Source organism: Dinoponera quadriceps, unplaced genomic scaffold (genome assembly GCF_001313825.1).
Source record: "Dinoponera quadriceps isolate SergipeBrazil2010 unplaced genomic scaffold, ASM131382v1 scaffold1813, whole genome shotgun sequence".
Taxonomy (NCBI): domain Eukaryota; kingdom Metazoa; phylum Arthropoda; class Insecta; order Hymenoptera; family Formicidae; genus Dinoponera; species Dinoponera quadriceps.
Window position 1 is genome coordinate 1 of NW_014555868.1, and position 122,508 is coordinate 122,508.

General features: G+C 42.0%; 7 protein-coding genes, 1 long non-coding RNA gene and 1 other non-coding gene across 23 annotated transcripts in view; 6 read left to right on the plus strand and 3 right to left on the minus strand.

Annotated features, from left to right (window-relative positions):
* Positions 1–11,159: 11,159 nt before the first annotated feature.
* Positions 11,160–13,191, plus strand: LOC106745644 (uncharacterized G-patch domain protein DDB_G0278987-like). The gene is made up of 3 exons (XM_014621449.1): positions 11,160–11,363; positions 11,524–12,744; positions 12,874–13,191. Exons 2-3 carry the CDS (start codon positions 11,531–11,533, stop codon positions 13,001–13,003), a joined length of 1,344 nt encoding a protein of 447 aa, XP_014476935.1. The 5' UTR covers positions 11,160–11,363; positions 11,524–11,530; the 3' UTR covers positions 13,004–13,191.
* Positions 13,192–13,200: 9 nt separating this feature from the next.
* On the minus strand, positions 13,201–45,503 carry LOC106745643 (gamma-aminobutyric acid receptor alpha-like). The gene is made up of 9 exons (XM_014621447.1): positions 45,380–45,503; positions 34,175–34,319; positions 30,360–30,546; positions 29,605–29,825; positions 18,035–18,117; positions 17,332–17,472; positions 16,572–16,724; positions 14,677–14,939; positions 13,201–14,362 (listed from the first exon to the last, which is right to left on the minus strand). The coding sequence occupies exons 2-9, from the start codon at positions 34,279–34,281 to the stop codon at positions 13,988–13,990; spliced, it is 1,530 nt and encodes a 509-aa protein (XP_014476933.1). The 5' UTR covers positions 34,282–34,319; positions 45,380–45,503; the 3' UTR covers positions 13,201–13,987.
* LOC106745646 lies at positions 14,285–14,796 on the plus strand. Its single transcript, XR_001374539.1, has 3 exons — positions 14,285–14,372; positions 14,437–14,600; positions 14,706–14,796. It is a non-coding gene; the product is annotated as an uncharacterized LOC106745646 (long non-coding RNA).
* Positions 14,807–42,579, plus strand: LOC106745645 (pre-mRNA-splicing factor 38B-like). Its single transcript, XM_014621450.1, has 5 exons — positions 14,807–14,868; positions 39,087–39,298; positions 40,166–40,274; positions 41,575–41,767; positions 42,161–42,579. The coding sequence occupies exons 2-5, from the start codon at positions 39,165–39,167 to the stop codon at positions 42,415–42,417; spliced, it is 693 nt and encodes a 230-aa protein (XP_014476936.1). The 5' UTR covers positions 14,807–14,868; positions 39,087–39,164; the 3' UTR covers positions 42,418–42,579.
* An 8,912-nt stretch (positions 45,504–54,415) lies between the features above and the next one.
* Positions 54,416–61,675, plus strand: LOC106745642 (dehydrogenase/reductase SDR family member 11-like). Its single transcript, XM_014621446.1, has 6 exons — positions 54,416–54,523; positions 58,622–59,140; positions 59,643–59,769; positions 60,578–60,710; positions 60,911–61,054; positions 61,525–61,675. The coding sequence occupies exons 2-6, from the start codon at positions 58,843–58,845 to the stop codon at positions 61,567–61,569; spliced, it is 747 nt and encodes a 248-aa protein (XP_014476932.1). The 5' UTR covers positions 54,416–54,523; positions 58,622–58,842; the 3' UTR covers positions 61,570–61,675.
* Positions 61,676–65,354: 3,679 nt separating this feature from the next.
* On the plus strand, positions 65,355–69,915 carry LOC106745641 (farnesol dehydrogenase-like). Its single transcript, XM_014621445.1, has 5 exons — positions 65,355–65,762; positions 67,146–67,272; positions 68,397–68,529; positions 69,059–69,208; positions 69,728–69,915. Exons 1-5 carry the CDS (start codon positions 65,459–65,461, stop codon positions 69,794–69,796), a joined length of 783 nt encoding a protein of 260 aa, XP_014476931.1. The 5' UTR covers positions 65,355–65,458; the 3' UTR covers positions 69,797–69,915.
* A 6,465-nt stretch (positions 69,916–76,380) lies between these two features.
* The window catches only part of LOC106745637 (calcium/calmodulin-dependent 3',5'-cyclic nucleotide phosphodiesterase 1A-like), a 120,984-nt gene continuing 74,856 nt past the window's right edge, over positions 76,381–122,508 (minus strand). For 9 of the 12 annotated variants that reach the window (XM_014621434.1, XM_014621438.1, XM_014621433.1 and 6 more), the window contains 11 exons: positions 92,434–92,592; positions 91,358–91,577; positions 90,184–90,297; positions 88,033–88,179; positions 82,400–82,649; positions 81,774–82,031; positions 80,696–80,865; positions 80,106–80,351; positions 79,539–79,765; positions 79,360–79,455; positions 76,381–78,333 (listed from right to left, as the gene is read on the minus strand). In XM_014621434.1, the coding sequence (XP_014476920.1) occupies positions 78,248–78,333; positions 79,360–79,455; positions 79,539–79,765; positions 80,106–80,351; positions 80,696–80,865; positions 81,774–82,031; positions 82,400–82,649; positions 88,033–88,179; positions 90,184–90,297; positions 91,358–91,577; positions 92,434–92,592 (1,973 nt within the window). In that variant the 3' untranslated portion in view covers positions 76,381–78,247. Of the gene's footprint in view, positions 78,334–79,359; positions 79,456–79,538; positions 79,766–80,105; positions 80,352–80,695; positions 80,866–81,773; positions 82,032–82,399; positions 82,650–85,571; positions 85,626–88,032; positions 88,180–90,183; positions 90,298–91,357; positions 91,578–92,433; positions 92,593–122,508 lie in introns of all 12 variants that reach the window. The other 3 variants (XM_014621436.1, XM_014621435.1, XM_014621437.1) reach the window with 2 other exon arrangements.
* Positions 82,669–119,028, plus strand: LOC106745638 (alpha-glucosidase-like). Of its 4 annotated transcripts, none has more exons than XM_014621440.1 (10): positions 82,669–83,910; positions 109,158–109,196; positions 109,579–109,734; positions 110,387–110,724; positions 111,918–112,043; positions 114,982–115,386; positions 115,948–116,203; positions 116,918–117,122; positions 118,307–118,441; positions 118,595–119,028. In XM_014621440.1, the coding sequence occupies exons 3-10, from the start codon at positions 109,590–109,592 to the stop codon at positions 118,662–118,664; spliced, it is 1,680 nt and encodes a 559-aa protein (XP_014476926.1). In that variant the 5' UTR covers positions 82,669–83,910; positions 109,158–109,196; positions 109,579–109,589; the 3' UTR covers positions 118,665–119,028. The 4 variants fall into 4 exon arrangements, with proteins under 4 accessions (XP_014476926.1, XP_014476925.1, XP_014476929.1 ...); XM_014621442.1 differs by lacking the exon at positions 82,669–83,910 and adding an exon at positions 83,946–84,017; XM_014621439.1 differs by lacking the exon at positions 109,158–109,196.
* Trnat-cgu lies at positions 89,164–89,235 on the minus strand. The gene has a single exon. It is a non-coding gene; the product is annotated as a tRNA-Thr (tRNA).

Sequence of the window (122,508 nt, forward strand, 5' to 3'; positions counted from 1 at the left end):
GTTCAGCGTGGGGCGTATACGCCCCACGCGGCAGGGAACGTGTTAAGTCCAGCCGAGTAAGAGGGCTGATCCCAGTTTAATTAGGATTCTGCCCTCTACGGCGTCGATCGATGCGATCAGTAAGCTAGCCAACGACCCGGCGTCCGTCTTTCGTCCTTTCGATAGTGCTATGACCCGGGGAAAGCTGGGGAGAGCAGTTGCCTCTAAGATATTTTTCGTATTTGTGTACAGAGCGAGAGAGAGAGAAAGAGAGAGGGGAGGAAGGAGTTTATAGTAGGGGTGAGAAAATTGGGTCTCGAATTTAGACCGGAAATGTTTATCCCGACGAGATAAAGTGCGATTGGATCGGTGAATGGGAAGATTACGCGGATATTTGTTCCGAAGAGAGATTTACAATCGCGATCGGACAATTCGCGGAGGGGTAAATTTAAACTTAAATTGAAAACGCTCTTTTTTTCCGTTGAGAGTGCAATTAAGATAATGGACAGTAAGCAAAGTTCCTCTCTCCCCTTTACGGCCTTCCTCCCGACGCTCGTCCGGAGGGATCGAAGGATTTGCAATGCAGATCGTGAAACTTCTCGCGAGAGCGAACTGAGGAGGATCGGTACAAGCTTAATTTTTTTCAGCTTTCGTGTTAATCTTCCGAGGGGGGTTTCAAGGGGGGAAAGTAATACACGAGGCGCTATCGCTCTGCATGGAATCTCTCGGTGTTCTCGCATCGCGACCAGACATTGTCTGACCGTGGAGGAATGAACTCGCGAGTAAACAGTAGCGACGAGGAATTTAAATAAATAACGTGAGCCGACTGTAGAGAGAGAGAGAGAGAGAGAGAGAGAGAGCGAAAAGCTAAATACACACACATACATCTCGCTACCGAATATCTTCGCCAAATACATGAAGGCTTACGTCACGCGAAGGTTACGCGATTGTTATTGCGAGACTTATGAGTAATATTGATAATTACCGATAATTAAGTCTTATAAGGAGAGCCGGCGTATCCTATTATAACGGATGCCCTAGATTCCCCCGACTTTATCCCCAGCGTAATGACGCGCGCGCTATTTTATGCATGTAAGTCAGTTTGGTCGTCGCAGGTATGTCGGAGTAATTTCGACGCTTTGTTGAAACCCCGGGATATTATTTATACTCGCGCGCGCGAGGGAAACGTTGTCGCCGTTGCGCCACGTACGCTTCCTCGTCGTTCCGCCTCTGGAAAAACTTTCCGGGGTGTAACAATGTCGGGGCTGAAGATGAAAATTTACGATCACGAAGAAATACGAGGCTGGAGGGAGCGCGGAGCGCATATCCGGTTGCCGCCGAAGAGAGGAGGGATGCGGGGGCGAGGAGACGGTGAGCTAGAATTACGCGGCTTCGGGCTCGATCGAATTATATGTTTAATTATAAACGCGCGGGAGTGACTTTCGCGGCTCCTGATCGCGCGATTTGTCATCAAGAGTGAGAATCGCCTCCGCGTGCTTTTCGAACGGGTCGGTAATCTCAAGGATCACCTCGTTGTATGAATTTTCACGTAACACGCGTTCCTTCCGTCCGTTGCGTCTTTTGATAAATCTTCGGCTATTTTTTAAACAAATATTATTTTTATACGACGGACAGAAATGTGACGTGTCTCGGTGAAGAGGGAAAAGTGGCTCCAGACATTGTGAATTATACAGTTCCGGAAAAGCTTGGGGCCGTTGCACGAAAATGGAGGTATTTATCTCGGCGAAAGTGCGGTCATAACGAGCGCGGGATAAGGAAGATTGCTCGAATATTTTCTCGGAAAAATTCCGCGAACGCGCCCGGTGAGATATCGTCACGTTCCGCGGATGAAATAAGCAAAACTTCGTTTTCAGCCGCCGGAAACTTCGTATTTGCGATAAAGGGAAAAGAAGGAAAAAAAAGAAAAGAAGGAAGAAGAAAGAACTTGTCCGTGTTCAAGAACAAAAGCAATTATCAAGATCATATTATAAAGTTTGCGAGAGTGGAAAACTCTTGTGTGAACGCGAGGGATACTTTCGCAATATATATATATACAGACACACCGTACAAGACCAGACGCAACCTGCAATGTGCCGACACACTGAATCTACCGGATGATGCAATTCACGCGTTTCTAAGCGAAGTCACGATTAAAATTGTGGATTTTCTTATTTCTAAATGGAAATAATAATAACGGTGAATTTAAGAACAATTCTCGAAGATATGTCGTTGAATGTTTCTTGCGCGGGAGATATAATTTCCAAGGGTATTTCCATTTTATCGAAAGAGATACAGAAGGTAGCGGCCGTAGAGGAACACTCGATCCGATCCAAAAAAATAAATGTTCAGGTAAACGGTAAAAATTAAAAGTTCAATTGAAAAATGACCGAACTTGAATGCGCGTAATTCGCCTTCTGAAGAGAATAGAGAGAATCGGGAGTACAAGAACCAAAATCCTCGATCGATCCTCGGCAAGATATCTCGGCGAAAACAACTATTTTCGCTTGCACGACAGTAACAAACTGAAATAACCGTGGCTTTGGATCCGTGGCGGGGCGAAACGATCTCCGTGTTATTTTGCACAGCGGCACGTAAATACGATATACAATCGTATCGCGTGTAATTATACTTCATAATCGAACAGAACGGCATAAGGTTAACGAGAGATATTCACTCGACTTTGATTTCGAATCTCTGCTTTTAACAAATTCACGTTATCGCGTTTTGTCTAATCTAGCTCTCCCTCTTTTTCCATCTTACTCTTTCTATCTTCCTCTCTCGAATTCATTCTAAAATCGCTTCTCACATTTCGCTTCCTCAGTCGTCCTCGGCTGCATATTGCGACGCAAAACGGAAAGTTCAAAATTAAATAATCGGCCGCGCCGGCGAGAGAGAAATGATGAGTGGCGAGCTGTTTACGCGCGATAATGTCGGTGTCGCTGACATTTCGACGTAATCAAATCGTCGCGCGTGTTGCGTGATATTATGTAAATCGTCCTCGCGTGGCGCGATGCGATTAAATTGTTTGTTAAGCCACACGTGGCGAATCGGAACGCTGATACGCGATCGTACTTACTTGACAACTGCGAATGAAAACGATGGCTTTGCACCACGGCCGTTCGCATCGCCATAAGACAATATGTATTCGCGATATATACGGCGATCATCACTAATTGTCAGCCCGGATTTTGGGACCAACCAGGGAGGCGGCCTTTGCGCGACTTGTCGCATTATCGGCGGTCCGTTCGTACCGAGCCTGCTCGACGGTCAATAACGCGTCGGCGGAATAACGCGTTGCGGTTAGTCGGCGTGGAGGTTTGCGACACGCTTGCGCCGTATTTTCCGGCTGATATGGCCTCATCCAAGGCGGTTCAACGTCACTGACTCTTGCGGTAGTCTGACGACAGTTTTGCGCACGTCGAACGCGGTGTGTGCATGCGTGCGCGCGTGTCTGTAGCTACGGAAATCACGATGTGACTTGGCAAATAGAAATCGGCTTCGATAAGATTCGCGTTTAGACCGTCGAAGTTACTGCTTCAGCCGTGACGTGTTCTTATCGCTTACACTGCCGTATTCGCCGTGTAAAATCGATCTAGGAGACCGAAAGTACCTGCATCTCGAATAATTGCGTTGAAGATTATTCTCTCCGTTTTCCTTTTCATGAGTTGGTCGTTTATTTTTATTTTCGAATAGAGAGAGAGAGAGAGAGATGTGACATCCGATTGTACGCGAAATCCTATTGATATATTCGCGACGAACTTTTGAAAGTGAAAGGCGACGGATTTGAGAGCCTTCCTGTTTTTAAGTGTCACACATGCGCGCGCGCGCACACCAGCATAAATTGCAAAGGCCACCGGGCGCGGCGGGGGGACAAATGGGTATCGCAGTGCAACGTAAGAAGTTGGTGACTCGCCAGAGCGCGATTTGCATAGCGATATGATATATTTAGACCGTCGGTATTTTCATGATTAGGTACACCTGTCGCTGCGCGAATATTGGCCGCTTGCCGTAGGAAAAAGCCAGGCGAAAGTGACAATCGCGGACGGATCGCTTTCTATCGAGAAACTTAAAAATAGCTCACTATGCTTGCGAGACAGCGGAGATTTTTCAACTGCGCTTCGCGCAGCCGCAGAAAAGAAGGATTCACGAGAAACATGTGGACACCGCAATCTCGAAAATTGCTTATTGTACGAGAAAAGGAAACAGTCTTAAACCAACGACAGACATTTTCATGTATAAGTAAGAATGCTGTAACAACATCAGAAGATTTTTAGCCTCGAATTGAATGCAAGTAATAATACTTGCATCAATACAAATTTAATTTAATCGAATCAAGATTAAAAATCTTCGAAAAAAATTATAATATTCTTGCTTATATGAGAATCTATTATTGATTTAGGACGAATTTTTTTCCGTGTTCTCTACAATATTACATTACATTTTTCTCCCGAAGGCAACGTAGATAAAAAAAAGACATTACCGAGCAGCTATTGGAAAAACTGTTAAAAAAAGATTATTGGGCTTGGATTATTGGAGATTATTTCGAACAACGGACTGACGACATGCTCTTGACAAAATTTCAGATAACTGTGAAATGGAAACACAATGCGAGAGGAATATCACGTGATGCGCAGGCCGTATAGAAAAGATGTTTGGTAGCGGGCCAAAAGTTTATCCATATTTACGAGTGGAAAGAATACAAGGCGACACACCGAGCAACAGTCTGGTTTCGGTCGAGTGGTTACATCGTTTACCAGATGCAACGCGATGCACACACGATGCGCGCGCACCGGCGGTTTGACGTGCACGTGACTGCCTCGCCTGCTGTCAGAATAATTGTCCGCGTGTATAGACGTCTCGGCTATTGCGTAAACGGTGCTTCCTCACTGATAACTTCTAATTCGACATCACGATTGTGCGATTGATCGTAATAATAGATCAATTAATTCGTTGAAAGTGTTAATTGAGAGTTTCGACAACGCCTGTGACGGACGATTTTCACTTTATTCCCACTTTTTTGACATAATAATCCTTATCTTTAAATAAAAAAATATGTTCTTACGTTTAACTATATTTCAGCTACCTACACCATTGATTGTGAGTAGACTCGTCTTGACGAAATAGCGTATTTTCTAAGTATAAGTGATGCATTTTCTAAGTTACGTGCGGTAAATATTACGTTTATGGTATCTGGAAAATGAATATGTAATCGTAATTATAATATATTTAAATTCAAAATTGAATATATAATTTTTCGAGGGGAGAGAAGGGGCAAACGGCCGTGATCGATGCTGTAGAGGAATGCCGGTTCTATCCGTGTGTGTTAGTGTATCATCGGTGGACGAAGGTGAACGTTCCCAGTTGTACGCAGGCAACATTCTTCCGGCACTCCGGCAAGTGATGTAACCGTGAGGCGAAATTGCGTGTTTTTCGGGTAAACAATGCACTTGTGAATAAAATGTTGCCCCCCCCCTTCCCCCATCGCGAGAAAACCCCCCACGATCACCTGACGATTCTCGATCTCTCAACAATGTGACCTATGACGTAAGTTGCGCTTCGCTGGACTACGGTTCGCTTTTTTGCCATTTTAGCGGTTTCTCCGGATGGAAAATCATGCTCAAGATTTCCCAACTACGATTCTTTACGAATGCGTCAAACGTGTATTCGATAACCCGGTTACCGAATATCGGTATATTCGTTTCCGGCATGACGACGGCAACAGCGGAGCTTAAATATCGCGTATCCGCTAACACCGGACTGCCATTTATCATTATTTATCGTGCGTGGTCGGTTAAATGGAAAAGTTCAAGCTACGACGAAACAGCCTGACAATGTCTCAACCACATCCACTTCGTCATAAGACAAGCTTCGAGGAGCCGATAAGTTATCTATCGAAATTCAGCTACTTTCCGAGAGACGCTCTAATTTACGATAGCGTCTCTATCGATAGAAGCTCTGTTTCAGCATCGTTAAATATTTCATCGTCCTATCGATCGACGATTTCATCGATCGAGCTTAAACCTAACATATGGTCCGATCCGGAGGTCGAAGCCGGCCAAATTTTGGTGAACCCGAGTCTTCCCAGTAAGCAAAAAACATTAAATTAATCTTCCGAGACATTGACGTGGATTTTACAAACATTTTGACGTAACATTTTATAAATGTTCTTAAACCGTTACTTGATGATATAATATTTCAAAATATCAAAATCATATTGTATAAATATTATTTTCAATGTATCAGATATTGTTAACAATGATGTTGTGTACAACATTAAGAACTGCATATTTGAAAATGTTACAAAATATAATAACGTTGTGTTAACGATTTTTCTCGTTTACTGGGTTATAATAGCCGCGTGAAACTGTGTTTTCTGAATTAGAGCGTGCGATAAGAAACGTTGTCTTCCCGGAAGTCGCACGTCAGCACATTGAATTTGGACGGAGGGGCGCGAAAAATCAGAACCTTCGGAGAAACCCCCGAAAACTATTCTCGACGAGAGAAACCGGCGTTACAAAAATATCTCCCGTACGCTCTCGCGACGTGCGTGCACGCACGCACACATACACACATTCAAGAACATCTCGACGGAGATCGACGACGAGAAATGATAAGAGGAATCTTAGAATTCCAACGGTACGGCAGAGGCGGTTCATGATAATCGTTTATTACCGAGCGCGCACGAGCCGCGCGACGACGGCGACGATGAGGTGTCAGTCAAGGTCGAAGGTCGTCGTAGGTGTTGCCGAGCGTTTGTGAATTTCGGGCCCAGGAAGCGAAAGGACGATCGATACACCCGTGGGAACGGCGCACGCGAGGACGACTTTTCCCGCGTGCGGCCGCGGACTCACCTTGCCTGTGGATCTGTGAAACCGATTTGTGTGTGTGGAAGCCGCGCGCACGTCTACTCGCGTGTAACCCGCCTGATGGTTGGAGTGCGACTGAGACCGGTCGTACTCCGTTTCAAAGTCTAAATGCGTGTTTGTCGCGCGCGTGCGCTTTTCCCCGCGTTCGCACGGTGCTCAACTGCGTGCCCGTCGAGACGATCAGCCGGTCGGCTTTCGGCCGGTTGACGGGAGAAAGGCGAGAGGTCGAATCGAATTGTTCGTCCGAGGAGAGACTTCATTTCGTTACGCGATCACAGATAAATTCTTCGCAATTTCCGGTTAGTTCCTTCGGGACGATGAAAGGTCTTACGAAACGGCTCAAGAAGTCGGTGATCTTTGCGTTTGCCGAATGTTCAAAATGTACATCGTGATGGAAAGCGTCTAAGAGATGCGATATAGATTAGTTTTGATAACAAGAGGTCATAAGCTTCGTCCTGTGAGGTGAATTGAGACGGCAGTTTGCTTCTTGATATCGTTTTTCGACGCGTCTGTTATACGAGCGATGTCGTCGTGCGTATATCGTGTTCCTCTTCGTTGCTACGTCACTGGTACCACGTGGTGGCGAACCATCTAGAAAGAAGGAGGGCATTGGAGCATCGTCGGGTGAGGATAACGTCATATCGACCAGCAGACAGGCGAGTCCGTTCTTCGCGTGTAACGACAGCTCGGCCGATTGAGAACCGTCGTTTTAGAGGTCAGTCAAAGGCACCTTGCTCGACATTCAGCTAAAATCAAAGAGAGAACGAGAAGAGAGGGAAAGTGAGGGAGGGAAGGAGGGAGAGAGAGAGAGAGAGAGAGAGATATGACAGGTAGGACAGTTTTTCACCGTTAACCCGGGGTCATTTCATACCCCATCGATTAGAAAATGAAGCTCACGTCGCAGTGGATTTATTTTTACTGATTGAGAACCAATATGTACTTTTTATTTAAACATTTAGAGACCTAGCCTGTGCAACGAGAATAGGCTATGATCCCAGATGATCGTTTGAGTAAAAATAACAAGGTGACTATTCCCGGGTTAAAGGTTGACGCTCTCGTGCGCGCGATGGACGTGCATCCTGTTTCTCCATCGTCTCCATGTTTGTCGATAGCTGTCTGATAGCCCGATAAAGTGGGCTCGACCCGACATCCGTTTCACAAGACTTCAATCTCGTTCCTTATCGGCGGATCGGCCGAATGGGAGATGATACGATTCCTTCAAAAGATTCATTCTTCTTCGCATTGCGAACTGTTCAAAGTTTGAAGGCCAACGCGGTGACGTGTTTGCACCGCCATTCACGAAAGCGAAGCGCAGACGTGTTTGCCCGCCGACGAATTCTTCCATATGGACTTCGAAGGAAACGCGAATGTCAGAATATCTAACGCTTCCGGGGACTATCTCCAGCATCGAGAATAAAATCGGGGCTTTAGAGAACACCGTGCGGAAACTTCAGCGTGTCTGACCGCGACTTTGAAAATCTCCGAATCGCACATTCTTCGTTCAGACGATAAATCAGACGTTGTTTATTAAAAATCATCGATAACTTAATAAAATATGTTTGATATGAGCTTGTCTTTTTTGTCGTTTCAATCTAGTCGAGAGTAATAAAACCCGATGAGTACTTTGTACATGGAATAATATAGAACAAGGTACCCGATTAAATTGTTGTGCACGGAGAAAACAAATTTCGCCAGAGCAGCAGACGTTTGTCAATATAGCGACGGTAAAAAAGAAGCTTGTTTAGACAGCACAAAATTTGCTCGAACAGCGGAAAGATTTGTTAAAGATTTATTAATCGTCCATATATCCAGCAAATAGCAATCAACTCTCTGAACAAATCTTCCTGCTGTCGAAACAGATTTTTTTCCGCTGTCACTGCATCGACAAACATTCGCTGTTCTAGCGAAATTTGTTTCCTCCGCGTAAGTTTGTAGTATTTTTACTCTTAAACGATGTCGATGGTGTTGCAAGCGTACACACATACACACGTTTCGTTGCAAAGCTCTTGAAGACGCGTCGGAGCATAATTCAAACCTTTCAAGAAGCTTCGCTTGAGCCAGCTCGGCGTTCTCGGCATTGCAGTAGCGTACATGCGTCGTTCTACGGCAGAGCAGATGACAAACGTCAGAAAGGTAGAGCGACAGAAATATTTCCGCATGCATGAGAAACTTCCTAAAGCTTCTCGGAGTGTACAAGAGAGCACATCAAAAGCTCCTGTTCCCTTTATTCCGTGATCCTTCTTTCCGTCATTTTTTCGGAATAGCTCGAGAATATTTTGACCGAATTTAAGTGAACGCTGGTACAAACCTAACAGCGACTTCACCGAGCAAATCACATAAACTGGTGTTCCGTATAAAATATTACACGTCTATTGCAAAATGCAAATTGTTTGCATTTAAATTTCACGTTGATGCGTTCGATGAATTAAGTAACTATTAATTTATTCAAAGCCCGATCGACAGCACGTCGAAGAGAATCCAAGCTGTTATTGAAGCCAAAAGGGGTGTCGGCGGATATTAATGAATGCAAATGTATGCATTAATGTGTTCATATCCCGTTTTACGACCGTTTTACGTCTAAATTCATTTTGTATATTAGCTCTTCTTCGAACGTGTATCCTCAAAACAGAATTTTCCATCTTCAAACATTGTATTGCCCGCCATATGATAATAAATCGCGGCAAGCCGGAATTTGCAGCTTGTAATTTTCTTCTGCGTTACTATTCCAACATTTCGCAATCGTTACTTAAAACGTTGCACCCGTTGATGCAGGATTTAGTAAAAAAATTGCATTTTGCAGTAGACGTGCGGTACTTTAGAACGTTAGCGTGCACCTGCAGAGCTCGTCCGTGACAGAAACTCGATCTTCACCGCTTCTTATCGTCGCGTATATTAATAGCGTTCAGACTTATCATCCCTCGACGGTCCGGCCACCGCTTGAAGGAAAAAGAATATCGCCGGGACCGCCACGGGGATTGTTCTTTGCAACGCTGTCAGCGTGTATTCGGCAACTACGAATTTTCGCCGCTTTAAACGGCGACTTATCCGCAACGTTCGTCGCGACTAACCCTTTCGCTGCGACGACGCTCCAACCAAAACCGTGCCCGCTTGCGTGTGACATCGAGACGGGATAGTATAATAAAGAAAAAAATTCGTCTCCTTGCTACGTCTATGGTCGCGCGATATATCTATAAAAAGAAAGGAAATGAAAAGAATCCGCGAGGCGAGGGAAAGAATATAACGTCCTATCGAGATACGATCGAACGACACCCGCGTATTTCTTCGCGCCTTCGAGTCCCGGCAACGCCATCGCGGGTCTCGAACGCATTCCCTCGAGATATACACGTGGTGCGCGAGAAACAGAATCGACGATACTTCTTGGTGAGCTCGCAGAGCCCGATTTATGTCGTAATCCCCGGTCGTCAATATGTCCGGCTCCACTATGGGCACCATTCGCGCGGCAGATGCTGGCGATACCTGAATACAGGAGACCCTCGGAAATATATCGCGGCGACGCGATAACGATATGTAATAAATATACAAGATAATGTAATTTCAAGATGATTAACCTTTTTTTTTTCATAATTTCCTAGAAGGATAAAACCTCAATCATCTTAGAAAGCAATAATTTTCAAGGAAATATGTACTCACTTTCATAAAATCATCGTATGTTTCGTCAGAGAATTGTCAATAATTTGTACTCATATACATACATTTTAATTTCACACTTTCAATAGGACTTTAAAGCCCAAAGACAAAGTGGTATGTCAGTTAAATTCTTCTTTATATAAACAAATCTTACCTTTCTCTTCGTTATTATTGTGCGCAATATTGTGTCCCGAGGTACCGCTGAGATTATATTTAGCATCTACTGGGTTGCATCTTTACTACCTGAGTCTAAAATCTCCGGCTGTCACCACGTTCAGCCGATGTAAGTGCTTAATAACCAAAAGGAACGGCTGAAAATAGCGCGTATAAACGTGAGCGCTTATAAGCGTTTACAGCGCGTGAGCGTCCAAAGAGAACGCAACCTTTGTCCCGCTCGAACTTATTGCACTAGTCCAGGAGTGCAGCTAAAAAGAACAGACCAATAGAATCTTTTTCCTCTCGTGTGAACTCGCGAAAAGTGGAAAGTAGGTTTGTTCGTTTTAGTCGAACTAGATCGCAATTATTATTTTTAGTCCGAATCTGCAAAAGGTATGAGCCGTAAGAAATTGGCCAATCACAGTCGAATGTGAGAAGTCGATTATATAGTCGATTGTGATTGGTCAATTCCTTATGACTTAAGGCTTACCACATCTATTGCAGACCCGGCCTGACGATGCAATGGAAATCGATGCGGGTGTTAGAAGCGGTTAGAAGTTCGGAGAAGAGGAATGTATACTTGGTACATTTTTATTAATTATCAATTTTTCAATCTGTAAATGAATGTCAAGAATTCTTCGTTCGACAATGTTACACGATTAGATGCCGTAACTTGAGATTGTAACTCAGGTTGTTCTTTCGTAGCGTATTGCTGTAAGTAAATATTGATATTTTCTTTTAATAGATTTTTTTTTTTATCAGAGCCAACATCCTCGTTATTTAAGAATGACGAATGTCTCATCCATTTATGATCGTTTCTTACAATCCGTTTGATTATATAAGATTTATTATGATCAACATTTGTGTCCCGTAGAATAATCATGAGTGACTCGAAGGAACACGATATGGAGAGGATGGAAGTTATGGAATTGTCCCTGAAAGCAGCGAAAGAGAATGAACTGAAGAGGCGATCGGTATCCGCATGTAGTAACGATTCCGAGAGGAACAAAAAGAGACGGAACTTATGCAGCAAAGACAAAAGAAAGAAGTCGAAGCGACGAAGTAGTTCTAACAGCTCTAGTTCTTCCAGCGCTTCGAGTCCGGAGGCGAATACACGTAGAGCTAGGAATAACAGAAGCGAGGACGTGGAACATAAAACTAGGAAGTATGAGAATGGTTATGCCGAATCTCAGAGGAGAGGTGAGAAGTACAGTAACGACTTCAGATCGTACAATAGAAGATATGGTAATTTTTCCGAAAATCAGAGAGGCCGTGGTCGCATGGATTCACGACACTCCAGACACGGTTATGACAGAAGGGACGGGTATAACAATGTCCATTACAATAGACATAACAGTGACAGAAGAGGGTATCATGGAGGTTACAAGAGAACACTTGGTTATAGCCGATCAAGGATGCATGATTATCATAGGAATACAAGCAAAGATACAACTAGTCAGTCTGTGCGAGAGAAGAAGCATAGGAAACAGTCGCAAACCACATCGGAGATGGAGAAGCGCGAGTCAGTTAAGGATGAGGCGGCTCCTGTCGGACATGGGAAGAGAAAGGCGGAAACACGAGACAAGATTCAGTCCGGTCGCAGGAAGCCAAAGAAGAAGAGATCATCGTCAGCTTCTAGCGTTTCCAGCGTTAGCAGCAGCAGCAGCAGTGACAGTAGCACCAGCAGTAGTTCCAGCAGCAGCAGCAGTAGCAGCAGCAGCGATACAGACAGTAGCAGCAGCAGCAGCAGCAGCAGCAGTAGTAGCAGCAGAAGCAGCAGCAGCTCGGAAGCCGAGAAGAAGCGGAAGAAGGGCTTGAAGAAGGCTAAAAGATTGAAGAAGAAGGCCATGCAGAAGCGGAAGAAGAAGAAACGGGTGAAGAAGAAATTGAAGAAGAAACTGAAGAAAACCGCGTCCAAGAGGAAGAAACACAGCAAGAAGAGACCCAAGGAGAAGGCTGGTAAAGAGAACACGAACGAGATTGCGCCCAATATAGCGGAGAAAGCGAAAGCCATGGCGCCCATGACGAAGGAGGAATGGGAGAAAAGACAGAACATCGTGCGGAAAGTTCTTGACAAAGAGACCGGAAGGTACAGGTGAATATATTGCTTACCAAGACCAAGATAGGTATTGTTTTAACATTTTATATCCTCGGATTATAACGTTATCTCCTTCGGCTCATTTATTTGGCATTAAACTGAACACTTTCCGCGTGCTTTGCGCAGATTAATCAAAGGCGACGGGGAAGTTCTTGAAGAGATAGTGAGCCGTGATCGCCACAAGGAAATCAACAGACAAGCGACCAAAGGTGACGGCGAATACTTTCAAGCACGCTTAAAAATGAATGCCGTATAACATATTTTTTTATGTAACGAAATTTAATTAGGAAAAACTATACGAGTACCTATATTATCATTGTGTTAATATCTGATGTCATCGTATGTTTTTGTCTCGTTTCGGATGCATTTATCTGACACAGCACATGTATGTACGGTCAGTCACAAGAGGGTTGCAACGCTTTTTTTTTTTTTGGGGGGGGGGGGGGNCGTGTCTAGTGGGAGAATTTATTTTTTAACAGCTTTTAGAAGATACATTTTCTCGTCGGATACGAAACGCATTGTGAGACTTATCGGAAAAGAAATGTTGCAACTTTTTTTTCTTGTAAATGATTGTACATATTTAGGGATGGGATTATTGTAAAGTACGTAAGCAAGTATTATTCGCATACTTTTCAAGTGTGTGGAGATATTCGGAACTCTTATGGGGCAGGGGGGAATTTGGCTCTATATGTATTATACCAATAATTCGTAATACGTAAGTGAACACATTTAGTTTATATTATTTCCGATGTGACTGTTAAAATATCCTATTGTCTATTGCTAATAAATAAGTTTTTATTATATACACACATATATCAGCCAGAGTCCTGTCCTTGTCGCACATTCCGCTTCTCGGGAGGAGAGCGGGATGAACGAAGAATTCGATCAACAGTGCAGAATAAATATTTTCAAATTACTTTATGTTCCCATAAATAAATGAATTTACATGTAATACATCAGGAAAGTTACATGTGCACTTTTGTCGATGTACCTTTTTTTTTTTACATTTGACAACTTATATCGGTAATCGAGTTTTGGTCGCGTTGATAACGATGAACACTGTAAAGTTTTTAACTGTACGGTAACTACTATCGGTTGTATTCACTCATCCCCCGCAAGGTGTCGCGCGAAGTTCGTATTTGCCTTCCGAAGTGGATGCAGACAATTCTAATCGCAGTACGCTGATTACACTCGCATCGCGCTAATTCGAATTCCCTTCGCGCTTTTGCTCTCGGCGTGATCACGCGACATTGGAATTGTAGTATTGCATCCGTTCGCTGCGCGACAGATACGCGTACCAGTAAAAGAGATTGATGGCCAGGAAGAAGAGGGGAAACACCACACGACTGGCACGGTCGATCTTCGATACGGAATTATATCTCGGTGTTCGACGGCGTCGTCTTCCGTCCGACGTCGTTCTTCTGGGCGGCGGCGGCTGTCGCGGCGGAGGGCTGCAGGCCACGCAGGATATTTGCCAATGACCGACCGCGGGGTCCTTGTCGGGTATCGAGATCGCCGAGAGCGGTATCACCTCGATCATACCGTCGCCGTTCATCGTGAAGCTCCGGCCGTCGCGTCCTCGTACGCCGGAACTCGCACAGCTTTTCCGACGAGCCTGAAGAGATGTTTGTTTTTCTTTTTCTTTCACGTTTGGACGTAGTTTGGACTAGTAATTCACGATATTCGCAGATCTCGACTCGACGGTTCGATTCGATGGCACGAAACGGGCAGTAATAGGGGAGAAGCACTGAAACCGGCGAAACCATTTTCGGGCTCTGAAGCCTAGTTGATGATCTCATTGAAATGTTGAGAATGAATTGCTGAGAATACTCTACTTCTGCCGAGGAATATGGGTATGTCAGTTTGCCATATCTTTTTGCGCCGATACATCCGAAATCAACGATACCGCTTTATCGAGGGGACACTTACCGTTTGATTTTTCACCGGTCTTCTTCTAGCCATCTCTTCCTCTTCGCTCGAGCTGTCGAGGTCGCTCAGGTCGGAGCTGAAGTAACACTCGCCGGACCCGTACTTCGTGAAGTAGTGGACCACAGCGAATTGTATTATAGTGGCGAATATGAATGCGAACGAGAGGAAGACGAAGAAGTCCAGGGCAGTGGGGTAAGGAACTTTCGGCAGGTCGGTTCGCGCCTCGAGCCCTAAGAACGTCATTGTCAACACGGTGGTTATGCCTGAAACAAAGAGCGACGCGGCGATCGAATCGCGCAATTGCGAGGGCTGGCGTCGATATAAATGAGCGGGAAAATAATCATTCGATTGTTTAATTGCATACCGACCACTCAGTTTGTACAAATTCTCCGTTCGAACTCTTTTCAAACTCTTTTCAATGCTCTTTTCAAGATCCGACTTCACGTATAATCTCGACGGACTCGAGAACCCTTGGCGCCGCGTAATGATTTTGGCAGACGGTAAAACTCGACGTCTGATTCGCGACAATGCGAATCAAGACCGGACACTTGACTCTTGACTCTTGACTCTTGACGCACGTTAAAGTGTACCTTATCAACGCGGTCAAAGTTGCTGCTACGCTGAGAGAAAAAAATATGTAAAAACGAACGAATGTTTCTTTGATGGGTCCTTGCGCGATATTGACTTAAATCTAAATTCTCTTTATACCGAACAATGTTTACCCGGTTTAAATAAATAATACTCGATTTAAATAAAGTAAACGTTAAATTTGAGTAAATATCATGTAAGGACTCATCGAAGAAATGTTCGTTTGTTTTAAGATATTTTGTCTCTCACGTGTATAAGACTGAAAAATAAAAAGTTGTATGACGAGAATGTTATCATAGTTACAGAGTGGTAATCGGATCTTATATCTAGGGCCAGCTTAAGTTCGTCTTCAGATGTTTCGTCGCCAATGAAGTGAGCCGTACAGTATCTGAAGATGAACTTAAGACGACCTCAAGTATAACACATATGTAAAGCGGGGCCTACCCGCTGAGAATTTAAGCTTTAAATCTGTGATTCAATTTCTTAAGGCTTACGCCTTAAATTCTCATTGTGGGCTCCGCTTGACATCCACGAAGCAACATGTATGCAACATTATTTGTATTTCTGAAAAAGGGTGAAATTTTTCGTATAAAAACAACGTAAAAATAACTCTCACGCTATACAAAGCGTGATTTAGAAATCCGTACGTATATAAGCTGTTATATTATTGTGTTAACTGGGTAAAGACTTCAGCGAGGCCAGAAATTGCCGACGCGTCGGGAAAGGATTGCCTGTTAAATTAAACGCGGCCCGTACGCTCTCCCGCGCTCGCGGTTAGTGCAGATTCCTTTTGACGGCTTTCGTCCGCGCCGCTTTATCATGCAATCTATGCACGTTCTCGCGGCACGCATCTAGCCGGCTCCGCACGATGCGGCAAATACATACGAACGTTAGCAATTATATTGATCACGTATGTTGGGCGAATATAACATACGTGATAATATAACATACGTGACGTAACATAATATGACATACATGATGTACGAGTCGAGTGAAAACCTGGGATATTTTGTTTCATAATTCATTAAACACGACTGTATCATTTTATCATTTTCATCTACGTAGTTCTCCGTTGCGTTCACCGCTTCTCGAATTGTTTTCTAAACGCTGTAGGATTTGTTTTGCCCTAGAAAAATCCTTAATTCTCCTTGTAACATACGTGATCGATATAACCGTCAACGTTTGCTTATGTTAGCCATATGCTTTGGAGCCGGTTTCTCTCAGACGAGGCAAAACGATATTACAACGCAGCAGAAGTCTCAAAGAACACATCGATTATTAATGGACAACGGGATAGCTTCTCTTACCCAAGGATACTCTATCGGCGGTGGCTTCTCTGTTTAACCAGAAGGACACCCAGGAAAGGACGACCAGCAGGACACACGGACCGTATACCTGTATTAGGAAGTTACCCATGTGCCTTTGCAAGTGGAAGTACACCAGGAGCATCGAGTATTCCGCTGAAATGTGCGTTTTAACGTGACTGAGAGAGATCCACGATGCGACGCCTTTCGGTCAGATCGGAAAAGAAAAGTCAAACGCTCGCTCTCGTCAAAACGTTCAAGAAAGTAATTCGGCTTTAAGCCTTGATCCGCGAGAAACTGACCGATCGATTATTCTTCTCACCACTCGACCGTGATTAGTGGTCTCGAGGTTCTCGAGGTTTCGTGTCTCGCGCCATTAAATTCTCATTGCCGGCACCGCCCTCATCCGGCTTGTTAACTTCGCGTTAACGTCACCGATCGAACCGGTTCTTTGCGTTTTCCGAGCGACGGCGTCGCGCGGCCGCGGCACAAGTAACCCGATCGCTCGGCGGGATCTAATTACCGCATCTTACCGGTTTCCTACGCAGTTTCACAAAAGGCAACGAATCCCCGGAGCTACTCTCTTCGAACAACACGAGTTCAGCTCTCGTTCGTTTACTCATATATTTTTGTTTCTCCGCCGGCTCGCACACCGCTTTCGTCCGCGACTCGCGACTGTACGGCTCGTCGTGTGCTCCCCGGTCGCGCGGAGAGATAACCGTCAGTCGGCCGGATGTTCTTGATTCGGGAGAATATCACTCACCGTGCGACAGACCCGGTGCGGACGAGTGATTAGCGGTAGGATTGGCGACCAGATCAAATTGCGACAGTTTCATGTCCTCCGCTATAGCCACCTGCCGCGCGCTGTTCCACTTGTAGATTACATCGCGCGTCGTGTAGCTGACTGTAAACGGATGAATTTTCTGCTGTGCCGGTGAGATCGACCAAGTGTCGTCTAACGGTAATTGACGATCGAGATGTCCGCCCTTCGTTATCCCCTCCCGATTGTTCGCAAATCTCGGGCGAGGGAGACAAACAAGCTGCCGGCGGAGCCGTCTCGTCGAAGATGAGATTGAAATTCTCACAAATTTATACCCGATCGGAATGATTTTTTATATCTACACGAAGATCGCGTGTGTCACCGGTCCCTCGAATTTGCATTTTAGATTTCACACGAGGTGTATCTAATTTGAATAAGGTTCCGGCGTAATTTCGAGTTCGACACCCGTAACGCCACAACGGAATGCGTTAAGATCGATCGGGCGAGATGGCGATTGCCTGCACGATTTTTTATGAGATCGGAGACCACCCGAGGGACGAATAATTTTGCATCCCGTTACCGCGAGCCCTCGAGATCTCTCCTTACTGCCGATCGATAAGGGAGTGTCATCGGAGGGGAAGAAGCGGACGAGGAAAGGAAGAAGTCCGCGCAGGCCGTGGAACAAATAAATCTTCGCTGAACTCACAACTGCCGAACTGCAACGGGCATCTCTGCGTGTCCATCGGGAAATCCTCGAGATTCATCGGGCAACCCGCTTTGATCGTTAGTCTGAAAAGAAATGTAACAGACACACACAGTCAGATCCGGAATAGAAGTACATTCTCAACGCGACTTCTCGCAGAAGTCGCACGGAGAGAAGAAATCTTGCTGGGACGGGCAAATTGTTTGTTGATACGACGAAAGAATTTGCGAGAAAAATAATCGTGCTGCTACGGCAAAACGTTACGACGACAATAATATTGATTTCGCCTGATCAAATTATTTCGCTGTCCGCATATCCAGCGAATAGCAAATGATTTTTTATGATGAAAATTTTTGAAATTTTAATAGATTATTCGGAATAATAGTATTATATCACAACTAAATTTTTGAAGGGTTTCACTACACCGTTTGTAAGATATATTGACCTAAAAAAACGACATTTTAACATGTAGGCTTATGGAGAAATCACTTAAAATTCAAATAAAAAAAAAACGGCTCAATGAAGATGCTTTTTTTTTTTATATGAAAGAATATTATTAAAATAATATTCTGTCAAAGTTTGAGCGAGCCCCACTACAAATTTCTATTAAAAAATAGATAAAAATGTGGTTGCAGCAGACGACTTGGCAACGCTGTTTTCGGTGCGCGCTTTGAAATTCAATGTATAGTAAAAACAACTTCTTTTGTAATTTAAAACGTTTTATTGAAAATATTATTTTTATTAACACATTACAACATTTTAATAGAAAAATTTAATACTTTTATAATAATTATTATTTTAGAAAATAATGACTATGTAATAATTGACCAGAGTCGTTTTTTATATTTTCTCTATATGTTTGAAATCTATTTTAAAATAACTCATTGTCAGTATTATATAACTTCTAATCTAGTATATATTATACTCATATTTTATCTTGGATGATATTTTCTAAAATATTCAAAAATTCCAAAATTTTATCCATAATACTGATTTTTTTTTATCAAGGGATTACTCCCATCAATAGTGGCTTTAATTTGTCAATTCCTTCGAAATATTTGTCAATTATGTTTTCATAGGCAACTCCGTTCTGATTTAATTTTTTTATAAGCGAAACTGATATCATAGATACATATTTTACACTCAATTCAACTTTGTTTACATGTGAACATTTTTCACATTTGACATGAAAAATGGATCCTAATCCCTGAACACATTCGTCAATAATATCAGATGTAGTTTATGATTACATGTACTGCAAAACATTTTCTTGGCCATACAATCGAAATTAACAACTCTTTCACCGTCAACAGGAATGTCAACTTTGTTCATTTCAACTGAAGAATTTTTAAGACTTTGAGCTTTTTCTCTCATTTCACTTAACATTTTGCCTCGTAAGTGTCTATCTACTTTTAATTTTTTAACAAACTTTCCATTAAAACGAATTTTTTCTTTGCCAGCAGCATCCGTAGTAATTTGAAGGTTATTTGTTTTTCTTTTAACTTTACCCATTTTAAACATCAAAATCACACGATTTCAACAAGTACATTCATTTAAATTTAACAAATAAATTATTTTTTACAGTCAATTTTCAATTTATTAATTATAATAATTTTAATAGAGTACACAAGTACAATGTCAATAGACGACGACGACGACGTGTCAGCAGCCGAAAAAATTTGCGGCGTTGTCAGACATTCTCTCTCCCCTTGCCTCTCTAAGATTTCCTCCCGCTAACACTACCGAACCTCCTTAATACTCTTGACAAATCTTCCCCGCCGTCCAAGGAAATTTTTTTCGCTGTATTAACAAATAATTTGCCGTCCGGGCAGATTTGTCTCCTCCGTGTGTGCGATTGTCTCTAGGACGAACTTCCCCGAAGTCATTTCCCGGGCAAATTCCTCGGGCAAGTTTCATCTGGCCGTCAACCGAGGAGCGAATTTAATCAGCGAAGATTCCGCGAGGAGATCCCTCAGATCCTGAAAGAATCGGCTCCTCGAGGCATCGAAGCTCACGACATTCTTCCAAATCTCGCCTCGTGATAATTACAGTGTTTAGCAGGGAAGACGATTCGCTCACCACCGGATTCCCAACTCGCTGCCGATTACTTGCGCGAGATCTCGGCGTGGACGAAATTTCGACTTACTTTGCGCGCCGGCGAGAGAGCAAATGCAAGCGCGGGCCGGATGGTATCGCGTAGATTGGTTCGATCGAGTTATCGCACTGCCAGTGCGCGGTTTAACTCCACGTCGGGGAAGTTAGGACCGAAGGATGAGACGATCCGTGACTAATCGGATCCATCATCCCGGCGCTCTAGCGGCTCGCCCGATCGCTCAATTTGCGGCGGGCATGCGTTCCTCAGCGACCGGTCGAACGAAATTCGCCCCGTCGTTGCGCGGACATTGAAATTTTCCAGTCGCAACCGCGTCGCAGCCGCAATGTCTGGCATTGTTTTGCGAATTTCACGGGAACTACGCGCGCGAGAGTGTCTCGGAAAAGCGGGGGATTGCTCGGATTGCTCGAAAAGTCCGGGGTTAGTTCGATAATGAAAGCAACGAGCGCGACACGGAAGATATTGTTTTGGTTTTAACAGTTACTAATTGAGAAAAGGGCAAAGGAGGAGACAGGGATTTCCGGCTCGGACCGACGCGTCTCGGTTTTCCAGAATCTTCTTCTCGTCGGACGGAATATTTCCCTCGCATATCTCGACGGTGTTCGCGAGAAGCGCTTCGAGATCGGTCGTGTTTTCGTCGAGAATAGGTCTCGCGCAATTTCCCTCGGACGATTTTCGGCTGTCATGGAGGTTTTTTCTATCCTACGATAAGGTTGAATTCGGCAACCGAGGTATGTACGGCCGGTCCAAGAGAGATTGCGACACGGTCTTTCGATGAGCTTCGCAACGCATCTCGTACATCCAATAGGAAAATGTATCTCCTGAGAATTGCTAAAAGAAAAAGACAAATTTTCTTTACCGAATACGGGATGAAACTTATAAAGAAATAAGTAAAAAATAATATTGTAATCTGTTTGTGGTTGACTGTCACTTTATATCCGCACGCAAACAGTTTCCGATTGATCGGAATCGGATATAGAGAACGGTCAAGTATTGTTGCGTACTTAAATCGGGCACTTTTTATTGTGTTCAGGGACGAAGATCACAAGATTCCTCCCTATAGTGTCCCAAAATTCCTGCGGAATGCATATGGAGAGATTCTTCGTACAAGAAGAAGTAACTTTTTCCTTAGGGAAAATATCGAGGAAGATTAGGTTATTTATAGTAATTTTTCAGTTTTCAACATAACACATTTTTGAAGCCGAGACTTAAGTTAAAATTCTGTTCAAGTAAAGTCTACTTGAAACTGATCGAAATTTACTGCCTATTTGTTCGCCCGAAGTTTAGCTCGCGTGAAAATCACATTTTTTCACATTTTTTCGCCTGTTTCTCGGTTACTATTTGCTGAAACACAATTTTAGTAAAGGGAAATTTTAGTTCTACGAAAGGAAAAAATTATTTCTCAATGTATCCAAAATCCCCCTGCATTCCCCGCATGCGGGAATTTTGAGACGCTCTGTATATATGTTAAAATAAAAGCGATACATGTGTCAACATCGACTGATTAAACATCGTGACTGGCTGGTCGAGATCGCAAACACGTTTATTGAAATAAACGAGCGCGTCATCGATATTTCAACTTCGCAGACTTCGAATAATAATTAGCTTCGATCGCGAAACACCGATTGAGTCACATGTCTCTCACAGTTCAATAATTATCATTCGTTGATTCTTGATCTTGGTGGATGACTGGAATGTATTTATATTCTCTTTTTCTTCTTCACGTAACGTCCAATCTTGCAACGTGTACAGTTTCATTTTATTTCTTATCTTATCTTTTATTTTAATTTTTAATTAATCGTTGAAGCCAGTCACGACTCACCTTGAACTGTTTCTAAATGCAGAAGACGGACGTATATTTGTTACGGGAGTGCTTTAGTTGGACAATTAGAAATTCATCGTAAGCTTATTATGACGGGAAGCGATCCTTCAATCGTCTTACGGAAAAGCATTACGGTGTGAGCAGAATTTTTGCAAATTACACTTAAGTATGTCCAAACTTTGGGGCCGAAACGTGTTTTACGTGAGCTCGTGGGAGCTTGAAAGTTCACCTCCTCACCTGAACTTGTTATTAAGACACATTGTATAGACGGCTATTTTAAAGAGACTTATGATTTCACGTTACAATAAACGTGCATTCTCCATCTCCTCCCTTCCCCCTCTGTTCTCCGCGAGAGGAAGGAGAGGCGAAAGTTTTATCCCTTAATAACGACGAGTTTCTTCCGTCTTCATGAATAACGACGCGGCGCGACGTCTGCGAGGAAAGCCGGCGCGAGACAAAACTATGTCGAATGAAGCGGGATTGAAAAGAATGAACGAAAGAAAACCGGCGGAGAAAGTCCCGCGGTGAAGACACGGCGAAGGAGGGGGAGAATTAACCGAGCGGCGAAGTTAACCGGCCTGAAAATAAATAATTCACGGCGATGTTAAAGAGAGCAACGCGACGCGCCGTTCGGTTCCTCCGGCGTAAGTTCCTTCGTGACGACGATTTAAAACGGGGGAGCAAACGGCGCGAAGGAGAGATTAAAGCGGAGGGGATGAAAAGCAGCGATGTAAAACTTTCGCGTTACGGGCAGATGAATGGGAGTCGCCGAGCGGTGAATCGAGTCGATCTGCCGTTAAGATTACTAATTATTGGAATAAATGTTTCCCGTAATCGCGAGCGAATTAATATAAGATATCAAAGCCAACAGGAGGGGGGCAGAATTGGCGAGTAAGATTTCAATTGAAGCACAGGTCGTCGTACAGAAAACTAATTAACACCGTCGAAAGTTCTCGCTCGAGTCGCTCGAATAATCTCGACCGATGCGGCCACTCGCGATTTTCGAGAGAGCGAACGCTCCAGTGACAAAAGCTGATCTGAAAACTAAACGAACCCGAAGTATGGATGTTCCGACTCGTATCGATACCTTGAAGTATCGATACACGGCCATCTCGTGCCATTGAGAGACCGAACGAGTCTTTTGATCTCACGACAAGCTGTAACCGCGTCTCACGGATGATGTCTGGCTTCCAGACCGGCGATTAAGGCGAAATTGCAGCCTTGATCCGTCCGGTAGACATCACCAGACACTTTGGAAAATGTTCTACGCTAGACGGGGATATCGGGAAATAGTGCTCGATAACAACGGGAATTTCCGCGAAAATCCTTCTTCCGATCCGGACCTTGCGCGCGCGAATTCGCGAAGTTGTTAATTAAATTTTTCACCGGGAGTTTTTTCGTCCTTCACTCCAAGGCGCTGATATTACGTTATAAATGCGAAATTCATCGCGGCACTAAGCTCAAATGACGTTGCCGCGCAGTGAAAATAACGATTCAACGTTCGACAAGCGGTATTTTTTCGCTGTGAACATATATGATTATATACAGTCATATATTGGCAAATTTCATATATGATCTTTTTTCCCCCAAAGCGTATACAGTTACTTCAAACAGTGTATTCGTAGCAACACTGCTATTAGCTATGTGTGTACTTTGAACGCCTCGCGGCATTCGATGGCGTTTACTTACGAAATAAGTCAGCTAGTTGCGTGGAAATCGAGAAGCCACGGTGTGTTCATCGCGACGGATCGAAATTGAAAGGGTTAAATTGTCCGATAAGCCGCTTTCTCGCACCGTCGTCGAACCCACCCGTAATCTACGATGTCGCCCGCGGAAGTTCCCCACGACTTTAAAAATCTGCCTTGTGTGACGCCTCGCCTTGCACAACAGACCGTAAGGCATAATTTCGGGATCTCATAGAGTGGGTATGCTAATCGGGCACATTATTTTCATGCAAACGAGACTTCGCCGGCTAAGCTCGCTAAAGCGCGGACTAACGCCCTTCCGGACGTGTCGCGACCGCCAGCAGTCGTACTTCTTTTTTTTCCTCTGCCTGCACACTGGACTCATCTCAGCCGCTTTTCATCGCGTTTTCAGCGAATATTTATCGGCTAATACGCGTCCATATTCATTGCCGGCGATGACATGAGAAAAAAAATGATGAAACGAAGTTGCGTTTAATAGATCATCGTGCGAGTGGCGATCCGATATTTCACTACGTCGACAATAATCTATCTGTTCCGTTTTTACACACACATTCTCTCTCTCTCTCTCTCTACGTTTCATAAATGAATAAAGCACACACGATTGTTCTTTCTTCTTCTCTTTTTAAGAAAGACAGGGAGAGGGAAAACAATTTCATCAACACAGTTACAAAAGAGAGAGAGAGAGAGAGAGAGAGAGGAAGAGAGAGAGATTCGATTTACTCGCTATAGAAGATTTAAAGGGAGGCACGAACAAACGAATCGAATTGCTATCACAGCAACACTACACAACAAATCGTTCGCGCAAACGTTCGTTTGAAGTTACCTGAGATTCAACTGAAACACGACGCTTCTTTCGCGGGATTCTGCCTGCGGTAGGGAGGCGCGGGACCGAATCACGGTTAACTTCAACCCACGCTCACGGGATCCACCGTGGTCCTACGAGATGCGAGGTAACTTTAGATATTTTCTCCCGCGAGTTCACAGGGAACCTTCGAACTATCTCGATCTATCGCATGCTTCGAGAGTGCTCGCGAAGGCCTACTCTCTCTCTCTCTCTCCTGTTCGTTACCTCAGACAGGTCTAGTTCGCGAAATTTCGACGCACCCAAGAGGAAAGAGAGCGGGAAAGAGAGGAAGGTTCAGAGGGTGAGAGAGGGTGAGAGAGGGTGGAGAAGGAAGGAAGGAGGAGAGAGAAAGCGAGAAGGATCCTTCGCATAGCACAGTGTACACTTCATGCTCGACATACTCCCGCGAAATTGGAGCTCTCTCTCTCTCTCTCTCTCTCTTTCGGAAATGCCGGGTTACTGCAACGACTCGTCCTTGCATTCATGCGTGCATCGGCCTGCCCTCGATGCGCTTTTCGATACGATCCACCCCTTCCGACCCGATCGTCTCGATTTCCTTCCCTCTTTCTTGTGTTTGCTTCGCCGGTTATTAGTGCACGATTAGTGCGCTCGTTCACGCGTGCTCACTTTTGCGTTTTCCCGCCGCACGAGTCATAAATCCGGGGGTTTTATTGGGACAGATTAGCGAGATTCGTCGTCAACGTGTCGTGCACGTGCCGCACTAAAAGCCGAATTCCCCGCCGTGGCAACAATCTCGCGCGCGATTATTATTACGGGAACGGCGCCCCGTTTTATTACATACTTCAAATGCTCGGGTCCACTCCGACCGCTCCGTGAATTCTTCCGTGTATACATTTAGAAGCGGATATTTCTCACACGAAAATGCAAAGTACCGATGCAGACACGATTCTCACGTAATTCCGGAGAATTCGCACAGTTTATGATGACGCTCTCTTTTTTTTTTTTTTTTCTTAATCGAAGAAAGAGATGAGAAGAAAGAGAAATTTCGCGGGGGAAGGAGGAACTTAATTCCCCGTGGAAAATTCGATACTCATTTGTTGTCGAGCGGGAAGCAAGGAGAGGGTGTATTTTGATGAATAAGTAATCAGTCGGTCGGACGTAACGTTCCGCGTTAATCGCGAAATTCCACAAAACAGTCGGTCGTTTGTGAGAGCATTAATTTAAATGCAAATCTCACAATCGCACTTGATTCTCGACGGCGTTGGCAGTCGTGCTGTGGAATTCTTGATTTTTCATCGCTAGAACGGGGGGGAAACTTCGTTAACTCCGGCTTTTAAGCGCGCGCCCGCCACGAGAATTAATTCTTTTTCATCGTGCAAGCGCCGCCGATGCGGCGGAAATGCAAAATGGCGAGGGCCGATATCGATGGTTTCGATTTAATCGAGCCGCGAGCAACGAGTAAAACATTAACATCTGGCGCAAGCGAGACACGTGCCACTTGGAAATATGTTTGTTTTATTTAACGGCGTTGTTTTAAAGTGAAATATACACTTGCGAGATAAATATTCACTTTCGCAAATAAATATCCATACGCAAAATGTTGGTGAAAGGGAACTCGATTTCATGCAAATGTTCGTATGCGCATCTCTCTTAACTATCTTTCAAAGTTTTCTATTTCAAAGTTTTCTACATCGAGAAAAAGATTTCCTCAAATTTAATAAATTTTACTGACATGCATTGACATGCTCCAGAGAAACTAGTGTTTCGATTAATAAGCACGATTGTTAGACTTTCCAACAAAAATATGTGTCTTTGTTTTAAATAAAAAATTTGTTTGAAACGAAAGATAATTTTCTTATAAAGAAATTATTTGTTTCATTTTACATATTTATCGTAAGCAAATAATATTTTATTCGGTAATAGTTTATTCGGTTAAAAGACATTATTTCAAATAATAGCTTTCTGTTAAATAATCGAGTTTTCTTGAATGGGACAATAACATTTTTCACTCAAACAAATAATATTTCGTATATGTTGTTTCTATGGGACGAAATTTTTCGTCGAATAAATAGAAATATTAAATCAAAAGAAACCTTTTTCTCCCCGTGCAGTAATTATTTTCTGTTTTATAATTATTAACACTTTAAATAACGGTAAAGCAAATCGGACAGTGCGAACATTGGGAAAGATCGTGCATCGTCGTTACGTCAGCGAAAGTCTCGATTTTTCTCCTCACTCGCCGATAATACGCTCCCGAATGATTTTCGCGCATGTTGTGCGCCACGATTAAGGCTAATATCTGCGGAATGCATCGAGGCCGAGTGTAATGTGCAATGTATGCTGCTTTTTGTCCGTCGGGCGCAAAAAATTTTACGCCGGTGTGTGTGTATATGTGTGTGTGTACGAACGCGTGTCGCGATACGTCGGCATCGAACTAGGTCGATTATCTATCCACGTGAGCTACATCGCTCGGTGCTCGATACGCGAAGCTGTCAGGGCGTATGTGTAATAACAATACCGACAATATGTCGCGCGGGCTCACCCGGGCGAGAGCAAGCTCTCTCTTGGCACGAGATCCATGGATCTCCGGAAGAACGTCGAGGATGGCCGGCGTATTCTCGGCGTTTAGACCGGACTTCCGATGGCAACGGGCAGAGGCAACGGCAGCTAATAAAGTGTCGAGTAAATAGCACCGTGGACGTGATCACGACGTTTCTCGAATGGGGTCCGACTGGTCGGGGAAAGGTACACGGGACCTCGTTTTTCAAAGAAGAAGCCCGAGATGAGGCGGCGACGATCGCGCAAACCTTCCCACTCGCCGTGAGAGCGAAGGCTTTCGCGCGTAATTATCCAGAGGCGTCATTACGCCGTCCTGCACCTGATGTTTACCAAGTAGCATTTAATTTCTCTCTCTCTCTCTCTCTCATAAGAGAGAGAGAGAGAGAGAGAGAGAGATGGAAAATCCGCTCGAAAATCCGTCTGAGGAATCGCGGGCCGCGCGGTTTCGCGAGAAGGTGGAAGTCGATTGCCGAGAGCAGATTCGCACGAAATCGCGATTAAGAAACGGAAGAAGGAGAAGTTGATTCGATTACGACGTTCCGTCGTTCATCGTTGGTGACACGGCAAATTCCATCGAGTCGTTATCGTTAACGCGGCAAGTATGGCGCGGTTTCGGCGGAGAGCCGTAGAAATTTTACCGCACCGTCGAGTCGCGCGTGTTATTTCGTCTGCGATCGTGTGACGAAACGAGCCTGAAATCAATCGGCCGATGTATCGCGTTATCGCTGCAGTCCTCGCACTTGTGTCTACGATATTTGTAAAAGAACGTGAAGATGTCAAACGGTTCTTCTTCGATCGAATAAGACAAGGTAATTACCAGTCCTTCGTCTGATTCGTGCTGATTGCCTCTGTATTGAGCTCGTTCGTAATTATTATTCCTCGGAGTTTCCCTCCCACGACCAGAACGTCGCGAGATCGGCGAGATTGGTAGCAATATCGCACGGTATCTTGGTTTTCGATACGATATCGTAAATTTCCAATTCAAATTTTCTCAGCGAAAGAGAGAGAGAATAAAGTAGAGAGAGAGAGAGAGAGAGAGAAGAGCGGCAGACGATTAACAAGGTAGTCAGCAATCACATTTAATTATGGTATCAGAGCAGTACAAACAGGCGAGTTGGTACGCGTGAAGGATCGGGAGATCTTGAGTTATTCCGGTAACTCGCGCTTCAAGCTATCCATTCGTCGATCCTCAGCCACCCCGAAGATGGATTTTCGTGGAACTCAATAAAGCCCAAATTAATGACGAGCGTCTGCCAGTCTCTCTCTCTCTCTCTCTCTCTTCTCTCTCGTTTCTCGCCGACCGTTCGTTTCGAAACGGTGCTCGGAAGGGAGTGGAATAGGATAATGCGGAATGCTCGAGTTTGTCAACCCTCGCGCGCGGACTACGTTGCGCATCGTCGCGGCTATTACTGTATTGTTGGTACAAGCCAAATACAAATATGGAGGGTGCGGAATCGAGCGATATAACGTTTCCTCTTTATTAAATCCGTTCCCTTTCTCTTGACCTAGTCTTCCGGATCGGCCCCATTGTGTACGGCAGAATTAACCCTCGAGTTCGAGATACCTCAGACCTTGCACATGTCACGTCGCCCAAGAAAAGATTCGCGGGGATTTAGGCGGACGAGAGAAAGCGAGGGAGTGCCTCTCTCTCTCTCTCTCTCTCTCTCTCTCGCTCGCTCGCAACCGCTTCGATTACTAGCGCGATTTTATCAAGTCGTTTAGATGCTGAGATTACACGTTGTTAACAAAAAGGGGAGGATGACGGCGTGAGTCGAATCTCCCGGCTATCAATGTTTAAATTTCGATTAATCTCTTTAACCCTTTAACCCTTCGTTTTACGGATCATACAGACTCGGTTAGTTGAGTTTGAAGAGCTATAGAGCGAAGAGAAGCGCGTGATCTGAGAGTTCTCCCCATTCCGGAAAAATCGCTAGAGAGTCGCTCTATCCGTTAGACGCGGATCCGAATTTAATACGTGTTTGGGAACCACCAGAATTTGACGCAGGCTCAATTAGACCTCTAATGTACAGTCGGTAACTTAACGCCAGAAATGAAGTGATTCTTTCTTTGGTGAAAATTCGTGTGTGAACGTAAGTAAGCGTTGTGATTAGGCATATTTTTTTTGAAAATAACAAATAATGTTATATTAAGTATAACCTATATGACGCTGCATGCGGTGCGAGCGACTTTTCAGAAGCGCGCGGTCGAAAGGTTAACCTTGCGGAGTTTACTCGCACGATTGACAGTGTATAGTTATGATATATATGTTGGAGGACGGAGTGGCGTTTAAAGATAGAAGAACGTATGGCGAGGGAAAAGGAAACGTCCTCATAAGCGGCGAGACATAAAATTAAGGCGCAGTCCCGGTCATAAATCTCGCTTCCACGACTGATCTGGAAGAGGAACGTCGCGCTTCTCATGATTATCTCGAAGACATATCTTTATGGACGGGTAACATGACGGCGGACAAGGCTCGGCCCTATATAATGCCAAATATAATGCTTTGTTTCGGGATGGATTTACATTATTAAGTAACGTTTGAGTATGTATCGAAACGTACGCGCATACCTTGAGCTGTAAAGTACTCTGCCGTCCTGGTACAGCCTGACGAACTTATTCGGGCTGGTAATCGTATGCAAGTAACTGTACTTGCCGTTGTAGAAGTACGTGTCGGGCTTCCAGATCCTCGCCAGCATGGAGATGCTCAGTGCAAGCGTTTCCTTACCGCCTTGGAAAGCCAAGCGTCGGTCGACCCACGACTGCCGGAAGTAACAGTCCATCGAGTACGTCTGTGGGGATTTGGGGATTCGATTAACTCGCTCGTACCAATATCTACACGTGCCATCATTGTTAGCGTTCATACCTAGAAAACTAGACACTTTACATAGACGCGTTTCGCATCGCTATTCGATATTGATTACTGTAACATTTAATATTAAATATTTCCGTCAAATTGTCATCTCACATTTACGTTAAACATACGCGCTTCTATTATATTCTTGATAGATAAATCAATCTCAGGGAATCGATCATGTAATTTCCTTCGAAGTAAAATCATTCTCACGAGTTCACTGAAAGTGGATTTAATATATAGTATATTTAATATATAGTATATTTAATATAAAGAAAATTTGAAATTATATATATATATAAAGATAAAAGTCTTCGTAGAAACTATATTTTCCATTTCTTTCGAGAGTAAAAAGATGCGCGTAATGCTGAAACGTCATCGAGTTTACACTGATCGACCTCCCGGTTCAAGCGACTCCGAGTGAAATTGCGGTTGCTTCGCGCCGCGCGCTAGAAAAAAAAATATGACTGACCATATCCACCTCGGAAATGGGACCCATGCTGCGTACCATGATATCGACTTCGACAGTGGCCGGAGGTCCGCCGAAGTCCGGTCTGATGCTGTTGTCGTAGCCGCGCAGCAGATTGTCCAGCAGATCGCTGATGTTGCTGTGGTTGTTGCTCTGCGTGCGCTGCCTAGCGGAAGTTCTCGCAGCCGCTCTGACACAAGCAATTAAACGAGCTAACGAGGGAAAATTTCGAAGTGTCCGAGATTTCGAGCGAGCCTCGATTGCGCCCCGATTATTGCGGAGAGGTCAAAAATTCCATCTATCCCATTTAACCCTTTTCCTCCCACATAACACAAATTTTTTTTTAAACTTTCAACCTTATATCTTTTAACGAAAAAATCATATGAAAATTTATCAAACATCATTTCTACGCCGGACAAGCTTTTGGGTCAAGTCGTGTCGATAAGATTCTCTTTCCTCTCTTTGCCTGCACGACCTGCTTAAAATATCACGACGGTCACTAACGGTATATCTTCATGGATATATGAGCTCATACACGCTCCACTTCAGTGTAATGTGCGGAGCACGCAGGACGCGGCCTGCCGTCCTTTCGAAGACGCTTACTCGGTACTTCCCGGAGGAGCCGTTGCTGTTATATTCTGCACATTTGAAAGTTAAATGGATTTTTGAAACTTCAACGTTGCGATCGGGTGATACGGAGAATCTTAATTAAGGAGTTAAGTCATGCAAGCTCCTCACTCGTTATATTCTCCTGATATGATTCCGTAAAAATTTCGCAGCATCCGGAATATATCGGAGTTTAGTTTGGTATTAGGAGAACAGGATCAGCGAGAAGGTTAAGACGTTGAGTCATGCAAGTTCCTCGCTCGTTATATTCCCCTGATACGATTCTGCGAAAATTACGCAGCATCCGGAATCTATCGGAGTTTAGTTTGGTATTAGGAGAACAGGATCAGCGAGAAGGTTAAGGCGTTGAGTCATGCAAGCTCCTCGCTCGTTATATTCTCCTGATACGATTCCGTAAAAATTTCGCGGCATCCGGAATCTATCGGAGTTTAGTTTGGTATTAGGAGAACAGGATGAGCAAGAAGGTTAAGGCGTTAAGTCATGCAAGCTCCTCGCTCGTTATATTCCCCTGATACGATTCTGAGAAAATTACGCAGTATACGGAATCTATCGGAGTTTAGTTTGATATTAGGAGAACAGGATTTTCACAGAATCGTGTCAGGAGAATATAACGAGCGAGGAGCTTGCATGACTCAACGCCTTAACCTTCTCGCTGATCCTGTTCTCCTAATACCAAACTAAACTCCGNCTCGTTATATTCTCCTGATACGATTCCGTAAAAATTTCGCGGCATCCGGAATCTATCGGAGTTTAGTTTGGTATTAGGAGAACAGGATGAGCAAGAAGGTTAAGGCGTTAAGTCATGCAAGCTCCTCGCTCGTTATATTCCCCTGATACGATTCTGTGAAAATTACGCGGCATCCGGAATCTATAGGAGTTTAGTTTGGTATTAGGAGAACAGGATCAGCGAGAAAGTTAAGGCGTTGAGTCATGCAAGCTCCTCGCTCGTTATATTCTCCTGACACGATTCTGTGAAAATCCTGTTCTCCTAATATCAAACTAAACTCCGATAGATTCCGTATATTGCGTAATTTTCTCAGAATCGTATCAGGGGAATATAACGAGCGAGGAGCTTGCATGACTCAACGCCTTAACTTTCTCGCTGATCCTGTTCTCCTAATACCAAACTAAACTCCTATAGATTCCGGATGCCGCGTAATTTTCACAGAATCGTATCAGGGGAATATAACGAGCGAGGAGCTTGCATGACTCAACGCCTTAACCTTCTCGCTGATCCTGTTTTCCTAATACCAAACTAAACTCCGATAGACTCCTCGCTCCTTATATTCTCCTGATACGATTCTGCGAAAATCACGCAGCATCCGAAATCTATCGGAGTTTTGTTTGGTATTAGGAGAACAGGATCAGCGAGAAGGTTAAGGCGTTAAGTCATGCAAGCTCCTCGCTCGTTATATTATCCTGATACGATTCTGTGAAAATTACGTAGCATCCGGAATCTATCGGAGATTAGTTTGGTGTTAGGAGAACGTGATCAGCGAGAAGGTTAAGCGATACTTCACGCAGACACGGCACGTTTTCAAGTTACAATTGCGGTCGGTAATTAATATGACATGGTAAAAAATTGAAACACTTATTTATATTCATCTTATGTATTATTACATAATGGTTATGAGCTATTTGTTTATTCCGCATCGGTCGGAGAGAGGTAGGAGGTAATTCCACATATTACGTAATATTGGAAGGGCGAAGGGAGGAGAAGTAAAAAATACTCAAGTTTAGTGTGTCGTAACTGTCGAATAGCCTTTATGTAATTTAGAGTGTCTCAACGCGTCTCATGCTTGAAACAGATTAATCGGTTGATTGATGCTAACAATATTCCGTGATTGAGTGAGATTTCCGGCTGCAAGGGGGGTCTAACTAATCGGAATATCGTTTCCTAAATGCCCGTGTACGTGTTCGAGCTCGCTCCTCGCGTGCAAGTGGATATACGTGTACGCACGGTGTATAAGCCGCGGTTTATTTTCGCTCGGTCGCATCGCGCTTCGTTGGTGTAAATTCGGCGACGGTTCTGTGCGGCCAGCGCGATTTAAACCGGCGAAACTCGGCACGAAAGTCTAATTACGCCAGGAGGATATTTGCAAAACATCGTAAATAAAGCTGCGCTCGCGTCAATAGCTTTCTTTTTTTATCTACCGCGCGAGCGACCTAATTTCCCGGTCCTTTATTAATTATGCAGCCCTGGCCGAGGTAATTTTTTTCACAACTTCGTTTGTTGTCAATTATTAACGCCAGACTTGGGATACGTTAGATGTTAGCTCTTGAACGTTTCTTCGGAAACTTGAAATTTTTCGTGAAAAAAATTGTGGGCGAACAGATGAAGAAAGAGTGACAAGTGTTGACGCTCGTTAATTGATCTTGGCGAAATTAGCTTGGCTAATTTCAGATAAATTGAGCTATATTCTTGCTAAGTTATAGAACCGCCGGCCGTTCACCCGATCGTTTCACATTCTCCAATATTTATTTGTAGCAATTATAGAAATGACAGGTACACGATGCGTCTCATTTGATTATTTCCCGGATTGATTTCGATTTATACACCAATTTTAAGGAGTCCTCATATCAACGTACGCAATCGTGTTTAACGCGCGTATGAAATGCAGTCAGCCTCGTATGCGTATATATTATATATGGCATCGCTATATGAATATAAATAAATATGAACTAGATAATCGGCGATATTTGCTTTCCGCGGGGGATGAGATATTACATTAATAGCTGTCGATAATACGCAATTAATTGGAGGATCGGTTCTGTCGCGTAACAGAATTGTCTGAGTAACGTTACGGCGACGGAATATCCCGACGATTCTCATATTCATGTATTCCGCGGCGAAGCCGCGCTTGAACGAAAGTGGATCTTGTTTACCGCACGTAAAAAAAAAGAAAAAAAAGAGAATACTTCCAATTATGAATTGGTCATTACTAGAGAGAGAGAGAGAGAGAGAGAGACACGGCGGGCAAGTGTATACATAGAGAGGTAAAGTTATTTATACGCTCTGTGAAAGCCGGCCGCAAACGAATGCGTAATCGTTCGCGTGATTCATGACGACGAATGCAGATGAAAGGAAATCTTTCGGCGGCGGTTCGACCGATCAATTTCACGTAATTGTCATCGTTAAAATGCATAGGATGAAATGTGACGGGGATCGCCCCGCGAGAAAAGGTACTTACAGGAAGGAAGCGTAAGAGGTGATGAGGTTGACGAGGGCGAGCAGGACCCTCGGCTTCATAATGTCCCAAGCCGAATCCTCGCTTCCTTCGTGTGGGGATTCGCTCATCAATCCGGTTCAACAACAGGATCATTCGGTAATTCGCGCTGCAGGAGGAGAAAAAAGAGGAGAACAGCACAGCTGTGATAAATTTATACGACGCCTCCTCTTCTGTATTTCCGAGGAGAATTATTCCCTTCGTAAGATCCTCCCACGGGAAAGAAAAGATTAGCTTCAGCAGCTGAATTAGTTGTACACTGGGTGTCCCGTCTCAAGTGACGACCTCGAATATCTCTTGAACAGTGCGTTTTAAAGGAAAATGTTCCGGACGAGAGTCGTAGGATTTTGAAAGGGACATAAGATAGCGATCTTAACTTTGTTGCATAGTCAGTAACTCAAGGTTATTTCAAGACCAACTTTACCTTTTTTAACACTTTCACAACCGCTGACACCAATGTGGTGTCATGGGCAGGCCAGTCGTATGCCGGTGACACTCATGTGGTGTCATTGGTAGGCCAGTCGTTATTTGCCGGTGACACTCACATGGTACCATTGATAGGCCAGTCGCTATTTGCCGGTGACTCCCACGTGGTACCAGTGGCAAGCCACTTGCAAAACTTTTCTTAGCACGTCAGATGCTTAAATGATGCACAATTTTATTACGCAAAACCTTTTGACTACTAAAGAATCTGGAATCTGACTACTAAAGAATATTGTTGTATAATAATGTTGATTATTGATTTATAATAATAATGTTAATTGTTTCATGAATTTACGTAAAGTTTTTTCTTCCAAAATATTGCCGGCCACTGGCGACGTTTCACTGCGCTAACATGCGGTTGTGAAAGTGTTAATGGAGCTTTTTTTCAACATAACATGTCGTAAATGACGAATTTACGATAGTGCATTCAATGCTGCAAAAGTGTTACCGCAGCTAATCTCCTTTTTCCATGTTCGAGTAGGAAAATACTGTTGAAGAAATCTAGACTTATCTGAAGGAGAAAGAAATGCCACAAGGTTAGTGATTTTTTTCTTTCTTCTACTTTCCATCACGCATCTTTCTTTCGCGCGCGGCCCGTCGCGATTTCTCGTATCCCGACGACGAGGTGCGGCGATGAGTGACGCGGATCGACAATTTTTTCTCAATTGACGGCGTGAACGAGTAACGTCCCGATTGTATTCCCGGTGATAATGAAGGAGGACGCGACGGGGTTGTCGCGAATCGATCGGCAACCGAAATCTGATTATCGATTCTATGAGTGACGCGTTGATAACGTCCACCCGGGCGCCCACCGCCGAACGAACGGGTTTCTCCTTCAGCGACAAACGAGGCGAAAAATAACGACCGAAGCATTCCGAAGCCCGATAATGCCGTTGAATTTTACTTTACGCTCCTGTGAACCGCGTTTCGTGTCTCCGCTCGTCGGTGGCTTCTCTAAACTTCGCGAGCAATAACTTTTCTTCAAAACATCCCCCCCCCCCCCACTTCCCCTCCNTCCTCGTTAATGTGTACTCCGACAACACAAATATGTCGAATGCTGACGTCACGCAAGCCGATCTAGGATGCCTCCTAATCTTTCAGGCGTCTTCCAGACGTCTCTTTCTCTCTCTCTTTTCTTTCCCTTCAGACGTCACTTTGGATTTCACGTTACTCGGCCTGCGGGTGTCGGCGCGCGACACAGCATTCGCTAAATAGACAGGTGTCGAATCAGTAAATCGACCGCGGATCTCTCGGCGTGTACGCGCTTCCCCGCGGCACGTTCGTGTCTCTGGAAAAGAGTTCGCAGCTGGGAAGGTAACATACACGTTGGAAAGCGAACCGCATCGTGGGCAAACAACTGTTCCTACACACACACACACACACACACAGGTAAATATACGGAACGTACGCTTTGAAAGATGTGGTATCATTCGCGACGCGACGATTAGGCAACCTGGGGTTTGATAATCAGCGCCGTTTGAGCACACCGCTTACGCAAACGGCAAACCCGACGGATTTTAATCGATGGACGCGTCTTGGAAAAACAGAGCCGCTCGGGAATTGATTTTCCGAATTACGTTCCACGGATTACACTTCGCGGGTAGGTTGGAGGTTTGCCTTCGACTATCGACTGTCGTTGAATCGAGGAGACGATAAACTGTGCAACATACCTCAAGATCAAAGCCATTGGGGTTGACTACTAAGCTGAATAATTATCGATGAAAGAATAATAGGTGATAACGATTCATTCGATCATTCGACGATTATTTGACCACGTGGAAAGTTGTAAAACCGCGTTCACAACAACTTCAGGCGAAACATGGAAAAATGATTTTTGGGGTCTCGAGTCACTGGGCGTTATCGGGTGGACACGATCAAGCCCATTTTTCGAAAGGTTTTTCCCGAAAATATTGACACTCGTGCGAGCCTTCGAATATTCGTCAGATACTCATAGAATATCTTACCCTGCGATCTCCGGGGAAAGGGGGAGAGAAAGTTTGAAGCACATAGATACACTTTTCGGTAGGGAACCGACCGTAACTCTGCGAAATAATGCACAAGGTGACGCCTTGTTGCACACTGCCTACCCATCTACGTTCGTTATAATGCAAATACGGGATAAATTGCGGCGTATGCACACGAGGTATCTCCCTGTCAGAGGCAGAGAATAGGTAAGTCACACGTTGTTTAACGAACACGCGAGAAGCGCGTGCGGGGGGAGGGGGGGGAGGAGCGTGGAGAGGGTAGCGGCGCTCTCCTTAAAGTTTAACTCGTAATTCGAGACCGAGGCACCGTGAAAATCCGACGCTGATGTATCCCCGACGTACTACCCGTTGCCGCGAAAAGTCGCGGTAAGACAACATCAATTTTCCGTGCTGTGGAAACGTGCGGCAAAGCGGCGCATCCTGGGCGCCAAATGTCGTTCGCGTTTTGTATCGTCCGTGCGATTCAGAAAGATCATCGTCATCCTCGTGAAATATCTGGGGAACGTCGGATTCATCGATGACGATTGAGGGCTTGCGACAATTCGTCGGGGTCATTGCGAGCTTTTCATCGCGAATGACTAACAACGGTGTTTTAAATACACGGAATAAGCAATTAATCAGCAGCTTGGCGGTAATAAATTTCGGGGCAAGAGCGTTTTCTCCCCGACCGTATTGTCGCGTGATCGACCAGTTTAAACCGCGGGATACGAGGGTGAACATCGAGATGCCGAATCAGGAGAGAGAGAAAAAAAGAGTATCGCGTTGAACAGACGAAGAGTATCGGTGACAAACGGTGACGTCTCAGCGACAACCTCCACCCGAACGACGAGATGCTCCGGCGAAATTCGCAGTGTTCGTGAGAAACGGCCCGCATCCTCCGGCGGGTTTATCGAGCTCGTTCGTCGAGAACGCGACGGCGAATGCGATCGAATGTTTTTCGGCTTTCGAGCATTCGTCAGGTGAGAGAACACCACAGCTGGCGGCCGAGTGTCAAAGTGGCATCCGAAAATCGAGCTTCGCTCCCTAGTTTCATCGGTAACATCCAACACAATCCTGCGATGCTTATTCCCCCCATGCGTTATCGAGATCACTAAGAACTATCTCGGTACCTTGAAACGTCTCGATTCACCAGGTCTAAATTCGTCAAAGAGTGTCAATAAAAGTAGCGTCCGGTCGAGCGAATCGTAAATCGTGAGATTTACTACACGAGAATGGTCCGACCGTCGAGACCGCGACTTATGGCCCGCGTATTGGACGCGGTGATGAATCTCGGCGACAACAGGGGCCCGTCAGCTCGCGAAGTTCTCAGTTTCATCCGGCAGGGCAACGAGTCGCTGAAGAATCTGACGCTGCAGGTGACACAAACACGCTGATCACGTCGCGTCCTGGATGTCCTTCATTAGCGATTCGCTTCAAAGAGCGCCGCTCGAATGACGCGAACTTTCGACGAACTCCGCATAGGAGATTCTACATATGTTTCGGTTGCTCATTTAAACGTTCATATTCAAACAGAGATTTCCGAGTTTTCCAAATACCGAAATATCCTGATTACACACACACACACACACACACACACACACACACACAAAGTTGAAATGTCTCAACTTAAAAAGTAGAAATATGCATTTTTTCTTGGCGTCTTTTTTCGAATTTTTACACGAGCTGAACGCGGGAAACATTGGTTTTCAATGGAAAACACAACGTTTGATTTTCCCCGCAATTTGTCGCAAGCTCGCTAGAGAGCTGTTATAAACTGTCAAATCTAGCCGATAAAAAGCAGGAGGTAATTAGTTTGTTCCTTTTAGCTGGCTGCACTAGTTCACAAAGTTTGCGCTAAAGTGTTCTTTTCACCTGAACTGTCGCGAGGAAAGCGTGCTTTGTAGTGGTGACACCTGAACTAGCGCAGCCAATGAACTACCTGTTAGGTCCAAAGGTAGAACAAGCTGTGTAGGACTCGCATTAACCCGAGAAATTTCAGATATATTTGTCACCGTCACTTGAAGAAAGATTGTGATGAGGACGGAATCTACAAGAATGTAGTCTACAGACTACAGGCATTATAAACGGTATAAGTGTCAAATGTAAAAAAAATATAAAATAAGTATTTTCTGATTGATTTAATTAATATATAACGATCAACCAACTGAATTCATTAGAAAATATAAAACAGATTTGTTTTTATCGTAAAAAAAATAACCTTCTTTCAAATGTCGAGTTTTCGAAAAGTATGAGTCTAACAAATCTATCGGCTACTGCACTATGCCGTTCTTTTTAGATCCATGTATATTTTTACATCGCCTGCGCTATCTTGAACTAGCTTGAACCGGTCCAATGTAGCCCCGGATCAGCTGAAAAGAACAAACCTAAAATTTCAGTGAGATACCTTATACATTGCATTGACCGCTCAGGTGCATCGAGCATTAAAACACGCGGTGAACGCCGGACTTTTGAGACATAGAAGCGGACGTTACAAGGTACTAGCCACTATGAGTCCCGCTCCTGTTTCATCCGTAAAGGAACCGGCTAACAAGAATCAAAAGAGTGAAGAGAAGAAACTGAAGTCCGACGTACGAACGTCGATCGACGACTCGAGATCCCCTATTCGAACGCAGAAACGCAAGTACGTCGTCGTAGCATCGTGCGATATTTTCCTTAAAGGAATGCCACTACTACTTTGAAAACTTTGTCGACAGAATATTGATTTTTTTCTGCAAATTTTACGTCATTATTGGTCGCACAGATCTATAAATGTTTTTACACAGTGAGAGTATGCGCGGAAATGAATCGGAGCGTTGCTCAGTAAGTAAGAAAAATTACTAAAAAATGTCAAAATAACGTTTCTAATTATCGGTTAGCGCGAATATTTGCCTGATACAGGAATCCTGCAGCTTGTACATACCGAATGTGTCAACGCTCCGACCAGGAACATTTCAGAGAACATTTTTATATCTTTTCAACGAAATTCGGAGGTCTCGAAAGACACAAAAAGCGGAAACATTTTTATGGATCTCGGTTAAATGTTCCCCTAGATACGATAAAATAAAGTAGCGCACAATCATCGCATTCATATTTATATCGTATTAACATTTACATAAGATCTATATGTATGAGAAATTTAAAAAGAGCAGCGTAATCGCGTCAATTTCTGTAAGATAACATTTCATTGTCTTTACGTAATCGACGCTTATCAAGTTTGCCGTCGGCATATTTTGGCATCCGATTAAGGAAACATCGATGCTAAATTATTCATTATACCTTATCGTCACGTGAACCCTATTATATAAGTTTAAAAAATATCTTTTACAAATATATGCTACGATTATCTTGTACATAATGCATAGATGATATGCTAACGTTTACATATTTAATGTTCACTTATATAAAGACCTGCAAATTTACACAATGATTACTATAAGATCTTTAGATATGAAATAGGAATAAAGAAATAAATGGCCGATAATTATCTGTTAATTGTTTATGAATGCAGAAAAAAGTATACTTCGAGGAGAGAAATTATTAAACACAGTGATAAGGCGAAGAGTAAAAACCGGTCACCGCGCAATAAACAAGCTTACGCAACTATTCGAGATCAAAAGGTGAGCATAAGTAGCATTATTAAAAAAATATTTTTCCACTACAGTGACTTTTACATATTTTTACATTTTTATTGACATTTCAATATATTTGCCACATACATATATACCCACATTAGGCAGAAGTTACTGCTTGGTTACATAAATGAAAATATTAAAAAGTACTGCTCCTTCTTTTTTAGTCCAACCAACTGAAGAAACGAGCTCTTTAGGAGCAAAGCACGAATGATACAGTGCCATTAGAATATTAATATTGTCAGTATTAATATTATTTGTGTGGGAGGATAAAATTGTTCAGCTTGTAACGCACGTGCTGAATATTTTCAACCAATCGTACGCGGTGAATCTATCTTCCACGCTTAAACCGATCCTCGAGTCCCAGTAACGTTATTAAAATTCAATTTCCCTGAAAAAACCCTCTTGTCCAATTGCTAAATTAATTAGAAAATCATTTTCGATTCCACTTATTATGTTGCGAGAAATACTGCCTCAGCTTCAGGAGTCGAACCTGGACATTCTCCACTTTCTGGATGGGGACGGCTTTACCTACTATTCGGCCACCGAGGCTTCGACGGCATTTTTCGCAACAATCGGCGTTAATCAATTTTCTGTTTGGAAAATAGGGAATGTCCAGGTTCGACTCCTGGCGGTATATCTTTACATAACAAGTAGAATCGAATATTACTGGGATTCAAGGATCGGTTTTAAGTGTAGAAAATAGATTCACCGTTTATAATTGGCTGAAAATATTCGGTACGTGCGTTACAAACTGAACAATTTTATCCTCCCGCAAATAATATTAATATTGACAATATTAATATTCTAACGGCAGTATATCATCCGTGTTCCTAAAGGTCCGTTAAATATAAATGAGAAGTTCACTCACAGTAGAAAAAAACAGTCTGGTATTTTTTAATAATTATACAAAGTGTCTGTAAGGAGATTTCTCTAATTTAAATAATGGGTATCCTTACACTTTGAGCCGAAGGAGTCCGGGGTAAACGTTAACGAGAGTCATTGTGGCGTAACCCAACGCTGTGAAACTTTAATTTCTTCCTTCTTATGAAACGCAGAATGAAAGTAGAATAGAACAACTCGCGAGACCTCGATGTTTTCTACAAAACATCTAAATTGCGATGTACGATGTTACGATAAAATAAATCGTCCTTCTTTACATTGAGAACGATATCAACGATTGATAATTCTTTTGTAATTTATTATCTAATCATTATTTTTCTTCTCCCGAGCGATTGATATTCAACCAAGCAAAACGCACGCGATCTCTAATCTCTGACGTCCGCAGCGAAAACGTTCTCACGAGGACGAGGAGTTTGAGGCTCAGTCGTCCGAACGGTATGTCGTGCACGGTAGGGAGGAGTCGCCCGTGTCGTTCAATCGTCGAGCGCAGCGCCCGAGAGTATCCAAGCGAGAACTCGAGTCCTCCGACCTCTCCGACGGGAGCGATCGCGACGTGAACCGGAAGCGCGTTTCCCGAGGTTATTTCAATTACATTTACCTAAGACATCGGAGAATCGCGCGACTTCGATCTCTTCGATTTCCATGTCCTCGCGTTCGACACACGCTGTTCGAGAATTAGATTCACTGTGTGTATGTGTGTGTTTCCCTAACTCTTAATCTGTAATCTTAACTACCCGATTCCCAACGACATTTGGCGCAACGTTGTAACGGCTTTCAGCTTTGCGGAAATAGGCTGAGAAGGAAAAAATTTGATCGCTAATAATTTAATATACAATGTTAAGAAAATTATTCTTCCCGGGGCATCTCTCAAGGTGGCTGTGGCGGTGTCTCAATGGCCTCGATCTAATCTATTTTCTTTTTTTCACCGGAACGAACGTCACGCGTTTTTAAAATCTAGAAACACTTTTTAGCGAATGCACCGTCTCGTCGGGAACCCAGGCGAAGAGAGGCGCGCGGAAGATCGAGGGACAGGTCTTCGTCGCGAGCCCGTAGCACGCAACAAGCGCGGCAGCATCCGATCGAGGAAGTGGAAAACGACAGGCACCGGTGCGACGAGAATCTCGGGCTGACGGAACACGACGCGGAACATCAGGAGCCGAGCGAGGACATCGAAGGAGATCACCAGCCGAACGGTAGCAACAGCGACAACAATTTGGAGAACTCGTGATGCTAATCACCCTTTTGTTTCTATTTGGCGTGTGATATGGTCTTCTATCGCTTCTTTAGTGGCTCTATATAGCGACATATCTATTGTTTTCTATCTCTTTATGCTTGACAAAGCAAATTGTTCAGCGTTTTGATCATGTAAAGGCAACTTTGCGAGTAAATATCTGTGTTTTCATACAGTCGTTTATTATTAATCACTTTCGCTCCCACCGAATTGTTTTTTACGCCAGGTTCTTCGGTCAGTTTTAAGATTTTAAGGTAATTGATCCGTGACCATATTTTCAGGAAGGTTAATACAATATTGAAAAGCTCGGCAAATTTGTGATGTGTGCTGTAATGTTTATAAATACAACTTATACAGCTTTGACACTATAGTTCTGCTAATCCAGAACACGTTGTCTTATATCATCGAATAGGTATATCAGAATGTTGGTAAACAACTTATATTATTATTACCGACGAATGTAAAATTTAGTCAGAGATAATAGGAAAAACGAGTTCAACAAGGCGAATCGCTAACGAGTCGCAAACAGAGTAATTTTCACGAATAAATACGATTTCTTCCCTCACGGCGATCTTTCGCATTATGTTCAACTGGAACATTACAAAATAACGCTTCGTGACAAAATATAATTTTGTAAGAAAATTATCTCACCGATAGTTTCTACTAATTATCAAATAAAGAGTAAAGTGTCCGATAAAAACATTTTAAAGAGGATGAAGGTCCTTAGATAATCGATCTTTTGAGTGCGGAGTACTTCGGAGCTAAACGATCGTTGAGGACGGACTTACTCCGGGCCGTTGTCAAGGCAATCAATGGAAGAAATGATTTCTTGAAAAATCGTGGAAACAGTGGACCGAGACAGGTGTCATCTTATTTATCAACGTTAGTAAACAACGTAAGAAATAACGAATGTAACGTGATTGTACCGTTGCCCATGCGATCATCGGCTCATATAAATTAACTCCTCATTAACTATTGCGAATTTATTGCAAAATCGACTCTTCCGTCGAATTTCTTTTGTTCTACCTGCACACCACGGAGAAAGATTTCAGACACCTTGTGTATACCGTATACGCTCCTCGTGGCTAAAACAAAAATTCAACACGATCGGTCGAAGAACTGGAGACGTAAAGACGAAAAGAACGTCGGCGCTTGTCTGTTACTCGTGTCGAGGATACATATTGCAAATCCCCCGATCCACCCCCGGTGAACTCACGGTCGTAATATTCCATGGCAGGTTACGACGTGAGCGCGCGCATTCCCGCGCCTTTTGTGACGATTCACTGCCTAAGAAGGGATCGGTATCGGTACGATTTATGATGCTCGCCGGCGAAGCGTGGAAATGACTATCCTCGTGTATTCTCAAGCGAGGCTCGTTTGTGATCGCGGCGGCGGCTCCACGCCGTATCGCCGGTCGCGGCGGGATAGGCGTTTTCTCGTGAATGGGAGCCGATAAATGTATTTTCAGGCGGCGGGAAATACTCGAACAAAGTGCGGAAAGCTTCTCGCCGGGGGAGACGGGGATGCTATCGCTGCGTGCGAGGCATCGCTTTTTACGGGATCTCCCTCGCCGCGAAATCTCGGCGCGGCGCATTTTTCAACGTGACTAAAGCTTTCCGATGTTTATCGGTTTAGCCAATGGCGTTTTATCCTCGCTACCGAACTTTTCCGCGATCAGCTCTCCTAGCACTTTGTTCCCTCTTCCCTCCCCTTCCGCCCGCCTCTCGTTCGCCTCCTCGTGGACGGAACGGATCTCCTCTCGAGTTACCCCCCGGAAAAGCTTCATTTCGCCGGCGTGTTTTGCGAGTTCTTCGACGGACACAGAGATACAGGGAAACAAATTATCCTTCGTCTGCTTTCGTCTCGTTGCGCGAAAACAACAGGCGCGAAAGCAACAATGCGCGCGCTTATATTATAATCGTGCATGTAACTTCAGAAAAAAAATTCCAGTTTCACGACGCGGATCGCGTGCAACTGCGTTCGATGCAGATACAGCCAGCTAATGTGAAATATTTATATGGAAAAACGCCGATTCAATCCTCGACGGGAAATACGGATCAGTTCGCCAAGTGCGCGTATTACCGAACGTTTCAAAAGTAAGCCTCTCCCCCTCTTTTTCTCTTTTTCTCTCTTTACTTTCGAACGAGCACTTGTATTTGCACATCGTCCGTTTCATCCGTTTTTATTGGCTTCTACCGTACGAATATCCGTCTCGAACAGGAAAGGATTCTGATCTTCGTAAACGTTGAGCACTGTTTTACGTCCATCTCGCTTGTCAAATATGTCCCATCAAATTACGCTTCGCGCTTACAAACGTGCACACTTCCGTTATTCGCTTGAGCGGCAATTAAAACTTTAATACGCGGCGCAGGATATTAATAACGGTATAATACACATGGAATTGCGATATGAAGAAAACGCGAACGAACGCCGACATTGCGTTGCGTAAATGTTATCGTGCCTGGCGACATTGAGGAATCGTACCAAATTTTCACGGGAGATTGAAAAAAACACTCGATCCCGCGAATCAGAGAATTGCTCTCACGGAGTTCGATGAGCTTTCGAAATCTGTAGCGCTCGCGAATCGATGAGCGAACTTGCGCATCGTCACGAATTATTTGTTATTTATAGAAACGAAACACGCACGCTGCCTTTTCCTCACGAAATGTAAATTTGTTTCCAATCGGTACATAGCAATCGTAATTAATTAACGATCAAAGAATTCTCATTGGTCGAGGAAGAAATATATATATATATATATATATATATATATATATATATATATTCTTAATAAGACAAATATTTAAATTTTTGAGAACGTGCCGTTTTCAGTAGTTTTCAAATAAAACATTACCGATTGCGTCTGCATTGTCCGATTGCAGCGCTAAATCGAGATTGCAAAAAGAATCTCGTCAGTTTCACGGGGAGTTTCGACATGCGAGATTTTTCCAAGACTCACCAGGCGCACGTGTTCTTGATATCCTGAAGCCGTCGGGAAGCTAATGCTGACACGTGGTCACGATGACAGCGAAGGTGTCCTCGACATCCTCAAAGCTGGACAGGTGCATTAGGTAGAACCGTCTCCCTCTCTCTAGTTGTTCCCGTTGATCATCGTCACGAGGACATGACAGAAGGCACCCGTTGCGATCGCGCAGGGTGCCGTGGGATCGCGAGAAGCACGTGGCGAAGCCACGACGCGCACTGACTGCTCCGAACGGGACAGCTGACGAAGGGTGGAAACGCAGCACTTTCCGCCCTCCGCTGTCAACCCCCACCAGTTTGCGCCCCCCTTTCTCTCTGTCTTCTTGACTCATCTCTCGATCATTATATTTCGCAGGATTCACCGATATCCCGCCGTATCTAACGCCGGCGAATCCGCCTGTAATTTCGCTTACTATTACGATTATCGAGGAAATGCGAGCCCTCGTGCAGACGCGCGAACACTGATCCAACGTTCGAACGATGGACGTGACGATCGATCGTTCCGACGTTCGCCAAATTTTTCACGGATTTTTCGAATTTTCTCGCAGTGAGTCCTCGAACTTTTATGGGTGCTTTCATCGCGATGTCGATGACTGCGAAATGCACATTCATATACATATATATAGAAATATTAATTTTCCTAGAATAAAATATCAATGATATATTCGAATTTGTGCTTATAATGTATCCGAGACGAAATTTTAGTCCCCCTTTAAGTCTAATTTAGTTCTGCACTAAGTCTTCAAAGGTCTTGTATTGTTGCTCTTTCTTTGCTATTAATGGGGAAGTTATTACCCAAGAAGTCTTCCCCATTTGAAGACTTAACGTGGAACTAACATTTAGACTCTGGAGATTTTCCATCCTCATTTGTAGTATTAAAGAATCTATTGTGCTTTGATACTACAAAAAAGGAACGTATTTCCATTTCCTCCTCTTGAAGACAGAATTTAAAATTTCGACCGGGGTATCTTGCTCGTTTCTGATTCTTCGTCAATTGCAAACGCAATAATAAACGATTAAATTGCGGTCCACTATTAATCTCTCGGACCATTTCCTTCTGTTTTGAAAATGCACCGGCCCGGCGGAAGTGCTGAGTGACATGCGATCCTTAATGCGTTCTTAGCAAAGGATTCTCCAGCAAGCAATCGATCAATCGGGAGCGCCTGTCCGCATTTCAACCGGTCAAGCGCGGTATAATGACAGAACTCGCGGCAGAACGTCGCTTCGTCGCGATACCGAATGTCGCTCCCGTTTCCCAAGGATGCATACCCGCAGGTTCCCCTCGGATCCTCCAGAGGAAAAAATTCATCCGACGAATGGGGTTCTCGAAAGATACACGACGCATTCGCAACTGCCGTTGCGACGAAATTCGTCGGTGTAACATACGAATCGTCCTCGAGATTATTAACAACGTTGTGATTCACGCACACAGTTTCACCGAAGTCCTTTTCGAACCGAGCGCGATCCAAATCCGAGCGCGTGCTCGTACGAAATGGAACGCTTAAGAATTTCGGACGTCCGCATAATAGTTTCGCTTTGGCACGGAATACACAGCGCGATGGTCCGCAAGAACAACGCACGGGGAAGGATTATCTAAGATTAATGGCCTTTTTCCCAAGAAAGACAGGATAAATCCCCCCCCCCCCCCACTCGGGGGGGGGTNGAGTACGCGAGCGAAATAAATCCGCATCCGAAAGTAAACTACGTCGCCTGGTTGTCGGAAACGGGCCGGACGCCCGTTGTCCGCCGGAAATATCGCGACGACGTTTCTCACTGTCGGTCGGGTTGACGCGTATCAATGGTCAAAATTACCCGCGGATACGTTCGCCCCAGTCGCCATAAGTTTCCCAGCAACGCGATCCAGCTGCGCGTACGGAATCGCGTCGCGGTACCGCGCATTCTTTTACCGTCTTGCACGAAAGTCGATCCTGCGAAAGAATGCGATTGTTGAAACCTGATTAATGCCCCGCTTGACTTACAAGCACGTGATCATTAAGAACTAATAACAGCACACATGTACATATGGGTGTGGAGAAAAGAATGGAAATAAAAAATGCAATTATATTACAAGTCTACTGTGATCGTATGAAATTACGCGTGTTTAATTTTATACGTGAAGCCGTACGGAGAGAAAAAGCCAGAACGGCAAATTGTTTGCAGCGACAGCGAAAGAAATTCGTTCGGATGGCAGAAAGATTCGTTGAGAGAAAGATTAGTTGCTATTTTCTGGATATATAAATAACATGAAATAATTTGCTTACGCGAACTACATTTCATTGCAGTCGCAAGGTCTAAGCTTTCGCTATATCAGCAAAATGATTTTTCCGTGTAACAAATTCTTCTCGCTGTTCCAATAAAACCTGTTTCCTCCGCTTAAACATGTTATGAGTTTAATTTTATCATTCAAAGTTGTAAACAGTTTATTAGTAGATCAGAGTTGGAGAGACGGTTTGGTATTATTGAAAATAGCGTAGCGATTGCCGTGACTCATGACGGGTGATTCGTTATCGACGTTTTCGCTCTTTCGTCATTTTCCGGCGCGATGAAGACCGGATTTAGCGGCGCGGACGACACGGAATTTCGCAACGGAATAATCACGACGGGGGTAACGAGGCGGGGGCTATTTTATACCGGGATTTCAGAGGAAACGCGTGCCATTCGTTCTCACGGGATGACCATATGCCGGGGCCGCTTGTGCTAAGGCCGCGCACGTCCCTCCTGAGGGATCAGAATTTCCAGAACGGGATGTTCCTGCGTAGAGGTATCTCATAGGTGTACATATTACATACATATATTTCTGTCGCTTCGTATCCCGCACAATTCCTGGCGACAGATGAAGAAGATTTCTTGGGAATATTGTACATAAATATTAAATACATGTCATTCGGCGAAAAATGATCTACGATGTGTGTCTCGCGAAATTATACGCGATAACACTGTTATATTACGTAACGTTGTTCCCCCGAGCGTGTCGGACATTTCCTCACACGTAGTTATCTGCATTTCTGACCCGCAACAGTGATATTGCAAATATTTGAAATTGAAAGTTTCAAGTCCGATGGTAGGCGGTGTCGCATTAGCAATAGACAACGCTAAAAGTTATCGTCGATATTGTTTTCGTTAGCGATGATTACGAGGTATCTGGCGGCCTTGATCGGCAATGACAGCAGATTCTATAGCGGCAAATTTTCGATGCGGGAGACCGTATCGGACGTGATATAATTGCGTGTCAATCTTTCGTGAGCGAGAGCCCTCCAGATAAACGGATTTCTCCATTGCAAAGCGACGTGTCATGCGTGTGTGTGTGCGCGCGCGCGCGTTAATAATCCAATTCATCGTATCGCGAATTCGGATTTCGTACGATTATGCGCGCGTCCTCCGCTGTGACTCAATAAAAGGAAACGAAGAAAAGCGTTTGATATTCTCCCTATCTTTCTTATAGGTAAATAATCTTCATACAGGCAAATAATTAGCAAATATTTACATACAAATATAAATTAGCAAATATTTACACGTAAACATAAATTAGCAAGTATTTATATACGACCATAACACGCAATAATGGCGCTGCAGTAATTGCACTGTTTATATAATGTTAAACTGTTAAATAATACAAACAGTCTGGGAAAAAAATCCGCAAGGAGGAAAAGTTTAGTATCAATTCAAGACTCGTATTCTCACATACAAGTAAAAATATACAAATCTTATATAAATACAAAATTCGCTTATATGAAAAAATTCTATATTCTATAATTCCACTAAAAATATCATTTCCTGTTATTCAGGAATAATTTTCATGAACTGAGGGGGAGGGGGGGATACATGGAAAGAGCGATATTTTCAAACTAAAAATCACAATCTTGAGATATTGTTCCACTTATCCAATATTTTTCCTCTCAATTCAGGAAATTTCTTCAATAACAAGAATACGATATTTTTAATAGAACTAAACATGTAGATATAAACATAGAGAATAGAAAAATCGATACATATCATTTGAACTCTATGTGGAGTTGCGCTTAGAATCGGATGATTAAAAATACATATTTTCACGCGTCATTGTATCCGCAACGAATATGTCGTGGGAACACTTTTAATCGCAGAGAGATAATTCGTTTCCGGATCATATAAATCTTTCCCGCTTCTTGTTGAACTTTGTTTCTCCTTTCATTCTTATACGCTCGTGAGACATTATTTTTCACTGATGGCTGTTGTCTAATAGCTATCCTTCGTGTAGCTATCGTTTCTGCAATTCGCTATTACGCAACCTGTCATTTCCACGCGAATTACGCGGACGATAATTGAGAAGTGACGCTCGTACAAAAATATTACATGCGTCTACAAAAATATCGCAGCTACGCGCTAATTTGCTTGTGTAATGACAAAGTATTTTCTTCAAGGCTCTTGAGACGTAACACATCAAGAAACGGGGTTTCGCGGACGGCTTTTAAACGCGCGGTTTGCCTTGGAAAACTCGATTCAGTTATCCCCAAACGACAGTTTGCAACATTCGCGCGATCAGACGGTGAGTTCCCCGGTTTCGTTGAGTTTGTCCGAGGTCGCGAACAAAGGCAGAGGGAAAATAATAAATTAAGAAGATCGGGAAGATAGGAGGATATTCGGGACAATGGCGCGCTTTCGTCATCGAGAATGTCTCCGATCCGCCGACGGAGCTCGCAATTTCCGGCACCTCCGAGCAGGATTACACAGCCCCAACGTGTGTCTCGCCCTTCCGATGCGAAATTCATCCCGTCTCGCCGAATGCACGGGGCGTCCCGCGATCTCGATTTTAAACGACGGACAACACTCCGATTAGGAATGCTCTCTCCTCGGCCCAGACGTTGAGATCATTTCGAATTTCTCGACGAACGGGAAAATTCGAGCACGGCTCTTATGTGAAGTTTCGACTCGTTTGTTCCGACATTCGCCGCGAACCGGAGAGATCTCATTGGACTTCGCGCGGAACGTTTCGCGCGTATCAACGCCATCGATATTTCGGGAAATCGGGAGAACTGCGGACATCAGATCGCGTCGGCCGGCCACTCGACGAGATACCTCTGTTCCCTTTTGTGTGGATCTGCGCGTGAGAAACGAGAGATAGGCGATACCATACATACGGGCTTGGAAAAGCGTGCTAAACTTTCCGCGCGAAGGCGGCGAAGTATCGCGCTCCGGAACTTGGGGATATCTCGCTCTGCCCACCGTCGCACCTCGGACAACAATACCAATCTCGACGAGCGGTATGATAATGCGGCTTGGGACTGGGAGAAACGAGCGCGACAATACGAGAAATGGCGCCTTTGGTTCCCGTTATATCGGCTACGGCAGTCCTCCTGGGTCGGTTATATTTTGTATTTAATAGTGGATAACGATGTTTTATAACTTTACAAGAGCGCTCTGAACTTCACACGTCGCACGATGGAATATTTACATCAAAAAGTTGAGCGAAGTTGTTTCCGTCATTTTTCGATTTAAAACGTGCTGCTATATTATGTATCTGCAGGTCGTATTTTGAGACGCACTTAAACTTTTTAATGGAATACAGGTTAGGAGGTGAAGAAAAGTTACTCATTTTATATTCACTCGATTGGAATAATTTCAATGCTACGCTAGCCACCTCAGCGCTTTTGCCTGCTTTTTGTAATCTTCTGAGACATCTGTTTCACCCATATTTTTTGTAAATAATATTAATATTAACAAAAATAAATTTATTTTTCCGTTAGTAAGCAGAGAATTTGAAGTTTCAAGTTACAAGTAAATAAAAATAAAACTAAATTTCAATCGACACGCACACTCAAAACACGTCTATTTCCGTCATTATCAATGATGCAACCAGAGCGGGTTTATACTTGTCAAAGTCATTGTAATAGCCGAGTGAAATGATGTCATAAAAAATATATTTTGTAATAGAATTTTAGATCAATGGTTCCTTAACATAATGCGATCGATAGAGCCGTATTATAAAGCCGGTCCCCGGAAGTCAATGAAATGTAAAAAATTAAGGTGCGTCTAATAATACTCATTATAAAAGGGTTTCATATAATTTTTTTATGAAGTAAAATTAAAAATACGTAAAAATATTTTAATAATCGAAATAGTACGATATATAATTATAACACATAATTATTATTGTGTTGTTACACGTATATTGAAATTTTATGGTTACGCATCCTGCATATCTGTAGTAATCGTTAACTGTTATCAGAAGCATAAAGAGAGCACGTGTAACGTAAACGTATTAAGATGTCAAGTAAGCGATTAGAACTCATGCTGCTTTTAAGACTTTTAAAACTTTTTCAAAAGAAATTCGCATTTCAAAAAGCGTCGAGACCTAAAGTGTATATATCATTAGACAACATTCAAATTTCAATTAAGCTAACTGCCTTCTGTTATAGTGACAAAGGAAGAAAGGAATTGTTCTGCATCTGTTTACCTGTCTTACATCTACATTCTACATTTATTTACCTGTCTTGGATAATAGTTTGTATACAGCAAAAATGACTTCGAGCAAATCGATCAGCTTTTCAGATCGAATATTCTACTTTCGTATATATCAAACATATTTAACGAGTTTTCTTTATATTCGCACAGTGCATCCATCAGCGTGCAAGCTGCCGTAATAATTTGAAGAACAACGTGAATATAACTTTATAACACAATCACAGCCATCAGGAAATAACGCTGCGAAGCAAATTAAAAAAACAAATCAGTCGCACCACAGACTGGCTGTTTATTTATTTCACGATAAAATGCACGATTCTTTCAAATTTTCGTTGATACCGCCGGACGTTTAAAGTAGCGATTAGAACGTAACGCACGTCTCGCCGGCGATTCCGCTCGCGTGCGTCACGCGTTTGCCCACGTAATCCACCTTCAATCCCGAGCGATCTACTCGTGGATTTTTAATCCTTCGTCCTCCAGAGCAGAGATCTCCGTGCTGTCGTTTCCTATCCGTACCTAATCTTCGCGAGTCATCCATTTCTTACTTTCTCCGTTATACCGTCGGGGCTCTCAGTCGAGCGGCCTCGTGTTGTTTTGCGTCGCCGCTAATTACTTTTCCCATTTCCCTTAGTCGTCTCTCGTAGTCCTACGAGCTGCAAAAATCAAGTCACATCGAGGAAGAAAACAAGTTAATTATCGTAGAGCGGAGTAGCTTCGGGTAGGAAGGGCATGCGCGGCAAGTTTTTTTTGAAGCAACCAAAAATATCAAGGAGTGAGCGAGTCGAATATTCTTGACATCGCAGAATAGATTAAAATGTCATTCTGCGCAGTCATATATGCTGACATCACGAGCATGCCGACACGGCACGTACAAAGGCAATCTTCTTACAGATTCCATTCAAGGCGAAGGATACTGTCGGAAAATCGCTATGTAAGCATTCGCGATAATAGCGATAATCGTAATTCAGTTCTGATATATTTCTAAAGTAAAGAAAAATTCTTGAGCTCATAAATATTAGTAAGAAACGGGTTATTGCGTTCCTTCCGACTTTGAGACTCGTCAAGTCGAGTTTTCGCACACTGAAGTGAATCGAATTGAAGAGATAAATTTCTTCAAATTCGATGAATTTTTCGACGATCGATTTTACGAAATTACTCTTTTCGTTGTATATTATACGTTTTATTTGTTTTTTTATTGCTTCAGCTGTGAGAAGTCGCTACGAATTCGGATAAAATACGAACCTTATTACACTAATTTTATTTAGCGAGTGCGCGCTCTCCGCTTGTTTCTGCACCGCGGATCCAACAGGCTGCGAAAATCCGGAAACGAGATGGAATTAATTGCGATTAAATGCATCCTACTTTTTTCCCTCGCTCGTCGTACGCGAACATCATCATGCACAATGTGCTATTAAACGGACATGCATACTCATGTAGGTTTTTTGTGAGACAATCCCGCAAGGAGATTGCACATTACTCTCTATTCCATTCCTTTTTCTTCCCTTTTTTTTTTTCTTTGCTATAAATATCTCGCCTCGCGTGTGAAATTTCTCCAGGGGAAAGTTTTCGTCGCGCTTCCGGCGGCGGGCCGCAAAAAGAAATTGTCCTTGTGAGTTGCTGAGCAGAAAGTTTCTAAAGTAACTGAAAATGTTAACGTGTCTCGTGATGCCGCTCACGATTTATTCTGATGAATTCCTGATTATTCAGCGGTTAATTATGTAAATTTCATTATTCACTTCTTCCTCTTCTGCCATTGTTGTTAAATTTTTGCCGAGACACTCTGACGATGTCAAACATACCAACGCTTGTTTTATCGCGTTCTTTATCTCTTTTCGTTCTGATCGTCAATGTTGCACACATTGCACACACACAATAGAAAAAGAAATTTCCACGATTGAATCGATCGCTCCTCGTAGACTCAACTTATTTTTCCCCCTTTTCACACCAAAGGCGCTCGAAAGCGCTCGATTTTTCTTTACTCGCGCATGCCATGGTGCATAAAATTTTCCATCGGATCTGCAACGTTCGATCTCACGTACATCTTTTTTACGTAACACGCCGTTCGCTAAAATCGGCGGTTACATTCGCGAGAATTTCGAGAGTCACGCTTATTCGTTAGTTTTGCACTCGGAATATTTCAGTGAGTTAAGGTTGTGTTTATTCAGCGATAGCGTCTAGTCATCGTGAGTAATGGAAGAGTGCAAGCAGAAATTATATTTCTAATATCGATGATGATGCGAGACTTTATTTTCCACGAGTTTTATTTTCAAGTCATCGATAAAATAATCTTTCGCAATTCTCAACCAGCAAAATACGCCGATAAAGCAAGCCACGCGATCAACATATTTCTTCATGAAGACGCGATAAGTAAAATCACTTAGGGGTCATAATAGTTCACAAATATTTTATGTAATTTATAATGCGAAGCCTCTTAAAAAGGTAACACATCGAAACAACTCACAGGCTCGATATAATATTGCGGACGTTTCTTGCCGCGTTATCTTCGCGATAATTCATGGAATTATTCTTAATTATCGTCATATACGTTAATCTCGGAAGTTTATAAAAGCCTATCGAGCGTATCAGCCTCGGGTATATTGAAGCGAGCAGCCGACGAGTGAGGAATATACGTGCAACGAGAAAATTAACATACAAGTGTTATCATCCGTTAAATAAACACGTACGTAACCATCCAAGATTTCGATTCGGGAGCGAGAGTTGGAAAGATTTTACAAAGAATCGTCACGATTACACGATAGGGATTAACATTTGGGAAAAAGGGTTGCCATTTAACGACTCCCGTTGTGCTTTCGTTTCGACGAATTCCGCCGGTTTCTTGTGCCGAAGGGACGAGGAAATGGTGTCTAGGACGCGTTCTTATATTTTCCGTCGGATGTTTCGCCGAATTTACGCCTCACGAACGTGTCCCTGAAAGCCGCGCAAGCGAGAGAGAGAGACGTTCCGCGAGAACGGAAAGCGGCACGAGAGCAAGTTAGACGCGGAAATTCGCCGCTACGAAGGGCACTTGAAGGCGGCAGCATCAGCGTTATTCAAAAATCACCCTCCGCCTTCTATACGCTATCGTTGTTCGCCGCTTTTGACCGTTACGTGCGCTTGTGCATTCGCTTTCCGGGGCTCGAAACATAACCGATGCATGTGACGTCAGCTTCCTTGTCCGCAAGAATTTGCGATTCAAGTCCGCATCGTTGCAAAACTACACAAAGTGTAAAACAGCTAGTTGAATATACATTAAGTGAGAGAACCGGCATTAAGATGCCACATTATGAATTCATGGTCGTGGTGTCTGCGATAGGATTAGCATTCGGTCTACTCGGTTGGTTTTTTGCATGTCTTGAATTACGATTGATCGATAAATTTTGCCCGATAAATGTCATGAATATATTTCGAGAAGAATGTCGATGTCGTTGTTCACTTACTCGATAATGAGTCAATATGCTTTCAAAGCACGGCGTAAAACATATTTACATATTCATCCATACAATCTAAGCAAATTTTATGAAATTCTTCACGTATCCGACGTGTCTATTTCGGGTTTGTCACCAGTGTACTGTTTAATCAATTACCCGGGGAAAAAAAAGATCATGCGTGAAATTGGCCCACATATGAATAAATAAATATAAATCATATATTTCCACAGCGAAAAAACACTGTTGTTTGCAAATTATACGCAAATACAATCGAAATAAATGGCTACTTGTACTTTCGACAGCACACGATATCGACATTTAATTAAATGATATAACATCATTTCTTATCATTTAGACATGATTATATAAGCAACCACATATATAGGCAAAACATACGTGATTCATGCATAATTTTAGACGATGACATATAATCGTACATAATCACTATCCCCGGGTATCACCGATTGAAAAACATCTAAAATACAACAGTTTATCTACGTCAGTCCTCCTCGGCATATATTACAACAACAAAAGAAAACACGTACGCGCGGTAATTATTTAACATGTTGATTTCGCTTGCAACGCGTTATATAACAATCGCATTGCGAAAAAAAAAATATATATATATATACCAGGTGTATGCATAAGTTTTTTTCCGGTTTAACTAAGAGATGGTGCCAGCGAAAAGTACGCAGCGTATTAATTTGACACATACGTCATTTTGTTCGTCTGACATTTAAAACTACAAACACACACAAGTTGAGTCCGCCAAAAACTAGCGTCTTTGTTTTATCGTTCAGTGATCATGTCGAGTTTTGTGCCTGAAAAAGAACATTTGCGGCACGCATTGCTTTTCTTATTTAATCAAAAGAAAAAGGCTGTTGAAAGTCATCGTTTGCTGGTAGAAACATATGGTGAACACGCTCCATCGATTAGAACATGTGAGACATGGTTTCGACAATTTAAAAATGGTGATTTCAATGTGAAAGACAGTGAGCGCTCTGGTAGACCACAAAAATGCGAAGACGAGCAATTGCAGGAGTTATTGGATGATGACCCAACTCAAACTCAACGGCAATTAGCAGAAGCATTACATGTATCACAAGAAACAATCAGCAGACGTTTACGAGCAATGGGAAAGATCAATAAACTCGGTAAATGGGTCCCACACAATTTGAATGAACGTCAAATGGAAAATCGCAAAGTCACTTGTGAAATGCTGCTTCAACGCCACGAAAGGAAATCATTTTTGTATCGAATTGTGACGGGTGACGAAAAATGGATTTATTTTGAAAACCCGAAGCGGAAAAAATCGTGGCTTTCACCTGGCGAAGCCGGTCCATCAACACCAAGGCCAAATCGCTTCGGCAAGAAGACCATGCTCTGTGTCTGGTGGGACCAGAGCGGTATTGTGTATTATGAACTCTTGAAGCCCGGCGAAACCGTTAATACACAACGCTATCGCCAACAAATGATTAATTTAAACCACGCATTAATCGAAAGACGACCGGAATGGGCCAGAAGACATGGCAAAGTGATTTTGTTACACGACAATGCGCCGTCTCACACAGCAAAACCAGTGAAAGACACCTTGAAATCGCTTGGATGGGACATCCTTCCGCACCCGCCGTACTCCCCAGACCTGGCGCCATCTGACTATCACCTCTTCGCATCAATGGGGCACGCGCTCGCAGAGCAGCACTTCAGCAATTTCGAGGAAGTTGGAAAATGGCTCGACGAATGGTTTGCCGCAAAAGACAAGCAGTTTTTCTGGCATGGTATTCATAAATTACCTGAAAGATGGGCGAAATGTGTAGAAGCCGATGACCAATATTTTGAATTAAAAAAAAATTAATTTCCCTTGAAAATTACGTGTTTTTTTTTACCAAAAAAACGGAAAAAACTTATGCATACACCTGGTATATATATATATATATATATATAAGATGTAGATACAACTGGTGAGTTGTATTTCGTATGTTTCCGTCGCACAGAGAGTGACACGCTGCACATTAATAGGAGCGGATCGCAAAGCCAACCGAGGTAACGAGTTTGCTAATCTTCCGGTAAAGGGATGTCTCCAACGAGCGTCCCTCGTATTATCCCGTTGAGCCTGTTTAAGTTTGCACGCCGGCGAAAGGAGATGACCGCCTCGAGATCGGATGAAGTCAATTACTTGATGAAACTTGTAAGCACCGTCCTTGGCTCGCAATGTTCTCTTTTCAAGTCGTTGAACGTCTTTAACGCTCGGAGAAGAGACATGCCATCTCTTGAGGTGCCGTCTGATCATGCCGGCACAATCGTACAGCCAGAAACGACATCTTTTTTCCGTAATTTGTTACGAAAATTCCGTTATCGTTGACGTATCGTTGCGCAATTACTGTGTTGCGAAATTTTTGCCAGCGCAAACATTTATTACGCATACGGTGAAAGTTACATAATAAAGGAAGCGAACAATTCCGGACGCAAAGATACTTGCGAAGCGGCTTTCGACGGCATTTGCATGTTTCAATTGTCGCCGCTTTGGCTGCATGCCGATAATCTAAAAATCGATCCAAGAGAGAATATAAATTAGGTTCTCGGAATATACAAGCTTGATCGAAAGAAGCCGATGAGAGATACCGGCAAGTAATCACGAGATTGAAAATTACTATTAGACTTAAAAGATCAACGAATCGAATCGTTTCGGTTATAGATTTCGACTCTCTTCGGTACAGTAAAAAATTTTGTGTCAAAACCGGCCCACTTTTGCTGTACTTTAACGTGGAGAATATGTGAAAAGTACATAAATATGTGTTCAAAAATACGTAAATATAATGTCGAAGTATGCTGACAAAGTAAATGTATTAATTTAATCATTATATTTGTGTACTTTTTAACACATTCCCCAAAGTAACATAACATTTTAGAGGGGCCGTTTTTAACATAAAATTTTTACCGTAAGTAATTAAGCCCGACTAAAAATGAATTATTATAATAAACCAGTCAGTTTGTTCTACTGAACTTTGATTCAACGATTTTTAAATCTAATAATATTTCCAGTCTCGCAAATATTTACTACTACCGCTGGTTCTTACTAGCCTTTTCCAACCAAGGAAAATTTATACAATTTACGTTTGTACAATATTTTATATAACATAAATATTGGTAATGAATATTGGAACAGAACCGTTATCCAAGACTTTATTACCTAATTATATGTTTTCTAAATATCGTTCTCAAAGACTTTATTGCCTAATTATACATTTGCAAAATATCGCTTTAATTATTATTTCATTGCTTCACTACTAATTTTGTTTAAAAAATAATATATTAAACGCATCTGCTCATGTACACGTCTTATCTTTCAGTTATCGCCACTTAAGTTATCGCAAAACAAATAGCTGGCAAACGGCGCCAGTAGAAAGAAGAAAATACGTGAGAAGTTGCGTTAATAAAACCGGTTTGGTCACTACAGTGCGGTGAAAAAGAGTCTTCGTAGAGATAGAGAGAGTGCAGAGTCAGTTGGCGTCGTATCAACGGAGGAGTACGAATCCGGTCCTTGAATCATTCGATTTATTCTTGCATTGTCATGAATCGTTGGATAGGTAAAGTGGCTGTCGTGACCGGTGCCAGTTCTGGGATCGGTGAGGCTATCGCTACGACTCTCGTCGAGCATGGTCTCAAAGTCGTCGGTTTGGCGAGACGAATTGATAAGTTGCGAGAGATCGCCGAACGACTGGCGACCGCTAAAGGTTCCTTCCATCCGATCCAGTGCGATGTCGTGAAGGAGGAAGAAATCCTTAAAGCCTTTGAGTATGCCAATAGTCTCGGCGGCGTTGATATTCTCATCAACAACGCGGCAGTCATTTATCCGGAGACCATCATAGGTAATTATGTAGGAGAATATAAAAATATGTAGTCGATGTGACAATTCTGGAAGGACGATATTAGATATTATATAGGGCGAGGAATAAGTACGGATAAAATCTCGGAAAATATGGGCTTTATAGAAAAGTGTTTCGCATAAAAGTTGTAGGGTTTTTAAAAAGATCTATTTACTAATCTTATCAGTTTGACTTTGGATGGTGTCGCCAAAGTCAGGACAAGATCAAGTGGAATTTTTTAAACGTGACTCCCTACTTTTTATTACATATTTTTATAGCTCTTGTTTTCAGAACACTCTAGCTTCTTTTGCTTAAGAATTTCCCGAGATATTTTGAAATTTGTCATGATACATTTTGCTTTCCTTCATGCATTCATCTTTAATCATAAACATACGTATATCGTTAATATTAATGTTCTCATATCACAACGATATACCGTCGGCAGACTGGCAGCCGTTAATATTAAACTATTGAAACTATTAAATTTTTTCTCTCCAACACCAAGATGGCACCACCGAGAAATACCACTCGATTCTGGACATAAACGTGGCAGCCGTTGCGATTTGCACGCGAGAAGCCACGAAATCGATGAGAGAACGTAACGTCGAGGGACACATTATCAATATAAACAGGTAAACAGTATTGTCTAATTATATGTAATATTAATTATGAAATATGTCTTATGAGTCGTGTGAAGTTTTAAATATATACAATGTTCCATGACGTTTAATATGTTGTATAACTTGATAACAAATATATCCCAAGCTCTGTAGAAATTTTCCAATAAAACTTCCCATTTTTGCGAAGCTGCTGTATTTGCCGACGTTGTTCTAGCGTTATATTCTTTCGTTTGCTCATCACAGCTGTTACAACACTGTCATAACACGTCTCTCTACCTACTCTACATTACTCGGTAGATACTGACAAGTATTGTTTACATTGTAAAAATTTTGACCTATGTGTATTACCACAGTGTACGTAAGTACGTGTCCGCAGAAAATATGACACTTCAGTGTCATAAACAAACACAAGAAACTTCTTAGTTATTGTAAATCGATAAACACTATAATCTCATAATATATGCTATGCTAAACTTGCAAAAGACGTAATGGACTTTTGTCTAACTATTTCATGTATAAGTACACAACGAATAAAACTTAATTTTCCTAACTGTACGTAAGTATATGTCCGCCACTATATGACGTTTTAAATGTATAAGAGTTTGAAATTTTTACGGGCATTGTATCGCCGCTCGTTATAACCGTAGTATACGCTTTTACCTCCCAATTCACGTCCGTTTTATTGAAACAAACATTGTTATTACCGAAGTTTCATTTTGGCATACCACACTGAACTTCATTCTACGCCATCTACGTTCTCGCGTAAAATCGTCGAAACGTAATCCACCTACGTTATTTCCGGGCTTTTTATTATTTGCAGCACCGCCGGGCACAACGCCAGCATTGCGAAAGCTCCATTAAGCCTTTATCACACGAGCAAGTATGCGATAACCGGAATGACGGAGGTGATTAGGAACGAACTTACCGCAGTGAAAGCGCCGATTAAAGTGACAGTGAGTTATCGTTCTTTATTTTCATATGTTTCCTTTTTTTCTTGTTTCGGTGCGACGGGCATCACCATTAGAACATAATAAAATCGTTATCGTAATCTAAGATTTGCGATTAAAAAGTCCCGAGGCTTATCGGAGAAAAAATAACATTCTGGCCGTCGTATATCGCGTCGCCTCATATTACGCGTCATTATTTCTTTTAGAGCTTATCGCCCGGCTTGGTGAAGACGGATCTGCCTGCGAATTTAGCACCATTGGATACAATTTTCAAAATAGCCCCGCATTTGCTATCTCAGGACATTGCCGACGCGGTCGTGTACCTCCTTGGTACACCGCCGCATGTCCAGGTATTTACTTTAATGTGTTAATGAGATCGATACGTACGCGGAAAGAACAATTCCGTTAAGTGTAATTGAATTTCCCGTTGCCCGGGGATTAGACGAAAACTCGGTTGTAGGAACGGAAATATGTAAGATTCATGTTGGAGATTTCTGCTCAGTCAATTGTTCCCAGTTGTCTCAGTCGAATTTTAATACAGTTGAACTGTTCGAAATGTTTTCAGTCGCGGTAACAGAAGTATCATTTCTTGCCACCGAGTTTTCTGATCCCTAAACTTCGGTTGCAGCAACCGAGCTTCTTTTTCCATGTAGCAATTGAAATATTAACGTCTTGCAAAGTTGACACAATCGTCTTAGGCTTTTTTTTCTATTTTGTTTTCTATTCCCATCCAGAAATGTCGTTCGAGTTAGTTTGTATCTTTCCGCGAATTAACGATTACTTGAAGGTAAGAAAGATACAATTGTCGTATTATTTCCAGGTCACAGAGTTGTCTATTATCGGTAGTGCTCTCGAGGAAGATTAGTAACTATCTAACGTTTCGATATGATTTTGTTCAATAGCAGATATAAGATATCATAGCATACAAATGATCTTATAGTTATTATAAATATTATAAAATGTTTACTGCTGCTAATGTGTAAAAATAATCTGTCTTAGAATAATAACACTTTATTATTAATTTCATCTTGCATATATTGTTACGAATTTTATTTTACCACTCTCTATATCTTTAAATGCCAAGGCTCTTTAGCACGTTATTCCTTTCAACTGATTTAATTAAAGCAACTCACAATCATTCTTCGATGTATCGAAATCTTGGTTAAAATAAGACATAGATAAGTAGTTACACGCAGATATGAATGTTGAGCTGATAAAATGTTAAAAATATCCTAATAATAAGATATTATGTACTATTAATAAAATATTAAAATTAAAAATAACCTTCGACGATAATATTTTACGACTTATTATAAAGGAATTTCTTATGAAAATAAAATTTTGTTCTTGAATAAAATTCGCTGTTATATTGCCAAGCAAATATTTGCAGCGGATAAGAAAACATAAACACTTTATTTAATTTGTAGGTACTTTAAAATGCTGCTTCTAGATTATTCTAAAAATGTTAGACTTTTAAGAATATATCCACCACTCTTAATATCGTCTTTCAAAAATCATTCTTAGGAAATAAACAATCGATGCGAACCGTCGTGCGCATTTGTGTCAACCTATATTAATTTAACTAATTTGATACATTATCTATTCTCACGATATGATATNATATCATTTAGAACCAAAATAGCAAAAGACCTGAACGAACAGTTCGTTGAGATTTGTTGATGCTCATGCAGTGTGAAACGTATTAATAGCGCAGCGCTAATTTTACTCGACTTATTTTTAGATCGCATGATTCACTGATGCTAATAACTATTATATCGATGCACATATATCTAGACAAAGCATTCTAAGGTAAGATCCAAATAGCAGTAAAGTGAATATTACTGCACTTCAGATAGTTCTGCCGCGACTTTTTCAGATATATTCATCTACGTGTGAATCAAATGATGACAAATCGAGCCAACTGACCTAAGATATCACAACTTTTCTCTCGTTAAAATTGATGATATTCCACTGTGCGTCATCATAAAATGGAATCATAATCAAATTTCAAATTGAGATCAATGCATTACTTTGGAATCGCGTTGGACTACAGCGTGATTTAAGTGATATTATCGAGACATATTTTTATTTTGTGAGGACATAAAACTTTTTGCATTAAACGAAATTAAAGTTGCCGTATACAATAAAACAGTTATGATATATGAATATGTCATTATGAAAGTGACCGAGAAACTTTAATTGCTATATTGTTATTAGACATCTTAAAGTTTACATCATATCGACGTATGTAATGCATTATAAATCCAAGTGTGTTATTTTTAGACGCATAAACGTCTCAAAATGATACATTTGACTGAAGCTATTTTCACATGTTTTTTGCCGATTTAGCTTGCGCCATTTAAACTGTTTAATCGTGTTAAATTGACGTTAAATTTGGACGTATCAAGACAACACGTCCAATCGTATTAAATGACATGATTTCAAACAACAAGACGTGTGTAAGGAATATGTAAAAAGAGCTTCAGCTAAAAATGTGCTAAAGGTATGCTTGTGTATTCAAGCTGTTATCAAATATCATGCAAACAAACGCGTAGATAGCAACAAAATAATACTTGTAACATAATGTAGAGTTCTTCTGTATTTTTCAAGATAACAAGTGAATAATGATTCGGTAAATTTGAAACATTCTGTATTTACGCAAATACTCGATGTGACTTTTAATATGACTGGTATATTGCGTGTATACTTTGTATGTAAGATGTACACAAAATACCAAACTGATATCGCATAAAGTCCGTCAGTGACTCTCATACAAATATTTAATTGATAGATTTTTTCTAGATTTCATGTAAAAGTTTAAATCAATTCAGCATAAAAAGATTATCTATTAGGTGTACAAATTAATTCTCGGCCTTTTTAAATGAAAATTAACGTTTATTTATACAAACTCAGAATATACTTTAATCAGCAAAGTAATTTCCAGCAGCATCTACACAGCATCTACAAGCATCTACACAGCATCTACATTTTTGCCATTTTTCGAGTAGGTGACGGATCGATAAAAAGACGCCGGTTTAGAGTCGGTAATGCATCTTTCAACTTCTTCGAACGTTTTAAAGTGGGAATCTGTTAAATAATGTTGAAAGGATCGAAACAAGTGAAAATCTGACGGAGCTAGATCTGGTGAATACACCGCATGTGGCAAAATTTCCCAGCCCAACGAATCAAGCGTGTTCTTAGTTTCGCCGTGTGGTCTCGCGTATCGTGCGGTAGAATTACCGGCCTATATTGTAAACATAAATGTGTATTTTCACATGCGTAAACGTCTTAAATTAACATATTTGACTCCAGCTATTACACCTTTTATGCCGATTTAGCTTACATCACTTAAAATGTTTAATCGTTTTAAATTAACACGTTAAATTACAATGTGTTAACACGTCCAATCGTGTTAAATGACGTGATTTAAAACGACAAAACACGTGTAAGAAATGTACAAAAAAGAGCTCTAGCTAAATGATTTATATAGTAGATGCGTTCTACTTAACGCTTGCAATGGCCGCCAGCATCATTCTATCCTTGTTTCTTTTGGATATTAAACAAAGACAGAACGTTGCTCGCAATCGCGGAATCTGCTTAAGTGTAAACCCGTTACTCGTAAAAGTCACTTTTTACGCGTGTCAGAAAACATACCACGTTACCTCAATACCTTACAAATCATTTTCTCTGCCTCGGATGTGTTGTTTTGACTGAAATGAGAAATGTAATGCATAATGTAAATAATGCCTAATGTGTTGCTTTTCAGGCGTCAACATGTTTACTCAAGGTTGCTCACGGTGAATTATTTGAAATTACGTCAGCTATATGTTCCGATTTTATGGTTTATTGTGTTAGTACATACTATACAGCTCTTAAGTTAGCGACAAAAATTTTCCGCTTAAATAAGTGTCACAACTGATTTAATATTACGGCCGAGAATTAATTTGTACGTCTAATAATTGAAAAAACTTGATTTGAAAACAGGCTCTAATTTCAGTCACATTGATAATATTAAAATTTTATGAATTTTTGCCAACTAAATATTCGATTGTTGTAACCAAATAATTTAGTTCCGTTAATATTAAATATATATGCACACACGCACACATATATATATATTTTTTTGGTTGGTATAAATTATTTGGCTGCAATAATCAAATATTTGGTCAGCAAACATTCATCAAATTTTAATATTTATTACTAAGCTCTTTCTTTAGTGCATTTACTCTCAATTAATTAATATAATCCACTATGTTACATATCGGAAAATGAAATCTCATAAATCTCATGAATCTCATAAATATTAAAAGCAATTTAACTCGACTCATAAACCATTAAATGCATGTGCTTTCATCATTTTATATGACCTTCATTTTACACTCTTGTTCTCATGAATTTATCGAATCTAAAATTAACAGTAACTACTTTGCATGATAATATACGTAAAAAGGATCTTGTTTAATCCCAAATTCGGTATAACTAAAGCACTGGCGTACGTTTTGTAAATAATATCTCACTAAATAACAACTAGGCAATAATTGGAAGCAATAGAACTATGACTTGTTAAAACTAGTTATCAAAATTATCGTGCCAATAATCGAAGATGATGTAATTACCACTCATCATGGTTTCTACAGAAGCAGTAATTGACGGACGCCAACGGGGGAATACGAGGATTGAGTGAGGGAAGGGTGAACTATAACTGCACAGTCTAGACTGCGGTATCAGCAGTAGTGCATCAGATCTCCAGCAGAATGGAACGTTGGGCAGGAAAAGTCGCATTGGTTACCGGGGCCAGCGCTGGAATCGGCGCGCAGATCACAAAAATGCTCGCGCAAAACGGCATGAAAGTGATCGCTGCCGCGAGGCGTCTGGAAAAATTGGAGGAATTGGCGGCGTATATCAAACGTGAATACAAGGTCGAGATATACCCGATAACGTGTGACGTTCGCAAGGAAGAAGACATTCTCAAAGTATTCAAATGGGCGAACGATAAACTGGGCGGTGTCGATGTACTTGTTAACAATGCAGGTGTGCTATGGAACGAGACGATCATAGGTAAGGCTTGAATTTATCGATTCCCCTCGATTGCTCGAAATTCGCCAGATCACAAGAGAATTCGTGAGATATGTATAAAAAGCAGAGCTGGGAGAATTACTTCTTGACAGGTACTCGTTAACATTACTCGCTATTTCAAAGAAGAAACTTATCGTTATATTATTCATTTTGAAAGGTAACTCCGTTATCGTTATTCAAAAAATTATAATTCACTGCAATTTCCATTACTTCTTTCGCCGTATTCTTTTACGAAGTAACAATCGTTTCCGTGACTTAAAAAAATATGATCACTACAGTGTTGTTAACGAAAAAAAAAAAAAAAATTAACGACGTTGCCAAGCCGTTATTTTTACGGAAATTTAATACCGGTAAATTAGTGATTATTTATTTATCTTGAATAGTAAAAGTACTGCTGTCAGTAATTTGCAATGACTCGATTATAAAGCTCGCAGTGACCATAAATGTTTCAATGCAACCATTATATATACAGTAAGTATATACAGTAAATATATTGTGAACTCTTTCGCGATGTTCTATTTATTTATCGAATATTATATATGTATTCCAAGAGTAATATCTGCATTTTTTTGCAAAAGTGACTTGAAACTTTTGATAGCGAGAAAAATAAACATAAACTGTGTTTTTTAAAGTAACTTTAGCGTTTGCTCTAAAATTCATTATAATCTGTTATTAAAAATCCAAAAATAAATCAATGATTCGCCAATAAACGTCATATTAATTTCCATTGCGTATGATTGTTTTTGTATTATTTTAACATCTCCCAGCATTTTGCTACTACAGTGTGTTTTGAAAGATATAAGAATGCATCATAAGTATAATAAGTATAATCCTTTAAGATATCGCCAAAGTATATTGGCAACGGAAGTTCCTATTCGATTATTGAGACAAAGAAACGTTAGCCGCGGCAAAATAAAATATAAATGACGGTCATAGGATCGAAATCACTAAGGAACACATTATGAGATGAGAAGATGCAAAAAATAAAGTAGCAGTCTTTTTATTATTTAAAGAAAATGATTTATCATTGGTTTATTTTATCTCCTTTGTATCAACATAATTTTATTGCAGACAATATTTTGCAATTACATCAATTAATTCCTGTGATTTAATCAATGATTAAGCACTAGCCGAATAATTATTGAAATACCGCCAGTATTTAATCATTGCAAATTTCATAGTGATTCTCAATATTAAATTTCTGTAAGGATAGTGAGAAGATAATTTATAACAGTAACGGCGTTACGCATCACTTTCCAACCGTGCTAAAGAGTACCGAAGGAATTAAGAAAAATGAGTATCGAGTTCAAGTAGATTCGAGCATGCGCATATATATTTACATTTTTCACCGTTATTTGTTGAAAGATGGATCAACAGAGCACTACCGCGCGATCATGGAGGTGAATGTGATCGGGACGGCGATTTGTTCGCGGGAGTTGACACGTTCCATCAAAAAGCGTGAAGCGTGTGGACATATTATTAATATTAATAGGTACGTATTAAATGATAGAATAATAGAAATATGTTGGAGTTGGCTTGTTTGAAGTCAACTCGTTAAAAAATGTTGACGTCGCTTGTTATGCAACACGCGTAATTGCACAATATTGAAACAATTGACCATCGTTCTATTATTAAACTAATCTTCTTACGTCATGAGCGGTGCAATGTGTGCAGGAAGCGCTGTACAGTTGCAAGATTACACTTTAAATATTGACTCGACTGCTTGCAATATAAAATATAACCAACCTACTTAGACTCGCGATAACCTTTCATATAGAATTTATTATGCAAAGCAAATATTGAATCGTTAACATTCCCACTTATAATTGATCACTGGAAAATACTGTCGTTGAAATAAGAATAAAAACTAGAAAACTCGCTTTAGGATATCATGTTTGTAGCTACTTGCTATTTGAAATTGAAGAAAATTTGTGTGTCACAAATTCAAACAGAGAAAACATTAAATTACGAACGAATAGGGGAAATATTAAAATTGAAAAAAAAAAAACTTAAAACTTATTACTTACATTTTTGAAAAAATTAATGGAATATTTTTACATAAAAACAAAATTAACTAAATACATATATAAAAAGAAAATCTATTATACACTTTTATATAAAAATACAATTTAATATTTCTTTTTTGTATGATAATTTTGAAAACACTTGCCTTTACGTAAAGGAATTTTGCGATAGTTGCATACGTAAATAAATTTGTTTGATTTTCAGCTTAAACTAATTTATTTTAGCTTAAAACTAATTTCAAGTCTGTTAAAATTCATTTCGAATAATTCAAACCTAAGATATATAAAAAGACGTAATATTACGGTAGTGGCAACCAGTTGTAAAGTTTGAAAATCAGTTACAGTTTATGAAAAAACGTACTACTACATCAGCGATTGCGAATTTGTTTATAATATAGAGACTTGGATTATATCGGCAATTAAATGTAATTATTATAGATTTGATCGCGAATCCGACGCATACGTTTTTTCACGATCAAAGACAGAGAATTATGATAAAGTAATTAATCTCTCAGATTTATGTTACCTCATAGATACACGCATGACAGGCTTATATTTAAAAATCGATAATTGTCCCCGAATTTATTTACAGCATTGCTGGTCATTACGCGGAAAGCCTCAATCTGCCGCTCAGTGTGTACTGCGCCAGTAAATATGGTATCACCGGCATGACTCATAATCTACGCAATGAAATATCAAACGCAAAGCTCAACATAAGAGTCACGGTATGTAAAGCGTTATGTATACTAAATTTTCTTTCAAACTTTCAACCAATCGGTATCAATCGGTATCAATGCGTCGAAAAAAAGTGCAAGTTCAAGTAGCGAGTTAGTCGAAAGCTCGGTTTTTGAATAAAATTTAAATTTACTACGAGCCTTATCTATGACTTATCTATAGAGCCTCCGTCGACTTTTTGACAACGTACATGTGTTTTTGCCGCAGAAAGCGACCGGTTTGCCATCAAAGAAAACGGAAAATCACACCGAACGTTTGGTTTGATTGGTCCGATTGATTTTTCTCTTGATTAATTATATAAATAGGTTCTCTCGATTAATCATGGATAAATATAAATAATTCTCTTGATTAAACTTGCCGTAGTGTCATTATTTTCCGCTTCGGTAGTGTAACTGATAATATCAAATTAAGATACCAATATAGCAATAAAGGCTTTGCGATAAGAATGGTGCAGCAATAAAATGGTATGATTTATCAAGACGATTAAATGAGAGATGAAAGTTTCGATTAATTGAACAGAGCATCAGTCCTGGCGCAGTGGATACTTATATGTTATCGTGCATCGAATTTCCGGAAGACGTAACAAAGCGAGACGACGTAGGTATGCTGAAGGACCAAGATATCGCAGACGCAGTGCTTTATGTGCTGGGTGCGCCGCCCCACGTAGTAGTACGTATATTTAAAAATAATTATATTATTTCCCTCATATTTTTTCACGAAACTCACATTTAATCACTTTTTCCCGGACGTTCGAGAATACACGTGTATACATGCGCGCACATATGTTGTATTGTCGAAGATGACGCGATTCGTAAACGCGAATGTTGAAAACATTTTACTTCAAGCTTTAAGTGAACATGTTTTTTTCCTCAAAATCTCTTTCGCGCATTGAATATGTTAATATTCCTGTTTCCTCAATGCAGTTGTACATCAAATCACGACGTTGCACGCGCGAATTTATATTTGAATAATATTTTTTCATTATACATCAAGGTGAATTAATCATTTTCCAATATACCAATATAAATTGATAAAAAAGAATCGACTGCAATGAGGGGTCAGAAGCCAAAAAGTACGAATTTTCTTTTAATCGCTGTTTTAAGATAGAAAAGTGACAAGTGCTATCGGTTTAAATTAAAAATCGTTTTGCACAGAGCCCATCTAAAATTCGCAATCCTTCTGTTTCAGATAAGCGAACTAATAATAACCCCTCACGGCTTGACAATGGGTTCTGCTTTGAAGAAACAACAAAATTAATATGTCCGCAACGGGAGAACGAAGAAAATTATTTAAAAACATTTTAAGTTCCAAGTATTTTTGTTGTTGTTACTTTTGAAATATAGTACGACGCTTTTGTTGTTTACTTTTGAAATGAGCACGACGCTTTGCTATACAAAAGAAATGCCTAGTTATTCATTTCCTGATAAATTCTAAAGATATAAATGATGCTTGCAACTAAAAATTTAAGGTAAGACCTAAAAAACATATTTTTAGGTCTTACCGGTATTTATTGTGTAAATTAAGACGATAGTGTCTTAAATAACGGAATATGTTTCATTTCCTTATCAAACAACGTGGAGAATATCGACGTGTCTTTGTGATATCTATATATCATTCCTATATAATTCCTATTATATTTGTAATTGACCTACACGCTATAGTATTATGCGTAGCGATTTTAATTGCGCGGGTTAATGGCTTTTTTACTGCACATACGCATACTTTTATTACATTATGGGGAGATTTTCATCTAGAGGTCTAAAAACACGGTGATTTTCTTGATTTTTTTTTTCATAGAAGTAAATGAACAACTTGAGTTTTTTGACAGTTATTTATCAACTCTTAAAGTGTAGAAAAATATTTTTTTTGGTGCATAAAGGTGTCATGGGAAGTGTTAATACGTCGTCGAACGTCACGTTGAAAAAAAAGGTACCCAAACGGTCTCCATCGCACAGCACGTTTATGTCATGTGAAATGAAAAAAACCCAAAAATTTTATAAATTACATGATATTTATTGGAGCTTGATGCAATAATATCAATAAAAAGTCGAAAATTACAAAAATGGCGGACATGTGAATTTCTAATACCGTTTTTTTCACATTTTTCGCTCTTTAAAGTGCTCTGAAAATAAAAAAAAAGACGACAAATATCATCCGAATTTATATTTAGGATCCAATAAATTTTATCTACTTTAAAATAAAAAAAAATCTAAGTCGATCCATCGAGTAGTTCTTGAGATATCGTGGAGACCAGTTTGAAAAACATGATTTTTCAGAAAACGCGTTTTAATGTGGTAGTACTCATACTTGACGCCATGCAATTCGTTCCTTTCTTATGCGATAACTTTTTTATGCAATCGTTATCGGCCAAACCGCTTTGGGAACATATTCTACACATCATAAGCTATCGAAAAAAAAAAAAATATTAAAAAAAAAACGATTTTTTGGTCGAGTTTCATGAGAACCTCCCCTTATGTTGGAAAATAAAAATAATTGTTGACCTAAGTTAATTATCAATCGCGATTAATCATTCCTATATTACTGAGTCCCATCCAAATTTTATACTCAAACGAGCGATCAGCATCAGTAATATGACGCAGACATCAATCTGGATTAACGAGATCACGAATAACAAATACGAAAACATTGAGTTAATGTAATGATGATTCCCGACGACGTTCCGTGAAAGTTTATTTAGATCGTACCTTATGAGATACGAGCAGGTTAAGTAAATTGTAATTTTTAATCACACTTACGCTTGCACTTGCGTGTGTAGTGGACGGAGATTAGAAACCTTTCCTACAAATGGAGAAGGGCCCCATTTTACAGGGCCTCAAAATCGAATTATAGTCTTAAGCGTAGTCTACCATGAGAATTTCAGACATAAGACTTAAGAAAATGACCAATCACTGTCGAATTATAGAAGAAAAATTAATTGTGATTGATCAATTTCTTAAATCTTACGCCTTAAATTCTCATTGCAGACTCCGCTTTACTGTAGCCGCGTCCCGAAATTTACTGTCACTATTAAAAATCTATGGTTTATGTTACGTATATTACAGATTTTCAATACTGGCAATGAATATCGGTACGCAACCTGTATTACGAGGTGCATATTTCACAATATTTCACAATAAAAACCTTGCGACCAAACTAACCGATTGTGATTCCCCTGCTGTCCTTACCGGTAGAACCTAATCAGTCTGCGATTAATCGTTAAGCAAAAAAATTCGCATTGTTCATCAGAGTGAGCGTCGGAATTAACACGCATATCACGAGAACGCTGCTCGCAAAAAACGTGACATGAAAATAATCTTTGTCACGAGGTGAATATAAAAACTGATGATAAATAGCAGGAAATATCGAATGCAAGGTCAAAACGAAAATATATCGATACAATGCGGTGTTCAAGGAAGAGAATATTCTTGGAATATTCATATAAGCAAATGCAAAACGGATTGACGTTATTGTGCCTGAGCCAATAGTAAGTCTAGTCATTCTCTAATCCTGAAACGCACATGGGTTTCTTAAATTTATGTAAAATTTCGATTGTTCTTTACATGAAAAGGATGAAGAAAATGAAAGAATTGGAGTCCGAGATAATGTATAAAAAATATTTAAGGCGCCTTAAATTATTATTATAGAATGTCTTATTATCATAGGATATTATTATTGTCTATTATTATTATAGAATATTAAAGGTGATTAACTTGAGTGACTAGTCGGACATAATACAGCACATTTTCAAGTTTCTTGTGGGTTCATGCTGAAACCCATGCTGTGTGTTTGGTAAATTTAAATTTGCTGTATAATAAAAAAAAGTTTGGGCTTTTCGGCATCATAAATTTGATACTTTGACGGAAATAATAATAATAATAATAAATACTGAATATATAGTAAGTATTAAATAAAATAAATATTACTTATATAAAAGCATTACTAAATACATATTAATAAATAATGACCCGGGAAAAAACTTCTCGTGTATAATTATACACAGAATATTTATATAAAAAGATATATAAGTATGATATGTATTCCACTTTAAAACGAACACAGATCTAACGAAAAATGCAAAGTTGTCTTCCGATCGTACAAAAAAACTTCACACGAAGAGGAAGAGTTAAAAACAACAGAAATAAAATTCTACATATTTGCACGTGTATGTAATTTTGTACAAAGTTATATAATAACAGTGTAATCTACGGAAAACACGAAGAAGAATAAGAGTTTGCACTTTCGCAGTTACATCAACGTGAAGATATACGAGTGCCTTTCCCAAAGTGCTACCAGGGAATAGCAAGAAATTATAATCGACTAAACCACCTCCGAACCTTGCCACCTTCTGTGCAAATTAAACGGCGATGGCGCTTAAGTAATCGAGTATTTTTATTTCTCTGTAGATTTACGCAGAGTACAATGCTAATCATACACGACGTGTCTTTTGTAATATATTAATATATCTCTCGTTACGTTTACATTTCATTACATCACATCGAACGGACATGGTGCTGGAGTTGCCGGTTATGTACACACCCTTGTATTAAATTGTGCTGGAAAATCAAACTGAGAATTTATACAGTCATTGATCCGTGTGTGCGCGCGCGCGCATGTGTGTGTGGTATACATTTATAGAAACGATTAGCGTTAATCGACGGCATGAACGCCTCGTCCGCCGAGAAGATTGAATGATCGAGATTTATTTAACGAGTCTCACGAATATAATATACGAACGTACCGGGTCGAAGTGATGGTAGACTTAAAGGGGGGGNGGGGGGGAGTTCTCATCGTGTGTACTTATAGCTTAAGAATTAACAGTATTGGTCGAGTATTGTTTGCCTGAAGATTCCCTTTTTCGGGTCGTTTGGTTAATTGCTTACTTGTACCAACGTGTGTTTCGTATCAAGCGTAATAACGTGCACGCGGCTAATAAAAATCTCTGCGCCGCTTTACTCCTCCTACTCTTCTCCGTCTCTTTATTTTCCTCTTCCTCTCCCCCTCCCTCTCTCTCTCTCTCTCTGTTCTTTCTTTCTTTCCTATTTTTAGGTTCTATATCATGGTCTCGCATTATGAGCGTATCGTATATAAGGAAAGGCCAGTGTTAATTTGAAGAGAGCTCTAGACGATAAAAATGACCGAGCCACGTGAATAAATGCGTGTGACCGTTAGCACGTAGGTTTGATCTCGGCCTTTCGAGAACTTATTAGGGTTCGAAATTGGAGAAGGAGGGCATCTTCGTATTTATATAGCGTTTCATCATCGCCGAGAGCAATAACGCGCATCGGACGTCGGACCAGAACCGTCTTTATTCACGTGGCTGATCCCGAATATTCTCTTAATACGATCGTGGCTTCAATGTATTTTTAATTCTATCACGCGTTTTGGCCCCTCGTCCGCTGCAGGAAGAAAAATTTCACGATACATGACGCCGGGCGCGCAGCCAGCGATAAATAACTAACTCTTGAATTCGACAAAAGAGCTAAGCCAGCGACGTCCTGTCATCCCGTCGTCGGTAAAAAAACGCGTTTTCGCGTCTCTTTCTCAATATCTTCCCTCAACCGAAAACTAAACGAACGTAACGTATACACGTATGTTAATGCTGATAACGGATTAAAGAATGTTTTACATTTGACATAAAACTGGCGTGTTTCGTTAGCGTTTCAGAGACAAAGTATAAAACGAGCTTGAATTCGAGCGTAGCAGCTAGTTTTGGAGTTGCCCGAGTTGTAATTCGGACGTTCTATACGCTATACATATAAAATTTTGATTTGTCAATTAGTCAGGCCACGCTACCTACGGTCGGTGCTAATGAAACGACGATAGAAGAAGCGGATAAGTGATCGATTTACGCTAATTTGGGCTAATTATTCTCGAAAGAACCCTCGCTTACTCAACACACCAACGCGAATTCATTGCGATTCGAATGAGGGGAATCAAATCAATACAGGACGGATATGTTCAACCTCGAAACTAGAGAGATTACCCTATACATTTCTCTATATCGATATATGTGTATATATATATATATATATATATATATATATATATATATANAAATCCGCTAATCCTGTGTTCTAGTTTACGCAATATTTATATAGCAACCTTCCTTCCACATAGAGCCTTACCTCGAGTTATTGCCACGTGCGCAAAATCGGAATTGATCTCACCCACGGATGATATACTTTCATTAGACTTTTTTTTTTATCATCGACACCGCAAATAACTTAATGACAAAACGAACGAGGGAGAAAGTAATTTATGTCCCTTTAGTTTCACAATGGAAATCATACGTAAATCTTTCCCGGAGAGAAATTTAAGCCGCTGCTTCTTCTCGTGACTTCTACTGTACATAGCAGCGTATATACTAATTGTAAAAAAACATATGCGCCGTTACAAACTGTCGAAATGAGAAATTCGTGGTAACAGCGGCAATAAGAGGTAAAAAAAGAGGCGGGACGCTACAGAAATCGAAATTGTCGACGAAGGGCTCCGATTCCCTTGTACACGTAATGGCGTAACCGGATGATACGACATCTCGGTAAGATCGGCGAGCGTCGATCGTCGCGCCTGAGAATTTACGCGCGTCACGACGCGAGTTCGTCCACGGATATGTTCAATTACAAGCTAGATCACGAAGGCGCGCGTCGATACCCTACGGCCGCAATATTACGAAAAATCCAACAAAATAGTGTTCTCCTTCACCTCACTTCTTCCTTTTCTTCTCTCTTCTTCCCTGATTCTTGTTTTTCTCCCCCTGTCTCTTCCTATCGATATACATATACACACATATATATATATATATATATATATATATATGTGTATATAAATATATGTACATATACACGGAATACAGCGTACGTCGATTAAACACCAGCTGTACCTTATTAATTTTTACATTACATACACACACATTAAAGCTGCACCAGTATGTACGTATATACGGATATACATCTATATACGACGGTATATACAAGGACGCTTGGCTCCTAGTGAATTTTGTTTTTTGTTCTTTTTTTCACGCGACTAATTAACAAACAGGTGAACGAGAGAAAGCTCCAGGCTCTTCGAGAAGCCCGTCGCAGACAGCCGACTCGGAACGAAAACCGCGTCGGAAACATCAGACCACAACCGTTGGCGCAAACTTTCTTTCGTTTACGCGGTAAAAATGTGGGAGAAACATTTAATTAAGAACGCAATTAACTTGTGCAATGTTTCTCTGTTTTCCTTCACTTGTGCGACGCCAATCGGCAAATATGCGGCGAGGAAGAGCGAGAAATTTTGAAGATCTTTCTATCCGAGTACGAGTCGACGATTATTGTCGATAATTTCCGGCTCATTTCGAAAAATAGTTTTTCCTTCCATAAAAAGACTTATTCGTTACAAATCGCGCGTAATATTATCCTTCGTGTTGAAAGTTTGGTGTTTGTATCACTGTTTTCCTTCTCAATCGTACGGATTTTGAGGTGAAGAAACTTTGTCGTTTAGTTACAGTCGCTGGAGATATGCTACGGTTCGGTGGTTGAAATTTTGCTCTTCGCGCTCGAAATACGACTAGATTATTTTACTCGGTATAAACGAGCTAAGATCGGCAGACCTCAAGCAACGGATCGTGTAACGTCGGCTGACGTTAGAAGAAACTAAATACGGCTTGAAATGATCTTCCGACGTGGGAACGTTCCGGTAATATTAACAAGTCTCTTCATTTCATCACTCGGCCGAGTTTGCTTGTGCTCCGAGGACGCTTCTAATCTTTCTTCTTACAAAATGTGCGTCTTCCGCAGGATACTCGTGATTTTAGGCTACTTTTACACCGATGATTCACACGCTATTTCTATGTCGAATTTTTGATCGCGTGATATATCAACTGAGAATGAGATTTGCCCGGTCTTGACATCACTTTATTCCATCAGGAGTGATTTAAAAAGATTTTCCGATTTATGCTTGAAGGACAAGAGATATCTCACTTATGGAAAGATTGGTAAAAGCGAATCTTAAGAAGCCTATTGAAATCAATAAATGTCCGATCATTCCTGAATCGAAATTTTGGTTCTACATTGATCCTGTAAATATTGCCAAACTTGAAGGACTAATGGAGAATCTTAAAGTATTAATATTATATTGAGAGACTTCCTCCCCCCTCCCCGTTGTTTTTCGATGCTAATGCAAATTGTTACTTGTCTCCGTTTAGTTGAGACCTGAAAAAGGATTTATCTAAGGAAAAAAAAGATTTGTTTGATAATTATTTAACATTTTATCATTTCAATAGTCCGTATTGTATCTTCATATTGAGGTTCATATACAGGGTGTCCCACAGTAACCATCAGAACGAATCGAGAAATTCTTGATGCCAACTAAAGCTGCTTTTTATTTATCAAAATTCCGTTCAAACGATACTTTTCAAATAAAAGCTGATTAAGTTCTAAATCTATCGGTATTTTCAATAGAAGTTATTCGTATAAATAATTCGTATAAATAATTCATACAAATGATATTCCATCGGCTTGTTTCAAGGCTATAAATATTTCTTTAATGTTAAGGCAACACTTTGATACAGCAGTAAAAAATTATTAGTGTTGCTTAAACATATATTATTACTTATTTTATTTTTAATAAAATTTGTTTGATAGAAAAAATTTCTTACTGATGCTACTGAAAGAACGACGTTTCATTCTGGTCAAAAATATTGTATCGCTTATGAAAGTAGGGAAATTATTGTTTTAATGTACAAAATCTTAATTAATATGAACAGATTATGGGCTAAATAATAAATATTATATATTTTTAACAATTTGTATAATTGTAATAACTATAACATTCTGGAAGAAAAAACGAAGAACTTAATAATTGTCACACGTTTTCCATATTTTCTGATTGATGCAATACTTACGACCAATACTTTATGCAATATCCAACTTTAGGCTCAGAACTTCAAGTAGCTCTCACTTAGAAGCTACCATTCAAGCGGAATTTCAGCAAACGAAAAGCTGCTTTATTTAATTTTAGCTCCCGAGTTTTAGCGTCTTTCGTGAATTTATTTCCGACGTTTCAGTTCACTTCTTCAAAATGAGGGACTCTCAGAAAACTTACGTTTCTAACGAAATTTAGACAGATTTAGGCGAAAGCCTAAAATATCAGAAAAGATGCTTCGTACCAAGAATCTCGATGTATTCCTCACGCGGTTATTCTGGGACGCCCTGTATACGAGACTTATCCAATAATTCGTTTATCTAATAGTCTTCCTCTACATTGATACTTTAATGGTTCATGCAGAATCAAAGTTTCGGCTTGGATCACGACATGTCGGCGATAATCTTCTCGGGAAACGCTGCGGTAATTGAAAAAGAAGAACGAATGATCTTACGAAACACGCGTGAGCCGTAAAAAAGAAGAAAGAGACAATCCGCCAAGATCAAAGTGTCTACGAAATATTCCACAGGAGTAGCGGGACAAAGTGTATACGACTCAGGCCCCTTTGAGATGAGGGGTATCAATCTAAATAAACTATTTCCTCGACATACTGAATCGTCGTTTCCGCTCGTCTAATATGTACGACATACATACATACGTCTATTTGTACTACCGAATGACGCTCGGTTCTCATTCGTAAGCGTAATGAAGTCCGTAAACCTGACCGCGATGCGATCACGAGCTGCCCCGTAGCCTAAAATTACAGAGACTCTTGAAAAACACAATCGCCCGCTGTATCTTTCATTCCTCGGCCGGCGCTCCTCCGCCGTCTTCGCGGCTACCGCTGCCTTTTTGCTCTTGCTCCTTTTGTGCTTTGGCTTCCGCATCTGCGGACAAAAGCGTCTTCACGTGACGACTCGTCGATTTCGTTAAAGGGGAGCATTTCGTTGACGCGTGGTTGCATGCACAGGTAGGCACGCAAACAGGATCCTCCTATCCTTCGGTCACTTTTCCCTCGGGATGGAAATGTATTCGGAAATCGGAAAATTTATACTTTTCACTGATTCACGCTAGAGAAAACCAACCTCCGGAGGAGGGTAAACGGTTGAACTTCGGTTTTAAATTACCAAGAAGAATTACTAAGTTGATCATAATTAAATTAATGAGTGGCTCGGAGCAAGTTTTACTGGAACACGCGTTATGATTTTAAGGGAAGGAATCTCAATTGTATTACCTAACAGCTACACATTCTGTAATTTAGACATTTATATTTATACATTTATATTTATTTCTGACATCTCGACTAGAAATAAAAGTGACCTAATCTGAGTGATAATTTAGTCGGCAACAGTTCGGTACACTACCCGGTAATTTTGGAAAACTTGTTAAAATGGTCCCCTCTAACGTGAACTCGTGAAAAGTATAAAAGTTTTTCGCAACTTTTTAGAGAATCGATTAACGCGCTAAGAGTTAATTATTAATTGGGGGTTTAAGGATTTAATTAATAATTGAGACACGGGATCGGTTTGACATGGAAGGGATGCTCCCCGCGTACGTTTAAATGTCTGAGAAATCCGTCGGTGCGTTCGATAACACTGTTATTATCCTCCCATATAAATCGATTCGCACCAACAACCTGCGCTCGGCTCTTATAAGCCTTTGTATATTTTTCATTCGATCTCCAGAGCTTAATACTATTCTATTTGGAGAGTACAAATTTTAATTTGAAAATATTTCACTTTTCACTTTCCCATCGGAGGGGGAAAGAGGAGTTACGTGATCGAAAGATGGCCGAGGGATTAGAATTTAGATTTCTCGCTCATCGTGAAACATTAGAAAATTGGGAAATTGCCGAAGGTGGGATCGGCAGCGTTAGAAAGCGGATAATCGATTCGATCGACGCAATGACGTACCTCGAACTGCTTGCTCCTTCCAGATCCTCTTGTTCTCCGCGAGGCACGGGATCCAGGGTTTGTTGATTTTGAATCTCCTACCCTCCCCTCCCGAACCTGCAACATCGTCGTTATTGTAAATCGTCGAATCAAATCCTCCTTTGTTCGATCGTTCGATCTCGAAGCTTGTTAAATCTCACCGTTGCTGGGCTCCTCGCCGGTATCCTTGACATTTAACGGCGCGAGAACGGTTTCCAGCATGTCGCTGCACACTTGCATGCTAGGCTCGACGATGAATTCTATGAATCCTATTTGAGATTCAGCCACCAAAGTGTTATTGCGGTCACAGAGAGGAGAGAACGGCAAGCCGAGTTCCCTCTCCTTGTCACCTTGTCTGAAGAACTCTTCCAAAAGTTGCATCGTCCACCTGAAAATAATCGAATTAGCGTTAAAATTCAAATTAAATCAGTATCGAGTAAAAATATTGAATATTAAATCGAGCCTCGACGGAACGAGAAGCGTTACGTATACATTTGTGTATTTCTCGCTCGTAGGGACAAAAGTGAAAGTCAAATTCTCATTTTAGTTTCCGAACTGATCTTTCTTATCACGTTTTAAACAAAAAAAAAAACAGCGCGTAAAAATATCATGGAGGCAATTTCTGTCGCGCATTTGCGAATTAATTTCCAATACACGAAGTTCCGTCGAAGCTCCACGAGCGGATGAGGAGGGGTTTGTTAATGCTCTTCGCAAGTAGAAAGTTTCACCTGTGATGGAGATCCCATCTTTTAGCAGGGTGGGAAATGTCGCAACAATGGAGGACCAAACTAACGGCTTTGCTTTTATCCACACTCGGCTCCGCCAAACTCAGTAGATTCTTCATGTTCTTCAACTGTTGAAAGTGAAAACTCATATCGGTGGCGAGAACCATGTCGATCACGAGCGATCGAAATTCCCGAAATTCCTCCCTCGACAAGTTCTGCAATATGTTGGAGTCATCTTCACGGAGTATTCTGAAACGTATAATAGTAAACAAACAAGGTGAGTAATTCCATTTCCCCTTTTCCTTCCCCGGGTCCGCGACATAAAAATACAAATCTTAATTGTGAACAGCATTTATTAAAGTGTACAGCATAAAGTAATAAATAGAGGGAATTTATAAAAAATTACAAATATTTATTTTATACATATAATTAATTTCATACGTGTAATTATTCTTTGTTTCTTTTATTTGTTTCAAGCGTAGTAAATGTCCCTTGGCAATAATATCTGAGAGACTGGATTACCAAAGTTTCAGCCAACTATAAATCGTCAGGGAGGACAATGGATGCCAATCGCAAATGGAATTTGCACGTACCGGAAGCTGGCCGAGATGTGATGATTTTCCAACACAGCACGGTCGTTATACAGGAGTGCTGTTTCGCTGCCGGACATTACGTGGAAATTGTTTGTGGTCCCAGTGTGCTCATAATCGTGAATAATCGCTGCCACGAGGGTGGCGAAAATCTCGAGATCAGTCAGCCAATGCTGCAACGAGTAATATCAGCCTGAGGCCATCTTTCCGTCTCCTTACTTTTCTCGCGTATAATGCGCGGTCGGACAAAAGATTGTCGAGGGAACGATCAAATCGAGTAGAAAGAGGATCTCTCCTTTTTGCTAGACTAATCAACGACTCGTCCTTTAACGGATCAAAACGTTCTTTTATTTACGTTGTGTTTCGCCATTCATACCTTTTCCGACTCATAAGACACGATGAAACGCGATTTTATCACTTCGTCGTTCCCAAATGCTGTCCACATGCTAGCGCATGCTTATTATAATTGTTTGAAAAAAAAAATTTATATATATATATACATATATATAAAGACAATAGAAGCGGTCTGTACAATATTATATTATCGTTTCAAATTATCAAGAAGACCTAAATTGATCATAATTAAGTTAAAGAGTGGTTTGAAACAAATTTTATTGGAGTAAGTTTTATAATTTTCACGGAAGAGATTTCAATTATATTATCTAACAGCTACACTCTATAATTTAGATGTAACATTTATATTTATTTTTGACATTTTAATTAATTAAAAATGAAAGTGACCCCATCTGATGATAATTTAGTCGATAAATTCGGTAAAATACCCGGTAATTTTGGTAAGCTGTTAAAATGGTAATTTAAAAGAAAATTACAGAAATAATAAAATGTTGATATATATAAAGCCCAAAAGAAGTGTTTAGCTTTTAAGATAAACAAAACACTTGATTTAACTTATATTTCCCATGAAATATTATGAATCTACGTTTGCGTCGAATCACGTCAAAATTACGCGCACAGTTAAATCTGTTTTTTTGCACGTTTCTTTGTTTCTATCAGTGGTACTTAAATATAATATTACAGAGACACCATACATTTACACAGCATATCTTTAAGAAGTATTCACCATCAAGCCCGTTTGACAGAGGATGTGATGCATCGTTTGCGCGACATCGGCAGCGTGAAGGTTGTTGTGGTACGGGTTCCGATGCCTGCAATAGCCCTCCTCGACTCTCCCGAGAAAGCACTCCAAAACTGCGGGCGGTACTTTAAACTTGTGAATCATGCCGTATCGATTGAGGAGATCGTAGCCCAGGTATTTCACCGGCGTGCCCAGCGCGGCCTCGTTCAAGGAAAACACATCGAACGACCAGTCGTCTAAAGTCTTGAAACGGTAAAGCGAACAACTTGAGCATAAAGTGTTTTTTCCTCCCCCCTACAGGAGCATCGAAGGATCCTCGAGCTTTGATAATAATCCCTTCGATCGGAGCCCTCATCTACCTGACTAATTGGTCGAGCCACTAATAAATCCCCGAGCGAGAATCTACAAGTGAGGCCCCGGAGATGTTAATTAAAATAATCAGGGACGCGCGTGTGCCCCCCCCCCCCTCCTACTCCCCTATATATAAGCTCTTCTAAAATATCTTTCCGTAACTGAATTCTCTTCCGCGTATCATCGTTCGCTCGATACAACCCGCTCCCTCGCCAGGCGAAAGATCACCCGTTGAAGCCCGCGAGCACTCCCGATATTACCTTGAGCACTTTCACGACATCCTGCGGGAATTGCATGAGGGCGGTGTTCGTGACCCTCCTGTAGATCCGATCGACGAATATGCCCGCGCGGATGGCGTGCGCGACCGAGCGGAATTTCGGCTTCTCGTCGGCCTTCCGCCTGGTGGTCGCCAGCTGCCTGGTGAAAGTCGAGGCCAGCCATTCACGCACTTCCGGCGGCACCGCGTCCGGCTGCACCTCCGACAGCTCGTCATCTTCGTCCGCCAGCCGCCTAGAGGAAATCGCAGGAGGAGGCGACGTTAGACGCGGGGGACGTTGCCGGACGTGTACACGGTGAAAACGCCTACCTTCGTTACGCTCGATCGAGAGTATCGAGCCGAGACGCTCGATGTCCTCGAAACTGAGCAACTCGCGAAAAGAACCCGCCCTATTCTCAGGCTCGCTCCCGTCGTCGCGAAAACGCGAAACCGCGACTGTAATCGCCGCTACGTTATTTCGCGATTTTCACGCAGACTGCGAATCGCATTATCCGTGAAATTCCCGCCGGTCGCTCCTCTCCGCTAGGAGCCGCGCCGATGGTCGTCGCGCGTTCAAAGGCAAACAGCGTTTATTCCACCGCAGGCTTCGTAAATGACACGCGCGTCCTAGACCGACTATTTTACGGACTGGTCCTGCGGTGTTTTCGAAATGACACCGAGAAGCCCATTCGGTTGACTCCGAATTCTTCGTTCGGACAAACGAACGTTTCCGTTGTGAGAGCGAGAATTTCGCTCTCCGAACTAAACTTTGCTTTTCGTTTTCATCCCGAAGAATCAAACTCTGGCTCTCACGATCGCAACGTTCGTTTGCCGAGCGAGAATTCCGTTCGAATCGATTAAATGAGGTTTTCAGTGTACGTTTCCATACGTAATTAGCTAGAATAAAATACGCGGATGCTATTCTATGTGTTTCTAATTGACTCGCTAAAAAGTTCTATTTAGTATATATGAAAGAGTATTGGCGACGGATTCAAATAGGGATTCACACCAATCACATCGGCGAGACAGTGCGAGATTAAATGTGCGATCTGGACGGCGGATGGAATGTTGCGTCGAGAAAACAGTGGGGTAGTACGTGGGGTGTACGACGTGAGAACGAACCGCTGCGGTCGTTCCCGACCTCGGCCCCGGGTCCGATACGTAAATTGCAGCGGTGATTGAGCGAAGCTGCGACGGATCGTCTTACGAAACGGTCTTCGGGAGTCGCGCCAACATCTCGGCGCGACAATAATAGCGCGCGAACGTTAACGCTACTTGCTAAGTCGCACAAATCGATTCCGTTCGCTGAGAGACAGTACATTACCGGCGTGTGTTCAGCGATTCTCGAATGCACAGGCCACACAGAACAGCCGGGGAATGTTGTGAGTGAGCGGAGATCTAAAGACTAATCGACATAGAAATCAGCAACAAGGATAACACATTCGCGCGTATTTCGGTGAAAACGGAGAGTAGCGAGTTAATGCGAGGCACTTCGTACGCGATCTACAAACTACAGTGAGTGTTGTAATTAGATCTCGACGGGGAGATGTAAGTTCAGTCGTGCCGCGCGAAGAAGCTTCATGCGCGTCGTAAGCCACATCGCCGCGTCATCAGGAAACATCGTGCGTATTTTCTCAGTCCCGGATTTTATGATAATACCACGGCTCTTCCTCTCCCCATTGGCGCAATTTGTAATAATTGCGCCGAGCGAACTTCACGGGCGGAAAGACTGCTTGAATCGCGCGTAGGATTCCGTAGGAAATTCCTCGGAAACGTTTACTCGCGAAATAGTAGAGAAAAAGCACCAGAACCGACGTACTATTTCGCTTTTAGGCTTTAAAGTCCTATTAAGAGCGTAAAATTATATCGATATTGAGATTAATTAATGAGTTAATTATAATGCGCATACGATAATATAATTATGTGCATAATTGCAAATCAGCAACGCTTCTTTGTTAAAATATATGATAGTCTTATGAAAATTATTATGTTTACTTACAAACAACTTAACACTTTAATAAACTTTTTTAAGATGTTTGAGGATTAACAATACTGGAAACTGGGCCCCCAAACCGACATATCGATGACATCTATAGGAAATTATCAAAAAATAAAACAAAAGCATAGAAATTACATTACATTATTTTGTACATTTATTATATATACTTTTCATAGATTATTTTTAATTTCATATATTTATTTTATTATGTGGAAAGGAATATTCTAATTTTTTCTTTCTAGTTATTTTAAACTTTAGGTATGTCATTTTGCCATACTTATGTCAATTTTAGTGCTTTCTCTCTATCATTGCGACATAGACGTAACGTGAAGGTTAATGAGAAAATTAATGGCAAAATTCTAATGCGACACGCTTATATTATCTGTTTTTCCTCTCTTGTCGCATAATTGCACTTTTAAATGCGCCGGAAAATGGCGAACATGTTCGGTGCTCATTATCGGTTTTCCACGAAAATTTAGTACAAATTAGACGGTCAATTTTAGCCGAAAATTTATCCGTTTTAGACCTCAATGTCAAGCGATTGCTCAGTTTACTTTCCCTCTTTCAAGTAAATTATTTTCAACAACAAATATATTTGATAAAAGAATCTTAAAATATACTTATCACAAATTTTATCTAAGCTTGCTATCACGTACTCAAAAGAAGAAGAATGTATTTCCTCTCAAGATTAATTATAAACTTTATCGAAGAAGTTAAAGTCAGTTAATTTGATTAAGTACAAACCGAAGTTTCTTTCAATATTTAATATTTTTGACTGACTAACCAGGATTCAGGATATATTTTAAACAAATTTCATGCTTATGACGAACTTACATCTTTGTTCACGACGAATCTTACGTATTTTGCGGATACATAAATTCGTGAAACGTTACTTGAAACAAGTAACATTTACTCGAGTTGCAGGATGTATTTCTTGTTTTTCATGCGTGCCGCTAAAACAGCCGTTGGTAGCACGCGATGCTCGCGACTGAAAGAACGTATCGAGTGTCCTGGGGCGCGTTCTCCTCGCGCTCAGCACGCGAGCGAGTTACGTCCTGTCATGCAAAGCGCGAGCAGACGCGTGGCGATGCACGAAGCTCGAAGGTGCAAATGAGAGAGTGATCCGCGCATTCTACGGATCGCGGCGAGGAAGTGAAAACTTTTGGGAGAAACGAACCTACGACGTACACCCGGACGACACGTAGCGGCTGACTCCACACGCTCGGCGTCTCTATAACGTGAAACACGAAGGAAACATATATCACATTAAAGGTTTCACATCGATCCAAGCGTCTCGCTACGCGGCAAACATCCCTGCTGCACGCCCGCTGCGTGGGACGACTCGACAAAAAAATAAGGACATCCCTCATTTTCTTCGCTCGCTTTCTCGCAGGCCGCGAAACCAACGACGCGGTTCACCACCAGCTTCCGCTCGGCTTTCCCCGCTGTGATCCTCACCCCCGAGTCGCTCCCACGCACCACGGCGCCCCGCACAGATCCGCAGGGGATGTTTGCGCTATGAGAGGACGATCCGGCGATAAACGTCCTACGTGTACATGCACCCATCTCGGGCAAGAACAGTGCGGGCGAGCCGATAGGAAAACGGTTTGTCGATTGGTCGTTAGAACGATGCGGCAGGCAGACATGTCCGGCAAATTGAGAGAGAGAGAGACAAAAAGAGAGAGAGAGAGAGAGAGAGAGAGAGCAGGTTACACCTAGAAAGAGTCTAAAAGTAGGCTAGAACAGGGGAAGGGGGGGAGGCGAGAGTACAGGCAGGCAAGAGTATGTAACGTTCCCATGCTGTGTCCGCAAGTGTCGTTTCATCCTTCGCGGCGTTCCTCTTATTATTTCTCGTCCCGATTAGATTCAACTAGGTCGATCTGCGGTCGGGGCGCGGAAATGAAATTAAACGAATCGATAGACAGGGTGGCTAACGTGTTTCCCGTCTCACTACATCACGTGGCTCGAATTCCGCCCGGTCGGATTTCGCGCGTATCCCGCGAAATGAATCTGTACATGGGTGTATTCTACGTGGCGTCTACATCAGTAAGAATGCACAACGACAGAACATCGGACGGAGCGATTTGAATTCTCCAACTACTACTTGCGTCAGACAGGCTTATCAGAGAACGCACGACAGCTACTACGGTTATGTAATACTCATCGGTTTCTGTACGGACAAACTAGACTAGGTGGACAATATATACGAGGCAGCTAAAAGTAATATGTATCGACTAGAAGATAACGTAACGTTTAGTCGTTCCCATTCTATCAGCCTATACGACCGTCGCGCTTTACGGAGGAGAGCGACAATTTGGATAGCACAGGCATTTCAGGAGGATAAGATACCCGCCCGGAGAGGGCGGAATGGAAAATATCAAATTCAGCCCGTCGATATTTTACAGACTATGGGACACGATTCGTTTGATATATCGGAAAGCTCGTAGGCTCGACGGTGGCGATTTTAATTACATTTTTTATCACCGCATGTAAAAGGGACGAAATATCTGGCAAGTATTGTTGTCGCTTTTCCGCCGAGCTGATTGGCTGTCAGTCGCGCGCAAAATTCGCGCCGGTGATGAGTATTGGCAGCTTGACATTTAGCGGTCGAACGAATCACCGAGAAACGGCCGGTGGAGAGCAAATAATAAAACGTCGCATAAAATACTGGATATTGCGCGTGAAATAAAATAGGGGAAAGCAAATATAACGGATTGTATTGCGAATCGCGTCCAACTTCCGCTCGAAATCAGAAATTCCCGCTTCGCAATTCTATCGGTCGCGGATCGTTACGTGTAACCCCTCACTCCGAAATCGTCGCTTACCGACGACCGAGGACTCGAATAATAATCGGCGGCTGCTTGGTCGACGCTCCCCCCCCCCCCTTATAATTACCTCCCGAGTTCCCCTAATTACTAAATCACGGCAAATTTCCCGATCCTCTCGCAGGGTCGTCAAGCAACCCTTGCCAGGTGTCGACAGCGGCATCCTGACATTTAACGACATTCGCCGATATTTTTAATTACTCGACGACTCGGTACGTCGCGCGCTCCTGCCGAGTAACGGATAAATTTCACACGTATCGGATAATCGGTGGACGCGGAATCGCCGTCGATTCGCAAGCGACGGCGCCACCGAGCGATCGAAGGGGACGGGGAATAAAATATCCCGGTCGAACAACCGACGTATACGTCTGAGACGCGCGGACGAGCAAGGGAAGCGCGCTCGTTTCGCCGCTTTCCTCCGTGAGAAACGAAACACTCGTCTGTTTTCTCATACACCGACACACCGCGGGCATGCATGCATCGAAACTCCAAAATCCAAGCCTGTCGCTCGCCGCCGCTGTCAGCAACGGTCGTTCTCGATTTTCGAGACAACGCGAACGCGAACCTATCGTTCGGCAAAGAGGACGACAAAGAGCGTCGACGGCACGGATACGGACGGCGGAGAATCGGTAGGATTTCATTATAGGGGGTGGGGGATGAAAACAGGAGAGTTTGGGGCCGGTTGGTTGGAAGGGGAGGGAGGGAGGAATGGGGTCAAATTCGCAGGGAGGGAGGGGGGAATCAAAGAAGGGGTACACTTTTGGGAACGAACGGGGGTCGTAACGGGGGTCGGAAATGTGAATGTTTCGCAACCTTGCCCATACGGGGGTGCGAAGCTTCCGTTTCTGGGTTACCACCGCGTGGCCCTGTGGTCCGTCCGGGTCGCCGCTTAGGGATGAAGACGTCAGGCCCGCCCCCCTACGTGATGACCGAGCGCACTCATTCCCGCTTGAACTCACCCTGCGGTAGTGCTTGTTAGTTCATGTGTGAAAAAAAGATCAGGACAATACAAGATTATAGGTTTCTTTTTCTTTTTTCTCTCTTCTTTCGTCTTTTTTTTTTTCGCTTTCTTTCTTTTCCCGTCGTCGTTTTTTCCCGCTTTGCGTTTCCCGATAATCACGGCTGCGATACAACGCTAATCCCTCGCGCTTTAATGCGACGGGTCTCCTCTCTCGCTAATAGCGGTGGTGCATTACGTTGCTTAGAGATCTAATGAAACGAACGGTGAGCGGAAAGAAAGAAAGAGGAGGGGGAGATGTATTCGATGCGTCGTGCGTCTTCACGGCTGCACAGTGTTCTCGACGGCCAGCCGAAAATCAATGGCATCGTTTAAAGGAGGACGAGGGGTTGCGGTGAGAGAAGCGCACAGGGGAGGTGATATCGTGTTTTCCCGTCGATGCAATTATTGCAGTCGCAGGTGCGCGAGTGTGAAGAAGAAAGAAAATATCAGAAGGAGGGAGAATCAAGCGATCAAGCTCAGGGGGGTGGGGAAGCTCGGGATGAAGATGTACACGAGTGGCCGGCCGCGTGCTGCAATTTTCACTGCGCGCTCGGTGTGACGCGCGCATGAAAATGACTGATCGCGGATAAAAGAGGAATAAATATCGCGAGATGGGATGGTGAAAAAAAATAAATGAAATAAAAAAGGAGCTTTCCTTCCGTTACGAGCCGTGTACACGCGGAAGTGCGCGAGAGACACGCCCCGGGAGTGCAGTTCTGCCGAATCGCGAGGGATCATATTCGGCGAGGTACATCGTTCTCACACGGTAAGACGCGTAATTAACGCGAGACGGTGTCGGGGAGGCGTTGGTGAACTTGTCGGCGATGGCGCGCGCGATAATTAAATTACCATCTCGATCGGAACGTGATCGTAAGTTCGCGTCAAACGGGAGCTCGGATAACGGAGGGCGCGCGGTGAACGGCGCGAAAAAGAAAAATTCACCCTGCCTCCTGTGAGGATTGAACTCACGACCCCTGGTTTACGAGACCAGTGCTCTACCACTGAGCTAAAGAGGCGTCGATGTCGAGCTCGCTCCGGCGAATCCACAGGAGCGATTCCCCGCTCGAGGGAGTTCTCTCTCGTTAACGTTGCAACGTCATAAACATTCAATGGGGGAAACATCGACGCTCTCGTTGCTGCTACTGTCGCGTATAAACATACGTTTATCCCGGCCGATTGATCTCGCCCCGCGCTCGATCCAGGCAAACGGCGGCCTTTTGTCCCGTCTCTTTGATCGCCGAGTAATTGGACAGGGGTTGTGAGTTTCATCCGGCACGACGCATCGCGAGGACGAGGGTCTCTTATTACGCAACCGGGCCGCGTTTCGAATTTGAGCGGCCGACAAACCGCTTGAAAAGTCACCACCGGCCGACCCCGGACGCGAGATAGACCGGCCGAGAATTAATAACTGAACCGAATCAAGCGCGAAAATCACGTCGGACGATCGTGTGCGTACCGTCGAGATACACGAGAGATATTTTTCCTCGTCGCTCGTGTGCGATACTCGCTCGTTCACGTACGTGAGACACGTGTCTCCGATCGACTCGCAACACAAGTGCTTTGCGACGCATCAGCGAATTACACAGCACCACCGTCGCGACACCCGCGTTCGAGTCGATCTCGTCCTTGTCGCGTGCGACAATTATCGATATCGACAGTGCCTACAAAAGAGAAGTAGTTGTTATTTTATCGCGAACCTTTAGCCTCTTCAGGAGGCGATTGCGTGTGTCGGTGGTGCCTGAAAATTTCGGCATGATAAGGAGCAGTATTCGAGGTAGTTAGAGAGTCTCTAGTAACAATTAGTATAGACCATTGCTTTACCGTTCGTAAAAGAGAGATAGATAGAGAGATAGATAGATAGATAGATAGAAAGAGAGAGAGAGAGAGAGAGAGAGAGAGATGTAAGGCAGAGATTGAAAGAGAGAGAGAGTGAGACGAGATCGTCGTATCGGAAAGAAACTTACTTAGTTTCGTCGATGAAAACGGCTTCGAGTACGCGTGCTGCGTAGTGCAGGTTTCGTTGGAGCAGTTCGGCGGATATCTCCCCATGTTGCAGTTGCCTCAATAAACACCTCAGTCTGCAAAAGAGTTATCCCAGAGTTACCTCCTGCCACGCCAATAATCTGCCTTCTAAACTAGACGTTCGATCGCTTTCCGATAATTGCGCGACAAGTCGAGATTGCTAACGCAATTCTGCTTAACCCTCCGAGGCTCAAAGGATCGTATATTCAATCGTCGCGCGCGCGCGCGCGAGAAGGAAGGGGGTGAGAGAGAGGGAGGAAGACAGAGAGAGAGAGAGAGAGAGAGGAAGAGAGAGAGAGAGGGGGAGAGGGACTCTAACGGCGCGCGTTCAATAAAATATTCATCACGAAGGTAAACGAAACGCCGCGCATTACAGAGAGATCATGTGATTAATGTACAAACGATATGTAAATTGCAAATTGCACTTGATGAATTTAATCGGGACGGTTAATAATTACGGATCATTATTTGCTGCATGCCGATAATATCGAACTGATACACAATTTGCGGAGCGTAATCGCGCCACCAGCACGACAGCGAACATCGTCCGACAAAGGTCCTGTTTGATCCTACTGAAAGTCTCGCCCGTAATTATTCAACGAGTGTAGTGACAAGCGCGCGTTAAGTATTCCCGGGTGGAAATTAAAAACGGGGGCTGAAAAAGCTTTACGCAATTCCTACACAATTTCCTACACAATTTTCCCACTCGTGTCTACGTCCTGTAAAGCAAGCCCACTTAAGTCCCAGAAATGATAGAAATGTAATGCTCGTACAAATTAGGGCCAGATTTGTAAATCTAATTAGGCCCTATCTTGATACATCTGACTAGACCATATCTTGTTACGCTATCAATTTATAAAAAAATTCAAATTCTTCTTCAAAGACTTCCAGTTTTTTTTTTTTCAATTTTCCACTTGAACACTATTTGTGTGAACCCAAATCAAAGTTAGTTAATTTGATCTTATTTCGACCTTATTATGGTAGATTTCACTCAAGTCTCTTTAAGATCTTATTTTAAACTATTTCAGCTATTACGCTACTACGGAGAGCACTTTCGGTCGTGCCTCCGAAATGTCGCATTCACAACAGCCGTTAAACACCTGAGCGATATAATACCTGAGGGCGGCCTTGTCGCACGCATCGGGGGTGTCAACGGCAGGGAGCGAGTCCGTCGTGAGATCGACATTATCGAGGATCTCTTCGAGATCGACGGATTGGCTCGATAAATAGCTCGCGTCGGGATTGTGCGGCGGTGGGGAACTTTCGAAGCTCCCCGCAGCGGCGATGCTTTTGCTTTTGCCGGAGCTTCGGCGTACTATCGTCAAAGTGCCCTGTTCTGAAACACAATGAGCGTAATTGATTGACGATTAATGCGATTGCAATGGGGAACTGCGCGTCAATGGTTAAATCATTAACGCGAGTCAAGTCCCAGTTTTTCAGTCATACAAACGTATATTAAATTAACGATAACTATGGTTAATAAGAATAGGTTGTAACTATGATTGAATGAGAATTAGGTGTGGGATTACGTTACAATTGTAGAGGTCATAGAATAAAATTGGCGCCTTATTGTATGTTTATACACACTGGGGGGAAAATCTTTTGCAGGCAGAGCAAATTATCAGTTACCGCAGCGAGAGCAGAAAGATTTGTCACACGAAAATATAATTTTGCTGTTGTAACGAAACGTTGTTACGACAGCGACAAAATTTAGCCGGTAAAACCAAATGATTTTGCCGTCTATACATCCAGCAAATATTTAGCAATTAATCCTCTGAAAAAATCTTTCTGCTGTCCTCATGGTAACTAACAATTTTCCTTGTCAGTAAAACTTTGTCAGTAAAAAATGTTTCTCAGTGCAGCATTCGCGAATATTTCACATGATTTTTAGTGACTTGAATATATCATATATATTTAATACCTATATATATATTTAGTAGCTGTATTACCCAAGTATCCGAATACTAAATTGATACTAGCACAGATTCCCAACCGTCATTATTTTGAGAAATCAAACTGGGATCCCAGTTAGACCAGCGGGAGATTTTCTACGCGGGGATTTCGATGCGTTTCGCGAAGAGGGGAATCGTGCGCGCGCGAATCTGGTCGGTAAACTTAACGCACGGACAGACACGTACGGTAAAGTCCGACTGTTGAGGCGCACCTCAGGAGGTAATACCTGGAAAACTTACTGGGGAGCTGGCCGTTTCGGCCGGGTGAGGAGGGATTGCGCGGCCTCGAGGTCGCCGCGCCGCTGCTGCAGCCGGTAGCTTCGTTCGCGTTCGCCGCTACACCGGCCGAGGCCACTCCGATATCGTCCCTCGTGACTCGTCTGTCCGGCGGAGATGCAACTGCAATTCCAAAAGGAGAGGGAAAAAATTAAAACGAATGATATAACGTACGGCTCAATCACTGTCAGCGATTGCGACAGGCGTCGCGCGTGGGTGTACACGCGTTAAAAATCGTACGACGCAAATCTCTCGGCCCCTTGACAATTCGAAAGCCGAGATTTCCACCTCGGCGGAAATTCAATTGCACGCTGTCGAACGAAGCGGCGGCGCGATGTCAGCGCAGTGTCATTCTTATCTGCCAGACATTAAGGAACGCCACGGCGACAATCGTAAAACGAACAGCAGTTTTCCAAAGTGCCCGAAGCGTTTCTTTCGAGTGAAAGTCCTTTCGCTGCAGTTTTCATACCGCGGGGGAATTTTATCTTCCTGCCGCGCACGCGCGACAAAGCACGAAAGTTATAATCAACTTAAGAATAACCTCAGCCTCACCCTTTTATGTCCTCGGCATAAAGTCCAGCCGTGGGGAGAACAATCTTGCGCAAGATAGAAATCTAGATAAGATAATAACAATGCAAGTTATAACGACACCTGCGTGTCTTTTTTGTCGCGCGTACGAAGCACATTCCACGATTTCGCGTGTATTTTTAATTGTTCATTCATTCGATATTTCATTGTGTTCGTTCTACCGTTATACGAAATATTTATCGCTAAGCCTCTCATTCGTCATATACTTGTAGTTCAGGTCAGTCTGGACAAAAGGTATTACTTTGCAATTTACCCTCTGCGTGCATTTATCTTGTATTACTTTGCAAACCATACGAAATTAACAAACAATTCACTGTCCTAGAGAAACTTTCTTTTCCGTGTAAGTTATTCTGAACAGAAAACCATTTACGATTTCGCAAATAACCACGCAGATTTTTGAGATCGTTAATTCTGCTTATTAATTATATTTTTATTGAATTTTGTTATTAATTAAAGAAGCCTCTCCACATGGCCGTTCCCAATAATTAATAATTCCAATTTTCGAAATTATTTGCAAAACGATAGAACAATTCTTCGTTCACGCACGGAAAAGTGGTATCAGCTCCCTAAAGATGAGGTCTGGTGATTAAATTCCAGTTGTATTATACGGGCGGGCTAATTCCTCCTCTGCGTGCATTGACCTAAATTACAAGTATATGACGGATGAGCGACACTTAGCGACGGACACGTGTGTATAAACGTTGCAGGTTCGATATCAGGCAGATGGAAGCTGAGCTTTTCGCTCGGGTTTCGACGAGCGGTCTCACGTTTATACGCGGCGCGGGTATGCCAAAACTCGCTTCTGCGACGCAACGTAATTATCAAATGCGCCGCGCGTGAAACGCCGCAAAACCGCCGTGATATTCTCAAACGTGATCATAATAACACTAATTCGTCAGGCTACAAAGTAAGGGCCGTGCCGCTGCAGTAAAACCGCGGTTTACTGGCCGAGGCCTATCGATCGGCGGGCAGCGGCTGCCTGTAGCCGGCTGCGAATTAGTCTCATAGCCGATCGATCGCGTTACGGTGCGCGGTCCTATTATGCTAATCGCAAGTTGAAGTGTTTCTGAGCGAGGGAGGGAGAGAGAGAAAGATAGTTCTAATTAGTACAGCGCGGGGTAGCCGATCAGAAGCCGGGAAACAAACACGAACATCTCTATAGTAACAATCATCCGGTCGAACGATCGATATGTATCGCTGTCAATTAGTTGGCGGATTAATTGCTCGGCTTTGATAGCAATGTCCGCGATCCGATGGTTTACGTGCAGTTCATACGGAAAGCGTAATTCTTCGGTGATCGGAGAAGTATGAAGCGCATAGCAGTCAGAGAGAGAGAGAAAGAGAGGGATGAGTATAATTCGGACGAGATTGAAGGAAAAAATTTTGATGTGTTTGTGTAAATCTACCGAAATCAAGTCGGTTTCAGTTCTCGCTATGATATCAGAGATCGCATCGACGAAAGGCGTCGAATCGTACGCGCGAGTCAGGTTAAAATATAATATAATTCGATGACGTCGGATCGGAATTATTAGAACGCCGCCATCGTCGGTTCGGTCACGCGGCTCGCAGATACGAATCCAGATTAAAACGCAATTATGCTAACGCGGCCTGCAGTTAATCAAACGGCATTGTTCGCGTTGTCAGAGGCTGCGCGCCGGTGTCGTCACGTTTATTTAAAACAAACCGCAGCGGAGAGAGCCCTCACACATCAGAGAGTCCTTATCGGTCGCTTCAATACGCGAATATCCAATTTTGCAGGTGTTCGACGGGACTTGATTTCGTTACTTCCCGCTCCGCTCGTTCGTTGCCTCGTATTATTATTTCCGTTACTTGTGTATTACGTTACCGCGAAACTCGGCCGCGTATTTCGCGAAAATATTTCGCCGGAATCGACCGGAAAACGGTATATCGGGGGGAATTAATAGTTTCGATCGAATATCCGCTCCGGGAGAATTCTGCCAGCCGCCCCCACGCGTTCGATGACACGTGGCGTCAAACGCGTCAAAGGGCATATTGGCTCAATAAAAATGATCGCCTACGCGAACAATGCGGATTTAATCTCGCGAAATATACAGCGGAACGCAACTGCGATACGAGTCATTTTCTTTTATTTCTACATCCGAGAGCGGTTCACCGGAGTCTCCGATGACGAGCTTCGGTACGCTCTGCAGTTAAAGGAAAAAGTGCATTCGAGTACATTTTTGCTATTATTTTACTCGGATTAGGTAAATGTTACTTGGACGCAGCACGGTGAGAGAAAAATGTGCTACATTCAAGTGATGTTTACTTGATCCAAGTAAAATAATTACTTCTCAGCAAATATTCGCTACTTGCATAAGCAGCATTCTTTTCTTTCACGGTGTACACAACCGAGATAACCGAAGAGCACCGAAAGCGGAAGTATCTCAAGTTAACGTTACGGTGAATCGCACATCGACTCGATTTACGCATCGTCACTATCGTGTCTAACGGCCGGTATCGTGCGATTTCACCATCGGAAGGAAGCTACCAGATGCGCGACATAAAATAACTCCCGACGTTAATCGACGTGTCAGCAAGCGACGACACGTTCTTCCTCCGTCTAATTCTGATATTAAAGGGCGACGCCCACTCGAACGTCGCGGGTTTCACGCGACATCGTAAAAATTGGCCAAGGATATATCTTCTCTTCCCTTTTTTTATTTTCCACAAGGGATTGGCCGGCACACACATACGCGCGATTTCGAAAGTAATTTTCTCGCGACGAAATTACTTCACGTACGCGCGCGCGCGCGCATACATAGCACGCGAGCCACGTGCACAATAAACTTAATGGGCGGAAATTCGTTGAAAATTAATCATATCCATCTCGCCTCGCTTTGTCGCGTGCGAGCAATAATACGTAAATACGCATATTTCCGAGCAATAATTTTGCGGGTCGCTATCACTTTTCGAAAACACCTTCCAACACCGAGAGAGAGAGAGAGAGAGAAAGAGAGAGAAAGAGAGAGAGAGAGAGAGAGAGAGAGAGAGAGAGAGAGAGAGANCATGTGCCGACGCGACGGCGCGACGGGAGGTTATGAAATTATTCACCGTAAGCGGATAAGCAAACAGACGAGAGCAGAGCGTACGTACGTGAATTATTGCGTTTCGCTTGAATAATGCACGAATCCGCGATGGCAACGAAATGTATGCATTTAGTGCGCGCGCAACGAAATCCATATCTCGTTTCTATATTAATTTACATTTTTATTTCCGCCGTGCACGCGCGCTCTTCTCATGTCGCAAAATCCGCGCGCAAAAAACCGCACGAGCGCGCGCTGAGCATGTTCCGCCGGTATTATGTAATCTAAGTTACTTATATATGACGTACGCCGAAAGTGCCGAAGTTGACCAAGTAATACTTATACCCATGGCTCTTACCCCGGCCAGTGGCGAAACCCGACGGAAACTAATTTAGGTATAGACTTATATACTTGAACCACCACCATCGCCATCCTCGTCGTCGCCGAGAAAGAACGATCGCGTAACGGTGTTACTCTGCCGTAACTAAACCATTAATTGCTGTCACTGGTCGTGCTCGTATATTCACTATTGCCACTATTGAAAATCTGTAGTTCATGTTACGTGTATTACAGATTTTCACTGGAAGAGGAACACATAAAAACCGACGCACCAAATCGTTTTCAGATTCCGGAGGCCTGCTAAAGTAAAATTAAATAATTTATGCGCACGGATGCGAACCAGCAACACTTCTCTGTCAAAATATATGACAGTCTTGTGAATATTATTATATATTTACTTGCAAATAACTTATTTTCAAGATTTTCGAGGATTGACGATTCTAGAAAGGCCGCAAAATCGATATATTCATAATACTTATAAGAAATTAGCAAGAAAATAAAAGTATTGAAATTATTGCAATATTTTGTATGTTTATTATATAGAAAAAAAAGTGTTAAATTAAAAACTTGCCAACGAGTACTAATTATTTATTTGAATCTAGCACTTTTTTCTATGTACATATTCTCACATGTTATCTTTAAATCATACATATTTTTGTTACGTGGAAAGAGGGACCCCTGACTTTCTCTTTCCGATCGATTTTTAAATAAACAAACGAGAGAAACAGGGGAAATTCAGTCACCCGCAGCTTCTGCTATATTCTGTGAAATATTTCAAGAGATTCAGGTATATCGGCTGAAAAACCAGTCAACCAGTCAGGTATGTCGGTTTACAGGACAACCTAATCTTAACTTTATTCTCACGTGACTCAGTGACAGAGGATAGAGATTGGAACAAGATCCGAAGTAATTCGAACAGCTCCGAACTCGCACTATAAGATAGCAATGTCGAATAAATTACTTTCCACTGTTGCTTTACTCTTCACAAGAAGATACCTCAGCGGCGACTTCAGCGCAACGAAAAATCAAACGACGTTATTTAACACAACCTAACACATTTGCAAGCGCAAAGTCCCACTTTGGCTGCAACTACTGTGCAAAGTTCACACGTTTTGTCCGATAAAGTTCGGTACTTCACAGCCGAGAAACATGGGTACGTTGATTTGCTGTATCTGGTCAGATTTTGTATACGTCAGCTTTGACGTAACTTCTCTATTAGCAGTGAACACACATCTGTTACACCTGTGCTTTTTCATGCTTTTTTTTACCGCTTTCCCGACGACCGTGTGTGAAATAACGGCGCGTCGAGATTTCATTGATCATCGTCGTCGGTCATCCATCTGTCCCGCTTCGGAAATACATTAAACTAATGGATACCATCACACCCGTCGCATTAGAGCCCCGTAATATACTATGATGCGGCTCTTACAAATTCCGAGCCTCATAAAAAGCCCATCGTCGAGCTGCCGCGTTGAATCGAGTTATTCGCGCGTTTAACGCGGCGCGGACCGACACACCGCCGTGATGCAAGTTGACATTCACACAGCGGGTTCTTTTCCCGTCGGTTTCGCTCATTAAAACACCGGCGTGTTACCATCGTCGTCAACGCGCGTTGAGATGAGAGAACCCGAGAGTCTTTGTGGGGCGCGCGCGAATGTATATCGGCGCGAGAGTGCATTCATTATTAAATTTCCACCGCAACGGGGAAACTGGATTTCCGAAGACGCGAGCTCGCCGAGTAACTGCGTTATGAGTCCTCTCAGGTTTAAAGGTAGCTTGATCTCCCGGACGGAGGCTGTTTTACGCAGGTCGGGAAACTCAAGCCGCAACGGAAGACATCGTCGACGCGACGATCGGATGGATCGCGAATATTTGTTGCATAATGTTGTAAAGAATAAGGGGAAGAGAGAGAGAGAGAGAGAGAGAGAGAGAGAGAGCTGGAGGATTATCTGGCTCATACAAAGTGCGAGCGTACGTGCCAGGGGATGCCGAGAGAAACACCTCGCGTTTATGTGTTTCTGTAATAACAGAAGCGTCGTTGCGTATAATATACTTCATTAAGTCGCGATGCGCGACTGAACACACGTTCATATTTCAGGGCGCGCGATAACGCCGGCGTTCACACGAACGAGATTCGTGCTCGCGAACGAAACTTCATTATTGCAATAAGAGAAACGGTTACACCGATCTCATCTGCTAATAACATCGTAATGAGACCGCCGGCGAACTAGCCATTTATTAAAAACGCCGCTGGCTTCTGAATAAATGTGATTAAAGGTGTACGAGTTGATACGGCTTCGTTTCTCGGGCAACAAAACAGAGTTCCACGGCCGAGACAACTTTCCTCCCCTTCTTTTTCTCCTCTCCCTCTCTTTTTCTTTCTCTCTGTATCTCTTTCTGTCTCTCCTTCTCTCCCATTGCATCGTTTTATTTTTAATCGATACGCTTACCCGACGGGATCCGATTAGACGATAAACGCCGACGGTCGATAAGAACGCGGAAGAAAACGGCTGAAGAGTTTGGGTCGAAGCTACTTCCGTGGACGCCGCGGAAAACAGGACGATACGTTCCCCTCGCGATTTCCGAAAGAACGCTCGCGCGGAAATGCTTCGGGAGCAATTTCTCGTCTAAAGTTTTCCACAGGAAACGAACGTCGCTATAATGACGCCGTTGGAATTTAAGCAGAAAAGCGAAAAGAAGCTATCCCGATCTCGTGCATTTGACGACACGATAAACCAGATAGAATATCGAATAGTAGTATCCGCACTCGTAAACTCGCGACGATATTCGCAATATCCTCATTCGGGTTGTAAATAACATGTGGGTAAGACACGTACGCCAAACGAGAGAGAAAATACGTGCTGTGATGTTACTTACGATTACACAGCAAAGAATAATGTTAATTTTAACATTTTTCATATGTCCGGGAGGGTCCACTTTAAATTTGCGTTAAAATAACACATTCGTCGTGTGGTGCTTCTTAACACACCGAAAGTGTTAATTATTTGACGCAAACGCACGTTTTGTTCTACATTGAAATATATTCTTTCAACTTAAAGCGCGATGTTAGAATAGCAAAGAATAGTTAAAAAAAAAATACGCGAAGGAGTGGTTAAAGTAACTTGTAAATCATAATAATAACATATGAGCTGTGCGTTAATCTGATATTGAGACATCAGTCAAGAGTGGGCAGCGCAAGAAAATTTTAGCGTTTAACAAAGACGAAAGATTTCTTACTGTGTAGGGCTACGTGAGCTTAGGAAATAGCAACGTTGCAAATTCCGCGATAATTAATTGCTGGACAATGTCCAAGTGAGCGCTCGCGAGCGGGGTTTATTTCAATCCCGGCTGGTTTCCGGGCAATTCGCACACGATCTCACGATGGCGCGATGGTGTCCCAGATGGCAGCTGGACAGACAGGGATGACCCGAGGAAATAATAGCTCGAAAATTAGCTGCGTGGTGAGTTCTCTATCGCCTTCTTACTGGCGCAAAGTACTTTCCCCCCTGGCGTCTGCGAGACGTCTCTCGAGCCGTTGGCGAGAGACCGAGACTCGAGATATACATGTCGTTAAGATCGATGGATAACTCGTTGCGGGTCAGCTTGATGTCAACGTGTGTAATTACGCTTCGCGTGTGTTCGTTCGATAGGTCACACGTAATTAAGTGCGATGATTCCGTCATTACGCGAATTATTTTTTTGTACCCGTCCGACCCCGCGAGACGGACGATAATTCCAAGTTGTGTTTTTTCAACGTATTTTTTCAACGCGGGTATACAACTGACATATTCTCCCCCCTTCTCTCCCTCGCTCGCGAGGATAAGGATATTATTCTCCATGCACGGGAAATGATTTCAAACAGTCAAGTCGTACGCATTTCAGTCCTGATCACCTCTCCGAGCCGTCCCTCGCGTTATCCCGGAGAAATTCTTCCATCTCAATATTCCGGAAGTGGAATAACGTCATTCGGAGTGTTCTCTCGCAAGATCGCACACTAGGGATATAAACTCGAGCGTGGGATCGCGTCGAGCAATGAGTCTCTCAAGATTTCAAACGCTCGCCGCATCAACGGGGGAAGTAACGCGTGTTACAGTTTGACAATGCGTGATTACGTTTCGCGTAAACATACATCGAAAATGTGCGATGAACAATGTTACAGCAGAGCTTACGTTTGGCCGATTTGTAGTCAGGATTCATAGTGAAGAATCTGTCTTTCAATCGTAATGTAACTTATCACAATGAGTGAATAATTAAATGCCAATTCGTGCATAATTATTAATGTTCAAGAATTCTTGGTTTTTACGATAATACTAAACGACAATTATAATAAAAGCATAAATTAGAGTAACTTATACTAAATTAAATTATAATCCACTCTTGTGTCATGAGAGCAGAAGATATATATATATATATATATATATATATATATATATATATATTTTCTTTTTTTTTTATTGTATTATTATATTTTATATTTGTATTATATTTTTTATACATCATTACTGTAACATCAACTTTGCATTATAAGAACACTCGAAATTATTATATATTATCATGATTTGGTAAATTAAATTATAACTAATAATTATTATTTATATATATTATTGCATCATCCGTCACAAAATGAATCGATAACATAGAGAAATTGCAATTGCACACTCATCGGAAGTAGGACGGTATTAGCTTTTGAATGTAATTTACTTCATTTTGCTACGATATCCCTACGCGAAGTAATCGGCGATTCCTTTGATAGGGACTCAGGCCTGATGGCAATGTTGCGCGCCGCACGTGTCAAGAAAACAAGAGATACAAAGTACGCGGCGTCAACTTAATACACCACGCGCGCGGCACCGGCCGGCCTTTTCGGCATAGTCGGTTACACAGTCGCCTGGCCACTGAAAAAATAAACGACTGTATCTCGGTGAAAAGCCGACGTTCAAATGTGGAACAAACGCCACATGTGATAATTTTTGGTGGGAAACGAAAGAGATCCTACGATTTGATTAATCGTAAGCGGGAAGCATGGATGGCACAACTCATAATGTATAAAAGAATGATCCAATTAAAATTCTCTGTTTCTCTCCTTAGGATATGTAGAATAACTTTTTCGCCTTTTAATTTTTGTAATTTGTACAAATAATTTATTTTTATTCTTCCACATTGTCCTTAATCTGTCATTAGTGGGATGACTAAATTTTGAATTTTAATTTTCAGATTTTCCCAAGTTTTTTGCGATATTATGATGTCCAAGTAATATACTTCTTTTTATTTAATGTGTAATGCTGTGAGAATTATATAGCATATATATTACGTTGGTAATACTAATTGATGCATAATAATTGTGCAATATTATTAATACGTATATGATAAAATATAAATAAAATGAATTATTGTATTCAATGGAAAACATGTTTGCGTTTAATTCAATAATACTATTCTTTATACTATAATTTATATTATTATATAATTATATTATATAATTTATATTATTCCTCTGATAAAACAATTTTTTATAGAAAATCAAATTTAATAGAACTTTATATATATGCGCGTAGGTTTTCATAGAGGACTTGTAGGAAAATCTCGTCAACAATTGACAACATTGCGTGTTTAAATTGCTCACGTATGCTCGTGACGTTACACATGTTCGCATGTATAATTACGAAACGTAACACGCACGATATATCATGCTGCATGTACATATCGTTGGAGAAACACCGGAATATATCTATATTTATAGAAAGGGAGAGTTTCAGATGAGAGAATTTTTTTTATCGCGTTAAAGAGTGCAAAGTTTCGCACGTGTTTCGTTCGGAAAGTATCGCGCAGAGATTCCCGCGCGTCCGACCATTTTTCCCAACGTGATTTCGAAACCCGAACCGATATTACGCAATCAACGTTGAGCACCGCACGAAAAATTCCTCTCTTGGCTGATATACACCATGGTGCGGTCGTAAAACCTTTGTATGGATGAACTCTTAATTCTCAGCGGCGCGAACCCCATCTCACCCCCACGAAAACTTTTATCTCCGGACTTTCCTCCACTCCGCGACCTGGGGAATGTATTTTCACTAAAATACAATCCTACACATACACACCGGAGGATATTTTCTTTTTTTACATCAAAGTTTACAAAGTTAAATATTGATATATTATTCATCTTCGGGATATATGGGGGGAACTCGATCTCTCCTTTATGAATATAAAATGATGAATTTCATCGGGTCGATGGATTATAGATGGTTCTAAACCACGCCTATCGTCACACGACTCTGCATACGAGCTCGTAAATTTCGCTCGTTTCGAGGAGAGTGAAATATCCCGCGAGATTAACACTATCTTCTTCTCGTAAAAAAGAACATAAAAAGAAACGAACGACGACGAGACAAAGCACATTTCACCTGAATATTCTCACAACGAATATGCCCGGCGAATGATACCCACGACTAGTCGAGGTAACGAGAAATCATACGAGCGAGCCGGAGGGGAATAATTAATTTTAACGTAAAATGTAAAATTCCAATTGACTTAATGGATGATTATTATCGCGCGTAGTGTGAATCAATTTATTTTACGAGAGCGAGATGTACACACGCGCGATGAAAACGCATCGGCGATCCATAAAATAACCGTTTACTCACACTTAATAATACGCGCAATAAGCGTAATGTACATAATTATTTCTACGGGCAATGCGGCGTGCATAAAAGAAAACGACATCAACGAGCGCAAATCGCAGTTACCTAACGCTAAATTATTCAACGCAATGACTCGTTGCAATTATTTCGAATATTGCCAAGCTGGGACGATTCAGGACGTAATTACCGCTCCACTCGATATCAGACCGCTCTGATGATGTTTCTAATTACAATTTCAGAAAGACAGATTGGGTCGACGTGAAATATTTCGCACGAGAGTTTATTATATTCCGCCGGAACGGGGAATACGTTGCATTACGTTCGAGAAAGATCGAAAATGCAAAGCTCTCGTTCGAGCTTATCTCGTTCCAACATAACTTTCTTGCGTGACGGGAAAGGTGAAAAGGGTCTTTCCGACCATTCGATTTTCATACGTTGAAGAGAAGCGTACCGGGGACGTGGCGTTGGGCTTAAAATCGTTCCGTCTTTTGCACGTGAGGATTTCCGAGTAATGCGATGTAAAATTCAAAAATTCGTTTTATCACACGAGAAGCTGCGTGTGATAAGTCGCGCCCGATAAAGAACTGTTTCGTCGTTGGTTCGGCGCGGTGCGAAGACCTAATTTCATCAAAAACATTGATAATGGGCAGACGTGTGATAATACCTTATCGGTCGCTGGATGCAGGAAGCTCTTAATTCACGTAGCGAGATAAAAGCGATAAGGCACGGATCTACCCGCGCCCCTATCTGCTGTCAGTGAAAAAAAAAAGAAACGCCCAAAGCGAGCCTCATTCAAGGAAGGACAATTTGCGGGATATCGATCGCCATTAAATAAGTTAGCGCTTGGTGCTTCGGCACGGTGCATTGGCAGCGAGAAAATTTGCATGTCCGTAATATCAGAGGGTGCCTTAAAATTTGAGGTGCGCGAATCAAGTCGAGCTACTTCGAATGACTTGTATTCAATGCCGTGGCTTTTAGATAATAAAAGTCAAATTGGATACCGTTTGATCCGCGCAAATCGTTGCGCAGCGAACAATTTTGTATTGAAAAACGGCCCATTGAAATTTGGTTACTTTAACAATATGTTAAAAAGCACAGAAATGTAATGTTAAATTAACACTCACCTTGTCAACGTATGCCAACGTATATTTAACTTTTTAACACCCACATACGTTGACTACTAAGCGAATGTGTTAATTTAACATTGTATTTCTGTACTTTTGAACACACTAGACTAACATAGACGCGCGCTCGCTTTTTAGCTAATTACTAAAAGAAAAGATAGTACTATGGCCTTTGTAAGTAGTATGACTCCTCTTAAGAGGATCCTGGAGTCGTCCTGTTTTACTGAAAATTCGTTAGTATTATATTCGTTACTGACTATACAGAATTAAATATTCTCTTGCATAAGTACAATATACACGGTAATGCAGGCGAGGACGGTTGACTTTATTCCAAAAATAAAAGAAAGTTATCAAATTATAAAACTTTCAAATTATGAAACTATCAAATTATAGAACTTTCTCCTTTTGATATCAATCATTGTCATCCCGCCGTTACGCAATGGCGCTAATATGCCAACATACAATAGCCGGCATTATTAAGATACATTTTTACTTGAACATTTCAAAACTTTTTCAAGATATATTTTAACATTTAATTGTATATATTCCTCATTTTTCTCAAATTTGAGCATATTAATATATGTACGTTCAAGTGTTTCGTTTGTTATTTTACATTTCATTCAATCATACAGATTTCGATTTATGCAAAATTAAACAATATGGCATTTTATTAATATGGTCTCCTAAGAGTGCTGATAATATGACCTCTTTTTCAAGGCTTTCATATCGAAGTAGTTATTCGATAAATCGATTCTAATCTATGATTCACCGTTGCGTTTCTTCACTGTTGTCTCTCTGACAGATTGTACCTTCTATTGACAAATAAGTCAATATCTACATTAGAAATTCACGGTTTTATTCATCGTTACTTCTTCTAAGAGTTTATTTTGAACACACGTATAATTTTGTAACGAAACACTATGTTATTTTAAACGAAACCAATTGTTTAAATCTATTTAGTTGAGGGTCACATTATCATCCCTGGTTCTCTTCAACCCATCATGCAGTGTCGCCATATTTGGATGAACAACGTCCTAAGTGATAAACATTTCCTGACTTTGAGAGAGCATAAAATTATATTTGTCCGCAGCGACCTTTTATCAACGACGAGACGTATTTAATTCTCTTCGTCCTAAAGGCTTTCTCGAAATCCAAAAGATCCGTTTTCGTATTCAAAAGTGTTTCGCGAGATGTTACGTGAAATGCAGTCGAAAATGTCCAATTCTCGGATTTTTCGATCCCGTATGATCCGTTATTCCGAGATGCTCGCTTTTTTTTCGGAAGCCGGGGACGTGATCGGACTCAATCCGAGTCGCTCAAGGCCGAAGCTCGAAAACTCGACAAACCCCAATTCGACACCGTCGACGACGAAAACCGAGGGGAGAATTCGCGCCGACCGGCGCGATTTAGAGTGTGCTAAGCAGCGGCGTACACGTAACCGAAGGTGCGCGCATACCTGGTTTATTGATTATCGTGCCGTGGAGAGCTTCCTGACGGAATATCCCGAGTCTGGACAAAGACCTTAACTCGAATGCAGTTCGTTCGCCCGCTGCTCTGTCCGCGTTTCATTGTCTCGTTTTTCCGTCCCTTCTACGCTGCCGGGGTGGAAGGGGGAGGAGGGTAACGCTCGACTCCGCGGAGACTATACCCGGCGCACTAAATTTAGCCGGCATCCGGGAAATCTGATTTCCAATCGTAGTCGCCGGGCGCAAAACCGAACGCGGGACGATTATGCATTTCGCCGCGGCGGCAGGTGACAGTCAGTTACGCGCATATCCCGTGTAAAGCTGATTCCGCGCGATTTACATCTCTGAATAATGCAGAACTTTTAATTAACGCCGTTTTCTAACAGTCCGGAACAAATATCTCGCCAGATGAAGCCGGATTCATCATGAATTCACGCGCAATCTCTCAATTTCTATTTAGCACCGTTCATCATGCGCGTATTCGCGTTCGGAGGCTTGCTGTTAAAAAGGAAAAAAATAATAATAATAAATACATATACATCGGCAAACAAAAACGCACGCTCTGTTTTTTTTTTTTTTTTTTTTTTNGCGGTAAATACGAGATGTTCATTTGCTTTCCGATATATCGTTAACAAATTTAGAATCTGTTCGTCGAGAGAGCGTCAGATTTTATCTCGTTCAATTATCGTGGATGAAATTTGAAATTTGAACGTGTTCCTTTTATTCATCCGCGTTTCCTTTCTTTCGTAAATTCATCGTATTCACGTATATTGTCCGTGCGATACACACTGCAATATACGATGCATCCCGTAGTGTATTTTTAATCTATTTATTCGCATTTAACGAAGCGTGCTTTGGAATACACTTTCCGAGCTCTATGTATCAAGCACCGTGCAATCGCGCTAATGTTTTTAGGTCGTGAGATTAAATTTTTGTTTTAAACTCCGCTATACCGCCTGTAGCGCGTAGGGACGATACGTAAAGAAAAAATCTCTTTTTTTTTTCCTCTCGTCACACCCGCACACGAGCGCACACGGTTCGTTACGTTTCTAGTTCCTATTCAGCGAATTATACGCCGTGGAGAAGATTGCCGATATTCTCGACAGGTAACGAATGTAATCGCGAAAAATGTGGCGCGATTTTCGCGCATAATAACTTTAAGCGAAACACTCGGAACGTGTGAAATCAGCGAAATTTTAAAAAGGTCGCTCGCGAAGAATTAAATAAACACGGCGGTTCGTGAAAGGAATTTTAATTGATATTTTGAATTAATCAACGAACGAGACGAGGAAAAAATTTGTTTGGTCCGGAACTTTTGACCGCCACTTATATGGACTAGCAAGCTGAAAAGGTAAGAGCATTAACTATCACACGCATTTTAACAATGCGCAACAATTTAATTAAAAATTAAATTCTAAACAAACTGAAATTACTAGTCGAGGGAGAAAATTGCATATATTAAGAAGTATTAAGTTGCGAGTTACTTATATAAATTATGAATTATATGATTGTAATCGTACAATCTGCGATAGCAGCTGAGGAGATATTTGATCAAACACATCTCAACAATCATTTTAAAATTAAATGTTAATCTGTTATACAAACATACACACTCATACATAAACATAATGTAAAAACTCATATATAAATTAATAATAATTTATACACATATACGTATAATAATATAATAATAATAATTTATACATATATACGTATATTCACGTCTCAATTTCAAATCTATATTCATCTCGAATTTATCATCGCGCATAATATAATTTTCTTAATACAATAATTATTCATATAACGCATTATCTCTACATGAATATTTGATTAGCGATTAAATATCGCGAAACAAAATTGATGCAATGCTGAAATTGTCTCCTTTTTTTCTTTTTACACAATGTACACAATGTGTCGGCATCGACGCAAACATCACGTTTCGAACGCGAAAGAGGAAAATAACCCGTTTCGTGAGCGTTCGGTGGCAAAACTTGTCGAACAACCCTTGAGGTTTGACATAATCTCGCGCTCTCATCGCACCGATATCAACGTCCGTCCTTCCATACCTCAAAATATTATTTTAGTAAATAAACAGACTCGTTGTTCGCGTAAACTCTTGTGATTCACAATGAAATATGATTACAGAACAAGTCAGCCTTATCGAGGCGAGATATTCAGCTACGTCAATATTATTTCGATAATAAACGTGATTAAATCTGATAAAGGTGAGCATCTTCGCATACACATTCACGCGCTAAATCTGTCTCGTTTAAAGCAGATTTACGCTAAGTTACATTTACGCTACGTTACAGAGTAATTTCATCGCAAGATACACGTTGAACAACAATCACATTTACATCAACAAGTAGTTTCTGAACGCTCTGAGTTTTAATAATGAATTTTTTGAATATATTTGGAAGAAATGATTCGATCAGAAGGAAATTAACTTCGAATCGAGCGAGAAAATTGTGTGAAAATTTAGCGCGTCTGAAGTTGAAAGCTCCATTAAGCATTCGTAAACGTTACACGTGCTTACGGTCATTCATGAACGTTCCGTCGCGTTAAAAAGTATTATCCTAGATTTCGCATTTTTCATTGTAATGTTTATCTCAGACAAGACAGATAATGAAATAATTGCGTATAGATACATATCTTATTGATACAACGAAATATGTAATCGTACGCCCCGCGCACTATATATGGGACATACGTGTATAGAAACTCTACCTGGACGGAATTATATAATTCACGTTATAAAAGAGAAAAGGTGAGTTTACTCTATGACAGTAGATCTTACGCAGGTGTCCGAGAAGTTCTCTCTATTAGTCCGGAAATAAACACTCGTCCCAACGCGAAACGTAAGTGTACGAGTACTTAAATTTATAGGAAGAGTCATAATTCGCAGGTGAGCAATTTGTAAATTTTTCTTCTGGTTACGTGGTAAAGAAAGGTTTAAAAAATTTGCAAAGTTGCTTCCTCCACCCGTGTGTTTTACGATTTTACTTCGTACCTCACTAAATATCTCCCGATTATATGGAACAAATATTTCGTGCGACTTAGTTTATTCTTGGAGAGTTGAAGGACTAAGAAAAAATTGTTGATGATAACAGCTCGATAATATCTCGTAAATATATATTTCAAGTTTGTAATTGCGTTCTTAACGGCCACTGGAATGATAGCACGAGAATAGTATTATTTCCACGGAAAACGCGAAATGATCTTTTAAAAGTAGCCGTATTTTTCTATTGAAGAATCGTTACGTAATTATTTATACTGCTGATTTGCTTCTTCATTCTTTCTCGGAATAAAATGTGCCGTTTTCAGAAAAGTTAGCCGTATTTCTTTCAAGCAAGATTCTTACATAATTATTTACATTACGAACACTTGTGCACTGACGCGTTGCAGTGACACATGTACTGCAAGGTTACCATGCCGCCGCCGCCGCCGCAGATTATAAATAATTACGTTAACAACTGTCCGTAATTTCAGTCTATTTGGAGAGTCGGTCGGAGGTGTTCGTGGAGACTGGTAAGAAAGTTACTTGCTTAACGTTTATATCGTAATAATTTTAATCTAGTTCTCACGTTCATGCTTGAGATAACTGAAGGTTATCGAAACCATCGGTTGCGAAACCACCAAGAAAAGGTTTATATGCATTCTTAAATTCTACACCAAATATACGAGTCCAATTATTTTACCGTACAATTTGAAAAAAATAATTTCGCTACGATATCCACATTATTCTTCTCCTCTAACACTAATTCAAGAAGCTTCCCACCTTCTTGTAGTTCTAGGAAAGCGTTTTTAAAATCGTTGTGCGGTATTCTTTATAATATTTTGTGTTAATACATAATATTTTATCATGTATAAATATCGTACAAATAATATAAAATTATCGTACATGTTTCAGATTCAACAAAAATGAAGGGGATAACAACGCTTTTCGCGATACTGCTATTGTCCAGCGTTGGGCACGGCGCAAAATGGTGGCAGACGATGTCTCTCTATCAAATTTATCCCAGAAGCTTCAAGGACAGCGACGGGGACGGCGTGGGAGATCTCAATGGTACATTCTAGCACTCGCAATTAAATATTCTGGAACTGTCGGAATTTCAACGACAACATCGCGGCGTAAAATCACCGTAAAAATATATATCTTTTCGGCCAATGAGAGATAACTCAATATTTTAAAAATGACAAACGAGCCAATTTAGAGGCTATCTTATCGTTGCAATTGTTTCTTTACACTTTCTAAATGCCATTGTTACAGTTATATTAATGACTACACAGTGAGAAACCGAAGGTTTGGTTCTCCGAAAATGAGAAAGGTTTGGTTCAGAGAAGCTCTTATTAAACCTCTTATTAAACCAAAACATTTGTTCGCCCATATCCAAACAAGAATTTAGTCTGATTCGACTAAATGGGTTTCTCAGTGCAGTCACACGTTGTCACGCTCGACATTTCTCAACCTTAATTTTAACAATAAATGCGACGAGCGAGACGTTAATTTTCCCCCGGAAAATAATCGGCGATACTTTCAGACCCGGTATAAAATAGCTCGACGATTTATCTCAAAGGGTTAACCGAAAGTTTCCTTCAAAGGAAACCTGGGAACGTACGAGACCGGGATACTAAGCGATATGGCCCGGCGATCTAATTGATCTCTAGAAGCTTTCGGATAGAAATACACGTTTCTCGAAAGAGCGACTTCTTCGTAGGCGTCAAGAGCAAGCTGCAACACCTGGTCGAAACGAACGTCGAAGCCTTTTGGTTATCTCCGATCTATCCCAGCCCGATGATCGACTTCGGCTACGACATTTCCAACTTCACCGACATCGACTCCGTGTACGGCAGCATGGCTGACTTCGAGGCGCTCGTGAAGGCCGCGCACGATCACTCCCTCAAAATCATCATGGATTTCGTCCCTAACCACTCGTCCGACCAGCACGAGTGGTTCCAGAAGAGCCTGCGCGGCATCGAGCCCTACACCGATTATTACGTGTGGCACAAAGGCAAGGTGCTGCCTGACGGAAGGGTCACGTTGCCGAATAATTGGGTAAGAGTCCGTCGTGAAAACCCGTCGGGGAAATTCAACACTCCGACGTATACCTATTTCTTCAAGATCTTTGAAAAAATACGTGATGCCAAGGAAAAGAATATTCATTCGCTTACGTATTTGCGAGAAAGGTTACGATTAAAAATGCACCATCAGAAATTGGAGTAACTTATGAGAGAAAATTACAAACCAGCCGCTTTGGTAGTTTCAGTGTTAAGGTCGCCGAATTAATCCGAGCCGCCGGAGGCGAATCGCGCGACATGTTTCTCGGATTTCACGTATCCCCTTTCGCGCCCTCCCGGCCGCGCGATCGAGTCGGCTCTTAATTATTATTAATCCGCTATCACGCGGCTCAACTCGACGGGGAAACAGCGGTGATTGGCTGACTGGCGATGCGTTTAAGCCGCGGATGGCACATCGCGACACGCACCGGAAACGAAGTGATTCGCGCGATATCTCCCGTAACGCACCGTGGCGCGGTCTTGGCGGTGTATTCGGATTTACGCGTCCAAAGAGGTGAGATTCATCCCGGGAGGTAATGCGACTGTATAAACGTCAAAGTAACTCATTGTTCTGACGGAGGCGCCCCCCCTCCCACCCCCCGTATCACGGGCGTGTGCATGATGGATCGTTCCAAAACATCTCTCGATAAGCATCAGCAACGCTTCGGAGAGAAAGAAAAAGAGAGAGAGAGGAGCCTCAAGTCGCGAGAGCGCGGGCGTCTTCAATAACGATAAAATTCTCGTTCGCCGATCGATCAGTCGAGAAGAGCCCAGCGGAAAGAAGAAGAAAAAACAAGACGAGAAGCCAAGTCGATCTGCTCTTTCTTACCCGTCGAGAGGATTATGCCTCTAATATCTGAAAAATGTACTCCATGTTGCGTCCGGGCGCGCGCGAGTTAAACGATGATCCATCACCGGCTACAAGCCGTGGTATTTCGCCGGTTTCGAAATTCCACGTGGAACAACGCGCGCGCCTTTAACTCCCCGCGGAAACGCGAAACAGCGTAAAACAGCAAAACGAGCGTTGCAGAGCAACGCCGACATTCCGGCCGCAGCAAAAGCGACGCAAAAGCGAGCGTTTCTTCGACGCGGTAATGTTGCCCGCTTCTAACTGTCTCCGCAACGTCTCCACACTAAGCTCGTGAAGGTATGAAGCGGATGATTGAAATGATGAGGTAATTATCCACACAGGTGAGCGTGTTCGGCGGGCCGGCGTGGACCTGGAGCGACGAGCGGCAAGCGTATTACCTTCATCAGTTCGCGCCGGAGCAACCTGACCTCAACTTCAACAACGAGAACGTGGTGAGCGCGATGAAGGTACGTTCGTATCGTTCGTCGAATTCACGGCCGCAATTAAGTTCGTCCGAGTCGGTAATAATACGAACGGACGGGCTGCTTTTCAATACGACGAGAGGCGATTCAGGTAACGTATATACAGGTGACGTAAGGTAAATCCACGGATCATTCGGACTTGCCGGTCGCGAACGAAACGCGACCCTCGCCCGCCCCGAATCGGTATCAACCGACGACCACGGAGGCTGAAACACGACTCAGGGTTTTTCATTTTCTGCCCAACTTGTAGTTCAAATTTAAACTGACGATAGTGTAAAAATCGTGTCTTTCTGTTCATGCTTAATCAACTGGATGGTTTTGTAGCGGTAAGTTTAATGACCCATGAGTAGAGAAACGTCATTTTCATGATATCATCAGGTTAAGCTTAAGTTAACTGGAAAATGATAAAGCAGGCTTTGAGGGACTTACATGTACCTGGCCGGCTCGGAAAGACGACCAATATTTGAATTTTTTCTGCTGGCTACATTGTTGACTTTATGAAGATATTTTTTTGACGGATGATTCTTTATACTTTTACATATAAAATCCACATCGAAAAATTGATATGTAACGCTGTTATTACTGCTTCCGTGAAACTCGTCATCGTTAATCATTACCCAAAATACCTCAGAAATTGTTGAACCGCTTGATTTAGCTGTAGTTTTGCCTAAATAATTTTAATAAAATTATTTAGTCTTTGTCGTAGGATTTTTTGATATCTATTATAGTCTTCTCTTTTTTATAAATGAAAAGAGGAGAAATTTCATGATGAAAAATCGAACTTTCGACTTTGAATGTTAACGACTTTATTGAAAGTTAATATTTTGAAAATCGGCATGACAAACTTCTGACAAAATGACAAAGACTAGATAATCTTATTCAAAATATGCAAAACTGCAAATCGATCCGATAGATCCCGAGATATTTTCGATATCGATTAGCGATGACAAGCTTTACGGAAGCAGTACATTAGCAGTATACAATAAAGAGAAAATTATAGTATTCGGTGCCAACACTATCCTTTTGTTACTTTAACCACAAAAATAGTCAAGAAAACTATTTTTCTAAGTAAAAGAAAATATCGTTATCACCGAAAATAACTGTAACTTTCTCTATAATTTCCTCTGTAATTAAGCGGTAATAACAGCGTTCCGCATCAACTTTTTAACGGGCTTTGTGTAAATAAAATTATTGAAGAATCGTCCCTCAGAAGAACATCTTCATAAAGTCAATAACATGGTCAGCAGAAAAAATGCAAACATCGCGGCGTTTTCCGAGTTGTTCGGATCGGCCGGTCGTAGCCCCTTAAGACGCTGGAATATGGAAAGGAAAGCTCGTAATTAAACGTCCGCTCGCTCGCTCGAAGTCGCGCGATATCGGATTATCCTCTTATCTCATTGTCTCGGATAACCGTGGCGGAGCAGAGACGGCGGGATTACAGCGTCGTTCGGTGTCACGAGGGTGAAAATAAATCCGAGCTGTACACACAGTCGTGTAACAGCATCGAGTTTTTCCACTATCGACGAAAGAGAGAAAGAGAGAGAGAGAGAGGGAGTTCGACGGATTTTTTTATCTTTCGTCGCGCAGCGAAAAGAAAACACCCCGTTTTTCTCCTATTTTTCCCCTTTTTTCGCGCGCTCCGGATGGGAATTCGCTCGTGAAAATGATTCGAGCGCGCACGGCCACGATTGGAAACGATCGACGACGGTGCGGCACAGGCCGTCGCGTAACGACACGCCGCCGGCCGGCCGGTAATTAACTCGCTGCGATGAATCAACGCCCGTTGAAACGTACAAAATGACGGGCGAGTGTTTTCTCAACGAGATCCCCCGCGTTGTCCCGTTTAAAACGGATGCAATTAGTCTGCCGTTGCGTCGTTCACCGCGACGACGAGCGTGAAACCGTGTCCGCGGAGGCGTCAGGAAGCGGACGCGTAATCTTTCAAAGACGCTCGTAACCCGTCATAACGCTCGCGCGACAAAGCGAGAAAGATGATAATGATGATGATAATGACGATCGGTAATGATCGTTGGATTACACGGTAACGAATGTCCGGCGAGCGTGAAGCGAGATAATTACGATCGATTTAGCGAGCAGGAGTTCGCCGAGCCGGAATAACGACTTACAAACAAATCATTTGCACGTCGCGCTTAATCAAAGGCGAAAGGTCAGCTTCCTCCAGCGTTAAACGGCATAATTATTTTCCTTCTTCCGGACCACGCGATCGGTAGAACGTCGCTGCACCGAGATTTCACGGAAATTTATATTCCGCGAATCGAATCTCGCGGGTGCGCGCGGAGTAATTCGAGGAACAGCGAAATGGCGGAATATTTGGCCGTAATATCTAAAGTTGTAAAGTACGGTCGTACACGCGATAAAATCCGAATTGGACGAACTATGGTACCATGTGTGTGTGTGTGTGTGCGTGTGTGTGTGAGCGCGCGAATGGCTTCGTAACATCGCGTGATGGCAATTCGCGATGATTTTTACGCCGGTGTGAAAAACTTGGCGAAACTCGAAGTCGCACACGGAAGACATACGGAATGCCATTCCCTCTCATTCGGTAATTAGAAAAGCGACGCGATCGGTTCTTCCTTCATCGCGCCGTTCGCGTGTGGTGAAATTTCCCCATCGTTACGCCACGTCGTCCGCGCAACAGATCCACACATGATTTCATATAATCGCATACAATCATATACGGTCGTTTATCCTCCTCTCTCAGCCATTCCCCCGGCTTCAAGTTGGTAGGCAAAAATCGCAGAAGTGGTAATTAAATGTGCACGAAAGCGGAATCACTCCGCTCTTTGTGTTGCGAGCCGTTGTTTCCCGCGCTTTGTTACGACACGCAGCACACGTTTTAATCTACTTGTGGAACGTACACGGGACTTTAGTTCGGGCATACACCGCACTTTGTTTCCCGCAGGACGTCATGAGATTTTGGCTCGACAAGGGGGTGGACGGATTCCGGGTGGACGCGGTGCCGCATTTGTGCGAGCACAAGGATTTCCCGGACGAGCCGCTCACGGGCAATCCGAATCCCAACGATTACGGTTACACGGAGAAGATCTACACGAAGGATCAGCAGCGCACCTACGACACGGTGCAAGGCTGGCGGGAAGTGCTGGACGAGTACCCAGGCGATCGAGTCATGATGATCGAAGCGTACGCGAACATGACGATGACGATGAAGTATTACCGTTACGGGGCGAACTTTCCCTTTAACTTCGGCTTGATCACCAACACGAATTCGAATTCCTCGTCGTCCGACTTCACGGATGTGATCTCCGAGTGGATGCGGGAAAAAGGAGACAAGACCGCTAACTGGGTGGTAAGTCGAACGGATGCCCGCGGCTGTGTGCCGATTAGGCTCCGACACTTTCCTCAGCTATAATCGAGAAACCGTAATCACTCGTCGGTGTGACGAGAATAGAGAGACGCCCGAATCTATCCGACAACCGTGGACGATCCGACGAAGAGTCGTACGAAATAATTAGCTGGGTACTTTTCATTAGGCATCAATCGCGGCCCGATCATGCCCCGACGCGACATCGGACGTCTCTAGTTCAGCTTCTATAGTTCATTTTTCCCTCCGTGATTCTTCGTCGGATCGATGTATTCGCCAGCTTAAACTGATGATCCTGAAATGGAAACGGGGCTAGAATCGTAAATCATTTCAGTGATAAATGATATTTCTCGCGCGTAAAGTATGTTTTTCTCGGCTCCGTTAACGGCTTTTAATTAACTTTTTATTCCTCGCAGCCCGGTATTCTATTTCGAGACTTCGGAATTAAGGCGACCGTTTATTTTCGAGATATGGCATGCGCTTCGATCTTTAACTTACGAGACAATCGGATGTAAGCGCCGCGATTAGAGCAACGCTGATTTGCAGGCCGGTAATCACGACAAGTCCAGATTGGTGAGCCGTTACGGGCCGATTCGAGCGCAATTCGTGACTATGATGATTCTGCTGCTTCCGGGCGTGAGTGTGACTTACAACGGCGACGAGATCGGTATGGAGGACACGTGGATCTCGTGGGAAGACACCAAAGACCCGCAAGGTTGCAACGCCGGTAAAGATCATTACGAGACGGCGTCTCGGGATCCTGAGAGGACGCCGTTCCAATGGGACGACACCACCTCGGCTGGTAGGTCGACGACAACTTCTGAATCGCGAAATAATCGCGAAAATTCGCGGAGTATTAATTCACGGCAGCGAAAGGCAGCCCGAAGATTCGCCGACGAGCGTACGAGTATCGACCGTTTGTGGAAACGACGTAATGTCGTTCCGTAAATGTCCCGTGGCTGTTATCAAATTCGAGGCACACTTCGACGAGACGCAGGTATCGCTTCGAAACGATAATGGCACTCGCGAATAAATTTCATGCATTTTCTTCGGCCGATTAATCTGTCGATAAATAGCGAGAAACCCCATTAAATAACCAGTCACGATAGAAACCGGTTCGCGGCCAGACGAAGTGTGCCGCTTTAACGTCAGTCTGTTTCGTGTCACGAAACGCATGTTAAGAATCAACGTGACGTGTTTGTCAGGTCGCGTGTCAGATTTTGAGATTTCGGAAAGAAAGCGGCGACGAAAAAAATCGACACCTCGGGAACAGGTTGCTCGTCGAACGTGTTGCAATACCACCACACGTCACTTCGGATTTGTCACTTGCAGCCTTACAAAGAAAAGGAGAAGGAAGAAAAACAATTTCACCGACGCTTGCGAAATCGTTATACCATACTATTATACGTAATATGTTAATATTCTGAGTGGGATTGAACACGGCGCAAAGTTCTACCCGATGAAAAATATGCGAAGTGATTCACTCGGTGATTTGGGTTTTTTTTTCCTTTTTTAGGATTCTCCACGAACCCGAAAACGTGGCTGCCGATCAACAAAAATTATAAGACCGTCAATTTAGCCGCAGAAAAGGCACAGAGCAACTCCTATTACGCCCTGTATAAGGCGGTTTCTGATTTACGAAAGTGGCCGGCGCTGAAACAAGGTCCACTTGAATACATACTCAGTTTAGAGGGAATGGAGAATTTTTTCGCATTAAAGAGGTAAAGACATCGCATGTGCACGTATGAGTGCACAGCATAAGTACAAGGACAGAACAAAGGAGGAAGCGCGCTTATCTTTCGATAATTCGCGCGCGTCTTAAAAATTACACATATATATATATATTAAAAATTATATACGAGGTCTGTTCAAAAAGTATCGCGAATTTTGTGTTTCTTCAAAAATTATTTATTTATTCATGAATATCTATTTTGTCCCCTTCAAAGTAATCCCCATCAGATATTATACACTTGTGCCAACGTTTTTTCCAATCCTCGAAACACTTCAAAAAATCATTTTTTGTCATCTTGTTCAGCTCCTCCTTCGATGCCGTCTTTATCTCCTCAATCGTAGCGTAGCGTCGTCCTTTCATGTGCCTCTTCAGTTTCGGGAACAAGAAAAAGTCACAGGGGGCCAGGTCTGGGGAATACAGTGGCTGCGGCATCATTAGTGTGTTGTTTTTGGCCAAAAATTCGCGCACAAGCAACGATGTCTGAGCAGGGACGTTGGTACGAATTTCGCGGCGACCCGCCTCATGCCCAAATCATTAGTAAAAATCGAATGGCACGAGCCAATCGATATGTTTAGGTCCTCAGCAACTTCTCTAACGGTGATTCGACGATTGGCCAATACTATTTTCTTCACTTCATCAATGTTTTCGTCTGTTGTTGACGTGCTCGGGCGTCCGGCACGCTCTTCGTCGTTCACATCTTCTCGGCCCTCTGAGAACATTTTGTACCACCGATAAACGTTGCTTCGGTCCAAGGTAGCTTCACCATATGCCACAGTCAACATTCGGAATGCGTCCGCGCACTTAATTTTGTTTTTCACACAAAATTTGATACAGATTCTTTGATCCATTTTTTGGAATAGGCAAAAATCGAAGACGAGCCAAAACACGTCCAAGCAAAACAGCTGTCAAAGATAAACTGAATATTCAAAATGGCCGAACTTGTCGGCATAAGTGAGGGACATGAGTACCAACATAACGCCACAAAAAAATCGAAAATCGAATATACGTAACCCACGGAAATTCAAAATTCGCGATACTTTTTGAACAGACCTTGTATATATATATATATATATATATATATCGTCTTAAAACTTATATTTATTTATTGATTTATTTATTTATTAAGAAGATATATTTACTTGAGCAAAGTGAAGAGCATACTTCTCGTTACAGGAGAGGCTGGAGGTCCGGAGAGAAATCGGTTTACGCATATTTTAACTTCGACGACAAGGAGCGATCACCGCTGGACGTATCCACCGAGCCACTGAGGGTTTATTATGCTACTACGAATGCTCATTCCCTCATTGGGTAAGTACACGTCCTTCTCGTGCACAAGTACGTTGCTAAATGCCACCTGTGCGCACGTGTGTTAGCGAAGAGTCACGAAAGGCACGCGTGCTTTTACTTAGATATTACTTTTTACGCATCGTTCATACTTACGCCCGTCATTGAAACGTTTAGGAAACGCGTCGACAAAATTCAAGAAGAGAAAATTCCCGCATCGGCGGCCGTGATATACGTCAGCGAGTAAAGCCGGGCGAAAATGTACGGGGGACAAGAACGAGACGTCTTCCACGCAATTCCCATAGTTTCTCAAGACGAAGAGGAGAGAGTACTTCGGTCCTTGGAACGCGACCTGTTCCTGATTCTTGACTTACCGCTTTTATATTCGCACGCATCACGCTGTTACTTTATTTATTAATCTCCCACGCATATCTTATTATAACTGATTACAATTGGACTATCGCGCATAGCTGGGACTGCGTAAAACAAGTAAAACGCCACTCTCGCGGATCTAATCTGAGCTAATCTAAGTGGATCTTATCTGTAAACGAGGCTAGATTAAATGTGTAATTACGACGGAAATTCGTACCATTAAAAAGCAATTTCGCATTCACGTCGAGCTTATTTTGTTTTACCCTCGAATACTTAGCGTACTCGACGCGCTCTGTCGGCGCGAAGATCACTCCCGGGCCAACACCAATCCCGGCCCGGTTGATTCTACCTATATCGAGTATTCTAAAGGATGTTAATCGAGAATTTATTATCCCCTTCCACTTCCCTCAACGTTCGCCGATACCCGAATTATATTAGCCGTACTCGTTCGGACCCTTAGCATGACATAACGTCCTTCGGACCTGGCGATCATTACAACACAGAAGATTCCATAAATTTCCCGCGATATGATCTTTTCAACTACGTCGTTTAATAGCTGTCACGGCAGTAAATAATTGATACAATCGATAGCGAAATCGCGGTATCAATATGGCATTTATTAAACAAACATCGCTTATATCAACTATATTTATACTTTACAACTCGTTAAAATGAATCTTTGTCGAAAAAAATATATCTATATAGATTTATACGAATAATAATAATAATAACTTTATTATTAGTCGCTGCACAGAGAAAAAAATTTCTTGATATTTATAAAATTTGATATTAAATTGTTATTTATATTAAAAGAACCCAAGTCAAACAAACACGCGTATTAAATCTAAAAAGAACTCCCTTCCTCTGTGTGCCATTAAAAGAAATATAATCGGTAATATAAAATAATACAACAACATATAGATCCTCATTGTAATCAGATTTATCGATGCTATGCGAGTCTTTATTTTTGATGTCGCGAAGAAAGTTATATTCAGCAGTTGACACACGGGTCAATTACATACTTATGTCATTACTCGAGCAAACTCGGCGCTCGAGATTTCTTAATAAACGTACGTTATCCGAGTCATACGCGAGAATCAATCCAATCCGCAGAACCGGAGGGTGTCTGCCAGCTTTGACCCGAAGCTTTCAGCTCACGCGGGTATCTATGTGATACTCGGCGCGACTGTGACTGGCATCTGCATCCGTGCGCTTCATAAATCCGACGAATCGCACCAACCGAAACGTAGATTCGCGGTGTCCACATAATCACCGCAAATAGAAACTAGCCCGAAGTGCGCTTGTCGCACGACGGGGACCCGAATTTCAACCCACGGACACAGATGTCCGAATTTCACGGATGACCGGCGAGTGCCCTTGAATTTCCCCATCGGAATATCCCGCGGAATTCGACGCAATCATTAATAACGAAGCATTCTCGCGCGCATTACGTTCACCGCTCTTGATATCCCCTTCGTTGTACGAACGATACTACATGTGACGCGTTGCGTTTTGATGTTATTTGATTGAGTTATGCACGGAGAAAAAAGTTTTTCCAGATTTTGTATTTCTGTTCACTCGACTAAAATTTGTTTCACAGAAACACATACGAAATATTATTTGTTTGTGTAAAAATGTAACGGTCTCATTCAAGAAAACTCGATTATTTAACGAGAAGAACGTTATGAAAGAACATCTTTTAACCAAATAAAATATTATTCGGTTACGATAAATATGTAAAATGAAACAGTTTCTTTATAAGGAAATTATTTTTCGTTTCACACCAATTTTTTATTTAAAGTAAAGATACGTATTCGCTGAAAAGTCCAACAGTCGTATTTATTAATCGAAACATTAGCTTCTTTGGAACATGCCAATGATGAAATCTGAATGCAATAAAATTTGTTAAATGTGAAGAAATCTTTTTCTCAGTGTATTAGCGATGCGTACGTATTCGCATGTACGCACGCTTATTTTCACCAATTTTGATAACTGAAATATACATAAAGTATATGAGATATATGAAATAACTGATGACGCCACTTTATTGAGCGTCTCTATATATTATTTATCTACCATAAATTTATGAATGATCGCCCTTCCGACGACTGTGCTAAATGTCAGAAAGCCGGCTCTATACATATACATGTATACTTCCTGTCTGCTTCCGCTCTAACAACGCGATCAACAATGAGCGAAACTTGCGAACACTCACGTCTCGCCGAATTTCGCGTATCTTGTCTCAAACTTTCATCGCCTCTCCGCTATGCAGTCCCTAACTTTGAAGCCCTTCGAGTGGAAACGGATTACAAAGGTCGCAATTATTCAACGAAACTTCGCAATTCAACCGAGAAGAAAATAACGCTTAAAATATTACCGTTCTCGGAGAATGAAAAAGAAAATCGTTTTTGTCGCGGCGACGCTCCAACTAAAGCATACCGAATTGCGAACGTAATTCTTTTGTAGAATGTTATATTAGGCGAGACCCCGTGTGGAATCCACGAATTTACGGCCGAATACGCCGAGGCGCGAGTTTACCTTTTCGAGAATTAAAATCGAGAATGCCGTGAAAAATATATATCCAGCCGGAGCCGCATTGAATCTCCGATATACTTCTGTTCTTCCTTATCGATCTCTGTTCGCTTATCTGGCGTCTTGTAAAAACGCTACTAGCTGGATAAAAGTCGAAAGATATCGCTTTATGTATGTGCAGCATTACGTACTTTTGACGATCATCCTTCGATTATTACATTTACTATAAAGCTGAAAATGCAATTATTTACAACCGTTTCGCGATTTGTGATTTTCATGTTGGACAAATAAGGAAAAATATCTCACATATTATTCCCTTGCGCCCGATAATTTTACCGAATAAACTATCTCGTGGCAACGCGCGATCTTCTTATTAATGCGGGATTATGCGATGAGTGTCGGGGAGATACGTAAACACCACTCGACCTACCGTGTATTTGCAAAATGTGAATACGAATTCTACGGGAACGTTTCTTTTATAAGTAAGGCGTAATACCACGCATTGTACCTCATCCAGAACTTGTTGCAGAATATAGCTGCGTTGGATTTATGTCCTTGCAACATCATTTTAATGATAATAAATAAGCGTGAATATCACTCATGTGCGCTCGAACGCTAATAAAATTACACTTATCAAGAGACGGTTCAATTACTCACAGGAAGTTCTCGTATGTTTTGTACGAGAATATTTTATATCACTTTATATTGTAAACAATTTTTTTCGTGTTATTAGACATACGTTTGGGAGAAGTTGAGACAGGATGTATGAATAAATTATTCCTCTCGTTCTCAAATAACGGTATTCAAAAGACAAGTGACAAAAATTCCGTCTCACTCGCAGTTCTAATTCGCAGGAATATACATTCCCCCAACCTTTGCGATATTTGGATATCGCAATATCGGCCCACGAGCATCTACGCGTCAGTGATCTTTTTATAATCACAAAAGATAAACATGCAAACATAGAGCGCTGTTACGTAATTCCTTAAACGAGAAATTCTGGAGAGTGACGCGCGCGAGGAAATATTTTCAGGGGGCACTTCTTCATACTCGTAATGCATTTCGTTCACGGCAATTAAAGCGTCATCGGGTAGGTCAATAATTACACGCGCCCCCGGATCGAGCTTTTCTTGAGGAAAAATCGCTCCAGACTTAATTAAAGGGGGGGGGGGGGGGGGGGGGGTCCC

Bases quoted from the DNA above. Each gene is read 5' to 3' on its own strand.
- LOC106745645 (XM_014621450.1), top strand. From the start codon at position 39,165: ATGAGTCCCGCTCCTGTTTCATCCGTAAAGGAACCGGCTAACAAGAAT. The intron at 39,299-40,165 runs GTACGTCGTCGT...TTATGAATGCAG, and splicing joins ATTCGAACGCAGAAACGCAA to AAAAAAGTATACTTCGAGGA. The intron at 41,768-42,160 runs GTTATTTCAATT...AACACTTTTTAG, and splicing joins CCGGAAGCGCGTTTCCCGAG to CGAATGCACCGTCTCGTCGG.
- LOC106745641 (XM_014621445.1), top strand. From the start codon at position 65,459: ATGGAACGTTGGGCAGGAAAAGTCGCATTGGTTACCGGGGCCAGCGCT. The intron at 65,763-67,145 runs GTAAGGCTTGAA...ATTTGTTGAAAG, and splicing joins ATGGAACGAGACGATCATAG to ATGGATCAACAGAGCACTAC. The intron at 68,530-69,058 runs GTATGTAAAGCG...TTAATTGAACAG, and splicing joins AGCTCAACATAAGAGTCACG to AGCATCAGTCCTGGCGCAGT.
- LOC106745638 (XM_014621440.1), top strand. From the start codon at position 109,590: ATGAAGGGGATAACAACGCTTTTCGCGATACTGCTATTGTCCAGCGTT. The intron at 110,725-111,917 runs GTAAGAGTCCGT...TTATCCACACAG, and splicing joins TCACGTTGCCGAATAATTGG to GTGAGCGTGTTCGGCGGGCC. The intron at 116,204-116,917 runs GTAGGTCGACGA...TTCCTTTTTTAG, and splicing joins GGACGACACCACCTCGGCTG to GATTCTCCACGAACCCGAAA.
- LOC106745642 (XM_014621446.1), top strand. From the start codon at position 58,843: ATGAATCGTTGGATAGGTAAAGTGGCTGTCGTGACCGGTGCCAGTTCT. The intron at 59,141-59,642 runs GTAATTATGTAG...TCCAACACCAAG, and splicing joins TTATCCGGAGACCATCATAG to ATGGCACCACCGAGAAATAC. The intron at 60,711-60,910 runs GTGAGTTATCGT...TATTTCTTTTAG, and splicing joins AAGCGCCGATTAAAGTGACA to AGCTTATCGCCCGGCTTGGT.
- LOC106745643 (XM_014621447.1), bottom strand. From the start codon at position 34,281: ATGAGCGAATCCCCACACGAAGGAAGCGAGGATTCGGCTTGGGACATT. The intron at 29,826-30,359 runs GTCAGTCATATT...AAATCCCCACAG, and splicing joins CCATTTCCGAGGTGGATATG to ACGTACTCGATGGACTGTTA. The intron at 16,725-17,331 runs GTGAGTGATATT...CGCACATTTCAG, and splicing joins CGCACCGGGTCTGTCGCACG to CGGAATACTCGATGCTCCTG.
- LOC106745644 (XM_014621449.1), top strand. From the start codon at position 11,531: ATGAGTGACTCGAAGGAACACGATATGGAGAGGATGGAAGTTATGGAA. The intron at 12,745-12,873 runs GTGAATATATTG...TGCTTTGCGCAG, and splicing joins AAAGAGACCGGAAGGTACAG to ATTAATCAAAGGCGACGGGG.